This window comes from Rhea pennata, chromosome Z, assembly GCF_028389875.1.
Source record: "Rhea pennata isolate bPtePen1 chromosome Z, bPtePen1.pri, whole genome shotgun sequence".
NCBI classification, from domain to species: Eukaryota; Metazoa; Chordata; class Aves; order Rheiformes; family Rheidae; genus Rhea; species Rhea pennata.
Window position 1 is genome coordinate 24,663,517 of NC_084702.1, and position 122,908 is coordinate 24,786,424.

The window sequence follows — 122,908 nt, forward strand, 5'->3', positions numbered from 1 at the left end:
GAGAATATGTACATTTGTAGCTCAGTCTGTTTTAATTATTCAACACCAACAGTCTCTTTTAAGGGGCAACTAAGATGAACTCATTTCACTAACCAGAGAGGAAAAAACCCTACACCATCCAACAGCCACATTAAAAAACAAAAACGAACAAACAAAAAAGAAAGCTTCATAACATCCTAAAAGTCAGCTTTAAAAAAGAAAACAAATTAAAGCAGTGAACAAGTCAAAGCTCTCAAGATCAGGAATTCAAAGTAAATAAGGGTATAACCCTATGGATGACAATGTTTTCCTTTCTTTTTTTTTATTATTAAGGAAACATTCTACCCTCCCATACATTTTTAATAATGCTCTTTTTAGTACTGGGCCAGAATGAGACTTCAGTAACATTGATGTAAATCCATAGCAAATTTCATTTGACTTCCCATAGACCCAAACAGTGACACCCTATAGCAAATAATATTTTATTCCATACAAAGGAGTGTTGGAATTGATAAGACAACTAACAGAATAAGATATTAGTCAATATATCAGTCAGTATATTATGGACCAGTGTTGGAATTTGGCATCTAATATGTTTTTTAGCTATTGGAGTCATTGTTGAAAATCCAGTGTGGTCTCTTAAGCACCACACTACAGCAAGAAAAGATTAACTTTGTGGGTCAATACTGATTGTACCTGAGGGCTTATATGCATCAGAGTTTACTTTCTAGTGACTCAAGTGGCACTGACATAAAAAGATCTGCATAGATGCAACATATTCCCTTAGTTTTCCACAAGTTACAGTTGCTTTATTGCTATTTTTTGCATTTAACTTTGCAAGCATAAAACCAGAATGATGAAAAATTCTTAATACCTTTTATCCTGAGAAAAATCTACATTCAAAGTGCATCTAAGTCTTCATAGCACACTACTGCTAGATGCTGCACAGCATCTACAAAAATAATATTTGGTAACCTATGTGAGCACAGTGAAAATGAAAGAAGAGAGGCTTGTGTTTGGAGGGTTTGTTTGTGCAGGACAGTGAAAAAGGCAGCAGGATAAGGAGGCAAACCCGAAGAATTGTTGAAGAAGGAAAATTGCTGTTATTGGGGAACTGACAAGGAGCTGCAGAAGTAGATCTTGCGGATAAATGAACTAGCAGAGCATGCTTGCTTGTTGGTCTGCTACCTCTTCCTCTTTGGTTATCTAACGGCATTTAGATTAACATGAAGTTCTATTAGCAGTGGATGCTGAAAAAACTAAGTCTGAGGAACAGTTTCCCATAAGAACCCGGGTTCCCATAAGTGTCACAGGTCACTAGCAGCTGAGATAAAGATTAGATTTTTTTTTCCCATAAGCATTGTCAAGCAAAGCAACAGATTTCTCTCACCTACTTCAACAATATATTATGTTTGATCTCTTTAGGGAGCTGATAATGCACCAGAGCGTGCAAGTTCAGTGGAGTGTATGTCTTAATACATACTTCATCATCTAATGAGTATATCCCATCTAGATGAGGGGACTTATGCGGACAGTCTCAGTGGAAAGGGTGTCATTCAGAGCTGAAGAGGCTACACAGGAGGCAGTATAACTGAGGTTATGTTTACACTGAAGAGCAAACATCCTTGGAGTTTACCTTCCCAATCCTGGCTATATGATCATCTAGATCAGTGGATCCCTTAGGCAGAGCTGTGATTTCATTCAGGCTCATGTGCTTGGGTTTCCTTTGTGTGGAAAGCAGGATGCAGGAGATGCTTGCTGTGTGCAGTATTTCATCCTGACAGAATTGTCATACAGCCAGGTGCTCATCTACATTGCAGGAGGAGCTTCAGGACCTCACAGAATACACATAGCCCTTACAAACCCCACTCCTCATTCTCATATTTAGGCCCTGCTGATAGATTCTAGGTGAAGGATACTGAAGCATATAGATTTTTTTTTTTAATTAGGAAACTTTATCTTGTACTTGACATTATTTCATGAAATTAACCTTCCTTTCTTTATAACTTTAAGACTGGGAAGTGAATAAGGGTGCAACTATCAAACATGTGCTGCACTATTTCAAATGAAATGGAAAATCAGAGTACAGTGGTGATACAGGCAGTCTTGAGGGTTTTGAACGTTGAGGAAGTGTTTAGCAAATTTGGGTACTGGGGAGAATTTCTTGCTAATTCAGAAAACATCAGCACAAGGGCTTAGTGCTGCCAGACAGTGCCTTTGCTGAGGATTTTCCTTTGACGGGCACAAATAACATTCTCTCCTACAAGGAACGTATCTTGAAGTGTCCTAACCCTTCATCTATTGAGTCATTCTACAGTGAAAACAATGGCCCATAAAAGCTGAATTGATTCCTTTGGAAATGAAGGTAATGCAGAACTATTTAAGAGGTTCTCAGGAGGGCTGTAAATGGCAACAAGGAACCTTGAATCAAAAGGTTAAGGTTTCCAAACTGAGAAGTCTCTTGTCCTATAGTTCAGCTCTCCCTACTCTTCCCCCATAGTTTGTGCAGCACTTAAGCAATTGCAGTTTAATGAAGATAGAGCTATTGTTTGTTCAAAAATGGAAATTTTCTGTTTTTGCCCAAAGAACCAAGTGTGCCCAGCCAGAGAGAGCTCTTCCTTTTTTTTTTTTTTTTTTTTTTTTTTTTTTAGAAAATAGTTTTACAAAGCATTTGAGAAGATACTCTACATACAGTAACCACCATTTCTTTAAGCCAATAGAACAAAAAGCTTAAATAGATCACACAGAAAAAGTATGCTTGTCACCTTCATTTCAGTAATGGTGCCCTCATATAACTGTATCCTCACTAAGGTACAGATCACATACAACAAAAACAGGGCCCAGCAGGCCCTGGGCCTTGGCTAACACTCACACTGTACAAACTAGGACAAGTGACTCAATTTGTCAGTCAAAGCCCGTATCTTAAAGACAAGCATCTTTCTCAAAGCAGACATGTGAGATATTCCTGATACTGTGTCTCTGGCAATCCCCCCTTACAAGATGGTATCTCCTAGTGTGCTCAGACTGTCTGGAAGATTGCTGTCTTTGTCTCACTGAAAAGCTTGCCTTGTTGCTTGTGACAGTGCTGCAGACAACACATCAGAATTGGACTTTGAAGGTGATATTATTCACCAGGGATCACTATCATCTCCCAAAGTCACACTCTACTGTAACCCTACAGCTGTTTGGGGGACCATTTGACAATTTCCCAATGCAAGCAAAAGCCTTCATCAGCTGAGGGAAAACAGCAAGGCCCAGAACAAGACTGAGACCCTGAACAAGACTTGCAATGTCCACAAATTCAAGGAATGATTAAGTTCTTGAGGACTGCTAAGTGCAAGGCAGTGACAGTATCTCTATTAAAGGGTTGTGCCCAACTTCCTCACTACAGTCCCGCTTTTCAGGCTGTCAATACTGTATTGGTTAGTGACTGCAGGTAGCCACGGAGCACCCCAGACTTCCAGGTGCTCTAGGCAGCTGCAAGAGGTCTCTTGTGTGTATGTTGCTGTTGCTGAACAGATCATCTTCTGCAGTCATGGGTTTTTCTGAGTTAGCAGCACTAACTGCTTCCCCCATCAATGCTGCTTTATTATTCCCAGAACAATAACTCACTAAATGATGCTATTCTTAGTGTTGCACTTAGTGAAGCACTTACCGAAGTTGCACTCAGGCTTCTTCTCCTTCTCAGCTCCATTCTTGTTCTCCTTCTTGGACAGCTGCAGATGAGACAGATCTTGTTTCTGTTGCCACTAAACCACTGCCATGTCCAGTGAGTAATATTGTGCCTGGCTTACTGCCAGGCTGCAGCAATCAGCATCATGTCAAATATACACATACTGTGTGTGTAATGCATATGCTTGATTGTCAGTGCTGCAGTTTGCAGCACAGTGATCTGTCACCTCTGCACAGTGATCTGCCACCTCTACAGTGATCTGTCAGGACAACTCTTGGCTATTCGCTGGCCCAGGCTGTTTGAAAGAGTCGGATCATGAGATGACAGAAGAACTTTCAAGGATTTTTCATGTATGATCCCTAGAGGAGGTACACAGCAGTTTTTGACTGCTTCATAGCCCATGTCCCACCATGCTCTGCCAAGCCAGTGCCACAGTGAACAGAAGCCAGCAGTAGGATAAACAAATGTAGATATCAGAGGAAACGTTCCATGTCTGAAAGCAACAAGTCATTATAAAGTGAAAGCCATTGGATGCAGCTTGCCAGTTCAGATGATATGCTTAAAATGAAGTACATCATCTTGATGTAACCCCAAGAAAGCAGACAAGCTCTAAATCTTTTTCTACAGTGGGCTAGCTTGGGGTGAGGCTACTGAAATAAACATTCATCTCAGTTGCTCTAGACTGCTTTTTAGGGAGGTGTTGGATTAGTTGATGTGGTCCTAAGCTGACAGGATAGATTTATTCTGTCTCTGACACTAAAACTTAGCTTCTTTCTTCACAATTAAAAATACACATGCATTCATCAATCTTGTTTTTGCACTCATGTATTTTTGCATGTAGGTTCCAGCTATAAGTCTGTAACAAAGTCTGACAATATTATTTCATTACCACAGCCCTTGGAAAAAATAAATTGGTAGAATTAACTACCAATCACAGGCTTACTATGTTAAATAAAATTTGTGTTATCTTTCCAGTTCTATTGCAAGTTATGCCCAAAATACAGACTCATAAGATTTGTGTTAAAAGATTTGTGTCATAAAATGCCACAGGCTAGTTATGATCCTGTCAGGGTATGAGGCTGAGCCACAAGGCCTGCTGAACACCATGACAGTGCTCAGAGATGCTGCCTGGGCAAGAAACTGCAAAATATCTTAACACTAATTCAAAAACCATATCTACAAATGGCTGAAAAATGCAGGCCATTTATCTCACTGTTTCATTATTGTTGTACAAATATCCAGACTCCTCTCCCCTAGCAGTTCTATAAGAGAAGTAATAATTTAAGTGCACGGAAATAAAATCAGGCTGCTACTTTGAACACTGATGTAGAATCAATGCTGAGGTGAGAATAACAGCTAGGAGCAAACTCTGATCTTCTCACAATTTCCTTGTTTTAGTTTTGTTGTCCATTGCTTTTGTTGTCCAGCTTTGTTTTTAATGAAACCCGAAATTTAATAAAGAGAGGCTATATTTGCTGAGATGGCTATTGTGAGATAGAATTACTTTTTATCTTACAGTTAGCAGCTGCTTACTTACTGGTGTGTGTTACATAATGCCACAATTTCAATCCTCTCCTAAGCTGCATTAAAGACTGTGTGTGCATGTGCATGTGTGTGTTTGTGTTCATATGTATGTGTGTGTTCAAACCATATCCTCTCTGTGTGTCGTGAGAACATGGCAAGGATATTGTCATCATTATCAAAATTCAAATGAATAAAAATAGTAACACAGTGTCCAATAATCTATTTCATATGTGCACAGAACGTACATGCAGATCATACCGGTGCAGCCAGGGCTTTAAGGCTTTGTTCTGCAGTGACTTGACACAGTGCTTCCTGTAAGCTATGTTGGATGCGGAAGCCATGTGTTATTGCATTTTGCAAACATTAAGGACACCATATAAGTGAGAGGCATTATGGTGAGGAAGGAGAAGATGTAAGAATGCCAATCTTGAAGCAATGAGTTGATCCATTGGAGGAAGGGAGAGGAATATAATAAATAGAAAAAATGCAATACCTGGTTAATATTCAACATTAGCTCTAATCCTGAAAATACTCGTTCATTTATTTGGCTGTACTTTTACTGTCCCTCCTTGAACTGACACTAACATGAGAAAGCAAAAACCTGGCTGATTTTTCTTCTCCAGAGCAACTATAGCCTTTGTTCTCATAGAAGCATGTGATTTGCTTGGACTCTTTTTAAAACAATATCATAAGAAGAAAACATTACAAACTGGGGCCTAACCTACCACATCAGTATGGTTTGCCTCTACAGTACTGCTGAACTTTTCTTAGGGCTGACAGTGCAGTTCTTTTCTGAACCCTGATGGTTGTCACAGTTCCTTGGGAATTATTATTAAAGCATAAGTAGCGCTTAAAACCATAATAAGTCTTGGTGGAGCTATAAAATAAAGCAACGAGTTTTGCATAAGCATGTTTTACATGACAGGACAGTATCACTGTTTCTTCCATTCAGAATTGATTAGGAAGCTTCCCCCCCACCTTTTCCCAGCTGTTCAACCAGAACACTGCATATTTTTCTCTCTTGAATAGGTGTGTGCAACAGCTTTATGCATAGGTTGAATCTTCAAAGATACATTTGCAAAATATCTGTACTTGCATTCAGAATATGGAGTTCACTTGAGAGAATACAGTATACAGTACATGGTGCTGTATGTGAAAGGAACAAAATATTAACTTATTTGCCTGTATCTAGACTGACATGTACTATAGTAGAACAAAACAAAAATAAAATATACAAGACTATTTCTGACAGGCTTTCTGTTAGAAAATGCACAGGAAAAGTGTGTAACTATCAAAACTACAGGAATCAAGGTTACTCTGATGGAATTTCCTTTATAAAAAGCAAACAAACAACATATTTGCACCATGTCAAGATTTCCCACTATTTAGTATTTAGGCTGAAAACCTACAATATTTAAAAATTTGAAATGGTTTTTTATTTCAGTTATTACGTATATTCACCATATATGGTAAAATATATATGGCATAGTATAGTAGTTGAAAAATTCACATTGATGCCATATGGTTTTGAAATGTTTTGACCATTCCAACATTTCCCCTTTCTCCTCAGGCCCTAGAACTTCCTTTCTAAAGAAATTTGAAATTTTGAATTGTTAAGGGATAAAATGTGAAAATCTATCATGAAACCTAATTTCTGACAGTGCTTAGTCCTCATGATGATTGTTGTAATGACAGAGGATTGAGGTGATGATAGACTGGCTATAGCATTCAAAGAAATTGGAAGAAACTGATTTGAGACACAATTTAGAGGAAGAAAACCCTAGAAAATGTATTTTAGGTAGCAATCTAGCATAAGACCAGGTAAACTAAAATGACTCTTCTGTCTTTTACTTTTCTGATTCTGTGACCCTGCATTATTTGCTGCTAACCCATTGAAATGAACTTTGACTGCTCACCATCGATTTCCAGTCCTACAGGCAGTAACAACAAAAAGTTGTTAAAACAACAAAAATATTACTCATGTTCAGACTGCTGCTTAGCACTAGTGGGTGGGCTGTGATCTGACACTTAGAAGATGAGAGACTGCCTCTGTGAGTCTCCCCCAAGGCCACCATGTAATTGAAGGTGCTAACTACTAGAGTAGGAAGATTTTCTTTTTCTCACATTTCCATGTGCCAGATAAGACAATATTTTCCATCAAGAAAAAGGATGGAAGCATCTGAAGTTTTCAATTAAATCAAATGCAGAAGTTACCACAGGGCAAATGATAGAGCCACACAAGTGCTTGTAATTTCTGTGCTTTTGTCACCTTCATAGTGGGAGAACAGGAATGGATGTAGGAAGTACTTTTACATTATGCTGTCTCTAGAGTCTAGTCTTTTAAATTAGGCTTCTGGCATATTGAGCAACTGGCAAGCTCTAAAACTGGACATATATTGCAACAGCTGCAGCTTGAGTCTGAAGATTAGACAGAAATCCCAATAGAAAATACATTACATTGAAAGACAACATTAGGCAGCTATTTGTGTGCTTGTAACAAACACATACAAATCCCCAGGGATGAATGTTACATTTTAAGAACCCATTAGACTTGTCCAATTAGGACATTCTTTCTTTCAAGAAGGTTTAAACAGCAAGGAAGACCTCAAATTTTGACTTAAAGTATTTTTTTTTGTAGGTTCCTGTTAACATTTCATAAATAGACTGTATGAGCAGCAACATTCAGGAAGACCTGTTGTTCCTCTTTAATGGTTCAGTTGTGCCTCCACTAGCAGAAGTCTGTCCCTATACTTTTATTTAATTCAGCCTTTCCTTTTAATAGCTGCTCTCCATTCACCTCAGCAGCCACACTATTCTGTTTAGAGCAGCTTTGAAAATTGTTGCAGATGCTAAAAACTGCCACTTTTGCAAATCCGCTTCTTTGCTGCGGCAGCATTTGCAAGAATCATGTGGCAAGACTGAAAACAAATGGAAAAAGAAACATATTCTTACAGAGAAATTGCTAAGGGAGTGCATAGGAGGTGAAGCCAAGAAATTAGGCAAAAGCTATATGTTAAGAATGGTTTTCTAATTGTGGGAGCTATTAAGCTTGTTGAATGGATTGCCAAAGAAATGGTGGAAGTCCCTCTCTGAAACTTTTGTAAAAAAAGTTGAAAGCACTGCTGAATATATGGCAGAGAACAAGACTACTCTGGCAAGAGAAGAACAGATTAGCTAATAGATCTTTTCTATCTTTAATTTTTGTGATTCATATTCCATCAGTCAGCACATGGTACAGGAAATTCAGTGCCAACCAAATTGGTGCAGTTTTACAGATGGGATTGTTTTCAGCAATTACTTCATGTCTGCCAAGAAGCACTTGCGTAAAGTTCTTTAACTCATCAAACATTGGCATATTTAAGTGTGCAGGACCTAAATGATACCAAGGGAGGAAAAAATCCACCTTTTAAAGAATTTGCAGCTATTCTTGCTGAAGGAAGGTGATTTGTAATCAGAGTGACATCAGTCCTGTAATATTGACCTCTTTCATCAGAAATCACAGGACCTCTAAGCAGTTACTAAGTAGCAACATAGTTTGACTTCTTTGAATGTTCTAGAACTAGAATGTTCATTCTAGTTTTCAACTTCTGACTTTTACTTTTTTTCTCCTTTATTTTTAAGCAGCCATAAAGGCTAACTTTTAGAAATTGTTAAGACTGTCATAATAAATGCATTCACTAAGTATCCATTGTAAAATCAACCATAATTCCCAGTGCACACTTTAGGTACTTGCATGCACAAAAATGTTACCTAGAAGCCAAACTTGGCCCTGGTGTAGAGATTTCTGTGATTTGGAAATGCAGAAAAGAGCTGTAGTTCTGAGTATAGATTGCTGGCTCCTATACTGAGGTCAAGGAACAGCATCCTTCTGGATTTCAAAAGCGTATCAGTGGATGAGGAGGAAAGAACTAAGTCACAGGATGGGGTAAGGGTCTGCAGGGGTGAACAGAATTAACTGACATTTATATTCCTGGTGCCTATACTTCAAAGAAGAGAAGCCACTGTCACCCCACTTTCATCGGCAAAGACACCTCACTGGACTGTGAATCCAACGGCTGTCCCCCTGCTTAGTGCCTATAGGAGAGGCACTAAAGGTCATCTGAGGATGTGGTCCCTCTGTAACCAGCACTGTGGCACAGCTTGGTTCATGTCTTCACTGGGTGGCTGCAATAAATCCTTGGCCCAGCATTGATAGCTTGCTTCTTCATATATTAACATGAGATATCAGACAAACAGGTAGCATTGCATCTTTTGAGACAAAAGAAGACAGGGATAAATGTGATATAATTATCTGTTATCTCCTGTGTAATGCCTTTCACTCATTTCCAGAAATTCTGGTCTGTTAATGTTCAGATAATATGCATGTATGAGCAGTATTTACTTTCTTGGCAAGTCCAGAGTTTTTCTGCTAGTCATATAATCCTACAATGACAGGATATTAAAGTGGGCAAATAGCAGGCAAGGAAGTAAGCAAAACCACCTGGGTTACTAAGTGGAGATGATTCCTGTCATACACTTCCATCAAGATGCCAGCTTTTCTATTTTTTGAAAAAATTTGTTTCTCAAGTCTTCTTTAAACCCCAATGACCATGGATTTCCTATTAATCTCAGAGCAGATACATGTGTCAGAATTTTTCAGTCTCCTATGCTTTCAGGTTGAACTGGTCTAGATGTTAAGTATACCTTCCAGGCATTTAAAATTATAATCTCTTCATTAAAATTCTTCAGGAGAGAGAGGATAATGAGAAATAATCACACAAGGAAAAATAACTACACAGGGGACACAACATCTCATCAAATCTCTAGCAAAGATCTGTGTTAATAAACCCAATTTAGGTCCTTTTCTGCAAGGAGGTGCTTTCTTTTCCTCCAACAGGACAGAGGGTTTTTTTGATTTTGGTCTGGGTCCAGACACAACAGAATGGGAAAAGCTGAAACATTGTATGACCAATCATTTTTGCAGTATTTTGCCTACACTGAAAAGCATTATGCAGTTTGCAAGAAAATTTATTCAGTCATTTCTTTTTGCTTTTAAGATTTGAGCACTTCTTTTGGAATTTATCCACAACAAATGTTTGGGTCTTTAGAGGTTATCTTCAAGCAGCTTAAGTAGTCCTTAAAGTATGAACTATTTTGGATCTTTGCTCAACTCCTCAGCTTTTCTATTGAATGTAAGAACAATGTAGTATTCCTTTAAAACACTCTTATTAGCCATCAACATTGGTTGGAACAATCTGCCATCTTAGTTAGGCTAGCAGTTTTTCTGTTTACATAGGAAATGTAAAAATGATGATCTAGACTGTACACTGACCATGTGTAAGGTTGTCTGATCTTGCAAAATAAATAGTCCTAAGCAATACCCAAATGCTTAGGAGGTATTCCAGGCAAAGTAGGCTCAAACCAATAAACCAAATAGCAAAAAAACGCTAAAATAAAATGTAAAAAATGTGTATTCTAAAGCTTCAGTTAACCTTCACCTCTGCTGACAGACAAGAAGAGGAGAAGGAGATAGATTATTTATGACTATAGCAGTCTGAAAAATGTCCAAAGATAGAGTTTTATTAAAAAAATGCCGATCTTTTAAAAACTCCAGAGTATTTTGGAAAAATCTGTTGGTTGTGAAGAACAGCAGGTGAAATGTCATCAGGATTCTGTCAGAAATAGTCTGATTTTCTTTCAGTTCACATGATAGACTGCCTGAACACCTATGGTAATCCTACATGCAAGTGGTCCAAGGGCTGAGAACCCCAAGGCAGTAGACAGCTGTGCCCTTGGATGCTGCTCTGGAGTTAAGGACACCTTGACTTCTTCCCTTAGCTGAGTGCAAGAGAGCAGCAGGAGAAAGTAAAGTACTTGCTATGAAACCCAATTTTGGAAACCCTCAGGAATTACAAAGTCTCTGCAGAAGAAATGGAAGTCCTGGGAATTCTGTCTCTGGCTAAGGCCTGAGACTCTTGGATTGAGGGTGTAATTTTGAGTCTCTCAAAACTTTTAGACTCTTAATTCATCCATAGCTACTAGTACTCACAAGAATCTGGTCCTTTTTCACTCCCTTAAGGCAGACTTGGAGATGAAAGACGACAAACTCTGACACCCACAGCTGTTAGGATCCTTAGGGTCACTGGCTTAATTTTGTTTAGAATTCCTCTAAGCAAAATGTTTTAGTTGTTTTGAAATAATATTATGGAAGTGTGCATATTTTCCCTGCCACAAGAAATACAAAAACATTCTACTAACCTGCCATTGTAGCATATATTCATATTATTAAGCAGAAGAACACTTAATTTTTAAAATTGTAGAGTGTAAGGGTCTGTGTTTGGTGGTAGCTCATAACTGATAATGGTGCAAGGCAAGGGATGAGGTCTGGCCTATAACTGGGAGGTCAGGGGAGGATTTTATATGGGTCTTTGGTTTAGCTCAGTAACTACAGAGGTGGATGATACAACTAGACAATGACCAGGGGTGAGTTCAGGCACATGACGTCATCTAACATTTGTGGGTATAACCATCTGAAAGTGCAAACAAAGATGGTTGTGGTATTGCAGGCACAGAGAGCCACCATAGCTGTTCTGAGAATTTGGCACAAAAATTAGTGGGAAAAAATTCAGGACTCCTATGGTGTAGATACTGGACTAATACTAGCCAAATTGTGCACACTGCTTTCCAGTTCATAGTCCATTTTTTTAAGATTATGAAATTACTGTGAAAGAAGTGAACAGCAGATGATTAAAAAAAAATCAGAATTAGTTCACTGGGCTGTGGTATTTGAATCACCAGTGCCCTATATGACAATATTTTCCACTTAATCCATTAGGGCACACTGACTAAATCGATGCATACATTTAACAGAAGGCACTTTCAAACTGTCTGCAGGTAGATATGAATAATCACTATTTCAGATATGACAATATTCATAAAAACTAATTGTATAAAGACTAATATCTCCATCTAATAGCTAAAATCTGGGGCACACATACGCTATGTCATGTTAACCTAGTTAATAATTAGTCAAAGCTTGTTTATGCCTTATCATACTTCTCCTGGAGCAGTCCATTGAATTAGCTTGTATTACACAAATTAACCTGTTATTTGTCTAATACCTACATTATCCCTTGAAATAACAATAACAAAAGTTCCCTTCTTGTGATGAATGTCATTTTGTAATTGATGTTGTTGATGAACCAGTTCATTGTTAAAAACAGCTTCTTTTTTCATAGTTGTCCTAATTCTTTTGCTGTGAGTTCCTATTGGAATAGCTCCTGTCAGCTACTATTCTAATATACTCGAATGAGAGAGTTCAGGACAAAACAGTTGTTCAAAAAGAAAAATGTCATTTTGACATTTCATCTTGAAAAAACAGGCATTAATATTTTTAATTGGAGAAAATGTTATTTTTGTATTTATGTCATATTTGTCATTTTACATATTCAATTGAGGAAATTAGGCCTACCTGTAAAATGACAAAATTATTATTTCCTCCTTTCCTTCCAGTAAGGCATGGGCAGCAGGTAGCATTTATCTTCTTCCTGTGAAATATATATAAAAGTAAGGAAAAGAAGGTACTACTGTAGTTGTAGGAAAGTTTGTTTGAAAAGGTGGTTTTGCATGACCATGCTGTGCAATGAACTCAAAAATTATTCTTACTTCAACTGGCAATTAGTTGCAGTCTTAGTCCTCCTCTTACTAAAATTATGTCTTCTGAGTCATGAATTTTCCTACATTAGTAAACATTTCCACTGGGTCACTGGAACCTGGGTATCTTGAGATGTTCTGGTCTCAGGAAGAAGAGATCTGTCTCGGGTAGCTAGAACCAAATTCATTCAGCTTTTAACTTGAATTAGAGCTAGAATTCAGCCTTGAAGTAGGGCTGAGATCAGTAGCTTCATTCTAGATGACCTGTGCTGCAGTACAAGCAGACCAAAATGTGGGCTTATAGCAATACAGGCAATTTAAATAATTTGACATAGTCATCATAGTTCACCTATAGTATAGGGTCGTGAGAGGTTTATTAGTACTATGAAATAATTATCTGCCTGTGTGCAGTCCTAGTATTTCTCTCCTGCAAATTCATAATGAAAACTTGTTAAGAGAGGTAATATCTACAGAGGATTGAATCTCAGTGATAAGCTGTTAGAATCCTCACTACTCAGAAGTGAACTAGTAAAAACAACCTGATAAAATAATTAGATCCTAAGGTATCAGAAATTGCTTGAAGTATTCCTCTTAAGAAGTTTTAGAAGGACTTTTTCTTTCTCCCCCCCCCCCCTTTTTTTAAACATTTACACAGATAATTTTTTCTGGGTAGTACTGCATCTGGTTTTTCTGTAGTCCTTGCAGAGGTACTTGTTTCCAGCAGTAAGATGTCAGTAAGATGATGATAAAATGATATTGGCAGAAAAGGAGAAAGAGGGAGGAGAGATGCAGTGGGACTCAGCACCATTCCTGTTCCTCTTTCAGTTTCTTTTTTTTTTCCCTTCAGTACTTGGGATTTTGCAGTAAAGATGTAAATCACCAAGAAACACTGGAGCAGCTTGTCCTAACCACCTCTGCTTGCTGCAGTGCCAAGTGGCACCAAAGGGCTAGCACATAACTGTATCCCAGCGTGGTCATGCTGGGGTGAACTCCAGGCCTGGGAGGTGAATGGGGTGGAGGAGGCACTTGGGGGATTGTCCCCGCCTGCCCAGCCCTTTCTGCTCCCCAGTCACAGAAACAGGACACCTTGCGTGTCCCTCTACTACCCTGGGCCCCCTGGAAAAGAACAGGAGAACACCTTGTTTTTCTGTTGCAGCAGCACGGGAATAACCTCCACCACTTGCTTCTGCATCCAATTCTAAAACATTTGACCAGTAGAAACCTGTACAGGGTTTATGGAGTTCAAACAAACAAAGACACTTCAGCCCATGCACTTTATATTAGTCAGCTGTCTTGACGGAAGTTATTTACAGCTAGCTCTGCCTATCCCTTGGCCTCTCCTACATGACCCCCCCAAATTCTTGATAGATTTCCAAGGTGTGACTAGTGCATTTTTATAAAAGCTTCAGGCTTCACACCCCAGTTGTTGCACTTTGATGATCTGTTTCATCATATTCCTGTTTACTTACGTTTCAGTCGACAAACATTGTTTGCTGCCTGAGGGGAATGCTGGAGTAACAATGGCTTAAATTATTCCTAATCAAGTTCCAACTCCTACCTAATGGGAAAGATGAGAGATTTATTATTGCTAATTTAATCCTTGTGAGATATCAGATGCTTTGGTGATGGGCATTGAGATAAGAGCTCAACTATGTAAACAGGGAGGTAAGATTAAAGGATGGTACTGGTAAGGATAAAATGAAAGAATGTATCTTTCATATATATTTCATATATATATATATATATATAAATATATATATGTATAATATTTGGGAGGATTATAGAAATGCTGTCAGAGTATGTAGAGATGTGGTGAGGAAGGCTAAGGCCCAGTTGGAATTGAGTCTGGCAAGGGATGTTAAGGTCAACAGGAAGGGCTTCTTCAAATACATCAGCAGCAAAGACTAGGGAAAATTTGGGCCTGCTACTGACTGGGGTGGGGGCCCTGACGACAAGGGATACAGAGAAGGCAGAATTACTGAATGCCTTCTGTGCTTCAGTCTTCACTGCTAAGGGCAGCCCTCAAGAATCCTGTAGCCTGGATGTGAGGGAGAAAGTCCAGAGAAGGGAAGACTTTCCTCTGGTTGAGAAGGAAAGGATTAGGGACCTTCTGGGCAGGCTAGACATCCACAAATCCATGGGCCCAGATGGGATGCACCCACGGGTACTGAGGAAGCTGATGGATGGTGTTGCCAGGCTACTCTCCATCATCTTTGAAAGATCACGGAGAACTGCAGAGGTACCTGGGGACTGGAGGAAAGCCAATGTCACTCCAGTCTTCAAAAGAGGCAAGAAGGAGGATCCAAGAAAGCATGGGAAAGTCAGCCTCACCTCCATCCCTGCAAAGGTAATAGAACAGCTCACTCTGGATATCATCTCCAGGCATATGGAGGAAAAGAAGGTGATCAGGAGTAGTCAGCATGGATTCACCAAGGGGAAATCCTGCTTAACCAATCTGATAGACTTCTCTGATGGAAGGACTGGCTGGGTAGATGAGAGGAGAGCAGTGGATGTTGTGCACCTTGACTTCAGCAAAGCTTTTGACACTGTCTCCCACAACATCCTCCTAGAGAAGCTCTGGAAGTGTGGGTTAGACGAGTGGACAGTGAGGTGGATTGAGAACTGCCTGAAAGGCAGAGCTCAGAGGGTCGTCATCAGTGGTGTGGAATCCAGCTGGAGACTTGTTGCTAGTGGCATCCCCAAGGGCTCAGTCCTGGGTCCCATCCTGTTCAACTTCTTCATCAATGACCTGGATGAGGGGACAGAGTGTGTTGATGGGAGGAGTGGCTGACACACCAGAGGGCTGTGCTGCCATTGACAGGGACCTCAACAGGCTGGAGAGATGGGCAGAGAGGACCCTCCTGAGGTTCAATAAGGGTAAGTACAGAGTCCTGCACCTAGGTAGGAATAACCCTAGGCACCAGTACAGGCTCTGGGCTGACCTGCTGGAGAGCAGCTCTGCAGAGGACCTGGGAGTGCTGGTGGATGACAAGTTGACTATGAGCCAGCAATGTGCCCTTGTGGCCAGGAAGGCCAGTGGTCTCCTGGGGTGCATTAGGAAGAGTGTTGCCAGCAGGTGGAGGGAGGTGATCCTGCCCCTCTAGTCAGCCCTCGGGAGGTCTCATCTTGAGTACTGCGTCCACTTCTGGGCTCCCCAGTACAAGAGAGACATGGAGCTACTGGAGAGAGTCCAGCGTAGGGCTACAAAGATGATCAGAGGGCTGGAGCACCTGCCCTATGAGGAACGGCTGCGAGAGCTGGGCCTCTTCAGCCTGGGGAAGAGAAGACTGAGGGGGATCTTATCAAAGTGTACAAGTACCTGAAGGGAGGGTGTCAAGGGGATGGGGACAAACTCTTTTCAGTTGTCCCATGTGACAGGACAAGAGGCAATGGGCAGAAATTGAAGCACAGGAAGCTCCGCCTGAATGTGAGGGGGAATTTCTTCCCTGGGAGAGTGACAGAGCACTGGCACAGGTTGCCCAGAGAGGTTGTGGAGTCTCCTTCTCTGGAGATATTCAAAACCCATCTGGATGCAACCCTGTCTAACATGCTCTAGGTAATCCTGCTTGAGCAGGGGGGTTGGACTAGATGATCTCTGGAGATCCCTTCCAACCTTACTGATTCTATGATTCTGTCAGTGAATGCATATTAGCAGTCTGAACAGTCACAAGGTCTTTGTATTGTTTCATTTGGACTTGTCTACACCAGCATTTATGATGAGATGTACCACTGCTACAGCTTCATTATGGTGAGGCTCAAGCTTTATATTGCGGATGAAATTATGTTATTTAATCAAATCTGGCCGATGCCCTGGTTAAGATACCACTGATCCTTTCTAGTAAACTTGGAAGTTTAGTAAAGATGGCAAAGCTACCTTAAATAGACACAGAATAGGAATTGCTAATGCTGGAAAGTGGCCAGCAGTGTGTCTCCCATCTGTCTTCTGTAGAAAAGGGTGGTTGGAATCTGGCAGAAGTTAGCAGAAGATAGGAGGAAGCTGAGGAAGTTCAAGAAGTGTCGTGCTTGTCATGATCCTTGGACAACTTCCTATGGGTATAACTTAGAGCATGATCTAAGCTGGAGTTCAGGATCAGGGAAAGGAAAGGTCATTTGAACACTTTAGCCGCCTTCTTTCTCTACTCTCTTGTGTTTGGCTAAAGTAAGAATCTGTCTCCAGAACATTCATGCATATTTCTATTCTTTTGGCCTCTATCATCCCCAAAGCTATTGAGATCCTGTCGAGCTATTGACAGTACACAATCATTAACATAGCTGGATGATGGTCCAGGATATCGTGATCAAAGTATTGTACTGACAATACAAGCAGACCAGAAACCTGTGGAAAAATTGCAACAATATGTTAACAGTCGACCATAGAGCTGAAAAAGCAGGTGGGCATAATCAAGTAACTGGACTTTTGCCTTATTTTCAACTTTGCAATATCGGGAAATGCAATAATCCAAGTAGAATCTGGGAGAGATTCTGGGATATAGGAGAGAAATTGAGCTGGAAGAAAGGGATGCAATTTTCTATAGAGAAGGGTAGAAGAAGATGCCCATAGCCTAGTATATTACAGGTTAACGATGGCAGAGTGAATAGTAGTTGCCTTGGAAGGTCCTAAGCCTTTCGGAAGAATACTAGGCACATTAATTCTTTCCACACAACATCTGTTTTCCTACCGTTTTTTTAAGTTCTAACTGTTTTGAACACTAGTAATCCATGTAATTAACAAAAAGCCCACTTCTTGTCCTACTGAGTTCCAAAAGGATCAGAAGGCAATTATGCCATAAGTATTTGTCATTCTACCTCCACTGTATGCTGCTATTTTATCAATTGTCATTCTCAAATACAAGTAGCCAAATTCCTTCCAATTTTTACATTGTAATTGACGAGAACTTATCAGTTAAACTTTTCATTTGGTGCTTTGCAGTACATCTTAAAGCTAATAAGGAAAAAACACTGCTAATAGCAAGTGAAGCCTCGGTTACTTTCTCCAAAAATATTTGGAAAGCCAAACACTATTCACAAAAAAGAAACTGAAGTAATGTTTCTGTTACATCTAACCTAGCTTGTGTAATCTAGCATAACACCTAGCAGTGTTATACCACATCTTTTTGCATTAAATTAGGTCCTTTGCTTGATATTAATTTGGTAATATTTTATATTTGAAAGACATTTTCAAGGTTGTTTACTGCTTTTGATACTCCTCTGTTTTAATTTAATTTGGAGGTAGATATTTTTGCAATTTTTTTTTGTCAGGGGAAAGAATTTTGCTGCTTGTTTGTATGTTTATGCTGGCATTTAAATCTCATCCTTTTTATGACTTTCTCCATTAAATTGCGTATGTTTAACAATGAAGGAAGTACTCTTCTATCATAGAACGTGCTAAAGTAAAACTAGTACATGTTGCTACTGAGGTCCTGGATAGTTCCCGGATACAGAATGAATTGTTCAAGGAGTTTTTGTCTTTTCTATTCTGGGGCATTATTAAAAAAAGTCGTAATCAGTTATGATAACTTTTTAGGTTTTTGACAAGGATAAGATTTACCTGCACTGGAGTGGATGTACCCATTTCTAAATGTCTAGATTTTTGTCTAGCACATGATTTCTCCAGTTAGCAAATATCTGCATACAGAAAGATAAGTTTTCCTACAATCAGTTACCAAATGCCATTAAATGTGATTGTGGCCAAATCAGCTGGATTAATTCATGGCAATGTAACTTGTTCCAAGTTGCAGCTGAACATGTAGTCGGAGCCTTTGGTGTTCCACAGGAGCACCACATTGGGGTTGGTAGAAGACACTGAGCTCCACTGTAGTACTATTATAATTACTGAGTATTTATTTTGTTATTAGAATGTTTTCTATGTGACTGTGTTGGGTTAAATCAGCAAGGCTGTTAGGCAGACAAATGGGAACAGGATGCAGCAGTTTGCAATGAGTTATCTCATGTTAAACACATTGAGAATTGTTGTGGGACAGTGGTAAAGTTGTAGTCTCCTAGGAGTTCAACTTGACCACTTGCTGAGACCATGGAACTATTTCAATCTGGTTTGGGAATTGGCAGGAGCAAGTGGACACTGTTGCAGTGAAAGAACTCTTTTCTTGTCAGAGGGGAGTAGGTTTCTAGGAAGTTGATCAATAAGTGAGAGGCACTTGCTGATTTCTTAAGAAGTTTGGCCTGGATTTTAGAGTGGCAGTGTGGCAAAACAATGGTAAGCTCTGGAGAGGGAACCTGAATTTGAACCAAGGATCTCTCAAACTGCAGTCAAGTGATCTTTCCCTGAACTCTACTCTGGGCCCCTGTAAGGACACTGCCACAGGGTTTTAGATGAGAAGAAATGAGTGCAGATTTTGTGTTGTTTGAGCTTGAATCCCCTTTCTCAAAATGTTCTGTCTCTCCTGATGAAACTATTTTAGTTTTGAGAAGCCTGAGGGGATTCTTGGCTAGTTTCTAATTCCACAAGGAAATAACGAATTGCACAGATATGCCAAGTAAGTGGACATGATAATTAGGGAATCACAGCCAAAGCCAGAAAATGGTAGAATTGCATGCTTTCACGTTTTCTGGTATCAAATCAAGAAGCTCAGACAGCTGAGGAAATTTATTCAGACACATGAAAAGGTTGATTCTTCAATGAAATTCTTCTAAAAAGCATGCCTATCATAGAATAATGAGCGAGTGAATAAGGATCTGGGATGTTACTTCCTGTCATTGACAAGGATTATTCATACTAGTGATGATCCAAATAATTGAATAAGGCCAAAGGATTTTTTTTTTTATCTCAGGGAAACTGAAGGCCCACAATATCTTTCTAACCCCAAACCAAAATGCTTCATTAAACTCCTCTCTGACTCTGACATCTTCATCTCCACCAAAGGAACAGTTAGTCACTGTGTCTTGGGTCTTATTTATTGGTTTGGGAATAGATCTATGTAAAACAGAAATGTTGATGTTTCTTTGTAGTCCATCCATTTGGATATTCTAAACTTAAATTAAAGTTTTAAGGAGGAGAGCCCTGATGTTAAGTGCAGATAGTTAATATATTAAGCTGTTCATTTGATTATGATTGGACTTATTATAAATGTAAGTTGTCCTTTCTGTGCACTCCTTGAAATGTTTCAGAGAGTTGAGTGTTAAGATTAAAGTGATAGCATGACTGTACAAGTTTCAGGAAACAACGTGACATGATACTGCATGGGGAAAAAGTTAAGATTTTTTACTTGCAGCAATGATAGTGACATGCTAGGTGCTTTCTAAACACACTAGAAGAGTCCATAGTGCAAGGGAATCATAATCTAAGAGGAAGACAAAGTAATACAGTTGAGAGAAGTAGAACAGTAGAAGTTAATTTCTAGTGAAACAAAGAAGATTCACTATAAATAAGGCAAAAAATCTCCAAATCAAAAACGACAGTGGTGAGTTTAGAAGCCAGAATTGAAAATGAAAAATGGTAATGGCCTGTGGAGGAATTCACTTATGGGCTGGGGAAGAACAATCAAAGAAAGCATAGAAATGACTAGATGAGAAACTGGCTAGTCATGAAGACAAGGATGGTTGCTTACTGGTGTGGTGTGATGTGAAAGACAATGAATGGAGAGAGGCATATTATAGAATCTTGTAAATGAAAAAAACAGTTAGCCTCAGGAAGAAAAGAGAAGTCAAGCAAGAAAGAGAAAGCACATTGGAAAAATAGGATAGCAAATAAAATGTAACACGCAGAGCCTACATTTCCATTTCTTCTGTACCATTACTCAAATTTCAAATCTGCAGTTCTGCCCCACCAGTAGTGGCAGTGAGAATGCTAACATAGATACCACACCACCGGAGCTGTCACTGTTTTGTCTGCATCTTCTTTAAATAGGGCTGGGTTACTAGGATTATTGCCATAAATGAAGTACATGTAAGACTGTGTAAGGCAGAAAATTTGAGGACAATCCTAAAACGTGTGACTGAAGAGGGAGTGGAGAAAAATAGGAAGAAGATGAAAGTGGATGAACTTTTAAAAGGAAGAAACGGTATTTTAAATGCAACTTCATGCATTTCTTAAACTGAATCATCTTCATTTCAGATTGCCATTGCTTATGTTCAAAGGCAAATCTTCAGAAAGGGTACATAGACATGAGAATAGGGTAGTTGGGATGGCCCTGGAATGAAGGAGGGGATAGGAATTTATAAAGAGAAATAAATAGGGATGCAAAAGGGAGGAAGAACAGGTTAGAAGCATCCTAGGAGCACATACAACAGCCTCAGCCCTTTGTACAAATTAAGATCCATATTCCCACTTGTTTAACTGAAATATCTTTTCTCTGTGGATGAGGCCTTAGCTGTGAGGTCTAGCCTAGCTGGAGGATGAACCACCTTAACCTTCAGTAGCTCTGGTTCTGTTCCTTCTAAGCTGCACAGCTGCAGGAACAGAGTTCATTTCTGTTTCATTAATCCTGTCATGTTATTCCATGTGTACTCCAAAAACTTATTTGGGAATGGGAACTGTAGTGTATGAGGCAGCAGTGCCATTTGGCCCATAGCCATGTGTTGGTGTAACTGTGTAATAAGGGCATTACTTGAGACCCTTTTGTGCTTGTGACCTTGGCAGCCCATTTTCCCTATGGCTCCATTCCTTCCCCTTTACACCAAACAGAGCATAAATTTGGACTGCTAAAGTAGTGTAAGAGCAAAAAAGTGCCCCCCTAGCCTCAAAAGTGAACCCCCAAAGCACTGTAGTCAGCATCAGCAGTCTTTTTGGATAACAGTTTAAGGAGATTTCAGAAGACTGCACAGATAGAATGGACAGAGATACCAGTTACTCAGCACATATATTGTAGTCTCATTGAGCTTAATTGGTAATGAACTCTGTGGTACCCTGGCATTTGTTTCTAAACTCTGTTGTTTGCAGTTTGAAAGAACAAACAGGGCAGAACAGCTTTGAAAGTACTGGTATTCTGTTGCCAGCAGCTCAGTGGGAAATTCACAATGAAATCTTGTCAGTCATTGAACTATTTTAAGAGTCATAGATTGGAGAAGGGAGGGGAACAAGAATAGCATTTTCTCCTCATTATGCAGAAAAAGAAGGGGTCAGATTTCTTCCTTTCTCTGTCTCTCATTTCTCAGTAAAGCTCAATGAACACGTGTAGCAGAGTGAAGTAAAAAGAAAGTATTTTCAGTGTATTGCTAGCTTGTGTAACTCCATGTTACCATTTTAGATAGGTAAGCATCGCCACAGCAGCTCTAGAAGGTTGGGCTAATCTTGCAGCCTGTAGATTTCTAGATGCTGATGTTATCATGATAGCAAACAGTCCTTTGACGTAGAAAATAGGATGTGTGGAAAACACAGGAAAGCTTATTACTATTTTTTTTATAAAGGCAAAATCACAGAAGTGAGTTGTGAAGAGAGAAATAAAGCAGTAGAAGGTAAGCAAACATACAAACCAATCCAAGAAGTTGTTCAACTGAAGATTAATGGGGAAAGAGTAAAGATTTTCTGTGAGATTGGGTGTTTTGTGCTGGCAGGAAAGGGAAGAGTAGCTATAACAATAGTAATCTCTCTCTGTAAGAGAGTAGATTAAAGAATGAAGAAGGGAATAGAGGGTTATGGCTGCAAGTGCTTGAACATTACATAGCAAAACAAGAAAGATTCAAGAAAAATATAATACCAGGATAAAACACTGAAGACACAATTTTACAGTGAAGAAGGACAATGTGAGTGTAAAAGAAGCTTGAGACAGCCTTTAGTGTGCAGATAGGAGTATAGTAAAGGCAATGGGTCTGTAGTCTGCCTCCCTACTGTGGTTCAAGACACAGAAATGTAAAAGGGAGTCTGATTAGGACTAGCAGTCATGTGACATCAGAAGAGAGATGGCAGTGGAAATTGTGTGTGTAGGAGAGGAACTCTGACCAAGGAAGAAAATTGGAAACCTTTTGGTGCTCAGAGATAGTGGAAAACAAAAGAGGGAGGAGGATCTACTGAAGAATCATTGTAGTGACTTCACTGTGTCTTGCTGTGGTGAAATTAGCTCCACTTGTTTTGAAGGTACTGCAGCAAAGGACGCTTGGGTTAACTGATTGCATTTATGACTCACCTGTTAATTTTCAATTTTTGTCATAGATCCTATGAGAAGCATTAGAGATATTCTCTCAAATATCTCCTGAATGGAATCACTCTTTCAGGAGAAATAATTATGAAGTTGTTAGAGGGGGAGAGAGAAAAGGGAAGAAGAAAGAAAGACTCTCACTCACTAATTCAAGCCTAATAAATGTTTTACAACTGGGTGAGAATATTCAGCAGTGTTGTTGTGCATGCTGTTATATCATTAAGCCATATATCCTAGTAGCAAAACAGTTTTTATTGCTCTTTGGAGAAGAAAGAATTGCTAAATCAGCAATTTATTGGCTATAGTTAGCAGAATACTTTTTTTTTCTTTTTTTTTCCTTTTTTTTTTAAGCTGCGTAAAGAACAGTAATGTACCATGTTGTCTTCAAGAATAAATGAGCTTAGACTGCAGTCTCCTCAGGGCAGGGATTTTGTGATTTATGCTATGCTTGCCTAAAGAAGGTTTTGTGGAGTAGCATGTTCACTCGTGGCACTACTGAGAAGCTTATGAATAATCATCTCTTTGTAACTTCAACAGCCTTTCTTTCACTAAAGACTTCTGGCTATTAAATGACTGAGTTACCTCATAAATATTTCTTATTCTGGGAAGCATTTTTTTCTGTAATACATTCAGTGTTTAAGATTCACAGCCTTGAGGATTGCGAACATTTTATTTCCCACAGAACAATGAATAATAGAAAACAATAACTGCTAACCCTGCCTCCTTATATGTTGACATTAAGATTTTTCTGATAGTGTTCTGACCAGCTGTGCTTTACAGTGAGTGAGTCTCTGGCGGGGCCTGATGTGTAGTGTCCTCTTTATTTCAAAATGCTAGTTCAAGAAGTTGCCTAATCTATAAGGCTGTGAAAGAAATGGGTCTTTGTTATCAGGGAGGCTATTTTTCCTGCCAGTGTGTTCTCATGACATCTGTAGTCAGCCAGAGCATTTTGTCCAGCAACTCCTGGGGCTGACCATCCCACAGAAGCCCTAGGTCATCCAGGCTGGTTACTGACAACTTCTGAACATTACTCAGCCAGATGAGGAGGTTATCATTACTGGCTGTTTGTTGCCAGCTGCCAAACAGAGGTCCTAAGAGTGCTAAGAAGCCCTAAGAATTGTTCCAGCTGAAGGAATCATATGTTATCCACATCAGGAAAAGTCAGGAAGGTCAACTCAAACCACTTGGCTGGGTAAGCCATTTTTGAAGTGGACTAGGGAGTGCTTGTATAATCCCATTTGCTAACTCAGCTCTACACTGGTTATGACTGGCAGAGGATAGGAACAAGCAATCTTCAACCAGAAAACTCTTTACTACCCAAGTAGTAAAAGGCCATCTGTCTATGGCCTGAGATGACCCCCAAAATAATTAGCTCAGTGGTTGCTTCTGAGAAATGTTATGAGAGTCCATTTTGAGTTTTTAGTTTTCCCTGAGGCATCTATGGGTCAGGCAACTGAACAAAAATCTTCTATATATGTTAAACTTCTCAGCATTGTTTGAGAAGTAAATGTTTTATGCTCAGTCCTACTCTCGCCAAAATGCTATACAAGAGTCATACCCTGGGAGGGTAAATGCTTTTGCAAAATAATAGTTGAATAAATAACATATTAGAATGGAGAACTGACACTAAACTAACTAGACTGCATTAAGTATAGCCTCACTACTTATTCACTATAGCTATATACAAGCAAATTAACCAAAATTGCACTTGAATAATTATTGGCACTTGAATGAAAATTATTTAGTAAAGTTTCCTAATTTTTTTATCTTCATGTGATGTACATTTCCTGCAGTCTTCGTGACAACTTTTTATATTTAATTATATTTACTGTATTAAGCTAAGCTGAGAGTGAAACTTGAGGTAAAATTCTCCAGTAGCTCTTGATGAATTTTGTTGCCAGCCCTATGCTCGCATAAATTAAATACAAGCTAATGATTTGTGCCCTTGAAATCTTAGAAGAATAACTGAAGGAGTGATATGTGCAGAACCACATAAAATATTTTTATCTAGCAGCCAGTTAACATAAGCTCATCAAACTTCAAAGCCTAGACAAAGGTCAGGCAAGTCAAGACTAGGTTTGCCAAGAGTCTGGAGAGCCCAACAGACAGCAGCAGCAATAGTTTCAATGTACACCAAAACCCAGCTGTTCTGAGCTTGACCTTAGGGCTCTTTCTGCTAACAGTGCTTGTCTAGTCAGTGTTAATAAGCAGATGCATTGCCAGACGGACCTGATAAACAGACTATAATCAGAATCAGGAGCTGGTGTAGAGGGTATGTGTGAAGGTGAGGATGGTAAAGATGATTCATGTAGAGTAGGAAGAGGAATGTGTCCAGAGACTGTCACCAGCACACTTCCACTGTGCAGCATATTGCCCTGGGCAGAGCCTGGCCTTTTGTTACTAGTATTAGCCTGTTTTATTCTGCTCTGGTTGGTTGTTTTTTTTCACTTTGCCACACATTTTTGTTATGATCTTAAAATATTTTTAAAAAAATTTCTGTCGTCATGACTTACAATACAGCAATCCACAAAAATATTAGTTAGCTTGTGCTATTACTTCATGGGGGAGAAAGAAGGGATAATTGGTATATTTCCCTTTGATCTGTGTTAACCTTCTCTCACATGTTTATTTAGTCAATCAACAACAGGGAGGCTTTTCATGGATGAACTTCTTTATGCTATGGTATCTAGCTGAAAAATGTTTGTAAAAGGCACAAGGACATTTTTAATACATATAGATGGTTTCACTGGATGCTAGATAATAAAAACCCAATTCATTTACATTTTTACATTCTCTAGATCACCTGTTATAAGAAGTGTTCATTTTCCCTGCAATATGATTAGGTTCAGTTTCCAAAAGGTAGACAGGTGGTAACTGAGGTCAAATGCTCAATTTGCAGTGCCAGTTTGTGTGTTTTTTTTTCCTAAGGTGCTACTTACTGCTTTATTGCTTTCCTACTGTGATCCTCACCCTGTTTCTTTAACATAGCTCTTTCCTGTAGAGTAAATAAATAACAGACCATATGGAGAGCACTCTTTCACTCCCTGTCCTATGTGCAATATTTAAAAGAAGCTAAAACTGCCAATAATGTTGCATTTTTTTAACTTAGAAAATATCTGAGTTTTCACAGAGTATCATTTCTTTGGAATCCTTTGAGGATATTCGGTTTTGCCACTTGGAAAACCATGTATAAATTTTTAGAAAACATACTGACGGATTTGTGAGATTGTTGATTAGAACTGATTATAAAATAACTGCAGTCATCTTGTGATATGCAGTCAGGTTAGATTTCAAGGAAGTTTATATTGATTATTGTACTGCCTGTTATATACCTCTGGTAGAGAACATAAAAAATAATGTAGTCCTCCATCCAGTTGATTATGAGTGCATTTTGCATACCAAAACCTTTTCACAAATAGTTCTCAGAAATGAAGGAAGAGGTCTTATCTAATGAAAGGTAGTTTTGATAGGGAAATTCAGGCAGCAATTTGATGAGTATTTCTTTTATCAGCAGTGCTGTCTTTAGAGGCTCCTTCCCCTTCTATGTATTCTTATCTTAGTATACTTAAATAAACTTTACTCTGCCCTTTGTGACAAGTGAAAAGAGTACTCAACTCAAATATGACTTTATCAATTGATTTATATTTTTTTTTTATATCTAACCTCAACTGTAAAGACAAAATGTTTGCACAGTCATGCAAGTAGACTATAGGGAGCTCATCTGGGACAAAAGAAAACCTGAAAAAAAGACAGAAAGAAAAACATTTTATAGCCAGATTGGTTCCATCAGCTGAGAGCTTAGAGGATGCTTCAAAAGAAACACTTACCAAACTACTCCCTAAAAAGGGCATTTAGATAGAATTTGGAATTTTATTTCTCTTAATGCTTCTATTATTGTGAAAAATCAGCCAATGCTTTTTTTTTTCCTTTTCTTTCTTTTATTTTAATGTTTCATCACAAAATTAATTCCCATGTGGCTGAATTTTTCCTTAATACTTTAGCAGGGGGCTTAAGTGCATTACCAAATCATTCCATATAGTCGTTAGGAAAATTTCTGCATCCCTGATGAAGTCTAATAAGAGACTATCCAAAGGGTATCAGATAGTAGCTGGAATCCCAACATGCTACTGTAAGTAGCATACATGGTCATGTTCCCAGCTTTTTGCCTGTCTGCCTAATGAAGGTAACAACCAATACACACTTTACAAGATTGCGGCTAACCATTCAGGTGTGAACAGGAGTGAACCTTTTCCAAGCTCTGTCCTGATGTGCTCAACTGCCTCTATGCTGTCTTTGCAAGGTGGTGGCCTTTGCAGAGTGCTTTGAGAGTAGAAGGGCAAGGTGGGTGCAGCACCTACCTGTGCATGGGGTGCCCACTCTTCAACTGCTCACAGGCTTGCTTCTAACTTGTGTCTTTCTGAGGCAGATTTTCCCCACAAAAAGTGGTGTTACTCCCCATTGCTACAAGCATGGGCAAATAGAATGCCAGGCTACCACCAGTAATCTTACATCAGTATAATTAATTGTATTAATGTAGCTATTTTATTATATTTTGTGATCCTTGACACATCTTCTATGTTTAAGATGTTAAAAAAAAAGAGAGAGAGAAAATTTAACTATTCTGCATCTATTCTTGAGGGCTGCTCGTGCCAGGAAAACTTTAACATCTCCATAACTCGCTTTAACCTTCTTTGAGGAAAAGACACCCTAAACTTTGCACTCACTGCAATATATATTCAGCAATCTATGGAACAGGAGCTTATTTGCCAGAAGTCCTGCATAACATTCATTTTACCCACTCCTCTTTGCCAATCTGATCTGCCATGTAATGTACTAGATCAAAGATTAACTCTTCTGAATAGTGCTTTTGTTGTCTCTAACTTTTTTCCTCTTCCATGATTTAATGACTAGTTCTAATAATGTTTGAATCAGCTTTGAAATTCTGCCAAGAATTCTTCTGTTCCATCATTAATAATTCTATTTTGGCAGATGTATGATGTCAGGCAGCATTGCATCGACACTGGATTTATACATATTTGATTGTGAGATCATTGCATATCACAGACACAGTGTACAGCTCCTGGATAGATTTCTTTGCTCATTTGCTGAAAGGGACACCCAAGTCCATCTCAGTGTTTTTAGTAACTGAGATTGTTAAATGCTAAATCATTCTGAGGGGCTGAAGCAATATGTAGCTTTGCCTCTGCTCTTGCTGGATGACTAGAAAGAGATACAGAAGGAATGTACCTATACCTAGTTTATAGGTGGGAATTTCTTATACCTAATTCCACAGTGTAAAGTCTGAGCATTTAGCCTTCTGCCTAATCATTCAGGGCTCTATCTCAGTGAAAGCAGAAGGGATGCTAAGAACATTGTGAGAAGGTCTGCTTTAGACAGATTTTTATCTGAAATTTTCTGTTTTAAAGTAATTTAGTTTTCTTCTTAACATTGGATGCATTATTTAAATAAAACTTTTAAAGGTTTTATTATGCATCCTCGATTGTAGTAGAGAGAGTGCCTAAATTAGATAGTTGAAAATCTGCTGAAAAACAACAAAAGTACGCAGGTTCTTCATATATTATGAAACTCAAGTATTAAATGGCAGAAGGCCTCCAAATCAAAATTACTAGCCTGAAAAGCTCACATGGAAGAGAACATGAGAACCAAAAGATGTATCAAACCACCAAAGATATATCACGCAAATTCAGTATGAATACTTCAAAAGGAGGGAACTAACAGCTGGCTTCTCACAGTGTAATCTTGCACAAATTGATGGGCCTTCTCTCCCAGTATTGAGACTGAGCAATAATGCCTGAGCAGGACCCTCTTGGCTTGCGGTGGCCTGTACCATGGCACCAGGCTTAGTGAAACATCTATGATGTTTGACCTGCATGGTCAGAATCTGCAGCTTCAGCAAAATAACATAGTTGTCATGAATTCTGCTGGTCTATTTTTTTTTGAGCTGGTATGACTCATCCCAAGATTATTGACTTCAGAACAGTCCTCTTGATGTCCATGCACTGTACAGCATCCTAGCCTTTTTCTTTACTTCAGTTATTAATCAATAACATATTTTGCAGGGAACTCTGCATTCATCATTCAGCTTTCTTGCCTGCCTGATCCCTGATAAGAGAGAAGCTGGAAGAGACAACTAAGCTCATCCTGGTGCATTTGCCTTGTACTATCCTCTCTGCGTTTCTGCAATGCCTGTAGTTGGCATGACATTGGCTGGCAAGAGGGGATGGGCTGACAGTGTGCTTGTTCAGCACAACAGTTATTGCTGCTTTCCTCAGGTTAATATTGAGCTCAGCTTTTATAATGTAAGCTATAAGATGTATTTTGCTAGCAAAGTCCTTGTAGACAATAGATTTAAATAACTCATGATTTTCAAGTGGTTCAGGTTTTCCAAACTGCAGAGGTGCTTTTCTTGTTGAAATCAAGACTCCTAATGTCATTGTGATTAAAATCAACTACAAACTACATAGATATAAAGCTGGTGTAATGGAAAGGATAATCAGGCCTACCCATAAAAAAAAAAAAAAAAAAAAAAAAAAGAACCTGTGGTGAGGGACATTACAGCTTATGCAGTCATTCATAAATAGGAATGTTTTGGCTAGTAATACATTTCAAGCCAGTGTAGCTAAATGGAAAGCAGACACTGAGTGTTCTCACCTCATGTTTACTTAATATACAGACTAATTGGGAGCATCATCTGATATCAGCTCTGAGAAAAGACATTTCTCATGTTTGAAAGAAGATCAGAAGGAAACCTGACATTTCCTCATCTACCTGCCTACCACTTTTGTCCATCCAGGCAGCCTTACTCAGTACACCCACCGCGACTGAGCAACAAAATACTGGCAATACGGCTGTGAGTACTCACTCTGCTAATGTCATTTACTGGATACAGCTTTCTGCTCATTTTTTTCGTCAGAACCTTTTCTGGTTGGCTTTGTAAGTGCAATGTTGTAAGCATCTGACTAACTTGGTGAATAAGCCCTGTTAGAAAGCGGAAGTACTGGGTTCACAGGCTCTGTTTCTCTGTTGCTTGCAAGGTGGGGCTATGAGGGCAGCTGGGGGTGGCTCAGCAGAAACTCTTCTCACCGGATTTAAAAAGTCATTCAAAACCAGCTTGTCCCTCTTTCTGTGTTTTCTTTCACTTTACCCAACTGCACTGGCGAAAAACCCTGTAATAAGATGAATGAGTCATGTCTTACGTTGCTCACTATTTGTTTTGAAATTCTGTGCCAGATTTGAGCACCAGATTGCTGCTTTTTCCATGGTGACCTTATTTTAAAGGGAAATGCACTCTATAATAGTGAAGAAGTGTTGAGTGCTTGCTTTAAGGACTTACAAGAGGTGAATAGCCTTGATCAAACAGGGACACACTTCCATGCAGTTGAGTTGCATAAGTCCTGGTGATGGTGCGAAGACTTTTGTGTGTGTCACAGTGTAACACTGGAGCGATGATCAGATCAGCCTCTCAAAAAGAGTTTTGAGGCTCCAGGCACACAGAGCTGTAAGATCTGTACATATAGACAGACAGGGAACTTGTTTTTGTACACATGCATGTACCTACTTTCGCAACTCCAGCAAGTACTTACTTAAAATAGGTGGATGTCAGCAAGTGATTTTGAAAGGCTTTGTATGGTTTTGAAATTCAGGTCCTCAGGGCAACCCACCTACTTTCCACAGAGCAGGAAAAAGAACAGAGTTCAAGCTGCTGTGCACACAAGCTGAAAAAAATGAGGCAGTGCATGCCAAGAGATAATCTGAAAATCTGTACACTAGGGACAATCCTTTTTGTCTAGTGTCCTAAACTTTGTCTGAGAATGTTCCTCCATCTCAGGATACTCCACTTCTCTCTTCCCACTGCTTGTGCTACGAGCAGATGATATGAGATGTGGATTTGACAGTCACTGGGGGCTGACAGCTGCCTTTTCACACTTGGGACCCCCAACAGTTGTTCAGTGCCTGTGAGGGGCTGATGGGAGCCCCTCACCTGCCCTGAGCTGGCCAGGGGAGCAGAGCCAGCTGCCACTTTCCTCTTCCTAGTGCTCAGCAGCAAGTCCCAGCCACCGAAGGGAGGGGGATTAAAGGAAAGGCAGCTGTTTGTGACCATTAATAAGAAAACAGGGTTTGCTGTGTTGTTGAAGTTTGGTGGGTCTCTTTCCTGCTGAAGCGAGGCTGTTCAGGACAGCTGAGGCAAGCTCTGTGAAAGACTGAAAGGGGAGAGGCTCACGTGGTGACACTATTTCTGCTCTATCTGCAAAATCTGCCTAGCCCCACAAGGAGAAAGTAATCACTGCTGCTGCCTCACCTCTATTAGTCCTGTAGTGAACTGATACTTCTTAATCACATCATTCAGTAGCTATACCTAACTGATTCACGTTTCTGTTGGAAGAGGAACCAGGCCGGTACACACTGTGGAGTCATGAATCATGGGCTCTGCTGCTTCCGGCTATATTTATCACAGATGGGTGAGTGTGCTTGAAGGATATAGGGAGCCTGTTTAAAATGTCACAGTTCAGCGTCCTGCTTGTGGGACCGCATCTTGAAAGGTTTCATGTACTGCAAAACAGAGCAGCAGTAAATCTTCTGGTATATGGCTCTGAACTGATGATTCAGCTCTCCCATAGAGGCTGCCTAAAACAAGTGACCACAGATGTTTGCAAAGCGCACAGAGAAATTCCAGTGTATTCTGCCCCTTTCCCTGAAAGGACCTGTGAGTGTTGTGCAAAATATTCTGGCCAAGTGAAGAAAGTGGTGAAGGCTTGCTGACTCCATAGTAGAGGAACTGCCTATTGCAATGCAAGAAGAGGAGAGAGGAACTGAGGGAAAAGAGAAATGGAAAAGGTAGATTAAACTTTGGCTGCGTGGTGCAGAATGGAAAGGTGAGAAAGAGATCCAAGACCATGAAGATATAAGAATTGAGGAGATAGTCTTAGAAACAGCACTACCATAAGGTCATTCATTTCTCTTGTGCTGCAGTGTCTGTAGATGGGCTGATGAAAGAGAAGGATCTGAGTATTTCTGGTGAATATTCCTGCACTACTGAGCTGTAGCTTAGGAGATACAGCACAGCAAAAACAAGGTGCCCAGCCCCGTCCCATTCAGTGACTTAACTGAGGGCACATGCCAAACTCATTAAAATCAATCAGACTTTACACAGGACATAATTAACCATGAGCATGTTTACATGTGCTGCTGAGTCGCAGCTGGAGACACCAGGTAAGGGGTGAGAATGAGGGACAGGAGAGAGGAAAAAAAACCCCAAACCAACAGACTTGTGGGCCTAGAAAAAGAGGCCCAGGAAGCAGGCAGCATTTCCAATGCACATTGTCATTTTAAGGGTTGAGCTTTAAAAAAATCACATAGTTGGCACACACAGGCATCGTAATATGAAGCAGATTGCTTGAGTCATTTTTTTGGCATGTGAAAAGCCAAACTCCCCCTTGGCCTGTATAAAAGAAAAGAACACTGTTCATTCGTCTCAGTTGTAGTGGTTTCTTTCTTCTCTTTTTAGCAATCAGTGAAAGAAAAAAGGCAGCAAGAATGAATAAATAAGCAAACAAATAAATAAAAGCCAGTGTTTTAATTCCCAAAGGCAATATGTAGTTTTTGCTCTGGGAATCATGCTTACTTCTGTATAGAACAGAGATCTCAGGGGTCCTGTGCTTCCTGAAGCAACTGAAGTTGTGGTAGCTTATGTGTGTGTGTCCCCACAGTATCTGACCTGCCTTAGAAAAAATTACCAACATCTCCTTTTCTCTTATACCATATCATTATGTAGTGGTATCTGGCTCATCAAAGGTCTGGATGCGAAATAGTTCTTCTACTGATATGAAATTATTTTGTTGATTCACTGCATCCCATACAGAATTAGCTCAAATTGAATGTTCCAAAAATACAGTACTTTAAATTCTTTCACATCTATGTTAACTGTTACCATCTAGCTCTTTCAAGCTGTACATGTAGATTAAATGAATAGCTTAGAAAACAAGACTCCCAGAAAGCTAATATTGTTAATTGGATTGAAAAATACCCTGCCTGTTTGTTTTACCTTTGAACTGCACTGTAGACTGATGGCAAATCTTCCATAGGGAGCAGTTAGGGGTCTCTAGTGCAGCTGGCCTGCGTATCGTTGTTATGTGGCAGTACTGGGTAAAGCCAGGCTGAGTGTGAGAGCTCACTGGCTCAGGCCAGTGTGGCTTGTCTTCAGAGATGTATAAAATCACAAACTCAATGAATCAGAAAGGATCATGCACAGGCTGTAAGAAAGACAGGACAAATTCATGGAAGATAAACCCACTGAGGGCAATTAAATACATAGAAGCTGTATCAGGCTCAAGAGGTCTCAGAACTGAAGAGAGTTAAAGCCTGGTAAAATACCAGAGGGGAAAGTCAGGTATGCTTGTCTTAAACTTGTACCCTTCCCTTGCATGTGCTTATGACCACAGTTCAGCGCAGGATATTAGGCTAGATAGACCTCTGCACTAGTCTGAAACAGCTGCTATTATTTATATGTATGTAAGAATACATAACTTCTTTTGAAATAATGAGCCATTAGAGAAAAAAAAAGTAGTATTACTTTAAAAAATGCCTTAAAAACAATAACAAATAGGTGAAATGTATCTACCTGACACTGAGGAGGAAGATTCTTGAAGATTATAAAAGTGACAGAGAATCTTGATTATTCTCCTGATTCTTTTTAATTTTAGCAGTTTTTATAAAATATTGTTCTTTTGCTAACTATTCTTCTCTGTTACTGTTCACCTGCTAGAACATCTGTAAATGTTCTACCACAAACCACAAATTGGTTACAGCTGTGCCTCACACACCTACAGATTTAGAAAAAGTATGATCCTGTCCATTGTTATGTAGTTGCAGTCTGATTCTTTCCGAATTGTGACTTTTTGGACAAATGAAGACTACCAAAAAGGGAAAAACTAACTACAAAAAAAAAAAAAAAAAAAAAAACCCATGCAGCATGTCTGCAATTTTCATATCTAGACGATGAATAAGAACAGTGCTTGTGAGTCTATCATGAATAAAGATTAGTCTTTGTTATAGTGACAAATTTTAACTCAAAATTTTTCTGTAAGTTTTCAGCATAAGTCATAAGTGCATAATGGTATATTTTTTAGGAAATCCAGGATGTAGAAGGAAATTACAATACAAACTGTAGGTGTAATGGTTCCAAAGGCAGTCTCTGCCTTTGCAACAAGCTTTCCCACACACATTTTAGTACCTGTGACTCACTAGGGAGGTATTAATTGTTATATTAATTGTTCATGCCAGTGACTATTGATTTAATGTGTTTCAGTGTTTGGGTGCTCCAGTGAAGATGTCACTAGAGCACCGGAGATGCCTCTAACTGACTAAACCCCACTAAATTCAGTAGGGTTAAAGTACCTGACCCCATAAACATCCTTTGTGAATCTGAGCGAATTTCGTTCTTTTGCTCTGTTTTATCCAAATGACAAATAAAGGTACCTAGAGGCCTCTGATATACCATTTTTATAGAAATAGTCATCAGAAGACCTCATAACCTTTATTCATGAAAAATTAACTTAGTTTTGGGACAGCACTGATATTGCAGCACACTGTTTTCTTAGCTCAGGAGGCAATTAATAACCTAGATCAGCTGGCATAGTCTACAAAACTGGCACAACTCTCACGTGACAAATGTCTGTGATTAAAAACAGGAAGGACAACTTCAATTTTTAAATCATGGGGTGCTGTATAGACAATAGCATACTTAAGATTAAGTACACTGATCAGTAAATGACATTATATATTTAGCTTGAAACATGTTTTACACTGGTTATTTATTGTGAGTAGATACTGCTAATGAGAGAGCCATGATATACCACAAAATGTTATGTGCTGGATTATTTGCTGCCTAAATCATAAGCAAGTGGAGGTAGAACACAAATGATGACTTCTAGTTACAATTTTCTTCTGAGGCTTTCTAACAATTAGGAAGATGTTGCTTTTTTTAAAGCATGCTTCTATAAAAGGAGTTCAGAGTTGATGCAATAATATCTTCATTATTGTATCAGCAGTACTACACTATCTGTCCACCTTGCTCTGATTTGACTGTTTTACTGACAATATTGATTTAATTACTCTGAGACACAGAATCCAGATGTATACCCTTGCAAAGATTATATGAACGAGTTACTTTTTAATGGTTAGTGTAAAATGAACTGATATCTTTATAGTAAAACAGTCACCAATCACTGTGAAAACAGACCAGTTCAGGTCCGTTCCAATCTGCTCCAATCAGGTTTCTGCCTACAGGGGACCATTTTCGTGCTTCTGGCTTCAGAAAAAACCTAGGGAGACTAACTGCATATGTTAGTCATTGATGTAGATGCTGAAATTTGGATCACATGAGTACCCAGCTGCACAGTGTCATCCACAAAAGTGGGGTTTGCCACTGTGCTGATTTGTAGGATTTTTTTCCCCTTCTGAATTATGTAAACCTGTCTATGAAATTTTGATTTTACAAATACAGTCTTATGAGTAAGTGGCATATCACTATGAATGTGACTTTTCTGAAGAGTATCACTCTGGCTGAGTTTAAAATTCTAGCTTTGAAAATCATCTAATATCCTGATACACTTAAATGGTTATTTGTCTGTTTGTGTCCAATTATCTTGCCTGAGCAAATGCACTAAGCCTTGTATGTAAAACAACACTGCAAATTTGAAAAATCCCCTTAATGCATTTTATGATTGAACAGGCTCTGCTGTGGCACTTCCTCAGATCTTTCAATAATGAAATTTGTTCATATTTCATCTCACTGAAAATTAATCTGACTTTTTGGTTGAAAATATGTGATCCATGTAGTTTTTTTAAAAAATAAATTATCAGGACAAGAAAATGGAGTAAAAAAAGAAGCAAAAGATAAAACACTCTTTTGTAAGACAATAACCTGAAGAAGAAGATAGGAGATAAATTTTTAACAGGTTCATCATTAATTTTAACCAAGTAAAATGTTAAGATTTAGGGTTTCCGCACTACTAAATTACTTCACTTTTATATCTGGGAAACTGGTTTTCAGTGGAATTACATGTCCAAAACCAGAATAATGGAATGGTAAATTGCAGTGGTCTCCTGCTCCAAGGCCAGCTGCTGACAGTGGGGAGAATCCCTTGAACCTCCATGGTCTGATATGGGGACCCTTCGGAGCATGTGATCGCTAGTCACTGACAATGACAGGACTTGTAGTTAACAGGTGTTGTCATTGGCTTCACTTAGAGCAGAATCGAACGCCTCATACTTCATGCTATTTGGTAAGTAGGGACAAGATTAGTCACTTACGCAGCTAATGGTTAAGTGATTGACTGGGTGAGATTGCTCACATGCTTAACGGTAAGCATGTGCTCCGAGATTCACCTGAACTGGGGCCTCCACTAGTCATCTGTGCAACCTCTACCACAGTCTGTTTGCTCTGTTCAAGAGCAGCTCTTTGTAACCCATGAGAAGATGGGAGATTTCCGTTCAAATTAGAGGCTCACAAAAAGCCTCAGAAAAAAACATACCGTCTTACTGTGTACTTCAATTTATGCCAAAAAGCCACTATGAAATAATAAAAGAAGGATTCCAGTATTCTCATACTCATCCTCACTGTATAGCTAGCTTGTAAATCCTCCAGAGGAATGTCACCTGTAGCACCTGTACTATAAGACACTGAGCTCACAGTTTTCTGTTACCAGGTTTCCAGCTGGTAATATTTCCATGTAGGAGATGAGGAAGCAAGTGCACAGAAGCAAGATATTTTACTTAAAGCCACTCAACACACCAGTGTTAGATGCAAGTGTCCTATGCCCTTCCCTGTGCACCATTGCACAGTCACTCTCCAAAACATGTCTGTTTGCAGAAAACTAATGTAACAGGATTTCCCAAAGACTGAAACAGAGCTCACTTGAACATCTCTGTCTATTTCTATGAATTGTTGTTTTATATAGTTTTTTGTTTTAGCTCATTTCTGAATATCTCTTTCTGACAGAAGATGAAGAACATTACTGATTGATTAGTATTTCCTAGGTAGAGCCCAGATGCATGCTGGAGACTTACTCAAACAAATACACAACATTTCTATCTGTGTGTGGTGAGTTTGGATATGGAAAACAAAAAGCAGTGAATTGTAAGTGAAAAAAAAAAGAAGCGGCAGCTTAGAGACATCTAGAATTTTGTGAGCAGGATCTGATACACTCAGAATAAAAACAAAGCATCATCATCCTGTTAATGTGTGCCAACCACAACTGGTCTGAAATCATGACTCTAAACAGCAATGTTTGGAATACTTGTATTTACTGTTTAATACTTAAAATTTCTAAGGACATATTGTAAGCTTATGATAAGCACTGTTTTTCTGAAATAGAAGCTATAGTTAGCTGTTTGGAGATGAATGACTTCAAGAAGAAACACCAAATATTATGAAACATGAAAATTTGTTAGTGTAGCAATGTTATTGTTAGCTACTTGTTAAAAAGCAGGGGATACTGAAAAACAGATAGGAAAATAAAAAATAGTTTATGTTTAAGCCAAAATAGAACCAAACATTTTTCTTTTCTTTTCTTTTTTTTTCTTTTTCTTTTTTTTTCTTTTTTTTTTTTGAAATCCCAAATATTTCATTATTCTTCAGTTCTATTTGCCTTCCTGTTTTTGTCTGATCAGGTTAGGATGGTAAGACTATAACTTTTCTGGCTTAGGTTGAAGAATAGAACTTACAAATTAATCTCTTCTTGTAGCTTCTTGTAGCATTTAAGGTTATTTTGTTGATGGGAAGGAATTTGTATCATTCAAAGTAAAAAGCAGTTTCAAGACTTTTCTCCATTACTACCGCTAATGAGTTTCAGTTGTGAATCAAAATGACTTAGAAATTTTCAATGTGGAGGATGTGAAAGTATATTTTAAAATATATCTGCTCCCCATAGACATATATAAAAAAGTGACTCCTTTTCATACATAGGATACACTTATGTTTGCAACTATATGCAGATAAAGATGTGGCACATTAGTTATGTGGGAAAAATGTATGTTCTTTACTAATTTTTTTACACTTTTTGAGTTGTATGTTCTTAAATTTGTGGGTAATAGGGAACATGTAGGCCAAGTTACTGTGACAATCAAAAATATGACAAAGAAAGACTTCAGAATATTGTAAAACATGATTGAACTTTGGAGGATGCATGGCTCTTTTCATTTAAAACAGTCACTCTGTTTATACTCTGGTGACAGGCCAGTCCTCTGCTCATAGGGGAGGGAAATCTCTCCATAGGTCTGTGCATAAAAAAGGTCACTTCTGTGGCTTTCATGTTAGCAAGTCAGAGCCTCTAACTGATCTCCAGTTAGCCTGTTCTGCGAAAGGAATTAATGAAACCTACATCCTTTGAAAATTCTCAAAACAGCTGATAAACAATTTTATGGTAAGCAGTTTGAAATGCAGATATGCTGAAACCCCACAATGACAAGCTTGTTTGTGATTGATAAGGAGAATATTCTTAATCAAAATTCTGTAATCAAAAGTAATTTAAAGCACCTAAGGCTTACAAAGGCTGTTGACAACGTGGCTGTGAAAAAGTTTGTTTTCATCAGGCTGACCTGGGGCAGCTGTGTTTTGTGGTTATTGGTTAATGTTAGTGTCTGTAGTGAAGGATTTATATGATATTGTATGTAGATGAAAGCTGCTTTCATCTACAATATTGAAATCAAAGAGTACTTTGTAAGTTAGTGGTACCCCAGAGAGAAGAACAGGCCCTGTAAATGTGTATGCCTATTCTCAATATAGACTTCAATAAAAATCTTGAAGATGAACATCATCAAAATTTTACTGAGGATCAGATGGGAACAAAAACTTGAAATTGTTCCTTCTTACAACAACAACTTGATCTCATTTTTATTATTTATTAGGGTATTACCTTCTGTTACATAGAATTTCAATCTGTGAAAGTAAAATTAACTTCCCTAGATCTAATATCTTGTATTTCTGAAAGATTTAAACACTGTTTCAAGCACTGTCTCCTTTAACTTCTAATCTGTGTTAGAAAAGAGTGCAACTTAAGCCTATTTTACTTACAGACTTTTCAGAAAGCACAAGAAAAAGCTTTATTTTCACACCACTACTTAGTTTCTCCATCTTATGTTATATTTACATAAAGATAATGAATATTCTTCATAGTTACAAGAAGATGAAAATTAAAATGAAATTTAAATCACCAACAAAACTTCCTTCTTTTTAAAAAATAAAAGAGGATTTCAATTGTTTTAAAAAGTAGCTTATGGCAGAAACTTGATACTTGACAAAAAATGATCTCTCCTATTTTTGGATTTAACTGCTACATATATCACAAATTTAAGGAAATATCTGGATTTCATGAGCATTTTAGTGTCGGTTTCTTTGGTGAAGGTCACAGAGCTTAGAAGAAGGATTTTGTCAAGCCTAGTGCTGCACTAGTGTGACCTCCTCACATCCAGGTACATGGCCAGGCTCTGCTGCATGCATCTCCGTGCATCCCTCCTGCAGCCGTACTGCCCAATGAACCATTTCAGTAGATCTTGGCCAGTACTACCATAGCAACTCTGCCATAGCATTGCTGTGGTTAAGAAAAACTTCTAAAGAAGAAGCATTAACATTTGATCTTACCAGAAGACAGAGGGTTCTGTGCTTTTACAACACAGTTACCCTCTGTTGGTTATTCCCTTAAAACATTTTCCTCTGTTAACACTACATGACCACCTAATTTGCATGTTGGCTTTGACTAATTGACTTTCCTGCCTTGCCTGATCTAGATATGAACCCCTTATGACCCAGTGGGAAGGCTAAGGCTGCAGGGTTGCTCCAGCGACTTGGGAACTGTGCAGGCCTTCAGGAATGGACAATGGTAGGGGTTGAGTAAGTAGATAGACACCTCTGGGTTCCTGACACGGACTGGTGCAGTGATGCTGTGGACTCATCTCTGACCTGCATTTCCAGTGTTCCTCGGAGTTTAGATTTCTTTCTGCCTGTAAACAGCAGTGCACAACAGCCCATACAATAGTAGGTTTTATTTGTCTTTCAAAATCTTGGAAAGGGTGCTACTCATTCTGGAGTGCCATCTACTGGCACCTTGCCTATGTCATATTTACAGTCATATTTTTCTCACAAACACTTTCATATTAGCTTCTTCATGATGAATTTTAGTGCCAAATTCATAAAGCAAGGTACCTTGCCCAGGACTACGCTTTGCTCTTCACCACAATCACAAAGGAGGATCCTTGTATCTCCCACTATGTTGAAGCTCCACACGTCCACCTGGTTCCTTGCCCTGCAAAGCCTTCATGCATGTCCTCGCATGAATGGTGTGCTTTCTTATTGTCGCACTACCTCACTTACAGTGGATCTTCCCTCTTCTCATCCTTACTGCTGCCTTTGTAGGTCTTGTGACAGAAGACATCTCTAGTGCCTCCTTTGAGACATGTAAACAATGTACATGTGGTTAGCTGTAAAAACAAGGGAATAATAAAAATGCTAATATTTTTCTGATCCTACACAAGTAAAAGTCTAAGATGATGGTGAGGACTGGAATAGTAGCCCTAGAAATGGAAAGATTTCAGCCTTATTTAACCATCACAGGGAATTAAGGTCCAGTTATTTATGTGGCTGGCTGCTAGAAAAAAAAATGGACTTTGCTTAAGAACAGGAAGTAGTTGAATAAATAGGTCTGTTTATTTGGAAATATTTATTTACTGTTGTCCATCTGTCTGTCTCTGTCTATATGTCTATCTGTCTCTCTCGATCAGATTATGTACATATTTTTCCTATTAGGAGATGTTCACAAAATTATTTCTAGATGTTTAAGATTCATAGACACATTTAGGTTTTTGGATCCGTATGCCTTCTAGCTATGTAGAAATAGGATTATGTTTCTAAAGCTGCCTTTTTTCCTATATTGAAGTGTTTTGTTACTTGTGTGTCTAGTTCACATCTGCAGGTGGTGTATTTTGTGCCTATCTGTGCCTATTTACTGGCAGAAACATCAGCCAAAGAAATGAGATTTACATGTAGTACCAAGACTGAACTATCTTCAGAGCCTTCTTATCTCCTGTAGCTCATTGCAGTCCAGGTTTATTTCTGAAAGCTGTTTTGCTTATGGTATATAAACAAACTGAAACCAAAGAAAACATAGTTTATGCCACTGCCAAATTAACAAAGAATGACACTGATCTCTCCTGTCCAAATGGATGATCAGTTGAAATACAACAGGTCACAAGCAGGAACATAACTGTCATGGCTTAATTTCATGTTATCTCTTTTGCTGCTTCTAAGAAAGACGTTTGTTGGGTGGTCCTCTACTTTCTTCAGTAGAGATTCATTGATGTTTCCTGTACTGCAGGTTGCATACTGAACAGAGCTTCGCAATTCCTATGAGACTGAATTACACACATTGCCACCTGCTGATAGCAGCTAAAACTGCACCATCTCAAAGGAGAGCTGGAGTTCCTCATGCAACCTATAATTTAAACAGTTTAGCAAAACATCTGTCTATATGAAGAATAACAGATCTAGAAGCTAGAGATGACACATCAGTAACCAATGCTGCCTATATTTCTGGCTATGTGTATTTTTATAGATTGAATGGTATGTTTTTGAAGATGTAGGAAGGCTCTTTCATGACACTTTTCATTATTGTGATAGATGAAGAATGACAGAAACAATAAAAGTAATAATCTTTCTCTAATTCCACAAAGGTTGGAGTATTAATTAAGTCAATTAATATAATTTGATGGATACATATTTCTGTATATGGAGGGCTGAAATTAACAGGTCTATGCACTGACAAAACTAATATTCTTTCTCCCTTTTTATTATTTTTTATTTTTTTAATGAGGAAAAGGAAAGGGCCACAATTTGACTCAATGGTCTTTACCAGGACTGCTGAGTAGCAAAGGAAAAGAAATTCTTGTCCTCTACAAAAAGAGTGCAGCCCTGTGTGCCTCAAATGCCTGGGCCATGCATCACTCCTGCAGAACTAAGACCTCAGGAACAGGTTCATCCCTGAGAGTTTTGTGGGGACATTGATGAAGAAATGGAAAGGGGGAGACCATCTCTACCACAAATTCCTCTTTCCCTTCTTCTTTGCTGTTTATGCTCTTATAATAATGCATTTGTCTTTTAGCCTTAGGATAGCTAACTTCAATTTTGCATGTATTTGGAAAAGGCCTGAGCCTAGGCTGTGTGCATACAGTGGCCTAATTGATAAATATAATGTAACAGCTATACACTGTGGTGGAAAACATAAAGCCAAAACTTAGCTATGAAGAAGTCGGGCTAAAGGTTATGGCTAATGATCAGTGAGAGTGAACAGAGTAGGAAAAGAGAAGAAAGTTCTCTCCATGCTCCATGTTAACTGCCTGGCCTCCTTTGTGAAGATGGTTGGAAACCTGACCCCAGCTGGAACATTACTGATGTTAAGACTCTGATCATGGCATCTTTGCATGTCAGTGCTGGACTCGTCTCTTGCTGAGGCTGTGAATACAAGGATGTGTTCTCCAAGAATTTCCCTTGGTAAATGATGACACAATGTTGCCCTGCTTAAGGACAAGCATGAGGGTATTCTGAAAAAGGTTGGGAAAATGTATGATCCAATGTATGATCTTGCGCAATGAAAAGAAGCTCACTTACAGATCATAAGTTTTCAGCTTTTCGTAATTTATTCAGTAGCTGACGCTCTGCATTTTGCCCAAATCACAGGAATTTTAAGATGTGTAATTTTATAGGCTTTCAGGCTTTGTTTTCAATGCAGTTTATCTTATTTTATCCTTAGCTTGTTCTATCTCATTAATACAAGAATGTTTATTTCCTTAGTCAATTGACTGTGAGATTTGTGTCTCAAGAGATTATTAATAGTCTAGGAAACCTTTAACCTGCATTTAACTTGCAAGCCTTTAACCTATTGTGTGATCTTTTCCCAGGTTGCCAAATGAAAAAAGTCATTATCATTCAACAGCTGATTAAGAGGTCAGTAACAAATGAGTTCATAGTTTAAAAGTCATTCCTAATGAAGGGATGTCCACATTTTGAGTGTCCACTGACACTGATTGGCATTCATTCTGGCATATCATCTCACAAAATTAAGGATGAACGTATATAGAAAATAAAATACCTTGTCACTGTTATTCCAATAACAGCACTCAAGCAAATGGGTTTTGTGAGAAATTTGGCAGATCAATAGATAAAAAAAATTCTAAGTATTATGCTTTTTTTTTTACCACTGTGAAACAATTTTCTTGCCCGAAAGATGACTTCTTTTGTAGTCTCTACCTGTCAGAAAAATGCTATTTTTCTAGTACTTGACTTTTTTTGGTAGAACAATAGAGGCTATTTATGCACATAGCTTGCTTGATCTTAGCCTCTCAGGATACTTATTAGTTCCTAGGAGAAGGTGCTGGTTCAGGGCATTGGATGATTATAGGCAGTGTCTTGAATAATCGTTCAGTGGCTGAGAATTTGTCGTTGAATTGATTACTTGTTGCACCATTGTTCCCTAGATTCCTAGCTTTTATTTTTATCAATTTTACGTGCTTGATTTTATACAGTGTGAAAGAGCGTTATGAATAGACCAGTTCTTCTTGCTAAAGACATCATACCCTCTGTCATTCTCCAGAATTTGCTTTTTCTCCTCAGTACTTTGATATTTTGCTGAAGCTGCATGTTCAAAGTTTTACTTTCTATTGCCTGAACATAATGGAACATGCTTCTTTGCTCTACACCTTTCCTAGCAAAACCAGAGTGATATAAGTTTTATAGCATTTACCACTTGCCTTGCCACCCTGGGGAATCAGAGTGGGATGCAGATGTTAGCTAGGAAATATGTGGAACTTGTTATTCTAATGCCTTCATGAGGTAGATTGATCTGCTCCAAGAAGGTTAGAGGGTCAGTGTGCAAAAAGAGAAGCCCTAGAAGCTGATTACAACTTCTCCACTTCCTCTGGCATGCATGGAGACAAGGAGAGTTTTAAGTTGGGTTAGATGGACAAGATTATGCTTACTACCTCCCTCCCAAACAGGCTGCCTGAAGAATGTAGCAAAAGCAAGGGATTGAAGATAGTCACTGATGAATGCTAGATTCTCTGAGTCATGATAGCTCGTGTGAAAGTTATATGATATAGGAAATTTACTGTACATAGAGTATGTTAAAGTTGCAGTGGTATTTAGGAGAGCTTGGTCTGTGGTTTGCACTGATTGCTGGAACTCCTGTAGTATCAGAATCTGTGCTCCCAAATGTCCGAACTGGACTGTGCAGGCTAGGGCTTCAGTTCACTCCTTTTTGGCTGCTCCAGCCACATTTACTATATTGGTAAGTACTTGAAGACATGTCCCAGTCAGTACTGTTTAAATCTAATCATAGAAGAAATGAGCAGTAAAAGATTGCAGTGAGACACAGAACTGAAGTCCATCTAGTGACAGCAGCCACAGCTAAGCAGCAAATAAAATTATCTGAGCAAAGTGCCTGTTTGTCAGCAGAGCAGGTGCTGGCAGCAGCCAGCCATAGCAGACAATGTACAATATCAGATGGAGTTATTAAAGAAAGCAGCTGCATCCATGACCATTCATTCAGTCATTCATTTTGGCTAGGATAAAGACGATAATAAGCTTCTAAGTAGAAAACAGCATTGTCTTTAGAGGATATTTATACGCATATTTTCAGATAAACATCTTCCCAATGCAACAAATTTTCCTTAGAATTAGTCTAAGGAACAGAAAGTATGGTTATGTAGAAACTCTGCTAAACATTTCTCTTTTTTAATAAAAACATTTGGCAGAATTTTTATGAATTTAAAGCTCTTTTCAAGCTTCTAATAAAACATTCCAATTAATGATGGAGCAATATAGGTTCAGTGGTCAAGACCAATTTGGGTAAATTTCTCTAAATAATATATGCCACCCAAATTTCTTCTGAACTACGTTAACTTGCTAGAAAATTTGGATTTTTTTTTGTTTTTTATTTTATTTTTATTATAGTTAGATACTCTACATTCTCCTGATAGACATAATCACTTGGTTCAGAGGAATAACATCTAGTTGTCAATGAACCTTACATTACAGCATTTTAGAAATACCAAGAAAAAAAAGAGTTTCAAATATCTGGAATTTCATGTGTTTTTTTTTAATTAGCTGTTAAATTTTTCCTTTTCACTTGCTGCTCAGAAAAAATTATCTGAATAATGTTTTGCTTGCAAATAAGTTTACAGTATAGCAGCTTTCTCCTCGAATAGCAGGGTGGCATCCGAGTGAGGTTACTTGTGCTTCTGTGACATGATATTCCCTAATGAGTGTTTAAGAAGCTAATTTGAGCCAGCTTTTAACAGTTTCCTTCATGGAAATGAATTAATTAGATTTGTCATAGGAAGATACTTGTCCTAGCCTCACCAGGGACACCCTGGTGTTGCTCTCACTGCCCCAATGAGCTAGCGCTGCTGTGGGACTGTGCCCCAGGTGGAGGACACTGTCAGTCCTGGGGTCACCTCAGTGCCCAGCTCAGCTCTGCTCCTGCCACAGCCGCCTGCTGCTCCCAGACATCAGTCAGCGTAATCACCCACTCAGCTGTGAAAAGATGTGAGATAATGAGGATGTTAGGCAAAGACCTACTAGTTAATGCTGTGGAGGCTCATCTGACTCATTTGGATGCAGCAGGTTAGGGAGTGATCGATGCAAGTATTGTGTTACATTGAAAAAGGCCTTTTCAATGGCACAACTACAGTGCCATGACTTCAGCTTGTTCTTGTATCTGCTTCCAGAGCTGCCTGCTTTCACCTTGTGCTTCCTTAGGGCAGAGTATAAGTTGCGTATATCCAAAAGCAAAATGGCATTTTAAAATCCCTTCCTCGAAAGAGCCACCTTTAGCAAAAGGATCTGTAAAAAATCATTAAAGGCAGTGTTTATTGCCGTAAGTTTTATTAAGTGTTTAGAAACTGATGGACAATGCATGATGAAACATGGAAAAACAAACAATAAGAACATTTCATCATGTTAGAATGGGTCTGCAGCTGATCTGCCGAAGTGGCAGGAAAAATATCACATTGATTATATCTTTGAGCAGAGGTTATGGCAGTGTAACTTAAAATGCTGATTACAGGCAAAATTGATACTTTCAGTTTTACATGAGGCACTAATGTATGTAGTAAATGTAGTTATGTCATCATTCTTTAGTGTCATCTTTATTTCCTTTGGGTAGATTCATCTGTTCTGCAGATGGTTATCGAATGGTTATCAATTTAGAGGTATTAGGGAGAGATTGTAGACCAATACTTTCCCCTCCTCCTTCACTGAGAGATGTTCCAGGTTTTTCAGCTGTGTTAATGGATAACCATATACTTCAGTCTTCATCTTTTGTGTATCAAGTTTCAGTGTTTTGACTATATCATAAGCGTCCTTGACACGGAGATCTCTAGAGATTTGAACAAAGAAAAATGTAGCATATCTGCTAACAACCGAAATTTTTGTGATTTCAACAAAGTCATTTAGCATCCAGTTCCCTGAATCTGTCTGTAGTAGGACCATTTTTCTCATTCATTCTATATTAAAAACACTCTGCATTGTTCTGATTGTGAGGAGTGTTATTACATGGAGCTAAATTAAATTAAAGGCCTCTTTGCAAGACTGGAATGCTGTAAAGAGGACCTTTGTAAATGAGAATTGTCCATGCTCTCTATGTAGTCATTTGCAGACCTGTAAGAAGAGCACAGAGTGGCACTAAGATACTGCTAAGTTAAATTGATAGAGTTTATCCTCAATCCCTTTTTAGTGTTTTACTTCCAAGGACAAGCAGAAACGCAGGGTACAGCTCCTTGGTGTTATCTCCAGTGGCAAGCCTTTCTTAAAAAGTTTGCACCCTCTTTCTGCCCCCTGACCCTGTCTGTCCTTTCTCACGCCTTGTCACAACCAGAGACCCTTTTTGTGCAGATACAAATGCTTGTGGGGCTGTGCTGCAGATGTGATCACTGCCCTAAGCCGACTTAAGCAAGTAACTGTTTACTTTGATTAGTGACCTGGTCTACAGTGCAGCCCCATGGACAGTTTTAGTGGTACAACTAAGAGGAGCAGCAAATGCTGGGGTGAAGCAACAAATGCTTTAAATTGTTTTCCTTGTTCAAGACAATATACTCTGGATATACACGCTCAGCTATAGTGTGAACTACCCTGGAAATCAAAGGTAGGAATTTGTGCAGACGGAGCAATTTCTGCACCCATAAAGATAAACCACAGACCAAACTGGAGACATCTGGCTTGTCTATGTTAAAAAGTTGGGCATGGTTAAAATATTAAACTAAAGCTGAACATTGAGTCAGGAGACCTTGAGGAACAAATAAGATGGGATGTATAATTCAACTATATCATAGCTAATGCTCACTCAGGGATATTATAGCTAGTGCTCACTCAGGGACCACATTCAGACTACATGTATAACCTTAATTCCTTTATTTCTTTAGATTTTAAATCCTTGTCTGTGCTTCTTTATTATTAATGTAATGTAATTTTTAGTGGCAATTTTTAGTAAATCAGACAGCTCTCGATGTATATTCCTTTCCTTTTCATATATTCAATCAACTATTCTCCAATGTGGCTAATAAATGAAAATGAGTTATTATTAACTTGAATTTCTGAGGCTGACCTGTACAGTTCCATCAAGTTTATGCTCCTGATTTGACTGCAATGGACAAATTATAGTTCTCATTATAATTCTTTCTCTGCTTCTTTTTGCAAGTATTTGCAGAATCATAAACTTGAATGCCATGTTCATCATAGCTCTCAAGGTTTTCTTCTCTCTGTGGTTAAAGAAAGAATATTAAATTAAGCACAGAAGACTTTCAGCTGGATTTTTGCAATGTACTTATTCTTTTCCTGAGTTCTTAAAATCGTAGATTATTACACATGGTCTAACTATGGATTTACAAACATGATTTAAATCTTTCCTTGCCTTTCTTTTTGAAAATATTTCTATATTTTCCAGACACGTCAAACGCGAGGAGCCAGGATACTGTATAATGAGTAATTATAAAATGCAGCAAAAATAGTTCAGAAAACATGTTTTATAGAAAAATGAGTTGTGCCTAACTTGTACAAAAAAGAAATATCTTATTTAATTGTATATACAGACTTAATCTCTTTGGGAATATTTGAAACTTAAAATGTTAACATTCTGACACAACCAAGGCTATACCTATATGTATTTTGTCTCTAAAATGAATTTCAAGTCAGTCCAAACAACAGTCACAAACATTTTAATTACTTTCAAAAAACTTTGATGCTAAAATGTGGAAATGAACAGGCAAGGTACCCAGCATCATTGCTGTTCCACACAAACTTCTTTCAGGCATCTGAATTGCAGGTGCAAAGATATACAAATGGTTTTTATGGTAGTGTGGATAATAGCATGTAGTCACTCAGGAACACTGAGAAAAGTGGAGCATTTTGCCTATTATTTGTCACTTTTTCTAGCTAGGTGACATTGAAAGAAATCTAGATGAGAAGTACTGAAGAAACTGAAAGAATGATCTAGTTCAATACGTATCAAGAACTGCATTTTTTATCATTTTATTTGTTACCTGTTCTTTCTAATCTTGTGCTCCTAAACCTGACCTTCTGTCTTGCTGAATAAACTTTTGCTGTGTTTTATCATTAAGCTTGTCTGGTGTTATGGAAGCAAGGTGAATCAGGGTAAAACTAGTAAACTTAGGATGTAATGTCTGCACAGAGGCAGAAGAAGGGAGTCTTAAGGACACTGCAATGCCCAGTCATGCAAAGTTAAAACAGCGGATTTATCAGCATAAGGTTCCTTTTGCTTTGGTGTTTTAATTCAGGGTAGGAATGCTTTTTGGCTTTTAAGCCAGTGCCTTTTAAATATAAGATAAAAGCTGTCTTTTATGAGGAAAAAAAATCCATATAACTCACCTTGCACACAAAAACACTGCTGAAATCTAGATGTATAGCATCAAAGTGTTCCCATGTGGATGATGTGCAACACCCTTGATCAATAGGGTACGTAAGCATTTAAACAGCAATACTAGCTACACGTGAGTATATTGCAGGAGAATTTTTCTTTTTTCAGTAATAATAATAAAGAAGGAGAACAAGTTCTTCCATTCTTTTGACCCTAGCATGCCAACTCTAAATAGTAAACTAAACATTCATGAAATATTAATCACTTCGGAAATTAGTATCTTCTTATATTTCAGTCGGTGAAACTTCACCAGCACCATTCGTTCAGTGACAGGTAGGACAATGTTGATGCAGTACACTTTATCTTGAACCACTCAACCTCCAGGCACTCTCCGATTTAGGTGGCAGCGGGAGCAGCCCTGTGAAATACAGTCGTGATGACTAAACATGAAAAGCCAACCACCGCTAAAGGAAATGGTAATTACAAATATAATTATACATCTTATACAGGTATTCATTTTCTGCATGTAGCTCAATAGTGTGCAAGTTTTATTTTCTTCTTGTTCTTTATGATAGAAATTTGCCTTTGTCACAATAGATTATCTTTTGTTCAGAAATGTATTTTGCTTGGCTTTTGAAAGCAGCTTTGCTGTGAGTTGGCTTATTATAGGATGGCAGTGTAGTTCTCCACTAGCTAGTAAATCAAAACAGTGCTACCACAGCCCTGTTGTTTGATTCACATTTATATATAGCATATAGGGAAAATAATTAAGAAAATAAAGATATTTGTGGCTCATGTAAGCTGTAGAGACAAACCTTCCATTGCTTATTGTTTTCAGTATTTAATATTAAATGTCAAACATATGTTTCATAGTAAGATAAAGCATTAACAACATTTCTATACTAATACTGCACTATTATGTTCTGAATTTAAGAAATTTTCTATAGGAAATTTAAGAAATGTTTTTGCGCTGAATGATTTATTCTGGCAAAGTGCGAAGCAGCTCTTGGATATGGGAAGTTGTTTCACTTCTCATGGGCAACACTACCCTTTCCAAATATTTTAATATTCCATTTTAATATGGAATAGGCATGACATTTCTGATCTTCAGCATGGAAGGAGATTGCCAGGGACCTTATTCTAGGGTGGTTTCTAATGAATTCATTAAGTCTCATTAAATAAGGCTGGTATTAGTAAACACTTATTGCTGTGTTTTTTAATCCAAATTCATAATGTACAATAGTAATAAAATGGATTCTATCTCTATAGAAAATCCCACAAATAAATGCTTAGTGTTTTGTCAGAATGTAACTTCTTGTTCATTTTTGAGTCCATCCTATTTTCTTTCTTTTTTTTATCTGAGAAAATTTATTGTTTTTTTTTCCCCAGCTGTTTTCTATACATACCTTTACTGAACAATGTACTTTTCAAGCACAATGTTCTAATGGAGCTTATTCTAACATAAAAGAAACAGAGAATTTCATATAGCATAGACAAAGAACTTAACAGGTTTGATATTATATTTTTCTGAAAAAGAAACAATTAAAATGAATATGATCATAGAATATATACATTTTTAGAAAAAACTATAATGACTTTTTTTAGAAAATCAAGATTTTAAATTTAGCCTAAGTATCTTTAAATTTAGCCTAAGTAAATTTAGCCTTCCAGTCACAGATATATGACTGAATTGACTTATCTGCTGCTTCAGTGATTTTATTATTCACCCAAAAGGTTGGATTTATAGGGGACAGCATTCCCAAGGTGAACAAAGCCCACATATATTTCACCAAGGAAAGGTTTAGATAGATTGTGGAATCATAATCACTCTTTAGACAGATTTTGAATCAAAATGTATCCTGTTTGTAATTTATAAGAAAATCTGTTCACCTTAAAGATGGTTGTGGATTTATTTAGAGATGAGATCATGTGAGTAAATTCAAGTCTCTGTCTTGATTTAAGAAAAGAGAATTGAGTGTCACTATAAATAGATATGAGACAGTTTCAGAGTGTGTTTCCGAGTCCATTTTTAATTTAAAATGTCCTGAGGACTGGAACTGGTTAGCACAGGGCTCAGGCTCTGAACTAATTTCAATTTCTGTACAGTAGTTTTTGCTTCACTATTACTAACAATCTCAAGAGGGATGTCCCAGCAGAGGAGGTATTGTTCATTACTCTGAGTTCATGAATGGGAGTTCTTTGTTCTAGGTTCCTCATAAAGGAAAGAAGACCTAGGGCACAAATTATCAGAATGGGTGTTTAAAATAGATCAGATAAAAAGTGCCTATTTTTCTCTATCAACAATAGACAGAGTCTGTGGTGAACAGACTGTAGATACCTGTAGATACCTGTGTTAAAAGAGCTGTATCCTCATAACCCTCGTTGGAAAATATGTTTAGGGTCAGATCCACCAAGAATGCTACATTTGAAACTCAAAAATAAGCTGTTTTTTCAGTATTAACACATATTCTTCCATGTTAGTAGTAGTATGAGTAGTGGGACTAACTTAAGTAAATCACACTTCAGAACCTGAAAAGGTCAGAGTGGTATGATTTACTACAGTCTCTCACTTCCCAGAATATACTGGATATTTAATATTCTGATCTTAATTCTTGCAATAAAGACTGCAATGAAAGTGAGAAATTGCCCACCATCAACCCAAAACTGTGACAAACACAATGCAAACACAGCTTCTTCTAATTGTTTTTTTACAGTAACCAGTGGTTCCTGCAACCTTGTCAGATCTCTAATTATAGTTTATTCAAAAGACTGCATGACTAGATGTTCATCTGGTATAGGTACAAAAATTTGAGTATATCCACAGATACTGTGGAAGTGGCAGTGATCTGGGAACTTTCATCCTTGCTCTCATGAAGGAGATGAAATGCTGAGGGGTCTATTACTGAATTATCTTGCTCCTCTTCTGTCTTTTGTAGGTTTTATAGCAGCACATTAGCCTGAAATTTTTGAACTGAAATCATGCAATAAACATATTTATGCCGGAAGGGGAACTTTACCTGCAGTTGAAGTCTTGATGGGCAAACAGAGAGACAAAATTCGAAGTCTGTGTTGTGTAAGTACAGACCAGAAGGAAATTGGAAAGAGGAGAGCATAATCAGATGGAGTCCCCAATGCCAGCCACAGTGCAGCTTGATCTGTTTAAGCAAGACAGTCCCTGTTTTTTAGCAGAATATTGGTAATTCTTCCTTAACAATAGAAACCAAATGAGCAATTTATGGATGTGAATTGAATTGAAAGAATATTGGTCATTCATTTGTTCCCTCTGGTTCCCATCTGTAATTCTCAAATATTGACTGGGCTACAGCTAGCTGGGCAAATTGTTTTTAGTGGCAGTCTGCAGAGAGAGAAACCTTATGGCTCCTCAGGCAACTTCTGGAGAATCTTTGGATGTAGAACTCTGAAGGCACAACATATATATTAAGACTAATAAGCCTTACTGGATGCTAGTAGTTTCATGACATAGTAGGATAAATGTTCTGCCTACTTTAGTTTAGTATTGACATCCTTTTTTGTATAGGTGCTGAAAAATAAGAGCTGTGTTAGCTAGTGCATGTGTAATTGGAGAGAAACTCTTATTTTACTCCATAAATTCATAGCTGATGCTGGATGGGACATTTTTTCCAAGTTGTGACTTTTAGTTTTGTACACATATGGAAGAAAAGATTGCAGTAACCACTAGGAAAAAAAAAAAGAAGAAAAATAAAACATGTTCCCCAATATTAATTGTTCTAGTTGTTCTAGAAATTGCAATTCATATTTTTAATTTCTGTATTTCAATTTATATTCCTTAAAAATATAGGATACTTTTAAAGGCAATATTCTGTGAATCAGGCTTAGTTTCCACTACTGTGAATATAGGAATTCTTTTCTTCTTAAATAAAGTTACTGAAAAGATGAAATAAGTGAGGAATCCTGAAACACTGAAGTTAATGGAAATTTTGGAGCCTCATGTTTTGGCATCCAGTCATGTAGGATGGTTAGTACAACTGTGGATCTGTCCCCAAGGCTCTTCTGCTATTAGAGTGGCATTCTCTGTGCTGTGTATCAAAAGTCATCCTGGAAGCTCTATGTTTCAGTTTTTAGTTTTAGCATCTGACAATATGTGGCAGGTATCTGGTATTTCTTTTGCCTCCAGGAAGTAAGAATAATGATGCAAGACTTTAGGGTTCAGCAGAGAAGATGATCTACATAGCTTCTATAAAGAAATTTACAATTTGTAGTCAGAAGACATAACTTTGATGGTTCTGCTATTAAATGAAATATAATAAGAAACACAATGGGAAAGTAACTGAGCAAACTTGCCCAATCTCAGGCTGTTTCTGTTTGCTCTAGTTAGCTTGTTTATTTATTGATAATTTCTCAGAATAATATTCTGAATCTAGGTAATATAAAAATCTGGTTGATTACAAAACAGTTAAGGAAACTTTGTTCGAGGTGGGGACTGGGGAGAGGGAGAGTAATCCTTTGCCTTTTTATCAGATCCTAATTGCTGAAATGGAACATTATTAAAAATAGTTGAGATATTTTAGACAGATGTAAACAACCTACATGTCTGTCCCTCCATCACGTATATTTTCTCCTGAGAGAAGGAGGGAGCTGTTTTGAACCATGAGACTTACAAGTAAAAGTTGCACAGAGGAGGTCATAAAGAAATATGAAAATAAAATTGCAACAGAAATTTTACATCAGATTTGTGAAATGCAGATCTGAAAATTAAAGTAGGAGAAAAAATATATTTGTTAGACTAGAGAGAAAGAATCTGATTTTTGGATTCAGCTTTGCCACCTACTCTGCTGTTTCATGGAAGATAAAAATTAGATTTGATGATTCTGTATCTGGAACAGGGACAATTGTGGAAAGAAATTAGTTACAACTGAATTTTGAGTATACTGATGCCCTGTTTCTTCAGGTCACACATAAAACCCTTCTTTTACTCTGAGGTGGAATCGTACATGCCAGCATTCCTGTGTTTTCAGAGTCAGTGCTGACATAACTTCTTAAAAACTCACCTTTCCTCCAGCCACTGTGCATCTTCTTTTAACCTTCTGAGGGGATGTTATAAAAAAAAGCAAGCTTTTCAGAAATTTTTATCAAACCAATTAAGTATTCCTTGTTTTGTGTGGTGAAAGAGGTGCACAGATGCTTGAATAGCAATAATACCATTATGCACTTCTTCACTCTGGGGCGTCCTGAGTGACTTGAGTCAATCTCTTCCCCTATGACAAGTTCCTCATTGCTGAACCTCAGTTCTCCAGTTAATAACCCATTGTGCAAATTATGGTGGAAGTCTGTCAGCTTCCCATAGCTATTGTTTGCTGAGAAAGATACATTTCAAGGATGGGCCTGACCCTTTGGGCTGAAACTTGATTTGTGTGTCAGCCGTTACTCAAGGGTATGTTTGAGGTCTTGTACATACATCTATATTCAGTGTCATTCTTTACCTTTTTATTATGTATCATGAAGGGAGTTGGTTTTTTTTTCCAGTGTGCTGAATTCTCTGTCTTGTGGGTGGTGATCTCCTGAGATTGGTCAGCAAGTGCATCAAGCTTTAGCTTGCCTCAAATCCTAGGCACAGGTCCATTCCTGCAACTCCATTGCTCCAGTCTCCTTTTCTCCACAAGGTGGGCCAAGCTGTTTTTCCCACTGCTTGGAAATATATTCAGAAGGGGGGCTGTCTAATATTTTGGCCGTAAATCTTGGATGTTTGAATTCTGCAAGACTTTCTGTGAGATTTCAATATTTATGGTATGTTTTGCAGCTGTTACTTCTGTGCTATTGATCATCATAGAAGTATTGTCAGATACTGTCATATTCATATGATTGGAAAAAGTGGCCTGAAAATGTATGTAGCTACCTAGAACTGAATATTATGCCACACTTTCTCCTTTTTGACTGATACTTCACACGCATTTATTGCTTATCACTTTGATTAATATGATCTTGCATTGCTTATGTTTCTGTATGTTGGATACCCAGTTTCTCAGCTGTCTAGGCTGATGACATCTTTGTGACTCCAAGAAAGTCCAGTACAGGCCAGTGGAAGCACAATAATTGGTTGCAAGGGTCTGTCTGCATATGACCCATCTCACTGCCTTAATTAAATAATACAATAAACACTTATTTTACAGCATGTGCAAAAAGTCAAGATAGCATTTTTTGAACTATATATAAATTCTTTGGCTCATCACTGAAATTTTTCCCAGGCAATGTCACAGAGAATTGCTTAGCAGCAGTTAGTTATGCTTAGTAGCAGTGTGAGCAGTAGTATGCCAGCACTGGGACATACTTTACGGGTTAATTCAGTGAATCATTATCCCTCTCAGGATGAAAAATCAAAGGAAGTTTGTCAGTAAGAAGACAAGATAAAAGAAAATGCAAAATCTGAGTAGTACCCTTTAGTAAATACTACACAAACAATTTGGGAAAATGAGATAAGAATACAACAGTCCCTACAGTCCTGATTTCCAACTCAGGAAAGCTGGCTGACTAGAATGAGCAAAATTTTTGAATGGCCACCTCATACAGTAAAGGCTTCCAGGATTTTATAAATTTTGTTTTGTGCTTAATTTCCTCACCAGCAAAAATGACAACATTGTGAGTTCTGTTCTGAGCTGCCTTTTGAGATTGGATGCCCTATCTTCACTGTAGTCTCTGACTTGGGGGTTATTCTGAACCCATAGACAGGATGCCCTCCTCCAGATTTTTGGTTCTTTGGTGCCATGCGTAATTGGCTTATTTGTGGCTATAGGATAAAACCTAAAGCAGGTTTCATGCAAACCAATTATCAGACTTGTGCTTTTGCTGCCATCAGTCTAGCAAGATGACAAAGTTCCCTTTAAATCACTGGGGAAAAAAATCAGAAAGTGATTGAATTTCCTAGAGCATAAGGTGTTATGGACTTCACCTCCAAATGTACTTAATAATACATGGAGCAGGATGCACTACCTGGGAATAGATAACAGCTGAGGAATAGTTTGCTCTGAGGTCACCTTACCTCAAGTCAGCTGACCCAGAGCCTAATGACAAAAATTAGCCATATGAATATTAATACAGTGTAGAAATGAAGTCCTATTAGTCCTTCTCTGGAACAATGAGCAGTTCTAGACATTGCTTTTGTGAGATTTTGTTGCTTTCAATGAAGGCTATATATCTCCTTCATTAAGCTTTTCATAAATGGGAACACACAAAGATCTGTTTGAAAGAGCAGAAGACAAATTATAGAGCTAAAAGGATCCCTCGTAGTGATGTCTTTGTTCTGGCATGAAAGACCAAACACTTCTACTTTAACAAGCCAGAGCATCAAAATACTCTTCAATTTTCCTACAGGATGATAATACAGTGCCTGAGGAAAGCTTCTCTACTGTTTCTCTGTGTCGTGGTTTATAGAGAAACATTTAAATTTAGTGCTAAAGTGCATTTAGATTTAGTATCACCATGAAATGTAATTTGTGTGTGGTTGAAATGCTTCTCCAATAATTCAGTGAGACAGAGTTTGCCACAAGCAACTGAAGTGCTGAGTTATAAGCCTCCTGCTTTCCTCTTTGAAAAATATTACAGAGTTAATGATCGGAAGTAGCTTTCTGATAATAATAATGTTAAGCACATTAATGTAATTTATCACTCTTATTGCTCAAATGCCCACCCAATTAACATCATTGGTCTTTCAAAGAGATGAGCAAACCCCCAAAACATAAAAAGACAATTATTAATACAGACTGCCTGTATTACAGTTCTCCTATGCAGGGACAGCTCTAAAGATGCGGGTGTGGGTGCAGGAGGGGATGACTGTATAACTGCATGCTCATCATTTGTCACATGAATGTATGCATAAGCTGCTCAGGACAGACCTCAGAGGAATTAAAGCTCCCTCATTCCCTCTGTTGCTAGTGACATAGCTCATAACATAAAACAGCGTGCAGCACAAGCCGGCAAACTTGAGGACATGAGACTCTCAGCTGGCTTCTTTTGGCTGTTTTTAGAAACAAACTCTAGTATTATGCTTTCTGCTTTGCACCGCAAGCCTTGGGAGATCTCTCCTTCTCTGGATATACCAGAACAGAGGGACAACCCCCCAGAATTCTTACTGCAGTTTTGGCTGAGATCTATTGGCATTATTTGATACAGCACAGACAAAGATGGAAATTTTTAGAATGAACCAAAGCAATGTGCATTCCATCAAGTCTCAGATGAACTCATGGTAAACATCTACTTAATATCGAAGTAGTGTAATGAGGCTTTTTTTAAAAAAAAAAAAACAACAAACAAAAAACAAGCAAAAAACCCCAGAATAAACTCAACACTTAAACTAAGCTTGTTTTGTATCTCTGGATGAGCACAGCACCCTGGAGTCAGGAATGACCTGACGTTCAATCTGATGTGACAATTTTCAGCTTTTGCAAAAATCATCTTTGAAGCTGGACTGGTGCTTCTTGGATTTGTCTGTAGTAGCCATTATTCTTCTAGTGGTATGATTCTGTGTAATCATGGATTTTTTTCTAGGCTCTTTCCTTAGTAATATCCACTTCCAGTTGGTTTTATGATTTTGTCTTCATTTTTTAATATCTGTTCTTTATCAGTCAGAAGGCTGAGCACATAGGTAAAAAGTATAAGCACACAGGACTATTCCTAGCTGGTTATTTGGATAAACTCCCCTCCAGTAGTACTTACAGTACTTCTGTAAAGCAGTCTCAAATTTCTTATTTAGCTTAATACTTACACATTTGTTACCCCATGCTGTCATAATTAATTAAACGCAAACAACTACATTCTGTGGTGTTTAAGCCTAGGTGTTGCACAGTCCCCTGCTTCTACTGTCATTATTGCGTCAATGTTATGCCAGTTTCTACACTATATACTTCCAGTGCTAATGTATGTTTTAGTGTATATGATAAGACCCCATCTGTTTGCTTATTGTGTTCTCTCATCAGAAGCTGTAGTGAAGCCCATCTCCTACCATTAAAGCGCTTCCCTGGAATTTTTGTTTGGCTGAATGAAATCAGCAAAAGGATTTGTTGCAAATAAAAGACCATGCTCTGTTGTTGCATGCAAAACATCTCTTTATAAGTGTCTGTCTGTCTTTGCAAGCTTTCTATAGCAACAAAATGATCTTTATCAAATGCAGATCTAGTTACTGTCAGCAACAGACAGCAGAAAGAATAGAGGATCACTTATTTTCACATTCCACTGATGATATTGAATGATAACATTTTTCCATAATCTTAAAAAAAATGTTGTGCAGATGCTGTGGAAGTGCTAGAAAATGCTGTGACAATGAAATTCTTTGAGGAGAGAATTTAAATTCTGCATATTTTAAAAAGCTTGTCAAATTCTGTATAGTAACCCTTTGTATATTATTGCACACAAGGAAGCAAAACTCTAGGTTATTTCTTTTTTGCAGCTTTATGTATTTTACCATATTTACGTAATACTTCCTGTCTGAATAAAGCTAATCAGTTGTGCCTGATAGTTTAGCTACAACAGTCACCAGATAGATCAGCATTCATATAAATTTTCAAGAAATCATTAGTGACTTCACAGAATCACAGAATGGTTGAAGTTGGAAGGGACCTCTGGAGATCATCCAGTCCAACCTCTCCCCGCCTTCCCTCCCCTACCCCCCCAAGCTCAAGCAGTGTCACCTAGAGCACATTGCACAGGATCACGTCCAATTAGGTTTTGAATACCTCCAAAGAAGGAGACTCCACAACCTCTCTGGGCAACCTGTTCCAGTTCTCTGGCACTCTCACAGGAAAGAAATTCCTACTCACATTCAGGTGGAACTTCCTGTGGTTCAGTTTCTGCCCATTGCCTCTTGTCCTGTTGCATCGCACTACTGAAAAGAGTTCAGCCCTAACCCCTTGGCACCCTCCCCTTAACGAATTTGTACACATTGATAAGATCCCCCCTCGGTCTTCTCTTCCCCAGGCTGAAGAGGCCCAGCTCTTGCAGCCGTTCCTCATAGGGCAGATGCTCCAGCCCTCTGATCATCTTCATAGCCCTATGCTGGGCTCTCTCCGGTAGCTCCACGTCTCTCTTGTAGTGAGGAGCCCACCAGAACTAGACACAGTACGCAAGATGTGGCCTCCCCAGGGCTGAGCAGAGGTGGAGGATCGCCTCCCTCCACCTGCTGTCAGTGCTGTTCCTCATGCGCCCCAGGATGCTGTTGACCTTCTTGGCCACAAGAACACTTTGCTGGCTGATGGTCAACTTGTTGTCCATGAGGATTCCCAGGTCCTTCTCCACAGAGGTGCCTTCCAGTAGGTCAGCCTCCAATGTGTGCTGGTGCATGGTGTTATTCCTCTGTAAGTGCAGGACCCTGCCCTTGCCTTTGTTGGACTTCACGAGGTTCCTCTCTGCCCATCTGTCCAGCCTGTTGAGGTCCCTGTCAATGGCAGCACAGCCCTCCTGGTTATCAGCCACTCCTCCCAGACTGGTATCATCAGCCAACTAGCTGAAGAGCTACTCTGTCCTTTCATCCAGGTCACTGATGAAGAAGTTGAACAAGACTGGCCCCAGTACTGACTGCTGGGGGACACCACTAGCTACAGGCATCCAGCTAGATTCTCCACCACTGAGCTCTGCCTTTCAGGCAGTTCTCAATCCACCTCACTGTCCACTCATCTAACCCACACTTCCAGAGCTTCTCTAGGAGGATGTTATGGGAGACAGTGTCAAAAGCCTTGCTGAAGTCAAGGTAGACAATGTCCACTGCTCTCCCCTCATCTACCCAGCCAGTCATTCCATCACTGAAGGCTATTGGATTGATTAAGCATGATTTCCCTTTGTGAATCCATGCTGACTACTCCTGACCACCTTCTTTTTCTCCACAAGCTTAGAGATGACATCCAGGATGAGCTGTTCTATCGTCTTTACAGGGATGGAAGTGAGGCTGACTTTCCCATACATTATTAGGTTCTCCTTCTTGCCCTTTTTGAAGACTGGAGTGACATTAGCTTGCTTTCAGTCCTCAGGCTCCCCTTCTATGCCTTCCCTCCCTTCCTCTCTCTTCTCCTGCCCTCCTCTCTCCTCTCCTCTTTTCTGCATGACCTTTCAAAGATGATGGCGAGTGGCCTAGCAATGACATCCCCCAGCTCCCTCAGCACTCATGGGTGTATTCCTTAAGGCCTATGGATTTGTGAGTGTCAAATTTGCCTAAATGATCTCTAATTCAGTACTCCTCAATTCAGGGAAAGTTTTTCGCTCTCCAGACTTTCTCTCTTGTCTCAAAGCTCTGGGATTTCTGATGGCTGCCCTGTTAACAGCAGCCAAAGAAAGCATTCAATAACTCTGCCTTGACTGTATCCTTAATAAAGTCTATGAAAGGAACTAGGGAATGGGTGGAGAAAAATTGAATGTAAAGAAAAATTCAAAAGAACTACAGGTAATTAAAAATGAAAGATAATGATAGTTTCTTTTTACCTGAAAAAACAGAGCCATATGGACTATGACATGTTCCCTGTCTTGTGTGTACAGAGGAGAAGTTAGATAGTATGTATCTGAAAATGTATGATATATAGGAACAGAATGACAACTGCCTATTTCTATTCAGGTTAATATTTATTAATGTTCTTGTTAATTCCTTACTATCGTATATCTCTTCATTAATTTCACTGATTTACCTCTAATGCTATCCTGTATCTACAAATTTAAATTTATATCAAGAATGCCTATTAGCTTCTGGCTTCTCAGATATTAGATGGATTGCTTCTGAGGAGATGTCCACTGGTAGTTTCAGTGGTGGCACCATGTAATCTGCTCATACAAATATTTCCAAAGAGAGTATTAATTAAATATGGTTTATGCCTATCTTCCCCATATATATATAGTATTATTATTGTGGCTATAATTTTTATGAAAGAGAGGAGCATTTTTCTTTCTTCTCCATATATCCATGATCATATTCTCCATATATGAATGATTTCAAAGTGTACAAGGTAAATGATTTGGCTACTTTTCTGGTTATGAATAGGTTGCAGAACAGCCTCTCTCATTGAACTTAGTATTGATTGCTAGTAAGACTGAATAATTTAAACAAGACACCCACACAAAACAAAAATGCTTTTAACGAGGCTGAGAAGCATTTTTTGTGTCCTTTCTTCTTTTTCCCATATTGTGGGATGTTGTTGAGGGGGGTAGTTTGTTTCATGGGTCCTACTGTTCCACTTATTTCCGTAAGATAATGAGGAAGTTCTTCATTGCATCACTTTCAGGCTTACTTATCTAAATGCTAAGGGACAGTGTAACTGTATTGCTTCTGTCTTCACCTTATTTCTTGAAAACTGTTCAAGGTGTTCCAAATAGTTGGGTTTATGAAATGGTGAAATGGAGCAATTTCTGATCATTTCATGAAAGATCTGTATCCCTAATGACTACTCTTCACTAAACAGGGCTTTTTTGATTTCACAGATAGCAGTGATGTTGACAAAGAAGAAGGCAGTGCAGCTGAGAATGAAGAAAATACCAAAGATATAGGTAACCAGGCATGGATAAATGAGGTTACACTCAGACGTTTTTGGGTTAAAAATGATGAAGCAAGAGGAAGGAAGATTTCCTTTCAACATGCTGCTTTCTCTTGTATTTTTCTCCCCATCACAGATAAAGAGAGGAAGAAAGCAACACCCAGAACCAGACGGGGGCATGCCAGAGGGAGAGCGAGATGTGGAGGTGAGGAAGATGAGGATGATGATGAAGATGGGCCAAGGAGAGCTGGGCATCGCAGGCACAGAAACAGAAGAGGACGAGGAAGAGCATCTAGAAATGAAGGCAGTGATTCTGAGGTAGAACCTCGCAAAACCAGGAAGAACCAGGCAAATCAGAAATCCAAAGAAGGTGATGAAGAAGAGGAAGATGAGAAAGGATGTAAAAGCGGGAAAGAGAAAAATGAGAAGAAACAGGATAAAAAGTCTGATAAGAAGGGGAAAAAAGAGAAGGCCAACAAGAAAAAAAAAGATAAAAAGAAATCAGGTTCAGGGTAATTCAGTATATTCCTTTTTTATATGAAATCTATTACCTCATATAAAACCTGTTTTCCTTTATAGCTGTGAAATACTAGGAATCAATATGACTCATTTTCTCATTAGAGCCCAACTTGAGCTGGACAGAATGTTTTTGTAGTGAGGAAATTCTGATCCTGTGAAATGGAAACTTTCCACAAAACTCTATCTATTGCAATGGAATGAAGTCAGGAGGGTGTCACACACCCAGGGTGTAATTTCTGGAAACAATCAGCCTTACCCTTCTGGGATTACTGATACCTGATCAAAAACAAATCCAGTCATACAGAAAAGGAATCTGAGCCTGTCTCCTCCTTATGGTGTAAAACACCCTAAGTTTATGAATTGTTCTCTGGAGGAAGTGAAGGGAAGGTGACAGAGGAGGGGACTGAATGAGAGAAGGGTAGTCATGGTGGAGCTCAAAACTCAACAAGAACCCAATGCCTAGTTTTATTTCTGATGTGGAACTAAAATCTTGACACTTCATGAAATGGAGTTGTTTCCAAGCCTGTTTGGGGCCAACTTTTCACAAAAGATCAGTGTCATAGCTTGAGGGAGTGAGAACCAGGAACTGAGGTGGGACTGTACAAAGGCCATCTGCCAATGGCTCCCATTGAAATATACCTAGTCACTTTTCCACAGCATTTTAAGTGGAGGCCTTATGGGGATCCCACCGCTATTGAGCACTTATGAAAATTTATTTTTATTTTTTTCTTGCTCCTTGTCCTTTCTCGTGTTTTTGAGAGGAAACAGTTCCTGGAAATAATGTATCACGAAGCAAATGGAGCTAGAAATGCTTATCTCAGTGAACAGGGAGAGACATTCCCTTCCCCCAGTTAGCACATGCTACAGCTGTTTGTGTTCCCAAAGGCACCCGTGGAGATCATGGCAGGAGTCAAAGGGAAAAAAATATGGTGAGACATGCTGTTGTATTAATTTACCTGTGGTCTCGTTTCAATATACTTCAACTTAAATCTCTCCCTCTCTCTATTAGAATGCCTAAAATTTGTCTTAGGGGGAGCTCTCCACCACAGTGCCAACATACCCCTCTGTGGGGTACTACAGTACAATATGGCAACATTCCTGATTCTGCCAGTCCATGTTCCTGTGCTTATTGTTACTGTCTTCTGATGTAAACATCTACTGAGTGTTAATTAAAATATCCCACTGAAAATATAAAGGAATGAAAGTAAAACATTTTTGATTGTGTTCCAAGCAACTGAACATTAGAATACATACATTTAGGCTAAATAATTGCAAACTGCTAACCAGATTGGGGCATTTTTGAGGCAGTGAGCATAATACCTGAGGAATAAATGAAGACAGCTAATTACTCTGGAAGGTACCTCAAGAACGTTATATTCTTAGACATTTAGGAGACCAGCTGACAAGATTACAGGCTTTTCTTTGATCTCATTTTGAGTAGACAAGCATTTATAAGTAAGGTAATACCTCTGCAGCCCATAGAAGGATGGTCCTTTCATTTTAAAGTAGAAGCTGAAAAGATACCTCACAAAGTGATGTTTAAAAAGGAATTATAAGAGGGTTGAAAGGAAGTTTTTTCTTTTCTCTAAGTGACCTATTGTTCAAACAGATCTCTATAAATAACCACAAGCTTTCAAAGGGTTTTTTAATAAAAGAACAAAAAATAATGTAAGAACAAAGGAAAATATGCTGGTGATCAGTTCAACTATGACTCAGGCAAACCTTGAGGATGGAACGCAAAGGTGGAAGAATAGAAATATAAGATGTATAGTATATCCATGAAGACTCATCAGAACAAAGGCTATGCACTGTTTAAAAGTGCATCTTGCTCTTAGCATTTCAGACAGTCTTGAAAAGTCATACTAAAGAAAATAAGAAGTTGAGAAAGGAAAATTAAACAAGAAAAATGAAACTAAAATTAATATAGGTAATATAGTGAATATAATAGTATTCCACAGGAGTATAATACTGTATTTGCTGATGTCACCCTGTACATTTAGTAGAATAAGACAGAATTCTGATTTCTTAGCTGAAATTTCACAGTGCTGCATTGCTTGAGATATAGGAAATATCTGCTGCAACTATAACAAATTTGACTTCATAGTATAACCATTCTTGGACAGAACTTGTTAAACTAAAAAAAAGTATTTTTGAAGGTGTCTAGAAAATGGGAATTCTGATTAATTTCTTGGTTTCAAAGGAAAGTGAAAAATGAAAGATGAGATGTTTAATTTCAGAGTAGATGTGTTTATGAAGTTAAATAAAGCACTGATAGGCTATGGGCATAAGAACTAGTGTTATCCCTACTTTACCCCTTCTGTTCTGCACAGCTACTTTTCTCACTGTATTATTATCTACCACTCATATTTTCCACTATTCTCACTACTTTCTTGTAAAACTGAGTATTTCACTTTTGCATAACCCAGTAACTTTCTTAGGAAACCCTCAGTATTGGGCAAGGTTTCTGTCTGCTTGCACAGTGCAAAACAGCACAACTAACAACGAAACCACTAAAGGTTTAGAGCATTCTCATAAACATGAAAATAGTCTCCTTTAATCCTTCTAATCTTTTTCTTGACCCTGTGCACATTAAAATGCCTCTCAATTGTAAGCACAAATCTTTTTATTGACCTTCAACCATTTGGCCTAAGTCTTTATACAGGTCTTCCATTTGCTCATTGCAATACCAGAATAGCAATAAATATGTCTCATTCACTTTCTGGAGGGATCTTTCTTTCTGGAAATTTATCTTTTTCTGTGGCATTGTTTCTTAATACATGAAGTTCTGAAATTTTATGGCTGATGGCTTCAACTTTTTAATATGACAGCCTCTTCAACAAATAACATTTGAGTCTTTAACAGCAGGCCATTTTATAAGTCCCTCTCTTCTCTCTGCTAACTTATTCCTGTGTGCCTGGAGTTTTAAAAGTCTTTCCCTGTAGCATTTGCTCAAAATACGTCTATTTCACCAAAACTAAAGATAGATGAACAGTTAGAAGTTTATATTTTGAGGTGCTGCAAAAGAATTTTGCTTTTATCATATTTGGCTGTTGAAATTTTCATAAACATTCTTGCTGATAACCCCTTTTGGTAGCAGAAAACACATTCCAGAGATCTTTTACTGTAGCTGTGTTATCTGTTTTGACAGAAGCAAAAGTTTATAGTTTCTTAGTTATCTGGATTTCATACACCATACTATTAGGTGAGTTAAGTATCATTCAGCTCAGACATCAGGTTTTGAATATCAAACACTCAAAAAGATGAACTGTAACAAAACTGCCTGAAAACTGCTAGTCTGATAAATTTTCAATGAACTGTTCCCAAAGCAATTAAAAAATGGAAAACTGTTTCCATAAAACTGCAGTACATTTACAAACATTCCAAATGGAAAAAAAAAGGTAAAACAACGCTCCTAGAAAACAAATAAATGCACATCAACAAACTGTTTTTAGTAAGAACTTGATTAATGGGAGTAATACCTGTCAGCATTTTAGAGCAGGAAGTTGAAGTCTAATGATTTCTTTTTTACTGTTTTCCTGTTAGCTGGCATAAAAAGAGGAAACACCTGCTGCTATTGATTTTCTGCCATTATAAGACTGCTCACAGAAAAAAAGATCTACATAGGTTTTAGAAAAGTAGTCATTGCCTCAATCAACAAGGTTTTTCATTGATGCTATAAATTGGTGCATGAATAATATGTTCATCTTGTAAACAAAACAGGTCTGGAGATGCCTGAGCTTACTTAACAGCACCAGGACATGTGGCAGCTGCTCTGCAATGTCACTTCGAACCTGTCACAGCTCTGAAATGTTGCTGCCTTGATCAGTGGAGACAGCATGAGCTTTCATCCATTTTAAACATATCTTTGTAGTGGTCACATGTTTCTTCTCTCTTGAGGCATGGTGGAATGCGCTGGACAACTTAATTTTAAATGCTGCCATTACACTGTCCTCATTTGCCTGCTCTGAGTTTGGGCTGAACTCTGAGGAGGCTGGTTACTCCTGTGGGAGCCATCACCAGCTGTCAGACACATCTCCAAAAGAGCTGCCTGTTCTCCATCTGCAGTGGGATCACTCCAGGTGTGACATTAGTTCAGCTGAAGCTCTGCTCTACAGCACTCAGCATGTGGCTCTGCCTTTTCAACAAAGCAACCAGTTTAGTGATTGCATTCTAAAATTATTTACTGGTTTACACATTTCAGAACAGAAGAATGAAGGAAAAGATGTTTTTACAAAGCAGTCACTAGAGTTGAGAAGGAAGGGAAGGGAAGGGAAGGGAAGGGAAGGGAAGGGAAGGGAAGGGAAGCGAAAGGAAGGGAAGGGAAGGGAAGGGAAAGAAAGGGAGAGGAGAGGAAAAAATATACTCCCCCAGGAAAATCCAAACATTTAGTTTCAATACTTATTCATTAAAAAAATAATAATTTTATTATAGTTGATCTACATTTGGACAAGAAAGTGGGCTTGAACTTCAAGAGTAAGAGGGTTGTTCATTAGGTCTTTAAAATGCTTTAAAAATGCTCCAACAATTTTAAATTTCTTATTCATTTTTTTAAAATGGACAATTTAGTGAAAAATAAACTCTTCCTTTAAAAGATTTGCTTTGACAAATTAATATTTTCAGATAAATAATCTTTAGATTAAAAAAATCCTTAATAGCCCTATTAATTACTTTTCAAATAATGTGAGGTTTTTTTTTTCTCCTCTTTATCATGAATATGTAAACAATCCCTAAGAGTTTCTTGGGAAGTTCTTTTCTCCTTCTTGGAAAAATATAGGTGCTAATAGAGAACAAATATGGAAGTGCAGTTTGGTTCATGGCAAAGGCCATTCCTTAAAATGCTGGGGAGAATCCTCCTCCAGTGAAGCATTTCCCATTTGTGGAAAGATCTTTTACTAGAAGATTGCATTGTAGTTTCCTCCCCGTCGAAGAACTCCATCCTCCTTGCTGAGCAGGAGGAAAGACATGTATTTAGGTCTTACAGACAAGAAGAGTGAGCACCAGGTACTCACATCAGTGAAAATTTCTGTCCCTCCCAAGTTTTAGTGACTGTTTTCTCCTGTTTTTGCTTGCAGCTCCGATTCTGATTCTGAGGAGGAGCCAATTACAGAGGAGGAATTAGCCAAGCTGAAAGAAGAGGTAGAAGAAAAAAAGAAGCTAATTGCCACACTACGAAACAAGCCATGGAAGATGAAAAAGAAGCTGGCTGTCCTGAAGTATGTTTTGATTTTCATGATGACTATCTGCCATCCTTATTTGCATTGTGTACTCTTCTCCTGAACTTTTGCTTTATTTCTAGATCTACTGATAAAATTAACTTCAAGTCATTTCTGATCTTTATTTCCTTCCATTATGTGCTGTCAGAGAAAGTGGATTTAAATGGTATTGCAGATCAGTGCTTTTTTCATCTCTGCAGACCTGAAATCAAATATGAAAAACTTAGCTCTTATTTATAGGTTTCCATAACATACCCTACTAAAGGCTTTCCTTTTCTTCATTTGATAAATTTTTATTAAGTCTGATGCAGGCCAAGCTGACTTTCAACAATAGCTCAAGATTACTGGGGTGGGAATTGCAGATTTTCTTTTCCGTCTGTGTTTTTTTTCCTGACATTTTTGGGAAAGAACAGATTTTTTCTGAATTTAAGAAAAAAATAAACCTTTTTTTTTGATTGGAAACAGATTAACTTTTTATACATTTTTCAGTATGCTACATACAAACCTACCTTTGCCCTAATCCACTAGGGCACATGAAACTGGCTTAATGTACAGAAATTTATTCCTTTGCAGAAGCTGCTATGCTGATGTTTTAAAAAGCTTGTCAGCCACTGTGGTACTGTTCAAACACTAGTAAAAGATTTGTCTGGGTTTTATTAGACACAACTAACAGAGAGAAGATGGTCCTTGCTTCAGAGTTCTCAATACAGATAGAGAACATAAACATGATGGGAAGAGAGAGCGTAACACAGGTTGAATCAACAGTGGTTGAAAAAAGCAGGATGGAAGGTCTATGATGTATTTTTTCTCTGGAAGGTAAAGTCATTTTGTGGAGGATACTAACAAAGATTTTGAATATGTGTTGTGAAAGAAGGGGACACAGAGCAAAAAAGAACAGAGTACGTAGCAAATGTATCACAGAATCACAGAATTAGTAAGGTTGGAAGGGACCTCTGGAGATCATCTAGTCCAACCCCCCTGCTCAAGCAGGGTCACCTAGAGTATGTTAGACAGGGTTGCATCCAGGCGGGCCTTGAAGATCTCCAGAGAAGGAGACTCCACCACCTCTCTGGGCAACCTGTGCCAGGGCTCCGTCACTCTCACAGGGAAGAAATTCCCCCTCACGGTCAGGCAGAACTGCCTGTGCTTCAGTTTCTGCCCATTGCCTCTTGCCCTGTCACACGGGACAACTGAACAGAGTTTGTCCCCATCCCCTTGACACCCTCCCTTCAGGAACTTGTACACATTGATCAGATCCCCCCTCAGGCTTCTCTTCCCCAGGCTGAAGAGGCCCAGCTCTCGCAGCCGTTCCTCATAGGGCAGGTGCTCCAGCCCTCTGGTCATCTTTGTAGCCCTGCGCTGGACTCTCTCCAGTAGCTCCATGTCTCTCTTGTACTGGGGAGCCCAGAACTAGACACAGTACTCAAGATGAGGCCTCCCCAGGGCTGAGGAGAGCAAATGTAAAGAGAAGATATTGTGAAGATTAGAGAAAGTTCAGGAAAAATAGATAAGCAGATTAGAAAATTATGTAAATGTTTCTTTATTTTCTGTAGTCTATAATTATAGGATCATCACCAACATAAAATAAATTTTTTACAGCTGTATCCTTATTATTAACTGAGCTTCAGCTTTTATAGTTGTTTTTTCTATTCTAGCTTTGACCTGGGCCGGTTCTCTCAGTTTGCTTTTATGACATTACAAAAAAAGAAGTAGTTGAAGTCCACTGGCACACATTTATCGTGAAGGTAAATTGTAGCAGTGTCTTTAGGACATTGTCGATTAAGCACAGATAGAAGTCTTTAATCAGTTATGTAAATCTTACATGATATAATTAGCTCAGCCATGGGTCTGGGTTTGAATCAGGAGCCTCAATGAACTTTTGCAGATCCCCTCCTGGTGAGACCGAGGGAGAATATCAATCTGTTCTTGCCTTAAAAATCTACAATACTGTGAAATGTTTGTAATTAAGTGAGCACTCCTAGTCAGCTTCATTGACTGCTGAACTACTGCACTAGACAGTTTTTTATCCTCTCAGTTGGGCTTTCACAGTTATACCAACAGTAAGTTTTTGAACTTATTATTTATCTAAGCAATGAAAATTAATTCTACATTAATATTCAGTATTGTTATCCCTATATATTCAAGAATGTGCAGCAATTTTATCTGACTGTCCATTAACTTGATCAACTTTTACATTATTTTGTTTCTGAAATTCTGAGTGACTAGACTTGCATTCAATTTGATTTGCTCACATCAGAAGGTTTATGTTAGTACAAAATATGCATCAACGCACTGTCTGCGAGTTTTGCAAAATAATGTTTTTTTCTATACTTTGCTGCAACTCTTTTTGAAGTAGGCTTAGAAGCACTTTAGTAGCTTATCTGTCCTGGAGAAATATGTATATCAAGTGGAAATGACAGTTCTTCAGAATAGCTTCTTTATTTTGAATTTACTTTTATTAACAGTAGAATTACATTTACCGCAATGTACCTCTATCAAGAAACATTCCAAAAATAGTCACTATTTTTTCTGGATAATCTCATTTAGTTACGCACAGAATCAAGCATATCTTGACAGATAAAAATAAATAAATCCAGAAAACTGCTGGAAGAAAAAATATAAAGGAAATAATATTTAGTCATGTTTTCAAACATATTTGCTGAGAATTAAGTGTTTAAGTGTTTGCATCGGTTTCTTAGAAGAAAATCATGGAACTTATTAGTACTCAGTACCTTTAGGAAAATCAAAACCAAACATTTAGATGCCATAATACAGATATAGATTGTATTTTCTAAAGTCTTGATTGTATAACAGGGTCTCTGGAGCCTAAGTCCAAATGTGTTGCAGGGAGAGACTTTATGTATTTATACTGCTTAAAATCTAAGAACTAATATTTTTATAGCAGTGGCTGCTTTATTACTAACATGTATAAGTAGAGTTTAGGATATCTGTAAATTTGTTTTGGATTAAAGGACGTTATTTAACTGTTATTCTGGAATCGTTAGGCTGATAGATTAGCATTATTCCTGTATGTAAGAAAAATGGGCACAAACTGGCTTAAAATGTCTTAAACTCTTCAATCATTCTTACTCTTGAAGGTTTTGGTAAACAATTATTGTTCTTTCCCTGTATCATCTGCTTTTTTGCTTGTGCCTATGTTTGAATATTATGGGATGTGCAAGAAAAAGCAAAAAAAAAAAAAAAAAAAAAAAAAAAAGATAGAAGAATGAACTTTCCTATTATTTGCCTTCCAGCTTCCACAAATGGGAAATGCTTCACTGGAGGAGGATTCTCCCCAGCATTTTAAGGAATGGCCTTTGCCATGAACCAAACTGCACTTCCATATTTGTTCTCTATTAGCACCTATATTTTTCCAAGAAGGAGAAAAGAACTTCCCAAGAAACTCTTAGGGATTGTTTACATATTCATGATAAAGAGGAGAAAAAAAAACCTCACATTATTTGAAAAGTAATTAATAGGGCTATTAAGGATTTTTTTAATCTAAAGATTATTTATCTGAAAATATTAATTTGTCAAAGCAAATCTTTTAAAGGAAGAGTTTATTTTTCACTAAATTGTCCATTTTAAAAAAATGAATAAGAAATTTAAAATTGTTGGAGCATTTTTAAAGCATTTTAAAGACCTAATGAACAACCCTCTTACTCTTGAAGTTCAAGCCCACTTTCTTGTCCAAATGTAGATCAACTATAATAAAATTATTATTTTTTTAATGAATAAGTATTGAAACTAAATGTTTGGATTTTCCTGGGGGAGTATATCTTTTCCTCTCCTCTCCTCTCCTCTCCTCTCCTCTCCTCTCCTCTCCTCTCCTCTCCTCTCCTCTCGGGAAAGTCAATTTCTATGCAGCTCTAGTGACTGCTTTGTAAAAACACCTTTTCCTTCATTATTCTGTTCTGAAATGTGTAAATCAGTAAATAATTTTATAACACAATCACCAAACTGGTTGCTTTGTCAAAAATACCTTCTGTTGAAACCTGACTTATATACTTATTGCTGAAATGGCTCTCTTAATTGAGCTGCACCACAAAATTAGATCAGATCTAATTTCTAGTTTACATTCCTGCATTTAAAAGATGCATTTCAAATAGCCTCTGATTATTCTCGGAAGACCCATGAGTCAGGATAAGCCTCTGGAGCTGCTGCTTCTTTTGCGGTTTGCAGATGGGGGCACACTTGTCCCTGCTAGGCTCCAGCCCCACTGGTGACACCATGCTGAGACCTCTGCAGGTCTGGAGAGGGGAAGGAGGAGGCAGAGGCAAAGACAGACACAAAATAGAAATCAGCATCTCCCCCCACCCCTCCGTCCCTAATCATAAACGCGTTAGTCTTCAAGCAAAGGACAGAGCAGTCTGTGCTGGAGCCCCGCTTTTTCTGTTTTCATAGAAAAATGCCCTCCTTCAGAAGGTCCTCTACTTTTTCTCCTGCTAGTTTACAGGGTTTATGAATGCTGGTGTTGCACCTCATCTGTGGGAGATTAACCAGCCCAAATTAGCTGAAGAGCTATTAGCTGGCCATCAGTCATTTCTTACCAGAATGAGATTTAGAGAAAGAGAGTTAAACTATCAAGACATTTTCTGAATTAGAAAATGATGCAAAAGATAAAACTCATGGGGCCACAGCTTCAGTTGCTGCAAGTTGGAAAAGCTCCAGGGAAAGCTATACCAATTTATAGCTGAGAGTCTACTTTGGAGAATTGTGCTCCTTTCTGGGCCTTCTCCAAGATAGATTTTGCACAGATATGAAATTAATGAAAAGATTTAAAAAGCTGTGCTACTGTGTTTAGCTCTTGAATCTTATTTTCCTTCTTAGTATACTCCACATTTTACATAAAGGTTTGTGCTATAAAATAGGAAGGGCTATTAGCAGCCATGCAGTTTATATCTATTAACGAAGTCTATTAAGTTACCATGTAATCAGAGAATTGTACACAAGGACCCACAAAAGCGCTAATAGTAGTCTCAGTTTAGAGGTGTACATCAAGCCAATTAGAAAACTATCAAAACAAACAAAATAGTGCTATGAAAAGAAGGCAGTGAAATGTCAAGCTTATGGATTTTAAAGGACTCCCTATTAAACACAGTCTATAAAGAGATTCAGGAGGAGTTTTTAGTTTTTCTAAATAATCTAAGGAACAGTCTCTTCTTCAAGAGTCGGGGCAGAATATAGTACAATGATTTTAAAATATTTTTCTTTAATGCCATTTGCTTTACTACAGAACTCAAATTATCCATCAAAACAGATCAAATGAAAACAGAATTTTCTGTAAGCATACAAAAAATAAAGATTCATAAGGTGCCTTTGTGAGATGGAGGAAATGTCTCTTCTTTGGATGTTGTATTTTTTATACTCCAGTGTATCTGTATTTCAATTCTTTTACTACGAACATACTGGCAGTCCCTGAGGCCAGTGTGGCAGTTCGTGAAGCCAGCTGGGTATTAAATAACACTATAATTTGCCCATTATTTCTGCTGAACTGGTTTTCAAGTGAGCCCCTGCCTGGCAACAGTTTTTTTGTGGTCAGTTTTGAGCCAATCTTTTCAAGACTTGAAGAAGTCCTCGGTGATCAATATTAATACGACATTTCTTTTTAATGAGTTTTAAGGTCTTGGAGACTGAAACCTTTCTGAACTGTTACTGAAAAATGTGAGCAATACACTTGAATCCTATTCATTAGCAACAACCTCTGAGAGCTGTAATTCATCCTCTCTCTGCAATGCTGAAGTGCTCAAAGTACCGTACATCTAGCACTTTGGAAGCTGTAACTCAACACCTACTATTAATAATTAACTCAGGCTTCTCTGGGACAATAATGCTTGGCCCCATGCAACATTTAGTAGTTCCTTGTGTTGGTAATTCAATTAATAAGGTTTCTCTGAAGCTTCTTTAAATTCACAGTTAGCTAACGGGGTACACTTTGGCCTATCTTGTGATATAGATAATTTACCTATAACACATGATACCAGTGATTACAAAGCTCGGTTTTGTCTCTCTGTGTTGTTTTTGACACGTCCTCATGTTAGCTAAGTTGCATTACTCTCAGGCAGGTGTGCATATGTTTGTCTGGGGTTTTTGATTGTTGATAAGGCATCTAAAATAGGACCCCTGGTTTAAGGCTCCTCTTTACTGCTCAGTCTTTCCCTCTGCTTCCATATTTTATTTTAGTACAAGAGAAATGGAAGAAAGGATAAAGTTTGGTAAAAGTCTTTTAGTTTAGACATCAAGGTAGAAATCTGAATTAAATGACATAGTGGATTGTACTTAACAAAAAAGAGCATGTGTCACGGACATAAAAAGGTCATTGCAAAACCATTCCATGAGTGAATACTGCTATGTTGGTACTGAACTTTTAAAGCCAGGACGCTTAAGCAAAAATGAGGGAAAGTTTTTCTTAACCTACAAATCAGAGAAGTCAGGAGCAACCCAGTGGGACTCACATGGAGAGAGGGAAGAAAGTACAAGGCAGAGAAGGAAAACACATTCTGTTTGATGGCTTCAACATCATCTGGTGGTAATGCTTTCCATATTATTGCCTTGCACATAATAGCAACAGACATTCTCTGCCTCATTACCCATAGACCCTGTTTCAAGCTCTACGTTTGCAATAAATTTGCTTGTCACATATTTCATTAAAACTCCAGTGAGAGTTTTGCATGGAATAAAATTATTACTGAGATTTGCATTTAACTACCGATTAAATAAGATCTGTAAATTACTCATGCAAATATTCCTGGCTACAGCTAATGGATAGGATGCTATCAGGCACGTAACTCCTCTATATGCTTCTATGTGGTGGGATTTTCTTATGACATTTAGTCTCTCTAAATGAGACCTAGCCTCATACTCTCTGGTATGAAAACGCTCTTTAAAATATCATTGGTAAAGAGAAATCCACTACATGCAAAAAAAGGTAAGACATGCTTGTAACTCTTTTGACACATGAAAGGGATTTTACTCTTCTCCATTTTACAAAATAATTAGACATTTCTTTCAACTGCATAATAATGTCATACAGCACGTACTATATTTTACCTGGTAGATAAAGATTTTGGCTATTACTTTATAGAAATGGGCAATGTTAACAGCTATAGTCTGTTTGTTTGAAATACCTTGTTGTCATAATTAGAGGGGATTAATTTTGGCAAAGACGGAATGAAGGGTGACAGGAGAAGTTAGCCACTGGCAAAGTGAAAACAAGGAAGCATTCAGGAAAGTCAGCAATATTAACTGTGGAGATCTGTATCAAACAGCAAGGTTTTGGTCTGTCTTGAAAGCCTGAAGACAGAGAAGGAGTTTATATACCACTCTAAAGAGTATTTTAAATATAGATTTGGTAGAGTCCAGGAGATAGAGAGGGATAAGAAATAATTTTTTTGTGTGTGTAGAAAAAAAAAAGAATATATTGCACACAAGGGAACACATGGCTTGAAATCAGAGTTGAAAATATTTTTTTTAATGACTTATTGGGAAAAGATCCTTCTTGTTCTGGCTTAGCTTAATTTTATAGCAGAACATACTTATTTAAGACTACAGATGCAAAATGTGTTCATCAACATTGTGGAGGATTAGTTATGCTTATGGTTGCTTTAATATTATTCTCTTGAATTTCTAACTTACTGCTTCAATTAAAAAAAATTGAAAATTTTAATGTTCTGCAGCAAACCTATGTGTAATCAGTGACTGGAGGAACAATTTTTCTATGGCTCTGTAGCTTTTGATTTCAGTAATTTTTCATGAACCTCTTCACCAAATCACAGAATCACAGAATGGTTGAGGTTGGAAGGGACCTCTGGAGATCATCCAGTCCAACCTCTCCCTGCCCCACTCAAGAAGAGTCATCTAGAGCACATTGCACAGGATAACATCCATTTAGGTTTGAATACCTCCAGAGAAGGAGACTCCACAACCTCTCTGGGCAACCTGTTCCAGTTCTCTGGCACTCTCACAGGAAAGAAATTCCTACTCACGTTCAGGTGGAACTTCCTGTGGTTCAGTTTCTGCCCATTGCCTCTTGTCCTGTTGCATGGCACTACTGAAAAGAGTTCAGCCCTAACCCCTTGGCACCCTCCCCTTAACGAATTTGTACACATTGATAAGATCCCCCCTCAGTCTTCTCTTCCCCAGGCTGAAGAGGCCCAGCTCTTGCAGCCGTTCCTCATAGGGCAGATGCTCCAGCCCTCTGATCATCTTCATAGCCCTATGCTGGGCTCTCTCCGGTAGCTCCACGTCTCTCTTGTAGTGAGGAGCCCACCAGAACTAGACACAGTACGCAAGATGTGGCCTCCCCAGGGCTGAGCAGAGGTGGAGGATCGCCTCCCTCCACCTGCTGTCAGTGCTGTTCCTCATGCGCCCCAGGATGCTGTTGACCTTCTTGGCCACAAGAACACTTTGCTGGCTGATGGTCAACTTGTTGTCCATGAGGATTCCCAGGTCCTTCTCCACAGAGGTGCCTTCCAGTAGGTCAGCCTCCAATGTGTGCTGGTGCATGGTGTTATTCCTCTGTAAGTGCAGGACCCTGCCCTTGCCTTTGTTGGACTTCACGAGGTTCCTCTCTGCCCATCTGTCCAGCCTGTTGAGGTCCCTGTCAATGGCAGCACAGCCCTCCTGGTTATCAGCCACTCCTCCCAGACTGGTATCATCAGCCAACTAGCTGAAGAGCTACTCTGTCCTTTCATCCAGGTCACTGATGAAGAAGTTGAACAAGACTGGCCCCAGTACTGACTGCTGGGGGACACCACTAGCTACAGGCATCCAGCTAGATTCTCCACCACTGAGCACAGCCCTCTGAGCTCTGCCTTTCAGGCAGTTCTCAAACCACCTCACTGTCCACTCGTCTAACCCACACTTCCAGAGCTTCTCTAGGAGGATGTTATGGGAGACAGTGTCAAAAGCCTTGCTGAAGTCAAGGTAGACAATGTCCACTGCTCTCCCCTCATCTACCCAGCCAGTCTTTCCATCACTGAAGGCTATTGGATTGATTAAGCATGATTTCCCCTTGGTGAATCCATGGATCATCTTGGATCTTCCATCACCTTTCCAGGGATGAGGGTGAGGCTGACCAGCCTATAGTTGCTTGGTTCCTCCTTCTTGCCCTTTTTGAGGACTGGAGTGACATTGATTTTCTTCATTCCAGTGCTTGAATCAGTTACAGCAATTGTTGGTAGGAGATTTTTCTCTTACTTCTTAAGTCAAAAATTTGATATGATTGTTTGAGGGATTGGTACAAGCCCAGTTTACACTGGTGGCTTTTATGGTACTACTCCATCACTGACTCCTGAGTTTACAAGGAAGCTGCCATCTGTTAGAACTGCCTTATATCTCTCCAAACAGTGCAAGATTTTAAACCTTGAGGACATTGATTTAAGCTGGACTCTTGAACACTGATTTCCTGAAGCTAGAAGAATCGATTTTCTCTAATTTATTTGAGATGGCTAGAATTTAAAAGCAGATTTTTTTGCAAATTAAAATGAAAGGATGAGATGTTAGTGCTTAGCCAGAAAATCTCTGAAGTACTCAGAGGACTGTCTCAAAGCAAAAATCTAAGGGCTCAGTTAGTGTCAGGCAAAGATAGCTAAAGCACAGAAAGGTCAGACTCCAAGATCCAGAAGACACATGATCTGGAAGAACAAAATTCAGAAAAAGAGATCTAAAGCCTTGACAGATATGGACTCAGTTTGTGAAGAACACTTTGAAGGAGTGAGCTGATGGGATATGTGACGGTGGTAGTGATGAGGGAGCGGGGTCTTTTATTTTTCCATCTGTGCCTTGTGCCTTGTGTGCCTTCTGCTACGTAAAAACAAAGAGTGACTGGCTTGGGATCCACATTCTAGTGTGTGCCTCTTCACTTTTGCTAACCTATGTCCCAAAGAGGAAAATTGGGGCTCAGATGGTGGCAAAGGCATGTCGACCACTAGAAGAGCCGACTTTCAAGCTGGTGCCTCACCGGTATGGTGAAGATATGAACTACAGAAGGCAACAGAGCAGCTCTGTACTCAGAGGGCTCCTGGAGAATACATGATGGATTCAGCAGCTTTATATTGCATCACCTCAGTTATGGCATGTCATTTTTAAGTTTTGCAGTTTGACACAATCTTTTCACTTTCTCATGTGGCTTAAATCTGTGGGATGGAGCTATAGGCATGATATTTAATTTCACTCAGCGAACTTATCTGCACAGCTTCTAGAAAGAAATATGTAACAATTAACACTTTTCTAATTCTCTACTCTTCCCCATGCACATAGTGTGATAACTAATGTAATAAAAAATGCTTGTCAATTGTCTCACTTGATGGTAAAGCAGTTATTCACTCTGATGCATACATTTAAGGCTAAGAAATCCTACTTTATCTTCCAGTGTTTTAGATCAACACATATGGCCTTTAAGACATATTTTCTACATAGAGAGACAATGGAATGGAAGAAATATTAGTACATTCTTGATCTCATCTATTTATTGCTTTAATACATGGACATCAAGCATTTTAAAACTGATTAAAAAGATCTCCCTTTCATATTTGCATCACTAGGGCATTATTTAATTTCCATATCTTTATAAGGTGAAAAGTAATATTGTGGGGGTCACTGAAGCTACACATATAAGAAATGATTGAGAATAGTACTATTAAAGATGATTTACACAAAAATTCTGAAAGGCTGAATTAAAACCAGTCTTAAATTGCTCCTCAAAAACAGAGGAACCAGGACAACCTCTGAAAAAAATAATAAAACCAAATAAATTTCTGTTAGGTAGATGGACAAAAACAGTGGTTCAAAAGATGAGTAACAGCTTATAAATGAAGCAAAAGGACTTTTAAGAAAAGAGACTGAAACTACAAATATTAGATAACCTTAACTGGATATCTGCAAATATATTTGAATTAGAGCAATGACTCAAGTTCCATTTTCTTTTTGCACTACCTATGATTAGTCTTCTGTGAAATACAACCTCTCAGAGCTTCTTTTCTGCGTATTGGTAAGGAACAATGTTATACAAAAATCTGTGATGGGGAAGGGGTTAGGACACACCAAAGAAATGTATTACAGTGGTAGAGACAATATCCTGTTTACAAACATATCATCTGTATCTTTCTTTTCCCAGGGAAGCCCAGCTTTTTGTTGAAAAGTTTGAAGGTGCCCTTGGGAAAGGAAAAGGAAAAAAGTTCTATGCATACAAAGTGATGATGACCAAGGTAAATATATTATTTCATTAAGTTCATGTAATGCAGACAGAGAGCCTGTGGTAGATATTGCCATATGTCCACCTGCTTCCAAATAAAATTCCCTGTTTTATTTGCATTTTAACTCTTTTTCCATTGCTATCCTGTGCAGATTTTCCAATGCAAACACGCAGTTTGACTGAGACTTACCATCTAGACAAAAGTCAAGTTTTTTTGAGTTTGATTTCATACGGGTGTACCTTGGCTTTCCTCTGTGAATTGGATCCAAAGCCTGAGGCCTGGTGTTTTCCTTGAGCCAACCCTTCGTGAAAGATCAGAAAGAGCCTTTTCTCTCCTAGCAGAAATGCGATTGGCATCTTCCTTGAGCCAATACTCCAGGGCTGTGTCAGCCCATATTGCTCAGCAGGAGCATAATGAAGGCTAAGCAGTTGCTGGTGAGAACCCAGTGTCCACACTACATATGTCCTGAAAGCTTTCACTTTGGGCCAAGTCTGGTGTGATCCTGTGGACTGTCCAGTAGCAGCTGATTTGGATTAATGCACTTTGAGTGCATCTCTTGGCTTAGTTTTATGCTCTGACACCACTCTGCAATGCAAAGCAAAGCAAAACAAAGTGTGGTAAATTGGGACTCATTTCTAAAACATGTTCCTGCTCCAAACTCAAATGTTATGCAGAAACACCGTAAGAATAATATTTGACAGGACTACATGCTATGGCCAGGTTTGCCCTTAGTTTAACTGTTTTTTCTGTGGGCAACTGTCACATTTTTGTGACTATGCATTTTTGTGCAGTCACATTCAATTAGTATTAATGTTCACAAAAAATAATTAGGTTTTCAAATTCAGCTGCGCACAAGAAGCTTGATTATAAAAGTTATACTTATCCAATAGATAAAATAGTGGTTTGAGTAGTTACAATTAAATAGCACAGCTTGAGCTCCAGATTTGAATTTTGAATAGCAAAAGGGAGAACAAATTAAATTCTCAGAAACAATTCTCAAAAATGAATGGTATGAAAGGAAGGGATTATTTAATCATTCTTCTTGTGGAAGAAATGGGGGCTTCAAATGAAGCCAATAGGAAGCACATCCAAAACCAACAAAAGGAGATGGTTCTTCACAAACTAGCACTTCTGCTGCAGTTCTCTTTGCCAAAGGATACTGTGGATGATTAAGGGGTTACATTGGCTCAAGTGGTAACAAGGAAAGTTCATGGCATAAAAACCCATCAAAGGGTTTTGAAATATGTAATAACCCCATCTGGCTTAGGAGCTGAGAGCTGAAAGAGACTGGCACCTGGGAGGCACTAAGAAGGAGGTGTTACATACTCTTATCCTCTTCTCCAGGTACCTACTTTTGGCTGCTACTAGATAAGGGATAGATGGAGCTCTGGCCTGAGTCAGCCTTACTGCTTTTTCAATTTCAAAGAAGAAATAGTTAAAATATATTTTTTCCAGATAATTCCCAGCAGAGCTAGCAGTATTGCTTGTTACAGTAACAAACTTCAACTACAGGTGGCTCCTTCCACTTCCCATGAGGATCTAAGACAGTGACCAGAAGTGGGCATGCAGATACTGAGATGATTGTATTTTTTTTTCTCTGTGACCCTTTCAGAAATGGATGAAATTTCAAAGAGATTTTGAGAATTTTAAGACAGCCTGCATACCCTGGGAAATGAAAATTAAGGAGATTGAAAGTAAGTACTTGTAGAAGGTAACAAAAGAATAGTACCTACTATCATATCGCTGAGGTATATGAGAATTTTAAAGCTATTTTTTATATTTTAAAAATACCTGTCCATATCAAATGTAAAGTATAAAATGTTATGAATTTATCTTTTTTCATCAATATTTATTGAGCTTGACATTACAGCTATTTGAAAATATATTTGAGACTGTGTTAGTCACTTTACAGACAAAAATCCCTAACACACAGATAATAGATTAGAAGCCAGTACTGAAATTAAATATGGAAAACTGTGAATACAGCTATTTTCCACCTTCATTTCATTTTGTCCTATGTAATTATTTCTGTGACCTTTTTCATCATTTTGAGCCTTATATAAGAGAATCTTTAGGCATTATTTCTGTCATTTCCAACAATATACAACACAGAGGAAAAAATCGTGATCTTGGATGTCATCATATATTAGGCATAAATGTAGACAAAACATTGTAGTTAGTACCACAGCAATGTTTGAGAGCATTTCTTTTACACAAGTCAGCTTTATGTTCCACTTCCAGTAACAGATTTAATGTCCAGCCTTCTCTTTAAAGGAAACTTGGCTTGACTTCATGGGTACCTTAGCAAAGCTATGACTCTGATGAGCTTCAGCTGAGAGTGTGATAGAGACTGATTTGGTCCTTATGGATGCAAGTTGTATCAAAATACAATGACCAGAATGACAGAAGAACAAGAAAATAATAAATTGTGAATTTTTTTGAGCTTTGGACTGCAAAAGAATCCTTGAGAATAACTTATATAAAGCCTTCAACCATATGTTCTATAGGCTGGTTTAGAGTGGAGCTTAGGAGAAGCTGCTGCATATATGTAGATAAAATTCAAACCCAGCAGCAACATTTATGTGGTCTCTTATTGGTCTGGACATGTAATGGACACCTTGAGGATTTGTGAGAGTGATATGTCTGTTAGGTTCTGTATGCGAGTAGTCCTGGCACAAGCGGTTCTGCCAGTAATAACTTCTAACAACCACATTTCTCTCCTTGTGAAATATGAATTATTTTTTCTAGTCCTGTGTCTGTATCTATTTATTTTTTGCTCTTGCAATGAAGAACATTTTTACTGTCACTTAGAAGCTCCCAAAATCACAGTAAGATAATAACTTTTAATAAGCTGGTGAGGTAAGATTGTGAATTTGCTCTTCTGTTACATTTTGTTCTATATGATCAGCTCACTGCTTAGGTGAGTTGCAGTTGCTTTCTCTTGCAGAAACAATCCTGTATTTTGAATATTAGTAATTTAAGAAGTGCAATTAAACTACAGTTTGGTCCTTTGGTAACTTAAAATTCTCTTTACACAAGTTGTGCTGAATGTGGCATACTGTACAATTTAGAGAATCCTGGTGGTGGTGCTAGCATCAACTTACCCGTAACCACTCTTTCTGTAGTTTACCAAAAAAAACTCAAGAAAGGTTGAAGAAAATGACTGGACACCAGGATCATTATTTAAAAGACAGATACCATGGTTAAACATAGCTATGTTTGCAGCGAGTGCTTATTTATGTTAGCTCCCACAAACTGTAGTCTCATGTGGCAAAATAGGGCAATGCGGAGGCACGTGGCCCACTGTGCATATAATAGCTCATTTTAGGAGACAGAATAGTGAAACAAGCAGTAAATGTCAGATTGTGACTGGTAAGGTAGGTTGTTTGTGCTGCTCCTGGAATTCCATTTGTGAGAGGGAGTAGGAATGAGATAGGACATTTGCAGTACCTGATGGGCAGTAATGCTTTATTTTCTATGTCTAAAGATAGAAGGGAATAATTATTTCTGATGATTCATGTTTTTCTTCTTAATTCCTCTGATTCTATCATTTTTGATTCCTTTGATTTTATAGCTTTTGTATTACATATTAAAAATAGACAAAGACTTCTCAGAAATTTAGGTAAGATTTTCAGAAGAAAAACAAAAATGTCTTAGGTAGGAAAATGGTGATTTTATCTCTTGATAAGTGAAAATATGAAATATATTCTCTCAGTCTGTTTCTGGGATATTTAAAGTTCTCAGCCATTTGATGACTTTAATTTTCTCAATCTTCCTGGATTATTTAAAATTAAGAAAACTTGACATCAAAGAAAATGCTCCATTTAAATCTATCTCATAGTTAAGTATGGGATGCCTCAAAGATCTGTGACACATAGCCAGTCTGAAACAAAGACTTGAAAATCATTGGTATATACAATGAATGCTCAGTCTGTGCAGGTTATACAAAAAAAATGAAGAATGATCTGGAGTTGCACAAGAAGAGTTTGTTTATCTGGTAACATCATTGCTTTCTGATAATCTTTAGATTATATACAAGAAGAAGCAAAGATTGGCCTTTCTGCCTAGCATGTAATTATTTATTAAGTATCTTTAAAGGGAGACAGAAAGATTTCTAGGTGACTGGTTGGAGTTTTCAGCTATTTCAAACATCCTGTCAGAGTTTAAAATTAGGTATCATATTGCATATTAAGAAATTTTAAGCAGTGTCCACAGTGGTCCTAGTTATTCATGTGACAATAGACTTGGTAGGAAGGGGAAATGGATTTAAAGGAGATTGCAAGTTCTTCTTTAAGAAGAGTTGGGAATCTTTTGTTTTCAGAAAGAGCTTTCAATTTTGCTAATGTATATTACAAAAATCAGTTGCAAACAGATCTGTAGCTCAGTTATCACACAGTAAATCTACATTTAAAAAAACAAATAAGGTGGGAGACAGCCCCAAAACAGAATACCAGTCCTCTACTCTTTTGACAGCCTGCCAACATATGAACATAACAAAATTCACTGGCTCAGTTTTCCACCACAGAGCTCAATCTGTATGGCTTCTTTCCATATTACTGTGTCCTTTGGCATGTTTAAACTAGTTTGATTGTTCTGTGATAATTTTGTCCACTAGAACATATACATACACACACACATTTGTTGTACTTCAACAGGCAGATGAGCTCATTTAAAAGGGAAATGTTTGTAGGTAGGATCTGCTCCTTCCAACAGAAGGACCATGGTACTAAAGCTGAATTTTCAGGCCAAAGAAATTAGAGGTAAAACTTGTATATAATCCTCAGTTACTGCTTTTGATACTATGCTGTGAGCTGTTTTCCTTCAGCATAAACGCAGCCATTAACTTAACTGAAGTTAGGTCTTATCCTGATATAGCAGGCATATTGATAACATTTAGAGAAAAAATTTATTAAACTTCTTCTGAGTCCTACAGGATCCCATTAACAGAACATGTAAGGTGCAGGTCTGTGAATGGAATAAAAGACTGGTAATTATGTGCAACTATTCTATATAGGGAAACTCTCCGTTTGGTTAAATGTGTGTGTGAAGGGATTGTTTATGCTCAACAAACCCTCACAGCTTTTAGCTTCCACCCAATTACTTCTCAGTATAAGTCATGTCTGCTCCCACATGAGGATGATTTGCATTTTCTCATCTAAAATCCCACTAGGGCTACTTATAAAAAATCCCAACCAAACATGGCAGTAACTGTTTATAATAGAAAATGAGGCAAGTAAATGAAATTTTTTATCCACTTAAAACAGCTAATGCTTATCCTTCAAACCTAAAAATTGTATCTGGACACAGACAAAACAAGACTAGTTTCAGTCCAAAAGAAAACCATTTTGCAGCACTAACAACCTCTGCCATATAAATTAATATTAGTGTGGGAATGTAATGATAGCTACATTTGAAATCTAGAAGATCTACAGAGCAAAGGAGATGAAGTCTTTTTTGATAAAATGACACAGATCTGACTGTCATCTTTGTGATGCAGGCCAGAAGTTAACACGTAATAGAAGCTCTTATTTAGCAACTTGATGCTAACACTAGTGCTGTTAGGTGTTGTTCCTAACATTAGCCTGGGTTGAAGGGATGCTGCAAAAGACATAAGTAAAGGTCCCATATAGCCGCAAAAAATCAACTGAGTACTTCTGGGAAAGATTCTTTTGACTTAGAAAAGTATAGTATACTGGTAAAACAATGTTAGGAGTTATAAAAAAAAAATTCCTCTCACACATGCAAAAGAAGGTGGGTAGCTGTGCCACACTACCATTGTCAACTGATGTTGGAAGGCCAACAAATTCAAGCCTATTTAAAAAGAAAAATGTATTTTAGCCACACCATGACAAGGGCTATGGGTTTTTCAGTCTCAGTTAATATCTTTAGTGAACAACTACAGCTTCATTGCTTTCAGGCTTTCAGCTAAACATTGCTAAAACAGCTGGAGTACAGGGCTAATCCTAAATGATAATGTATCAGCAGAAAACTTACAGGAAAAAAAAAAAAAAACACTGTTAAACACACTTTTTGAAAATAACAGAATGACCTCACACACTCTACATCAACAGAAATAGCTGCAGCTTTAGGCAAAAAAGGGCAAGTGAAGAATGTGTTGAACTGTGGCAAGTAACACACCAGGGCCTGGCAGCGCTACTGAACTGAAAGCTTCACTGGACCATTGCTTATATACTAGAAAGATCAGGGAAGACAGTACGTCACACCAAGCGGCCTTGTCATTGCCGTGGTCAGAGCTCTCTGTGCCTGGAGTTGTGCCCATTCTGTGTGGAAACTCCTAGGAGAGGGAGACAAGGTTTATCCTTTCTTTTTTTTTAGGGGGGACCATAGTTTTGTCTGAGTGGAGAGTTATAAACAGACTTCAGGAAGATACTTTTAATAAGCAAGAGGCTTCTTTGATAGGAGTCAGAGTGATCTGCAAAGGAGAATAGCAGTGCTGTGTAAACCTAAGAATTACTGTCTGCTTTTGAACAAACAAGTCAGATTCTTATTTCACGACCAGTTGTACATACCCAGGAAACACCCTGACCACAGCAAGTCAGATAATTCAACAATTACACTATTATGATTTAGACAGGCTGAAAAAAGCTTCTTGTAGGAGGAATAAATCTTAATCATTATTTTGGCATGAGAAGACACACTGTTGTTATAGCCAGTTTGTACTATAACCCAAACTGCAAAGTCACTTTAGCCACACATTTAACCTTTACCCAAGACTCGTTTCTGATGGGCTTATGAACAGGAACAGGAGGATTGTTAAAGTTTAGATATTCTTCTGTCCTTGAAAGAATTCTCATTTCTATGATTATTGTTCAGCAATATCACCTGTTAATAATAAATCAGATAATGAAGAAGTAAAGAGATTAACAAAAAGAATAGAAAAAGTACTACTATATTTAAGCCCTAACAGACAAACTTTCCTTTTTAGCTCTTCCTGCTTTCATAACATTCCCTTCTGTAACTACTGCCCTTTTTATCACAGCCCTCTTCAGCTAGGTCTAACTCTTCCAGGCCACTACTTTTTTCTTACAGAATAGACATTTAATAATGTCTAGGCTTCAGAGTTTTATGGGAAGTATACATTGCCCTTTTGGGACAGTGAACCTCCTCATTTCACAGCTGGCATTTGAACTATGTGTCCCAGTGCATAGCAAGGCTGTGGATGCTGCACCAGCAATTCGGGAAGGATGGCTGATGCCTACTTTAAATTATTAGACTTTCATTCATCCCTCAAACATGCTGCATTTCAAAGGGGATCCAAACATCTGCTGAGACTAAGACTGTTGTTCACAGGTGGTATAGGCTGAATGCACCATTTTACCATTTTCCATGTTTCCTGCTGTCCCCTGTTTGTACGTGCCCATTCTGGAGGAGGGCAACCATAGCTAAATTATCTTCATCCCCAGCTCAGCCTTCCTCTTATAAGATGCTGCTGTTCCTGTCTCATTGATGAAAAGGAATTAAGGCCAATATCATACTGTGCATTGTGACTTATATTAACTATGCTGATACATGTAATTCCCATGCAGTGCCTTAACACAGATATTCCAGGTAGATGCGTAACAGTCATTTCATCAGGATGGCATTTTTGTACTGTACCTAGATTCATGAAAGGAAGCTATTTCTGACCAGAGGGAATATTAGCGTTAACTCAAAACAAAATGCACAGCAGGGAAGGTCCTATAGTATCAAAGGTTGCTTGCTACCAGAAGCCTTCCTGACACCCCACACTTAATTTGTTTGAGTGCATGGCATCCCAAGAAACTCTAGCTGGGTTGTAAAGGGATCACTCACATAGCACAGCCAGGCTGACTGACTTAAAGCCTCTTGTGTTAGGCTTGTGCCCAGACTCCCCAGGAGGAAGACAACTACTAAGATTGTCCACATCTTCATGGAGAGTTTCAGGATTGTTTTCATTCTAAACTGTGAATCAAGCAGCTTTTAAAATACTGAAATCTTTGATGAAATGCCTTGTTTCTCCCTTTGCACAGGTCTCATAAATGCCTCTTATAAATGGATGTCTGCTTATACCGTAGGGTTAGACCAGTTTAAGTATATTAAGTTTTCTGCTGATTTTGTTAGTACGATAAAAAGGACATAGCTAAATGTCAAATGGCACCAGCTGTGTTAACTGCACTTTTACAAAAGGAAAAAAATCTGTTACAGGGCTTTGCAAAACAATGTGGATATACCAATCTAAATTCCTATGCAGAGAAAGATTTGTTTCTCATTATTTGCCATCAGAGTGTACCAGTCTCCTTCAGCAGACTTTGTGTGGGAGAAAACTTGTGAAAAGGTCAGTTTTTACATGTGAATGGCTGGTAACAGAAGTGAAATCTAGTATTTTCCTCATTCTGACAGCCAGGTGAACAAGACCATCAGCTGTTCTATATTCAGCAGAAGCAGTGCTGCAGCAAGCTGCTGTTCAATTCGAACTGCTACTTCTGTTTGGCCTCACTTGCAGAGATGTTGCTTAGATCAGGCCCTTGTTCCCCTGTGATTCCTCTGCAGCTACCTCCTCCCTGCACAGAGCTGCATCAAGAGTGTAGTCCATGGCTTCATCTGGGACTTGATTTGGTGGGATTGCTTCTGCACCTGGGTAGGGGTGGAGTACATCAATAGCAATGTGAGAAAATAAAAAGGGGTATACAACACTCCAGATCTTTTGTTCTTCTCTGGTGAACAGCTCCTGTTACTGCAGCAGCAGCTGGGTTAGACAAGAACTTACAAGTACTCTGTGCCTTTGGAAAGACTGTTCAGCTGAGCTAATTTTCTGCTTCTTCCCATTAAAACTGAACTGGTACTTCTTAACCTGAAAAGAATACCCCCAATGCACATCAGAGAAAAAGCAAAAATGAAAAAAGGGTGATTCGCTTTGAATGCTGCTATTAAAGGATTTTGTATAAGTAAATATGACACAGTATTTCATATAACTACAAATATTATGTCTAAATAATACTTATACTTTTTTGTTTCTGTTTTTTATTTTTTATCATGTCATTGAATAAATGATATTCAGTATATTCCAGTATATAAACTGGAAGAATGGTGTTAAGGTTATAGTAATAAAGAAAATGAAAAGCCTTTTCTGATTTTATTTATTTTAAAAAAACTTTGAGCAACTTTACTTTAAATTAAAGAAACATAAATGGCCTAACCCGTCTCCTCTTTTTTTCACATCTTGTGTTTTCATAGGTCACTTTGGCTCATCAGTAGCTTCTTATTTCATATTCTTACGCTGGATGTACGGAATAAACATGATTCTCTTTGGACTGACCTTTGGGCTTGTAATGGTACCTGAGGTGGGAATGCTTTAAATTAGCATTGACAATTGTTATATTAATTTCTGTCTTTCCTGTAAGATTTCATAAGACTTGGTTATTAACTAATTTTGTAGTGTCTTCGGCTTTAAAAGCTATAAAGTTGTATGAAAGCTGTATAGATGTGCTTTCTTCATGTACTGTTGACTCTAAAGAGGTCTCTTGAAAATCAACATGACAGAGAGATACTTGCAAGTAAAATATCTTCCCAAAGTGACTTCATATGGTCTGGGATGGCACTAGTGTTGTGTTTTGTCTGTGGAGAACCAAGGAGAAGGACCGAGACTAAGCAGCAGTTGTGTATATCTTGATATAACGTACATTATGAAGACATGTTCCAGGCCTGCTGGGCAGCCTGGATCACTTTCAGCAGCCTTAACATGCACGTGTTGGTAAGGCATGAGAGAGACCTCCTATATTTTGAGCTGTTTACTTCACTTTAAAAAATGCTGCTCACACACTGTAATTGAGCTAAAATCACTTCTGTGCAATGTAATATTTATCCAGTACCTCTGGGCCACTGGAGTGTCTTCCTAAAAAGAGGACTTCTATTTCCATACAAGTGTTGTCTCGTATCCCTGATTTCATGGTTTCACATCTTTTTTTTTTTTTTTTTTTTTTTTTTTTTTTTTTTTTGCCTCCTAGTGAGCAGATCTGAAAAGGTCAGACAGGAGTTTCCAACAGTTTCCTAGTGCTGCATTTTAACAGCTCTATCTTCCACTGAAACAAAAACTGAGAAAATAACCCAACTATTTCCAGGGTGAGGCCCTGTGAGGGCCCAGTGAGGACATATTATTGGGAAACTGTCTCACTAGTAAGAGGGAGACTTTCAGCATCCTGTCTGTCATCATCCAGAACCTAAATCCACGGCATCTGCTTATACAGTTCTGTTAACAAAGCAGAAAAATCAATAATGGGGGAAAAAATGAATCTATTTGTCTGTATGACAAGCTCACTCCTCTGAGGAGTTTGGACCTCTTTGTTGCCTCTGAGTGTAAGAGGTACATCCTCACTATGCACTAATGCTAGTGGAACATCACTTTAAATTAAAAAAGCCTATCACTACTGCATACTTTTAGCATAGTTCCAATTATTAATGTGAGGAGGTATGGAAAGAAATGGAGAAATAGGTCATACTCACTAAACAGTTAAGAAGCACAAACTGGGTCTTTCTAACCTATATGTCAGATCTGTATTCCTCCCCTTTATTTATATTTTGTTCTAAAATGTAAATTTGTCTTATTTATTGGTTCCAGGCTTTGATGGGAAAGCCATATGGCTCTTTACCTAGAAAAACTGTCCCAAGAGCTGAAGAAGCAAGTGCTATGAACTTTGCTACTCTCTGGGATTTTAGTGTAAGTACATGCTCTTGCAATACTGCATATTCACAATACTCTTTGTTTATTGTTGGCTTTTGCTTCATTATTTAATATTCAGAGATTTAGTGTGAAATATTTCAGGAGAAAATTGAAATAGAAATAATTTACCTGATTTTTTTCATGAATTCTGAGAACAGATGTTTCCTTCAGGTAAAACATATCATACTGAAGTCTAATGTCCACATGCACATTTTAGTATCTTAGCAATAAAAAGACATATGGAAAAAAGGCTCGAGGCTGGATTCACATCTCTGGTTGCCATCTATTCCTTATGGTGAAAGTGGACTTCTGTGTTTATATGGGTTAAAGCTTCATATCCAAGGAAGCTTTATAAATTAGAAAAAAAAGAAGAAAAACAGAACAAAACAATCTTTTTAAAACAAAGAATATTGTTTTTAGCTTTTCTCAGTCTCGTAGAATATACAGATATTTTAGCTGCATGTTTGAATTCTTTACTGTCGATGTGATGCCCTTTCTACCCTGAGGAACTACACTTCCTATACTTTCTTAACGGAACTTTTTAAATATGTCATACTACTTTTACTCTGAGAAAACATATTTTACCTAATTTTACACATCTGTAGTTGGTCTCTTTATACAAATATGATACAATTTTGTGTAAAAACAGCTGATAATAAAATTGGCATTACAGTACCTTCCTTAGAAGGCTGTCAGAGTTTTTAATGACCGGTAGGTGATGACATCAAAAAGTCCTCTTCACATCTAGTTACAGTCTTCCTTCAGATTAATAGAAGCAATATCCATCTAAATGGATATTTCTCCCTCAGCCTGCTATACTCTTTCCTTTCCTTTCCATAGGGAGCACCAAAACTTTCAAAGAGTTATGCATATCCATATCTTTTAGCACTTGAGTTGTTTTATCTACAGTAGGCAAGGATATGATGTTGGAAGCAGACCCATTTTGTGGCCAGATAAACTCAGACACAGGTTCCTCCAGCTTACAGCTTAGCCACTTTAGCTACCCTTTAGAAGGGGTACAGTGGCTATGCCTCCCATTATTATTTCTATTTTTCACTATGGTTAGGGCATGTAGAGGTCCCCAATTTTATGAGATACAGATCTTGGATAAAAGCCCAGATAAAGTCTCTCTGGTTGTAGCTCATTACTCTTATGTGGAGCCTCAAATGACTCCAGATTTTCATCCTTTATTTAGCTTTTCTTGGCTCTATTTTCCATCTTCAGCTATCAACAGGTTGCAAATCTGGTTGTAAGACTACAGCATGTAGGAGTAAACTGAACTGGATATGCTAATTTTCTCATTTACAAGCAATTCTTGCAGGCTTACTCATGATGTCATTTTAAAATGAGAAGTTAAAACATCAGGGAGATACAGGAGAAATATTAATCATATAGTAACTTAGAGCTTTTGTAAAGAGAGTAGAGAAGTGAAGAGGTTTATACAGCAAATGGGAATAAAGTACTGAAAGAAACAGACTGGAGAAAAAAGAGATGAATACAGATGGTGGAAGGAGAGGGGAATTTTATAGTAACTGAGAGAAACAGGATCTGACAGCTTTGAAGAAAAAAGTCTAGCAAATAATATCAGCAGCTAACACAGGGAGCAAATGTGATGGCAATAAAAATGTAGAACAGAGCAGTGAATGAGAAGAATCCCCTGAAGTATTCAGATTCAAAAGAACTTTCTTGAGGCATGTCAGATTGACAAACGTTTTCCAAAGGCAATGACATCTTTAATTAAACAGGGTCGGAAATATTATTGTTTATCTGATAGCAGCTTTTGTATGCTACAAAGTAAGTTATAAGTGACTGAATACATATCACCAAACGTCATTTCACATTCCAAAAACACCCACCAATCTTCAAAATGAGGAACAAAAGATGAGCTCAAGATGTTCTTTGCTTTGTTGTCCTTAACTCATTTTATTGGCATGGCAAAGAGAAGTAGTTTGGATTCATGCATATTTTACCTGAAATATTCAATTTTAATGCTCTGTAATCTACAGATCAGACAATAATCCAATCAAAAGGAATCTCAAGGCTTATTATAATAATGTTTTTGATCAATATTATTATTTCACCTTTCTTTTATGTTAGACTGAGGAAGGAGTGAAAGTAATCTTCCATGTATGCTTACTTTTACACAGCTAAAAATATTTCAGGTTTCATGGTTAAGTGCTGTTGGCAAAGGCCAGAGAACAACACACTGAATTACACACATTAGAAGGGTTATCTCTGACCTGACAGAACACAGTGACTTAAAAGGTATTTTACTACTTTGAGGGATCCAAAAGACTTTCCGGAATTGCACTGGCAGTAGAGGAACACAGGCTAACTTGGAATTATAAGATGCTATAATGAACATAAACATACAAAAGGCAAGCAATTGCATCTGAGTGTGTCCTGATCAGCACAGGTGTTCTACTAACAATGAACAGTAAATGTGTTCTGTAAAATTTCCCTTATCAGAGAAGCAAATTCTGTTATCTGTTATATCTATGCACATCTTTAAAAGTTAGTCTGATATGAATGAAAATGAGATATATTTATTTTTAAATTGACATTTTGAATAGTCCTGTTATTTATCGTATATTAATATTTCATTTTCACCTTAACAAGAATTGCAAATGAGGTTTTGCAGATAAAGTGATGACTTGTCTCAGATATGCTAAGAGCTGCAATATATCAAATGCATGTCTTTGATAGTATACAAGGATGTTAGTCTAATGGCATTAAAATCTAAATGATTTATTTTAAGAAATCCTAGAAGTAGAAAGGAAGAGAATGGCTGTTTTAACTCAGGAAAGCCTAAGCTTACTATATTAGTGTCCAAATAATGCTCAGTCTCTCTGCCAATTACATTTTCACTGAATTCTGCATTTGACCTGTATTTATTGTGTCCAGCTGGAGCTTTGTTACTGCTGTGCATGCATCGAGCTGTCCTTTAAAGTTTCTGAATATGATGTCTTTCCGAGGTGGTGAATTATTGCTGTAACCTGGATTATCAGGAGCTTTAACTATTTTTATTACTTTTAGATCTGAGAAGTTACCTGTAGTTGACTATACATCTGTAAATTATTTTGAAAAATCAACAATTTGACCCAAAGGAAAGGTCACTCACATTAAGATTTTTTAAAAAGGGAATACACTTTGAATTTCTGAAAAAAGATGATATACTTAGGTTGCACTTTTTATAGCTTTGGAGGATAGGCTTAAAAAACCCCTGTGTATACATAGTAATCATACAATAAAGTGCAGCTACCTGTTGAATAATGCATGTCACCTGTAAAAAGCAAATAGCATTTCTTGACAGAGTAGTGTGGATAGAAAGTGTATAAGAATGTTATACCAAACAGGCCGTACAAGGAAATGTTACAAATGTGAAAAATTAATAACTAATCTGTCATTTTTGTTGAAATTTCTTTCATACTTTCATACTTCTTGTACTTTCACAATTTGTGATACAAATTTTGTAGAACAAAGTTTTGTCTTTACACCACAAAGTATTTGGATAAAACAGACTTGATATTACCTAATTTTTGTTGACTTTTCAGGGCTTTGCACAATATTCTGTGCTCTTTTATGGTTATTACAATAATCAGAGGACAATTGGATGGCTGAAGTTCAGGATGCCTCTTTCATATTTCCTTGTTGGTGTTGGGACTATTGGCTACAGCTTTATGATTGTCATTCGAACGTAAGTTCCCTTTGACTCTGGAGTAAAGATATGTTAAAAGAGAGGTAATTCCAGTGCTGAATTAATCACATTTTTTTTAAAATGCATAGAATATGATAATTTTAAGAGCAGTACAAGTGCAAGATCAATAGAACTATAATACAAGGAATGGCTAGCTTACGTCAAAGTCTCATGAAATTCCTTAGGCCTATGTACATATTTTTTATTCCACCACTAAGTATGTCACAGTCTTGTAGAAGTGGGAAAAATCTTTACTAAAATAACATAGCACATCCATCCTGCAACTTGAATGTATAAAAAGAATACATAAAGTAAGGAACAGAGGTGTTGGTCCATCCTTTTATAGTAATTTCCATCTAGCAGAGTGTCAGCTTACATTGGCGGCATTTGGTTGTTCTTTCTTTAATGATACCTTATTGGAGTTAAATTCTTTTAAGGAAGAAGGAGATGGAAAAAGAAGAAACATATGGCAAGTAATTCTGTGTATAACTCACAGGCAGCAGTAAATGATTCTCAGCAAGACTATAGCAATTAGCTGATACTTGCACAGTGGCATAGAAGAATTAATGCTACTGGTCATAGTAAAGGCTTAGTGTCCTGTGGCAGACAAAATAATCTCCAACAGCGCTTTTCCAAGGCAAACTAATTTAATGTAATGTTAAAAACATAATATTAGAACAGTAGGAAGCATATGGGTAAGTGAAACCAGGCTTCGGCAGAATGATTGGTGAGACGTTAGCCTTTTTGATCTTGCATTCTGAACTCCAATTTTATCTTAGGATCAGAATTAAAAAGAATGCTTATTCACTCATACTTTATAGCTAGTTTCACTATTGGAATAAACTGTGGTAATTCTGCCAGATTCAAAGGAGATATGTCATTAGTAAATATAATCTTTAATAACCTTGATTCAAATGAGACAGCCACACACCACAGTAAATGCAGTTTAGTCGTAAGTTGGCTTTAGAATATGTCTAGCATGAAAAAATTCAGAGCATTGCAGGTTAAGATCCAAGGACAGTTGTGAATACAGAGTAGAAAATTGCGCATCATCTATTTGCACTGTATTCTGCTGAAGCCAGTATTTTTCACTTTCGTGAGCATTAAATTAATTCATGTTCCATTTTTCAAATAGTTCATGGTTTCCTGCATAGGACAAGAGGCATTTTGGAAGAAGAGTAATTCCTTCAATTACATATGTCTATATTTGGAGAAAGAACAATCTACTTTAGTGAAAAAGTCACTGGTTTAGTTAGAGAATGTCTTTAAAAATATTTCTTTGTTAGCCTAGCTGTGAAGATTAAAAATATCTTAGTCTTAGAGAATTATGTTTCAATGACTGTCACCCAGAGCAGGAAAAAAAAGAAAAGATTCTTCCAGCAGAGAATCCCTAAGGCCCAAACAAAGGAAATACCCTTGGGAAAACCTGCACTGAGTGTACTGACTTTCCATCTGTCTGCATGACACCAGTGCTGATCTATATTTAGGTAATCTTAAGAGCATCTTAAAATCTTTCTGCATGTTGCTTTCCCAGAAAGCAGCGTAATCCACACACCAGCTACAAGGCAGTGTACCAGGGCGCTAACGTTGCTCTGCATGCGACTGGGAGCAGGGAAGGGGGATGTTCCCATGCAACAGGGAGGAAGAAGTATGAGGAGTTACTAGGTTTTAGGGAAAACATTTAGATTTAAGGCTCCTCTCTGCAACCCTTCCAGTGCATAGTATAATGTGGAAATATTTCTGGCCTCAAAGTTATCAGTTTGTTTTAATTCCAAGGAAAGGACCTGCATGACTCCTTCAGGCACTCCTGTTGCTGCTGTCTCTCCACTTCTGAGTAGCTCTTGTGGCACAAAGCCCTCATCACCTCATGTCCTTAACTCGTCACAGAGGTGTCATTTCAAGAAACCAAAAAGAAGGAAATTTTGAAGAAAGTTTTTACTTCCTGCTTACTCCTCAATAATTATTAATATAAACATGTTAGTTGGAATTAATTCTATTTAACTGAGGGCAACATCTAGATTCCGTATTATTCAGAACAGATGTGGTGAAATATGATTTTGGAGAGCATTTCCCTGAATGTTTGCAAATAGAAAGGACAGCTTTATATCCGAAAGTAAAAGAAGATATGACATATGAAACAATTCAAGATGGAGCGGTGTTCTGGAGAATCTAAGCACTGAACATGTACCTAAAGCACATAATCTCATTCTCAAAATTACTTATGCAACCATATACACTAATACCCAGTTACACTGGCATGCTGAATGGCAACAGTAAACACAAACATACAGTTAAATATCCAAATTCCTGTTATACATTTGTCAACCATTGTTTTGGCCTATTTTTTTCCTAAGAAATAGATTTTCTAACCACTGGATTGTTTACTATCTCTTAGAAACTCTTGAGAAAGAATTATCTTAGTCTAGAAAGCAGCACTGGGGCAGATCCTCCCAACACCCTTTCACAATCCTTGCCTCTTCCATATTTAAGCAGTAACAACAAAAACAGCAGCATGGATTTATGGCAGCTCAGTATTAATTACTTATTTTTCTCTGACTGTATTTGAGAATTTATATTTCATTGTGATGTTAGAAACCTGATGTGTAGACCATATTGGTTTCAATAACATAACTTTAACATAAGTCAACTTTAAAAAAGGAGCTGCATTTTCCTGAGAAAAAAATCAATGCAGAACCTAGGACTAAATGGTTCATACGCTACCAATATTTCCACCTGTGTGCTTAATGAGTTGAATTAAGAGATAAATTATGCAGAAATAAGACAACCGTTATTGCATGATTTATTGTTATATACATATTATGTATGCATGTTTTGTGTGTGTTTATATGTGTATATGTACATATTTGTGTGTGTGTGTGTGTATATAAAATATATATATATAAAATCCCTATTATTACACCTTACACAGAGAATTTAGTAGTCCAGATGAAATCAAATCACCAAGGAAACTGTTATAAACCTTATTTATAAGTGCGTAGGAGATGAAAGCAAGATAGACAGCTGTATTACCTTTTTCCTGGTTCTTGGTATGATTTCTTGGTTTGGTATGTCCAGCTTTTATTCTGGTTATCTATTTTAGATTTATTTATTTTTCTCTTTATGAAGTCTCTAATCAAATCTACAGCAGTTCAAGGTGTTCTACAGCTTTCTATTTGAGAGATCTTCTTGTCATGTTGTTTTCTATTCAGTGGCTCATCCAGTAGGGTTTAACTGCAATGCTAATGAAAGAAGCACATAAAAATGTGTGCAATGATGACATGAATTGTCTAAAAAAAAAAATTCTCTATCTTTCTTCCCTCTGGTTTCAAACTGAAATTTCCAAATTTAGTATAACATGATTGACAGCAACAATAATGTAGTTCTTTAAGAAAAAAGAATTTTAGGAGCAATTTTAAAATTAAGCTCAGATAGCAAAACTAGTTCTAATAGGGCCTTTTTGTGTCCTTCTGGCTTTTGTAGGATGGCAAGAAATGCAAATGAAGATGGTGGTGGGGATGATACTAGTTTTAATTTCAGCTGGAAAATGTTCACAAGCTGGGACTACCTGATTGGCAATCCCGAGACAGCAGATAATAAGTTTGCTTCCATCACAACAAGCTTTAAGGTAAAATAGAGCTCACTAAGGAGAGGTAAGCTTATTTGTCTTTCACAGTGGTGTGAACCAGACAGATCTAATATCAAATTTTAACTGTGTCTCGGATTTAGAGGCTTAATTTTGAACTGGGCAGCTATATACCTTTGTGGGAGTGGGTCTTGGTATCTTGCCATTATAAATCTTTTATTTTGGTTGTGGAGGAAGGGGCATCCTTTGTGTCCTCTGTAACTGCAATATTAGTTTTAGCAAAATGATTTTACTATAAAGTTTTCCTTTTCCTCATCTTTGGTGGCTCCTGATATCTACACTGCTTATATCAGTTTTCTTTTTTAATGCTGATGACATTTTGCCAAATTGACACTATCCTCTTCACTTTCGCTTCTGAAAAGATATCATTTGACAGCAATATCATTGTCTAAAAAGGACTATTCATCAAATCAAAAGAATTTGCCTCTGAATTTTGAGTCTATACTTTCAGTTCAATAAGAAAAAAGGGTTGCCCTCCTTGTGTAAGAGAATGTTTTTATTTTCAGATGAATTATGAAACATAGCTCAGTCTGCAATGCAATATACAGCATTCTCAGGCTTATTTTCAGTTTTAGGCTATGATGATTTTTGTAGTCAATTTGTGAGGGATCTGGGGCAGGATGTGAAGTACACCACAGCGAAACTGATGGAGGGTAGGTGCGCTACTTGTTGAAGACTGAAGAAAACGTGTCTACACCAGTGTCACTGGGACATGCCACAGGAATTTCTAAAGGAAACTGTAATTTTCAGTATAATAATGTACAAGGAATATTCCATCAGAGTGCTACCAGGCAATGAGTAAGTTTGACTTGTGGTCACACTGACAACATAGGACATGGGAGCTGGAGGACCAGGAAGTAGTTACATTTTCCAGGTGTCCACTTCACCCTTCTGTTCTGCATTAGTGATGTGAGAGCCAATATACCAGCTCACCCTGACCACCTTCCAACTTTAGGCAGAAAGTGATAACTTAAGTCAAAGACAGTGGAAAGAAAAGGTCATAGGAAAACAAATATTGAAGAAATACTGACCCGAAGAACTCAAAGCCTGTGAGCTTTCCCTGCACACTTATTAGTGTCAGTTGTTGAAAGCTGTATAGGGAAGAATATAAACTGGTTGAAATAGACTTATTACTGACAAATAAACCCATGCAGCTTTACCATGTTCTTTGCAAGTAAGCAAGCAAGGAAGGAACCAAAGAGAGAAAGGATGAAACCTGGGCCTGAGTGAGGCCATGAGAGTTTTGCTCAAGAGCTGCTGCCGTCGCTTTTCAGTTATGTAACAAATGAAAGTGGTAAAAAAAAGCAGAGACAGGCAGAATAATAATTACAATGCAGGAGTTTAGCTTCCCCACTGGGCAACCGACCTCTCTCTCTCTGAAGTGGGAAGCTGTAACGAAATTCGCTTTTCACAAGGACATCTCAGAGCAGAATCTTTTTCTACTGGAGAAAAGTGGGAGCTGGAGATTAAAGTGATGCCACAGACCTAATATTTATCAGTTCTGGCCAAGGGTAATTGTGGGATGAACACTTTGTTCTGCAGTATAAGGCTGTGCTCTTTTTCCTTGTTTGGGATTCCTATCTTTTCATTCCTCCTGAATTGCTTACTCTCAGAATTAAACTTATTCCCTTTTTCTCACAGATGCATATATTTTAAAATGTGACAGTTCCTTTTGTGGCAGCTAGTCACGCATTTATCCTTCTGGGTCGCTCAGCCTTAGAGCACCTCACAAGCTGACAGAAAGTGCTGGTTGATTTCTGGCATATGAGTGCATGTGTAACAAAACCCCATGAGGACATGGTCTCTGGAGGTAAAACCGACTCTGGGAATCCAAAACGTGGGATCCACCAGGGTCCAAAACAGATTTTCTGAGACAATATAAGCTGTTCTCAACACACGATGACCAGGCGTGCATTGACATCTTCACAATTTGTTTAACTGACTTCTAACAACTAGAGAAACACTGTTGAGACTGATCTGGAAAGTGCTGCTAATAACAAGCTTTTGTTTCTAACAAGTGCAGGAAGCAATTGTGGAGGAGCAGGAGAGCCGAAAAGAAGAAAATATTCACTTGACCCGATTCCTGAGGGTTCTTGCTAACTTCTTGGCTCTGTGCACACTTGCTGGAAGTGGCTATCTCATCTTCTTTGTTGTGAGAAGATCCCAGAAATTTGCCCTGGAAGGTCTGGAGAACTACGGGTGGTGGGAAAGAAATGAAGTTCGTGCTAGCACGTTTTTATAATAGATGTGGTTTGAAACTGTGTTCCCATGCTCTGCATGTTGCTTTTTTCTTCTGGAATTTTAATGCTTTGGGTGTGCGTGGTAAATGTCTAACAAAGCTACTCTTCTTGTCTCTCTGCCTCCTGCTTTATTAGAATGATTATTATTTGGTTGTTTCTTTGAAATGTCCCCCCTATTTAGTTCTCATTTGACACTTTTGCCTTTTCTTCTCTGTGCTACGAAGATTGTTTTTCAGCTGCTTTATGGTTCCACAAGATCCCTCCAAAGTGCCTGTTTTCCTCTTGCTTTCCTCTTAAGACTAGTACAGGCAAATAGACTGGTGTGTGGTCATGCCTAAGTTATTCTGGGACTCATGAACATAATTTTGCAATGCAGCAACAGAGGGGAACCTACACCTTCCAGCTGCAACTGCCCAATTCAAGAATCCGATCTCATTTTTATGGTGTCCAGCTCTTGAACTAGCCCTGCCTAATGGAGGTATATAGTGAAAGTAACTCTGTTATGATGGCTTGCTGTAACCACCTGAGTTCAGTATTGTTGTATGGAAATCTGGGCCATTTTACTTTAACAAACACACTGTTGTGTATGTTGTAAAACTGGCTGTCCCTTATTTAAAGCTTATATTATGAATTAATAGATAAAATAGATACCTGATTGAAGGTAAGGCAAAAGGATGCCAACCTGCCAAAGCTGCTGAGGAGGCGTGATGGTAGAATGAGGAAGGTTGCTTGCTAATTTTGAGCATCAAAAACCAACCAAGAAACTAACATGAAAAGCTGCAGCAATTCATCGTAGGAATCCAGAGAAATGGGACTGTTGACATTGAATGAAATTACTTGAAAAAAATTATTTCTTTTTTCTCTAATGGGAAACAGAAGCCATGAACAAAGCTTCTTGATTTAGAGCAACATGAGCTCCAAGTGTGATCATACACTCTCAAATGAAGGCAGTTCAGGAGGAGTTCAGCTTTTTCTTGTTCAAAAGGTGTGGTAGCAGATCTGTGATAACGAGAACTGTGTTACTGAAAGCTGTTATATTAGCTTATGTTGCAATCTGCATGTTTACATTTCAAGGGATTTTTTTTTTTGTATGCTTTACAAAAAATTCCTACTAAGGAGACTCACAGAGCTAAGATATAGAGCAGATCTTTCTAAAGGAGGATAGATAAAACAGCTTTGCCAGGATTTGACTAGAGCTACCTATTGTCAGGTAATAAACACACTTGCAAGGTACACAATATTGCTCTTGATTGAAGGCTAATGATTAATTAAATAAATGAATATGCCTTCTACCTAATAGTCATTTAAATCCTTTTTTTTATTTTCTAGATCAATCTAAATCCAGACTATGTTTGTATGATGAAGAAACACTGAGATTTTGATCAGAAAAAAGCCATTAACACGTGACGCACTATTTAGAGGAAATGAAAGTATACATCTTATGTACACCTGAAGTATATGATGTCTTACATATGCCGTATTTCTTTTTGGCTATTCTCCTCTACCATACTCCTGCAAATCTACACAAAACTGGTCTCAGGTTCAGTGAGGCTTAAACTTTCTCTCAGTCGCAGCAGTACCTAGTCCTGTGGGATAGTGGATCAGATGAAACGGTCTAGCCCATGATGGGAGGAGAAGGAAATTATGGGAAACAGACAGACCAGGGCTTATATAGGATTTCATCAGGCTTTGCCTCTCTCCTCATGCATGGCTGTGGCCTGCTGGGTAACTGTGGACAAATCATGAATCATTTAGGAAAGGAGAAGGTAAGTAATAGACATTAAATTTTTTTCCAGATGCAGAAATATATAGATTTCACATTTTGTATCTTGCAAGCTTAAATGACTCCATGGATTTTTTGCCAAAAATATCCTGCTATTTATCTTAGAGTTCTTAGCAGTGGTGGTGAAGTAGATCAGTGCATTTATATTGAAGTTATTAAACCAGCGCATCTATATTGAAGTTATTAAACTAATGCTCAGTTTTAATTCGAGAAATCATCAGACACCGTATTATTATGAAATATAAATTCTATTCTAATTACTTTTTAAAAATGAAACTGAATTTACTAGAAAAACAGATCTCTGTTGCTGCTTCCTGCAGCAGATGCTAGACAAACCACAATCATTGCTAGTGGAAGAAATGATTTATTTTAACTGCTTACTCTTAATGAACTTATAATTTAACCAACAAGCAGCCAATGTTCAGTACTTAATGTTGTGTTGGCATAGTCTAATGTGCTGGGGGGCTGGTATTTAGACATGACTGCAGTTGCAGCATTTCTTATCAAATTCGCAGCAGCTGGAAAAACAGAAAGGCTTGTATAAGCAGTAATTTTCTATCTTTCAAAGTGTCATGCAGGGGCTTGGTCTCTACAGTAGTTAATCTCCCAGAGAGATAAGAATAAAAGAATGCATCTGGAAATACAGTTTTCATTAATTAGTGAGTGCCTCTTGCTTGTTGTTCCTTTCTTACTGGAGGTGTCATCTCCATAGGGCAGAGAGTGTTTTTGAGATTCCCTCAGCAGATACTTATGAATATAAGATTATATTGGCTATCAAGTATAACTCTATCTTGCATGCATGCTGGCATGTTATCACTGTTCTGGCATATCATTCTATAATTTTAAATCATGCAGAACACTGTCACTGTCTCTGATATATACAGCAGAAGAAAATCTGGCTCTAGCACCTGAGCTTCAAGTTGACAAAATATCCAGCATATAAATTGGACCCTTTCTGAAATCATGCTAAATGTGACTAAAATTCATTGAATATTTTTGCTTTTCTTGTATGTCAAACAAAATTCTTTATAAGAAACTAAAAAAAATATGGAAATGTATCTATGAAACTTGTATGAGAAATGCTTATGCATCAAAATATTTGGATTTCAAAAATTCAATAGGCTACATTTATCTCGGTAAAACCTTGCACTTTTTGTTACAATCATTCTCTACTTTTCAACCTGGCAATTTTTGTGCCTTGTTTCACCTCCCATTCCAATAATGTTTTTCTCTTGAATTAGACATGCTCCCAAGATGAGGGGCATGAATAATTAAGGGTTGGAAAAATACTTATATAGAAAGCAAATGAACATGCTTGTTTTAGATAAGCAGTAAGAAAGAGAAAAAATAAAAAAATACACAAAATAGTGAATATTAAAGAAAACTAGTGACTTCTGTCCTGCCTCTTCTATAATGCAGCAACAAAGAAACTTCCGGTAAGATTAGCAGGTATTATTTTTAAAACTTACTGTAGGACATAGTTTTTCTTCCAAAATGCACATTCACTAAGTCTTGCAACATAAGAACTGAGAGGCATCATATGAGTCAGATAGGATTCAGACTAAAAATCAAACAAACAAAAAAGGAAAGCAATGTGTTTGCCCTGTTCTTGCTGTGCCTTAGATATCTGTCTGGCCAGGCCAACCTCTGGTGTGACCCAGAACGTCTGTTCTTGCATTATGTTCGTATTTGGCCTCTGGGACTCAATGCCACAAGAGGATACAACAGATCAGAGTTAGCAAAGAAAGATTTTGATTTGAGATTCAGCAGCATCACAATGGGACTGAGTATTTTGACTGATAACTGAGATATGCAACCTGTTACAATAAGTTTATCTTTTAAGGATTCATGACTGGTCATGCTGTTTATAGCTGGCTTCAGCATGAGAGGCTGAATTTGCCATCTGCCTCTATACTGGACATTAGTTGTTTGGCTTGATGGAGACTGAGACAAAATATGTTAGAAACAATGTTAGATACTTTGAAGATTTTAAGATAGAAATGTTTGCACACTTTACTGTTATAAAAAAATAACCAATGTATTAAGCACTAAAATTTATATGGAGCTTAATACTCTAGTGCTTAATACTGTTTTGTAGACATGCCAAAAACCAAGAAGATTCACTATTTCCATAAAAGAGAACACTTTTTTAAAACAGATTAAGGTATGAAGCCAATGATCTGTTAAAATAATAAGGTCAAGGTAACAGGAGATTTAAATATAAATCCTACCTTTTCATTTATAAAGCCAAATACTGCAAATAATGGTAGCTACATGTTTTTGTGCCTTTCTTTCTTTTTTGACTGTTATGAAAGAATAGTAACTGATTGCTATTTTAACAAACTAATCTCAATGGCAAATAACACTGTTTAAATACATAGGAAACATCAATGAATTCCTGTGATCATTAAAAATCTACCTATGACTCTTTCTTATGCAGTGCCACAAGACATGTTCAGAATATATTACTGATTGCCTACAAATACACAAATCCAGTAATTAGCTCTAGAACTCATTAAAAAAAAAGAAGAACAGGAAAAGGAACGCCATTTATTTCTTTTAAATAAAATCACTAGTCCAACAGAAAAAGCTTTGTAAGAGTGAGAATGTACGAATCTGTAAGTGGATGAATTTATTTCTTGGCACAGTGCTTTACAGCTGCCGCATGACTTCTGAGATCCAAGATCCAGTCTTAACTCTCTTGATAGTAGGAAGTTAGAGATATATTAAAATTTATATCAGTTTTAGCAAGATGGATTTTAGTTTGGCTAAGAAAAGCTAGCTTTGGAGAAATTGGAAGATTAGAGTGAACAATTATGTTCTTTCTGTGACTAAATTAACCCTTTGCTTATTGATTGCTTTTTATGAATCATCTCAAGCATCATCTTTGTGTTTTCCACTAACCTTTGTCATTTAACCTGAAATAATGTTTTCTGTTGGTTGGGATTTTTTAAGTCCCATGAAGATACAATGTTTTGTAATGAAAGTTTATTTGAAATTTAAAAACTACTTTTTTACACCTTTTCAGTTATTTTTATTTTTGGCAGACACGATTAATTGGATTTTACACTATTTCACCAAAAGTTTCAAGCAAACGTGAAATAAATTTTAGCAACTGCTTAGCAATGTTAGAGCCTAGAATGCCTCATTTTCTGTAGAACATATAATCCGTGTTGAATTTCAAACTTTTTAATGAAAGCTAGCTATTCTTTTCTTCCAAGTTTGCATTTGGTAAACTCATTCCATTTCCATACTACTGTGACAATGAGTTAATGTTGTTAGAGGCTTCAAAGAACAACAGGCATGAGGAAGAAGGATTGACTTGAATTTGCCTATGCAGTAAAGACAAGTAGAGTTAATTTTGGGTGAGATATCAGATAAATTTAATTTAATACAGTATAAAAAAAGACCTCTTATATCCATTTACAATAGACTTCTATTGATTTTTCTTCCCTTTCTTTCTTTGTGAAAACACCCTGTGACTCCCAAAGCTGATTTTGTTGCTCATTAAATCAAATGCCATCTAAAAAGTAGTAGTGGAAATACACCCTTTTTTTCAAACCAATAGAGTAATCAGAGAACTTGCCTAACATTTCACTGTGTATTTCTTTTTTCATTTTCTTTTTACCTAGGTGAACATGGTGATGTCGCTTTTAGGAATGTTCTGTCCGACACTTTTTGATGTAATCAGTTCTCTGGAGAACTACCACCCTCGAATAGCTCTAAGATGGCAGCTGGGACGCATCTTTGCTCTTTTCCTTGGCAATCTCTACACTTTCATTATTGCCCTGATGGATGAAATCAATCTCAAGGCAAGCTGTTTACAGTGGACCTTGCTTCACTACTTTTAGCATTTAGCATTTTTAGCATGCAAAGACGAGGGTTTCCAGACACATCACAGACTCATCAAGGGGATAATTTCTTCTCTTATACTCTGAAACCTGTCCACACCTGAGCTGGAAATGGGAGTCTTGAAGTAGAAAAGGTTGAGAGTTGTTAATGTGAGCTCATAATGTTGTTTTCCTATTTATTTATTTTTCAGTTGGAAGAAGAAAAGATAGTCAAATATAACATGACAGTATGGGAAGCCAGTCTATATAATGGGACTATTCCAGAAAATTCGACTGCTCCTCCAATATATGTGGACCCTGCAGATGTCCCCAGAGGGCCATGCTGGGAAACAATGGTAGGGCAGGTAATGCACCTGAGCTAATATTTGAAAATAGATCATAAACTGTTACAAGACATCCTATAAAATCCCTCTCTATTTTAGTTGATACATTAGGTGACATTAAGGCAGGAAAATACGTGGTGAAATGCAGATATGGGACAAGATAATGACAAGGTCCTATTTTTTCCTTAGCTACAAAGCTGAGAAAAAGTTATTTTAGTTTCTATCCCTATCTAGCAAGAACTCATTTCAACTCTTGATGGATGACAGCATCTGATATTATTTTCATCAGATAAGATCAATTTCTGACTAAAATAGGCTTATAATAAAGATAAAAAATTAGTTCAGCAGGAAAACATTCATAAAATCAGATCTTGCCAGCAGTGTGCATTTGAGAAGGTATCTCTATCTTCAGCAAAGTAGCATGCTGCAATACAACAGCAGTGACTTCATGGTAAATCTGCCCAGACATTTTATTTAATTCAGCTGGACATCTGTACTTATTGACCTATTCGTATAATAAGCCATTTCCAATGACTTTCCCAACATCTCCTCATTCTGTTTGATCATACCTCATTCTTATTGTTGTTGTTTTGTTCCTGAGCCTGAATAAACCATTAAATCACAACTTTTGGCTGCTGCTCCATCGCTCCCTCAGTCTCCCTATTTGGTTATCTCCAGTTCTGGAGAAGGCACTGGTAAGGAGCAGACAGGCAGAGAAAACAGCCTTTCTGGTCTTCTGACTAATGCTGAGTGACAAGCAACAAATACCAAAAGCTCACCATTGTATTAACTTTCTTCTTAATTTGAGAATAGAGAGGATAAGAGTCTTCTGGGCAACTGGGGATAAGGCCTGATACAGTAGGGTTTAGTCGGGCTTACTCAAAGTATATTAGACGAACAAGGACTTCTGTTAGGATTTTCTTCTTTCCTCCCCAGATTTCATGGGAGTTGGTACTCCTATAGGAGGTAAGCCCTTTTTTTATTCTTGAATCTTTCTGATGTTATACAGACCAAAATTGATTTAAGGTATTAGCAAGGAATTCCATGTTAGCAGCAGTTTGGGGTGGAAGGCTTTCCCAGCCTGATTATACTTTGGAAGTCTTGACTGAGAAAATATGGATACAAATTAGAGCAACAAGTGAGGGGTAGTTTTTTTCCTGGCATCTCTCAGAACTGGTGAATGTAGAGGAGGAGTAAAGAGTCTTTGCTGTGTTGAGTAGGGGTAAGCACTTTTAGAGATCTAGTCTATTATTTCATTGTTGTTATAATTATTAATTGCCTAAACACATTCTTAAAAGAAAATGTTGCTTTAACAGGAATTTGTGCGGCTGACAGTCTCTGACACGATGACAACATATATCACTATTCTAATTGGCGATTTCTTGAGAGCAGTCTTCGTTAGGTTTTTCAATTATTGCTGGTGCTGGGACTTAGAGTATGGATTTGTAAGTATCTGATTTTCTGTATTAAATGTCTTTATCAGATTATCACTTGACATTTTGGTAGTAAATTACATTTTCTTTTCCAGAGTTTATAGTTGACTACACATATTGCCTTCCAAATCCTAGAAAAACATTAAATGTTAGCTTTTCTCAGAATTTACTTTTGTCTTTATATCTGCCTTGTTCTGTAGGCTTTGGTAACCTTAGGAAATACATTTTTATTCATTTGATTATGTAAGCAAACTGGGTACACATTTTTGATCCATTTTAAAGCCTCATCATCAATTCTACAGAAAACAAAGGGGAGTCTGATTTTTGCGGATGTTCAGTCTTAAATTGTTTCTAACATACTGAGGCAGCCAGTGCTTTTGGGAAAAATATAAAAGCACTTATTATAAGAATTTTATTAGCTGTATTTTCTGGTAGAATTAGTTTCATAGAATCATAGAATCAGTAAGGTTGGAGGGGACCTCTGAAGATCACCTAGTCCAACCTCCCTGCTCAGCAGGGTCACCTAGAGTATGTTAGACAGGGTTGCATCCAGGTGGGCCTTGAAAATCTCCAGAGAAGAAGACTCCACAACCTCTCTGGGCAACCTGTGCCAGGGCTCTGTCACTCTCCCAGGGAAGAAATTCCCCCTCACGTTCAGGCAGAACTGCCTGTGCTTCAGTTTCTGCCCATTACCTCTTGTCCTGTCACACGGGACAACTGAAAAGAGTTTGTCCCCATCCCCTTGACACCCTCCCTTCAGGTACTTGTACACATTGATCAGATCCCCCCTCAGTCTTCTCTTCCCCAGGCTGAAGAGGCCCAGCTCTCGCAGCTGTTCCTCATTGGGCAGATGCTCCAGCCCTCTGGTCATCCTCGTAGCCCTATGCTGCACTCTCTCCAGTAGCTCCATGTCTCTCTTGTAGTGGGGAGCCCAGAACTGGACACAGTACTCGAGATGAGGCCTCCCCAGGGCTGAGTAGAAGGGCAGGATCACCTCCCTCCACCTGCTGGCAACACTCTTCCTAATGCACCCCAGGAGACCATTGGCCTTCCTGGCCACAAGGGTACATTGCTGGCTCATGGTCACCTTGTCATCCACCAACACTCCCAGGTGCTTCTCTGCAGAGCTGCTCTCCAGCAGGTCAGCCCGCAGCTTGTACTGCTGCCTAGGGTTATTTCTGCCTACGTGCAGGACTCTGCACTTGCCCTTGTTGAACCTCAAGAGGTTCCTCTCTGCCCAACTCTCCAGCCTGTCCAGGTCTCTCTGAATGGCAGCACAGCCCTCAGGTGTGTCAGCCACTCCTCCCAGGTTGGTCTCTTCAGCAAACTTGCTGAGGAGGCACTCTGTCCCTTCATCCAGGTCACTGATGAAGAAGTTGAACAGGATGGGACCCAGTACTGAGCCTTGGGGGACACTACTACCCACAGGCCTCCAACTAGTGCCACAGATGACAACCCTCTGAGCTCTGCCTTTCAGGCAGTTCTCAATCCACCTCACTGTCCACTCATCTAACCCACACTTCCTGAGCTTCTCTAGGAGGATGTTATGGGAGACAGTGTCCAAAGCCTTGCTGAAGTCAAGGTACATGATGTCCACTGCTCTCCCCTCATCTACCCAGCCAGTCATTCCATCAGAGAAGTCTATCAGATTGGTTAAGCAGGATTTCCCCTTGGTGAATGCATGCTAGCTACTCCTGATCACCTTCTTTTCCTCCATATGCCTGGAGATGACATCCAGAATGAACTGTTCCGTCACCTTTCCAGGGATGGAGGTGAGGCTGACTTCCCCATATTTTTCCTTCTTGCCCTTTTTGAAGACTGGAATGGAACTGGCTTTCTTCCAGTCCTCAGACACCTGTCCAGTTCTCTGTGACTTTTCAAAGATGATGGAGAGCAGCCTGGCAACATCTGCCAGCTCCATCAGTACCTGTGGGTGCATCCCATCTGGGCCTGTGGATTTGTGGATGTCTAGCCTGCCCAGAAGGTGTCCAATCCTATCCTGCTCAACCAAAGGAAAGTCTTCCCTTCTCTGGACTTTCTCCTTCACATCAGGCTCTGGGATTCATGAGGGCTGCCCTTAGCAGTGAAGACTGAAGCAAAGGCAGCATTCAGTAATTCTGCCTTCTCTGTATCCCTTGTTGTCAGGGCCCCCACCCCACTCAGTAGTGGGCCCACATTTTCCCTAGTCCTCCTCTTGCTGCTGATGTGTTTGAAGAAGCCCTTCCTGTTGTCCTTGACATCCCTTGTCAGACTCGATTCCAACTGGGCCTTAGCCTTCCTTGCAGCATCTCTACCTACTCTGGCTGCGTTCCTGTAATCCTCCCAAGTAGCCTGTCCCCTCTTCCACATTCTGTGTATATTTTCTTCTTCCGAGTTTGGCCAGGAGCTCCTTGCTCACCCGTGCAGGTCTCCTGCCCCCATTGCTAGACTTCTTACTCATAGGGATGCACCGTTCTTGAGCTCGGAGGAAGTGATGTTTGAATACTAGCCAGCTCTCCTGGACCCCCCTTCCTTCTAGGGCCTTAACCCATGAGATTCCACCAACTAGGTCTCTGAAGAGCCCAAAGTCTGCTCTCCTGAAGTCCAGGGTTGCAATCCTGCTTGTTGCCTTACTTCTCTCCTGCATGATTCTGAACTCCACCATCTCGTGGACACTGCATCCAAGGCTGCCCCCAACCTTCACGTCTCCAACCAGTCCCTCCCTGTCGGTAAGGACAAGGTCCAGCAGGACACCCTTCCTCGCAGGCTTCCCCACCATTTGTGACAAGAAGTTATCATCAATGCATTGCAGGAGCCTCCTGGACTGTTTGTGCCTTGCTGTGCTGTCCCTCCAGCAGATGTCAGGGTGGTTGAAGTGCCCCATGAGGTTCAGGGCCTGCAATCGTAAGGCTAAACAAAATCAATGAGTCCCATAGCATAAGCATGTGGGTATGTCAGCTCCTCACTTTGGAGAGACTTTCTCTCTTTTAACTGATTTTAGCTAAATTTAAATTAGCTGGCTATGATAGGTGCACTGACAGCTGCATTTTTCACCTGCGAGGCACCTGCCAGGGTACCAGGAAAGCACCTCCAGAAGCCATTCTTGTACATAGTAACTACTATGGAAAAGAGCTAAGTCATGTAAAGCTATCTCAATTATGTGTGTGTGAACAGCTGTCATAGCTGTCCTGCCATCCTCTTATTTGTCCTACTTCCTCATAGTTTTACCTTCACAAGTAGATGCTTTTCCTCTTTTACTAGGAGCTGTCTTTAGGAAAATGATTAGTATATAGAGGAAAGGAAAATTTTATTGCTTTTGTAGTTTCTGGTATAGCAATATCACGGCTATTGTTGAACCACTACGAAATTTCGGCTGTTATGGCAAGGTTCAGCTTTTTCGCTGTTGTTTGAGACAGGGTGTCTCAACCAGGGCTGGTGTAGGGCTGGAGAGAGACAATTAGCCAGACAGCTTGTGGACAAACAAGCCATATGCTTTGTAATATCAATATAAAATGATGGAATTTGAACATAGTACGGGCAGAGAGCCAGCACAGTTTGTGGAGCTCTAGAACAATGTATTTTCATATACTTAAATTGCCTCTGGAGCTTTCTCATATTTTCATACATACTACAGGCATTGTAATAGCTGAGCCTGGATGTGGAGAATGTATGAATATCTGCAGCCAAGGCTACATCTGACCGGAAATAGCTCAGACTTCATATTTTGCAAAGAAGCTAAAGTGGTAGTCTGGACATTTTCCCTGATAGGTTATCCAAGATCAATGAAAGAGCCTAAATAATAGATGCAGGCCTGAAAGTTATCCTGATGACTACAGGACAGACCCTTTGCTTAAGGTGACTTCACTTCCCTTTTGCTGCCTTTTAGGCTTCCTAAAGTTGCTTCTCTATTGCCATTTACTCTGAATCAGTTGCTCTTTATGCAGGAACTGAGAAAGATGAGGAGTAATGGTATTTGTTTTCAACGAAGGGTGATGAAGATGATGCAGAGCAGACTGCAGTCTCCACATTGCTGGCATCCAAGGCGAAAGCTGACAATCTTTAAGTCTCACTGCGTAGCTGAGAAAACCGTCAGTGGGGGGTCTCTTCTCATACTCTACAGGAATTACAAATGTCCATTTAGGCTTCAGAAAAATCTTTCAGACTAAGTTATGTTTTGGTCTGTGGGGACGTGTCTGAGAGGAGTAGGCTACGGGGAGCCTTCTCTTTCACTGTACCCTTTAGTGTATCCATAATCAAGAACTCAATGAGGATGTCTTTGGGTAAGGGATTGCTCAAAGCCTCTGCATACTAGCAAGTTAAGCGATAGAGAGGCTGTAAGGATCAAAGGATATTTTTGTTTAACACTCCAGTCAGCGTGCTACTGAAGCATGCAAATTTCCAATGGGATTACTCATACATTTGAAATTATATCCTTATGTGTTTCAAGGTGCTATTATCTGTTGTGCATTTGACTTGGCAGAGAGACAGAGCGCGCTGTTACAGAAAGTCAGTTGTTTTTCCCCCCTCACTCGTTTCAAGGTAACACAAAAGTTAGCCTCCTGAATGTTGCAGTAAGGTACAAACCTTACTCACAAGGTTTGAAGCATTCACTAAGGGTAGAGTTCAGCTGGTGAAATACCATGCCAGTGGTATTTGAGATGCCCTAGGATATCCAGAGCCATTGAATGGGGCTACTAACTCCATGATCTGTGCAATATCTCCAGTCTCAAGAGCTGAGAGCCATGCACTGCACTGTAGAACACCATTGCTTGAATTAGTATTGCCAACTGGAGGAGCACCAGTTTGTCCATTAACCCTTCAGGCCTAATTCTTGCTCTTTACTTTTGTACCATTAGTTATGTTAAAGAAATATGCTATAATAACTGAATCAATAGAACAAAGCCTATAAAGCAGAGAGTTTAAATTCAAATATTACAATAGAGTTACATAGATACCATCCTTCTTTCTTGCTAGCCACATACAGATGGAGAGTGATAGTATAGGGAGCAGCTCGGCTGTCAGAAAGCAGGGAGAGTGAGTCTCACAGCTCACCTGTGAAGGGTTCAGCACTGTTAATGAGAGCTGCATCACATTTATCCAGCAAAAAGGGGGTGCACCATTCCCATGATATATTATTGTTCTCAAAGTATCAGCAATGCACTTGTTGCTAGTTGGTGCTAGGAATATATTAGTTATACAGAAAGAATGCATGAGTGACCCAAGGAAAAGATCTGTTGCATTTAAAAAGTGAAGGACTCAGAGATTCCTGATTTAAGGAATCATTTGGTGCTGTAGCCTGGAATCTTTGATAGTACCTTGTCTCAAACAGCAACTAGTGGTGGAAGTGCAGACTGAAAACCACTGAATGTCTGGCAATCTTTGAGCTTAAAATATTCCTAAGCAAGAGGCTTTAGCTGTGCCGTTGTGGTTAACAGTTGTGACAAAAACTAAAAAGTAGCCTTTATTCACTAATTTTCAGACTTTTTAAAAATCCTTAAATATTTTTGACAACCAAAACCTCCATTGGCAAGGAATTTCACAAATTAATTTGCACTCAGTGTAAAAAAGCACTTCCTTTTGTTTGTTTAAGCATTCAATTTCAGATAGTTTGATCTAATACTGCAAGCTCCTATATTATGAAAAGCAATGACACATTGTTTAGGTCTGATGCTATTCACCTTCTCCACATCATTTATCGTGTTCTGCCCCTATATATAGCTGTCTTTAGTCAACTATTTCCAAATCAAGGACGACCAGTCTATTTAATCTTTTCTTTCATGGAAGAAAATTCATAAATTCACACTACATAAATATAGCAGTTTGATGAAAACATATAGACAAATATCTGTACATGCACACAAGACTATATAGAAAGAGCACAGAAGCTGCGAACATTCCAACAGAACAATCCGAAAGACGGACTTTAATTTAGTCCTTTTAATAGAATGTCTTTGGTTTGGTTCAACCTCAAGGGAATAGATGTACCTAAGAGTTGTACCTCATGCCCTTATTCCCTCTATCAGTCGTCAGTAATTAGTACATGGATGGTATACATCATTCATGATCTTCTCACCTACCCACTGCAGTAAGTCATGAAAGTCACCAGCTGTGGTGTAGTATAATTAACTATTAATTATAGTTAAGGAGGGAGCTAATTAAACAAAATCTTGTGACAACGTAAAATCCTATGGGTAATATGTTTGAATCAAACATTTTGGTGAAAACCAAAAATGTACAGCTCTTATTTCCTTCTAGAAATTTTTGTTCAGATGTGCACGTACACAATCATGTACACACAAACAAATACTTGTGCATGTCATTGCTCAAATGTAGTGTTCTGAGTGTTTGAAATTGAAAAGGGTTCATAAATTAGAGAAACGCTAATAAATATGGTAAGAGAAGATCTGTGGAAATGATTTAGGTTTGGAAAAACAGAATGAGATTAATAGTTCAGAGAAGACTAAGGAGTGATTTGATGACAGTGTATGTACTGGCACTGAAAACAAAAATTTGCAACACAGTGCTTTTCAATTTAGCAGACCAAACAATAATGAGACCCAATGATTGGGTTTAGAAGTAAAAATCGAACAAAATAAGATATACATATTAAACAGGAAAGTCAGTTAACCATTGGAACCATCTATCAATGTTTAAAATGGATTCTTCAGCAGCACAATTGTTAAATTTAAAAATGAAATATATGTTATAGTTCAAACAGGAATTAATTCAGGGAAGCCTCATGGCTTGTAATTTATTGAAGAGCAGACTAGATGTTCATAGCCTCTTTTAGCCACTTCAGTTGGAAGTTGACAAATTATTATTTTAAAATTTACCCAGTACCAAGAACTATTTTTATTCTCTTTTAACACCTTCTTCTGTACAAACGGCTCGAAAGGATCTTCAGTAAAATGCTGCAAGCTGTATTAAATTCTGCCTGTTAGCTTTGAGTCATATTAATTTGTTTCGTGTTTCACTGATAATGTATAACAAGAGTCTTGACAAGACAATGCCAATATGTTTGTGCTGTTGGCAGTGACAGCTTTAATCTACCGTAAATCATTTTAAAATGCTTTTTGCAAGCCTAATGAACGCGTTTGTATTATTTCTTTCAGCCATCATATTCAGAGTTTGATATAAGTGGGAATGTGCTGGGACTGATATTTAACCAAGGCATGATCTGGTAGGTGTGGCAAAGGGTGTTGTGTCCTAATGGTCTCTTATGGGTCAGCATTCCCTGCAGGAATGCAAGAAATAGCAGTATCTGTGGAAGGTTCTTCTGAAATGCTGATCTTACCTCTTTACTCTAGTCTCATAGAAGTGTAGTGCAATGTATATCAAACTCAGGCACACTGAAATCAATGGAATTGTTTTAAGCCATTTCTGAGTTAAGATTATGGAGTCAGGTGCATCAATGTTTTGCAATGATCAGGTGAGGCTAATTTATCTAAAGTTGGGTTGACTACATGATCCTTTGTGATAAGCAGAGCAAGCAGCTAGCCTGTACTGTTTTACTTTGAATTTCAGTCTTTCAAAACATCTTATACTCTTTTCCCATGTGCCCTGTGAAGAAAAGACTTAGAACAAATTTACATATACATTTGTGCATTTGTGTGCACGTGTGTGCATAAAATGCTAGCACTGCAGTATTAGTGCTCAGCCCTGCTGCATGAGAGATCTAAGTTTCATCACATTTCTTGTTTTTATCTTAGTTGGGTTTGCTAAGAAAGCAGATTGTCAACTCTCATTTAAGACACCATCTTTCTCAGGAACCGTCCTTCTCAAGCACTATTGACTGCTCCTCTGAATTAGACCCAATTATTAGACCCAAAATTGTTTAGACCCAGTTTATTTAACTTTAATAGAACCCTGCTGATCAGAGCTTTTTCTTGGTGTAAGCCTCCAGGTGTGTATTGCCCCCTGACTTGCTGAGATGAACCATTGGTACATTGGTAGGATGAGCACAGCATCAGCCATGGCCATGTATTTGCCATGTGTCATTGGAGCCATGTGTCATTGGCAGAGTGAGTCCAACCTGCTGCTGAAGTGCAGGGGACCTGTACTGCACAGGGCACTTATAGTTAAATAATCAGCTTAACTTTGCAGTCAGTATGTACCTATCTGTCTTAAGTGTGGCATCCTAATTCCTAACAAGAAGTATTTCACAGGCTGCTATACATGAAAATGATGAGGCAGCAATGCAAACTGTGCTTGCATACTTTATACACCATTGATCACACCCACACTCTCTTCTGCTGTAATTAACACTTTGGAAATCACTTTGTAGTTGAAAGAAATTGGGAACTGGACGAAGGAGGTGATTCCGGATTATTCTCTAAGAAAAATTCTATATGTAGCAGCTATCATTTTATACTTCATTACACATACAGACTTTGTGCATTTCTATGGCACAATATCCCAATATAAAAGTTCCATCACAGAATCCGTGACTTGTGTCTTCATGATGCCACATAGACGCAGCACCTGTCCTACTATCTATCTATCTATCTATATTGTCTATGTTACTACTAATTGCAGAGCTGGAGTCACATTTGCATGCTAATCGATACTTGCTGAGGCAAGTAAGGAACTAGAGTTGTGGAATTTTTAAAGAACTAAATATTTTAGTAAAAATAAATGGTGACTGAATTATAGTGAATATATACTTCAGAAACCATGATATTATATACAGGATAAATTTATTTCTGTTTTATATAGTTTTACGTATTCCACCACACATGCTGAAACAGAATAACAAGTTTAAGATGCACCTGGTGAATTGGCTGTACCACAGAGTTAGAAAGGAAATTTCCTTTCTTCTCTTTCTCTGTGTTTTCACAAAGTGAGTGGAGACTTCTCCATATTAATATGACATTGGCAAGAATACTTCCACCTTATAATAAATATTATAACTAGAACTTGATAGCAGCCATGAATTATCGAAAGTTTCAGCTTATCAAAGCTGAATGTTTTGTAATGATTTCTGTAAGCATAAGAAATAGAGCCATGAAGTGCGCTCTGCTTCACCCATAGACTGCTGAAGTCTTTACTGGCTCTTTTCATAAAAGGTGTATGAAATGAGGAAGGAGTGATATCAATATCATATATTAATTCTGTTGTGATATCACTGTACTCTGGAGTCTTTCCAGCCATGTGGAGAAGTAGATCTATTACACATTTTAAAAATAGAAAAACTGAGGCACTCAGAGGCAAAGTGGATCAGCCTTGGTGACCTGGCCAGCGGTCAAGGAAGAAGTCAATTGCTGATCCGTCACATTCTGTATCATTTGGGCAGGCTGATGAAAATGACTGCTCTTCAGTCAGTATGGCACAGCAAACAAGGTCAGATAAAAATAAAGTGGTCTCAGCTGTTTCAGTGTCATAACCATGCAACTGTAGATAATAAGAAAAACACAATATTTTGGCAAATCAATAAGGAGTTCATTGGAATGAGGCACTAAATAACCATGGTAACAGAAGTAAAATAAATGTCAACTTAGCAAAAATATCTTTCCTAAAATGTTGCTAATATATATAAGACAATAATAAAGAAAAAGATCATTTTTGAAAGTTATCTAAGTTTGGTTATCGTTCTGTAGACAGTACAAGTGAGATGCTACCTGAATTAAAGGGTCAAAGTAAGAGTGGATAATATTTCATTAAGTGGTCATTTTATTTACAGAGAAAAGGGGCTTTGGAACACTGAAAGAAAAATTACATACAGAGAGTTTTCTGCATATGTCTGGAGTTCTTCCTAAGAAAAGACTGGAGAGACAAGATCAATAAAAAAATGTAAATGTTTTATGAACTAGATTTCTGCATGCACAGTGTGTGTGGCTGAAAAACAAGAATATGAAAGAAGGGAATGGATGGCCTATCCAGCAAGGCAGAAATTCTACAACAGACTACTTATATTTTGTTTGATTGGTTTCTAGGATGGGATCTTTTTATGCTCCATGCCTCCCAGCGATCAACGTTTTCCGCCTCCATACTTCCATGTACCTGCAATGCTGGGCAGTGATGTGCTGCAATGTCCCTCAGGAGAGGGTCTTCAAGGCTTCCAGATCCAATAACTTCTACATGGCCATGCTGCTTTTCATTCTTTTTCTGTCCACGCTGCCGGCTGTGTACACTATTGTCTCCATCCCACCATCTTTTGACTGTGGTCCTTTCAGGTCTTTTGCATTTTATGTCTTTGTTTTGTTGCCAATGAGATGAACTGCATCATGTCATCACAGTGAATGATCCAATAATGAAAAGGAACTTCCTTAAGAAGTTTTAGTATCTGATAGGCTGAATGTTTAATTACATGTCATTTTTTAATTACGCATAATGCTTGAAGGTGAAATCCTAGAAAACTGGCTAGTTGTTTTTAAAGTTTTTCTTGAAAAATAGATTATTTTCTTTGTTTCCACGAAAAATTTTGTCCTTATTACTGTAATTAAGTCAGCAATTATTCTTAGGGAGTAGGGCAGTGACCTGTTAGGTATCTCTCATCTATTGGCTTGAGAGTGATGGTTACAGGAAATACCTGCATATGCCAAGAAGGGAAGATTGGAGTGTCGGAGAGTGGTGGTTAACCAAGGAGGTGCTGTAGTCTTTAGCCGCTCTGAATTTCTGCAGTGCTCACAGTATTTCATTTCATGCAGCTGTAGCATTACCTCTGTGGTGCTGAATCTGTTTCTCAAGTTTCAAGACCTCCATATTTGCTAGTCTCTTATGAAAAAACGGGCCTACTGTACCTATGCAAATGTGTGCCTTGCATACAAGCTAGCTGAGGTGCTGCCACGGTGTCTCCTGTGTACTTTACCACTAGAAATTTTGGGACCATTCCCAGTATCTCTGCTTGCTTCTTAGCATGAGATACAACTTTAATGAGAACAAAACAGCAGTTAATATATAGAATTCAGATTTTTAGAAGGTTTCAGTCCTTGCTTTTGAACGAAGTATCAGTAGGGCAAGAACAGTAGAACAATAAAACAGGCTTCCTGATTCCTGTGAAGGACTTGAATAATACATTACTGTCATGGGTAAAATGATCTCTGCATAATTTCCAGTACACTTTGTAAAGCAGTAGAAGTCTAGACACATTAACATTGGCCATCTCTGGGAGATCTTTTCTAGCTGCCTGCAATAGTCACAGTCCCTGAGAGAAAGAATTGCTTAACATGCAAAAAATTTGGCTGAGATAGAAAATTGCTTGGATTTTAGGGAAGCGATGATAAAGCAGATAATGCTAAATAAGATTTTTAAAATCTAAGAAAAGGAGTGAGGTAGTTAACATAACCTGTAACCTTTCCTCTATCAAATACAAATATATTTTCTTCTTCATTAAAACTGCAAAATCCTCAATACAGCTTTCAGTAGAGAGGGGCTATAAACTAAAGAAGATTAATTCATCATTTGTATAGGTAATACTACTGCTGAGCAGATAGACAGTGGCAATTTATGGCTATATATTAAAAAAAAAAAAAGTTTTCCTGTTGGTAAGTCAGTGGCTTATCCACTATTAAAATTGCAATTCTTTTTCTAATCCTGAATTTAAAGTCAAAATATATAACTCAGCAGAGATTTCAGGACAGAACTAGCAAAGCTAGAATAGAAGGAGCCTTGTGTGTGCTGGTGAGATGGAAAAGAGGATAGAGTGGAATTTCCCATCTATCATTGCTAGGGAGAAAGTGGAGAAGAAGAGCTGATCTGAAGGAAGGTTTGCCTTGTAATCTTGTTATATTTGTAGGACAAGCATAAAGGCTGAGATCGTTAAATTAAAAAGATATCTGATTGGCAGAAATGTTTTGCAAGAACTAAAAATAGGAGATAGAGCACCTCAATGGCTGGAATATCTAGAAGCAATTTGGTGAATTTAGTGGCGATTCTTTTAACCAAGTAAATTGATCTCAGTTCACATAAAAAGCCTTGTCATTGGTAGCATTTAGGTAAACAATGTCAAACTCTACCTTGTGAGACACAGCCAAAAGCAAAGTAAAAAGACAGGAACATTTAGAACATCTATTAACATGATTCTACAAGAAAATCTTGTGCGTAAAAGGTCTAGTGAAGAAATAATTTAGATAAGTTGGTCATGGGACAACTTAGCATGAAAGTTATTAGTTTGCTGGAAGAAAAACTAAAACGTCCTGAGACACAGGAACTGCCTACCATAGGATTGATACAGAGCAAAGAGGGGAGAATTTGGCCTTGTACATCACTGCATGGACACTGTTTGCTAGTGAATTGCATTTCTTTTATCAATTACATGAAGATGCGATTTGAATCTGTCTCAAGGACTCCTCAAAGCAAAACTAACCTACACACTTTAGACGGTGATATGGAGTTCACAGACTGATCACAGAACACTGATCCCTGGAGAACTAATCTTGGTAATAGAGCAAACACTTGTTGGAAACTGCAGGCAGAATCTATCAGCAGGCAGACATCGAAAATATTTGTATCCATTGTTCTCTTTAAAATGCAAAATACTATTTTAAATAATGACAGTTGTACAGTTTTAGGCTGTACAATAACGCTAACTTACACAGTTTCTTGTCCTTGCCCCAAGTTTGTTGTGATGTGATTCATCGAAATATTCATACTACTGGACTGCCACTGTCAGAATATCTGACTGTGATACATTGTCACCTTTTCTCTTTAATAGTGGGAAAACTAGAATGTTTGAAGTCATATCAGAAACTCTGGAGCATGACTTCCCTTCTTGGTTTGGGAAGGTATTTGGCTATGCCTCTAACCCTGGACTCATCCTACCTTTCATACTGCTGATGGTGTACGTATTAGAATATTAGCTCAATGCTTGCCTGTTCTAAAGTCTATTAAGTTCCTTTCATTCTGTCTTTGCTACCTGGTTATCTAATTAAATACAGGACTGATTGCCCTGCGGTGAGGGACTTGAAGAATTCATGAGCCTTCTATTTGATCGTAATTAATGTGCCTGTGCACAAAGGGCAATCTCTTTTTCTCTTAGGTTGCTTTCTTTTTATTTTTGTTGTTGCTTTTTTTAATTATGTTTTTTGTTGCTGCCATAATAGCCAAACTATTAAAATGCAAAAGCCTATAAGGATTTAGCTCAGGCTATTTAGTAGGCAGAACAACACATCATAAATCCTTAAATTTTTCAATAGAAAATTCTCAGAACTGTGCCCACCATGAAAGAGTTATTTCTCAGTAACTCTTAGCATGTCTGATCCTGCATGCCTGAGACTTCCCTTGAGAGAAAAGAGCACTCTATGTTGTTGGGTCTGGAGTGTGAGACAGGGTGATGGAGATAACATATGGAGATGTTCTTGTCTCAGCTATCTGTCTGAAGTTACTCATGTCCAAAGCCACTTTGTGGAACAGAGCTAGGAGGAATTTTCCATATTTCGGGAATAGTTAAATGGTCATTGAATAGCCATTCTCAGAAACTGCATAAAATTTTTCAAGATAAAATCACTGTAAACTGCAATACGCATATATAGTATTACTTAGTATAGAGCTAAATTAAAAGTTCTTAGGGGAAATAGCTAGGATTTAACTTTGCATTGTAGCACTGCCAACAGAAGATTATGGAATACAGTAGAAATTACAGAAGGATCTTATGTGAGCAAACTGAAATTTTGAGATAGAATTTGGCCAAGATTCACTTAAAATCATGTTCTGTTTAACCCTTGGCTAGAAAAATAAAGAGCACAGATTGTCCTCTGAAACACATGGTCTCAGCTCCCACTGATTTTCTTGAGTACTGTTCCTATCTTGGAATTGCTCAAGGCAAAGACAGAAAAAAAATGAAAAGAAAAAGAAAACTAAAGGCAAAATCAGACAACACAGAGAAAACAACATATGCAGATTAATTATTTACTGCTTACATCAGCAAAAGACTTAAGGATGTCTCTAAATCAGGATGGTGAAAAAATGCTAATTTCATACAGTTGTCACAGAATAATACAAATTGACAAATGAAAATTTCATTATGCAGTCATGTTTTTATTTGGTAGAAAGAGATTGTAATTTAGAGCAAAAAATAAAACATATGCTTTTGGCTATTTTCTCGGCAGTACTTGAGTTTGCCTATTGTGTAAGTTAAAAAGCATTTATAAATATTGTTTTCTCATTTTTAAAATATGTCATACAAGTTAGTTAAAATTTCACAAGTTATTCTCTAAAACACACTTCATAGTGAGGCATAGTTTTATGGAACCTCTTCCTTAACTACCATAATGTTGGATGTAAAATATTATTAGATGGAATTTCTTTCAGCCTTGTTTTCCCTAAAATAAGAGTGCCTTCTTCACACTATGAGGAAGGGCATTTTTAGTTGTCAAAATACTACTACTGATAAGGCAGCATAAGTGAGCAGTCTATATATTTTTTACATTCACACAATTGTAGCTATTGCTATAGGAATGTTGTAATATTCTTCGTATTTACATCATTACCTAAGAAGATATATTCTTTTTCTTTACATTTAGGCTGAGTATTTATTATCTCAATGCTACATCCAAATCCTACAAGGAAGCTAACCTGGAACTTAAAAAGAAACTCCAAAGTGTAAGGAATAAAGAACTGTTTATTTTTCTTTCTATTAAATATTAGAGAAGCCATTCAGCTTGCTGAAATATGATCTCTTTCTCTCTTTCTCCACCTCTAGCAAGCAGAAGAAAATAAAAGAAGAAATAAACAAAAAGCACAAAAATCAAATGAACAGGAGGAAAACCCATTTGAGACAGAACCACCCAAGCCAAAGCAAAAAGAAAATAAGCAAGATGAATCTACTCCAAATCAAGGTAGAGATTGTTTTGAATTCTTCACGTTGAGGAATATTTGTACATCAGACTATAGTCATCTTTGCTACCTTTACTGCTTTACTTGCAATAATATCTTCAATGACAGTCACAATACTGTCTCATAATTACTAGTCTAATCTCCAAATCATTTTATTTCTGTGGCTTTTTAAAGAAATATTGTAGCATCTTTCCACATCAAGCAAAACTTTTTACCAAAATAAAACAATTGTAATACAGCTGTAGCAAATTGTAAAATCCCAGTCCAAAAAAAGTTGCCTAAAGTCTGATCTGAATGTCAATGATCCTTCTTACATATTGCAAATCAGTATGGTTCAAATATTGTATCCTGCTATTATATTTATTTGCTGTTCAGGACAGTGTGTGGCCTCTAGGCCAAGATTCAACAGGAGAACACAGTACAGTAGCAGTCCTTACCAGAAGGCCTAGCTTGGCCAGGCAGGTTTCAACTCATCCTGAAGACCTTCACAGGCTCTTTCCTTGCTCCTGAACACTGCTAGACTTTCCTTTCCACGTATGCCAGAAAACACTTACAGGCTCATGGCAGAGATGAAGGCTTAGAAATGCATTAGAAATGATCATACTTAGAAGAATTTTGTGGAAAGCATGTCTGCCACCTTCATATTTAGGAGAGGGTAGGCTGTAGAAGAATCTGCCTAGGACGGAATTTCTGCTTTGCATTTTCATCCTTTAATGCTGTTCTCCAAATGTGTTTCAGATAACAAGAAAGGACAAGGAGACAATGGACCAAAGAAGAAAAGCCAGCAGCAGGAAGCAAGCTCCTCCCAGTCCCTGCAGCATCTGGGTCCCTCTCCAGATGGGCACTATGCCCCCCAGAGCAGAGGAGGAAACCTTCCTCCCCCTCACGTGGCTGTGACACGACCTCCGGGGCCCCGAGGGTATGGACCACCAGGCTACCCTCCCGGAAACCCACGCTTTCCAGGGGCACAGCGGGGAGTACCCAGGGGCCCTCCAAACTACTGATGAGGAGGCTCTTCTTCCCTTTCCTTGAGCAAAAGTGATCTGTAATATTATGAAGGACTCTGAGGGAGAAAAAGTGGTTTTAAGTCCCAAAGCACTCCCATAAAAGCAGAACCCCACTGCAGTCACTGTAGATCTTTATGTGCATGGAGGATATTCATGTTTCAGCATATGCAGACTAAGAGGCTTCAACATTCAAGTTCAGCAGGAATCATTGCATCTGTCTGCTTGCATTTGAATGCATTGCAAAAATATGTTTACTGTGTCAATATGTTCCTAAAGTTACAGATATTTATTAGAAGAATGAAAATAATTTTCAATTTAGTCATTTTGCCTAAAATCCTGAATGTGTTTCTCTAGTATCTTTTTTCTTTGGCTTAAAAGCCCAGTTCACTGGAAATGTAACATCTCACAAAGTGGGTCAGTCATATTTACTTAAATAAAGCATATAGCTTGTCTTCTGCTGGTCTGACACACTTACCCAAAGGAAGGGGGATGGGAAAACTAGGAATTTTTTCAAAAGCCAGATGATTCGCTCTGAAGTCTTTGGGAAAATAATAAAGAGGTAAAGTATAAGGAATATTCTGGTTGTTGCAATGAAGAAAACCTAACTCCTATTATAGTTCCACTTGTAATCAGTACAGTAATAATGAATTTTATGACGTTCTGGAAGAATAAAAATAAATTTGAAAAATCAAAGGGAGGAAGAAATATTTCCTGTGCAAAAAAGTATTTGGGGAAGAGAGGTAAGACTGCTTTTGTAAAATTTTTCCCAGATGCTCACTAAGATTGTGTCATCTCATAGAGACATTTAGTTTGTATATGAACACATGCTGTATAATTAAACACAACTGCTCTATGAATTTATTATTGTATGGTTGCATTGTAACAATCTCTAGAGAGCCCAGGGTGGAACAGGACTTTGGCCTCATAGGTCTTGCACAAACACAGAACAGACACAAGTGCATATCCAAGCTATTATTACCTTTTCCTTTAATTCAGCTTTATTTTTATGTTATGATTTTATTCAGTTATCCAGAATCTGGGCCATGGTATTTATTTTAAGATCCATAAGAACAACAAAATTAACTTCTTAAAAAATGAATATAATTCCATTGGAGGCCTTCTGTATAATCTAGGTCTATTTTCTGCAGTCAAAAAACTTACCATATCTCAATATAAGGGAAGCCTGTGACATCACTAACCAACTTATGTATAATAAAACCATGGAACTTGTTGACACAGGAA

The 122,908-nt window shown here is 38.1% G+C and overlaps 1 protein-coding gene across 1 annotated transcript; it reads left to right on the forward strand.

Annotated features, from left to right (window-relative positions):
- Positions 1-49,272: 49,272 nt before the first annotated feature.
- TMC1 (transmembrane channel like 1) lies at positions 49,273-121,663 on the forward strand. Its single transcript, XM_062599787.1, has 20 exons — positions 49,273-49,312; positions 61,263-61,328; positions 61,452-61,827; positions 66,907-67,047; positions 78,164-78,254; positions 79,855-79,936; positions 87,456-87,562; positions 88,837-88,935; positions 92,493-92,635; positions 96,116-96,260; positions 98,302-98,496; positions 103,934-104,113; positions 104,344-104,496; positions 105,792-105,920; positions 113,000-113,067; positions 115,820-116,059; positions 118,540-118,665; positions 120,347-120,425; positions 120,526-120,661; positions 121,398-121,663. The coding sequence occupies exons 1-20, from the start codon at positions 49,273-49,275 to the stop codon at positions 121,661-121,663; spliced, it is 2,862 nt and encodes a 953-aa protein (XP_062455771.1).
- The last annotated feature ends 1,245 nt before the right edge of the window (positions 121,664-122,908 follow it).

Bases quoted from the DNA above. Each gene is read 5' to 3' on its own strand.
- TMC1 (XM_062599787.1), top strand. From the start codon at position 49,273: ATGACTAAACATGAAAAGCCAACCACCGCTAAAGGAAATG. The intron at 49,313-61,262 runs GTAATTACAAAT...TTGATTTCACAG, and splicing joins AACCACCGCTAAAGGAAATG to ATAGCAGTGATGTTGACAAA. The intron at 120,662-121,397 runs GTAGAGATTGTT...AATGTGTTTCAG, and splicing joins TGAATCTACTCCAAATCAAG to ATAACAAGAAAGGACAAGGA.